Here is a 112,849-nt window from a genome sequence, read left to right on the forward strand (position 1 = left end):
TGCTACGTCTATTTGCTTTTGTTTCTAGGTACCAACCGCGCTATTTTGATAGAGCTATAGTTAGATGTTTTTAAAATTTGTGGTGACTAAATTGTTTTGCATGAAGCCCAAACATGCTTTTCTAATCTGATGTTAGTTAGGGTCCTCATTAATGAAGTTCGCTATATAAAATAACAGTTGATGTCTTTTCTTGCTGAATCTAAATGTATGTAATATAGTTTGCGCAGTTATTCTTGCTGTTAATTTGCACTGTTATTTTAGAATGTTTAGAAGCTCAAGATTTGATTAGATTGTAATTCTTTTGTCGTTTCAGTCAGCCAGTGTTGTTCCTGTATGTTTATCAATTGATTTTGAAATTAACCTACATCACATTAGCATTGTTAATTTAGGGAAATAAATATTCTAACTTTTACATAAACGTATGATTATTCATCACTGCAAGGTCATGGTGTGTGACAATTACTGACCCCTATTGATTACTAATGTTATTGATTGTTAATGATTATTTATGTTGATGATTAATTATTGATTATTGATTTGCATGTACGGGATATATGGTGGGAACATCTTGAGCGTAGTCAAAGGGTTCATCGACCTATTCACGTCCCCTTATAAGTATACTTATTAAGGTCAGGTGCGCCCACCAACTGGTAGCAGTGAAACTTCCACAGGGGCTACCACTTTGTCGATTTGGTCTCTTTCTGCTCTTCTGTCCCTGGAGTGGGTTCCGGGGGAACTAGCCACCTGATCCTTGGGGTCACAGGAGTTGGTGAAGCTTGGAAATCAAGTTTTCCTGAGTTCAGGAACCACAGGCAGGGTACCAGCTCACTAGCCCAAAAGTGCTACAGATGCAATCCTCTTGGAGGTGCAGCCTCTCTTTTTGCAATCAAAATCCAGCAGGACAAGCCTTCTTCTGTTTCTCTCTTCTTCTACAATCATGAACTAAAGGTGCCAGGGGTGCCCATTTTATCCCAGAAACACACAGTCACTAGCCAATGGGCTACTGGGGCCACTCCTCTCTTGTGACGTAGTCCCTGTGATGTGTAGCATCTGGCTATCCAAGTATTCCCCTTTCTTGCCTCTTTCAAACTGACAAAACTATCATGAGGAGCAAGGTAGCCGGCCCTTGGGATGTGACTACTAGTGGGCTACACGGCCCGGGGAAAACCAGTTCTAACACTGAGTTATCAGTATGCAACACTGCCCTTTCAGTCTGCAGGGGCTGGCTGAATTGCCTTTCACATTTGTATAAAATAAAAAAGGCCTTTTTACAGAAAGCGAGCACTCATGGAAGAATACAGTAAACAGGCTTTGCAACACAAAAGTGTCAAAGACATCTTGGACAGCCTAAAACAAATAAAGCCATCAAATGGAAAGCAAGCAAATGTGAGTCACAAACCACAAAGCCATTGATTTGTAAGTAATGGGAGGAATGCATTTCAAGGGGAGTTTCAGAATGCCCACAAGAATTCTCTCAACACCCAGAAAGAAGCTGCTTTCTGGTAGGCTTCGACCAAAAACGAAATACTTAGCAAGTGCTCTAATTTTTTTTCATGAAATAATATATTTATGCAGAATATGCACCTGTAATTGTGTACATTATCACATACAAAAATAGAATTCAGAACACTTTTTCAGGATTATATCCGAACAGCAGGGATTGGTGCAGATTTTCAGTGTTTAGTTTTGTGAAGTCCTGAAGTTAATTTTAACAGAGCATGGCAACGCCCAATATCTTCTTGCAAACATGAAACCGAAACCTGCCTTGAAAAACCTCTGTGAAATAAAAGACGGTGTTCAGCTTCAGGGAACGCCCACTTCCTATACGTGAAGCGACCTCTGTAAGTAAAGAGAATTTTCGCCTCTAACTTCCTTCCAAGAAATGGCGACTGCGCGGCCTGAGGAGAATCTCCAAAATGAGATTATTTGCGCTATCTGTCTGGGATATTTTAAAGAGCCGGTGACCACAGACTGTGGGCACAACTTCTGCCGTAGCTGTATAAGGAATTACTGGGAGGTGCAGTTCGGAAATGGCATCTGTCCTCAATGCCGACACAGATCGGAGCTTAAAATCCTGAGGGTGAACACTCAGCTGGCCAACATTGTGGCTAGCATTCAGCAGCTTCAGATGTCTCCCAGACACGCAGTGGATGCGAACATCTGCCAGGAGCACGAAGAAACGTTAAAGTTATTCTGTCATGATGACCTGACTCCTATATGTGTGGTGTGTGACCGGTCGGTACGGCACAGAACTCACAACGTGCTTCCTATTAATGAGGCAGTCGTAGAGTACAAGGTAGGCGGCCGAGTTTACTGTTATACCTGCCACCATTTGTGGCTCCAGACAGAGGAGGGTACAAAGAATGTGTGTTACAGGTCTCTGTGTCATTGCCATATTACACCGAGTGGGAGTTAAAAGTCATGTGACAGATGTCTTTCTCACTAATCACAATGAAGATGCCCCAAGACAGATACAGGTTTGCGTGGTACGTGTCTGAATTAAGGTGTCTAATGGGTTTCACATCCACACGTAGCGTCTTTGGCCCTTGGATGGAGTATAGAAAGGGCAACTGGGGCTTTGCCAGATCAGCTTTGATATGAAAAAGGGGGCTGTTTATAATAAAGTTTCAACCTGCCTAGGAAAGCAGATCAAGGGGCTTTGGCCCAGAAGATACCAGGGTCTTTGCATACTGACTGTGGCTCCAGGTGAATAACTGAGTTTGCATGATCTATCATCGCCTCCAGGTCCACGTCGCAGATAGAGGGTTTTTATCTTCGGGTGAAAGCACATGGGGAACAAGAAACTGCTAAATGTATGTATATTTAGAATATCAAAAATATAACGCGTTTAGATATGAAAGTGAAAGACCAGCCCAATCTGTTCCAACTAGTAGCCATGATTGATGTGAGACAGAGCTGACACACCTGCATTAAAAGTGAAAGCTGAGCGGCTTCTAGCAAAAGGACCATGAGACCCTGGTGGAAACGTGCCTCCTGATCACAGTATTCGTGTGATATTAATCATGACTTATACAAGGTGGTGTTTTGAGGTTCAAGAGGTAGATCTAGGACAGATCAGTTAATAGTGCACATTAAGAAATCCTCCTGGAATGAAGATCCCCCGTTCCGGAAGGGGACAGGAATGTGCTAGGGGTAAACTAAGACAAGATTAGCACAGGGCCCCTCTAGGAGCACCTCACTTAAAGATTATTCGGGTGTAATAATAATAATAATAATAATAGTGATATGCAATAATAGTTCCTGAGGGCTTAATAAGGGTGTAAAAGGGTACAGCATCTCATAGAATAATACACATAAGGGAATATTGAATGTGAAACTAAAAAGGAAATTCACGATAGGATAAATATAATAGCTATGAGGAAAACAGTAAAAGGAAACTGTAGAAAACAGAAACGTCCAAACTCAACCATAAAAAAATAGTATATTTTGGTTTAGAAATAGTACCTGAGGTGTTTTCTGGACAGATTATGTCGAAAGGATAGATACATTAAACACATAGACAATCTTTTAGCAAAGGTGTTCAGTAGAGGCTGTGTTTGTATTGATATTATTTTCTTGAGGACTTCAGCGCAACATAGAAGTTCACATAAGACAATGAAACTGGGTTAAAGTCCAAAAGCTTGGTAGGTCTATTGCACTTTGAAATCTACAAACTGCAAATTCAGCCAAAAACAGGGAACTTCCGTAGATTTTAAAAAGGAGTTCCACCCACTTAGTTTAATAGTTCTTCTGTATCCTTATAACGTTGGCCCTGAGGGGAAACATTAGATGCCTCTAAGATTTATGTCTTAAAACGGGTGATTAAATGCTTAATCCTGGCCTAAAGGTTTTTATGTATTCAATTCATAGTCTCGCATGGGGACGAAGGAACACAGAACACCAGCTTTTTTTGGAGGCCGTTTCTTGTCTCTGCTTTGTTTGTTTTCAGTGAGTCCCACAGATATAATGAGTCTGATTTAGATCTCAGCAGTTGGAGTTCTCTGTTACAAACATGATGAATACAGGGGTGTGGAATTTAATAAAATATTTACTTCTCAAATCTACTTGCCCTGTAAAAAAATCAACTTGTCCCTTTGGTTCCATGTAGCGCAGCAGCAAATTATGGCAGCAATCTCATTATGTATGAGCTCTGATTATAGCCGCTTTGATTATGTCAGGGCTACTACCATAGTCAGGCCTGAATACATACAATTTCAATCCCTACAATAGAAATTCCTTATTTTACCACATTTCCCCAGATCTACATACTGGGGCTGGAGGAAGCAGTAGCAATAGTTTCAGTGCTGGAATGCCTTTCAGTCTGCAAACCTACTAATGTGCATGTTTTAAGGATTTTCACCATATCTTCTCTAATCTTTTCCCATAATGAGAAAGGTTGGAAATTTACTCCTGACAATGGCAGAAGTTCTTCTAGGGTTGGAGAAAAAAGTGGTTGGAGGGAAAGTGAGCTTGTAAATGCTGAATAGATTTTCACATGAGCAGATCTACTCATGCATATTTGCTCGTGCTAAAATACAGTTCATAAATATTTTCTAGGAGTATGATTTCCTGGTTCTACTTCTGTAAGTTCTTGTGATTTTATGAAAGACACTGATTCAAAGACATTTACCATGGGTGCACTTTTGTGACTTTCTTTAAGAATTGGGTCCCTAATCAGTCCTGGCATTAGCAAATACATTTTGTTTTTATTAAACTTCTATTTTTCTCTCTATCATCTGGCTTTATTGTGGGTGTCGCATTCTGCTCTTCCACAAGGAGCATATTGGCACCCAAAGTAGTTTTGTTTAGTGCCAGGAACTACTGTGTCAGTCAGTGGTGTAACAAAACTGGAGGGAGACCCTGCAAAGAACAGGGAGGCCCCCGTCCATACTCACTCAGAGCAGGTACTGTGCAGTGGGCTCCCCTGGGAGGGGGGCTGCAGGCCTTTGTTATGCCACTATGTGCTTTTTGAGACCCAAAACTTTTTTTTCTTTTTGCCAGTGTTTGTTACAATGGTGAGGGCCTGTCAGCTCCCACACAATAAAGTGTTACAAAAGCAATGCCAAAACAAGGCACACTTTGACAAAACCAAAAGACTCACAACAAATGTTGGATCTGTTGGCTTTGCCAGTACTTGTTTGTTTTCATGCTTTTCATAATCTTGTTGAAATGGTTACAATGATTTTCCATCAGGAGTGTTTTCTGGAAATACTAGCATGCATCAACACATTTTACTAAATGATTCTTCAATAAAATAGCACCTAAAATTTCATAGTAGCTAACCGTTTCTTTTCCTACTTGCATTTTTTACTGAACATTTCATTTTGAAAGCAAAGAATCATCACTCTTACAAGCTTCTGCAAACATTTACATGTAATCAGAGAGCATTCTGGTAGCATATACTTAGCCTCATATTGTTGAACTTTTCAAACATCTGTACACTTTTATTTTACTGGAACCACTGTCAGTCGAGCAGTGTGACCTTAAAATGTTTATTTACAGCGCTCACCCTAGTAATGAAGGCTATTCATTAATGAACCATAAATAAAAGGTCGAACAGCATTAACCTCTGGACGCACATTACTTCAACTGCAGACAGTCCCCTTCTCTTAAACTGGCAGTTAAAGTGTTTGTACTTTAGGGGGTTGGGTCTACTTGTCCCAATTACAAAATAAACATGAAAGTTTGTTGCCCTTGACACCAGATTATATGTGCCAGGTGTTGGGTGATAGGAATTCCACATCCCTGTTGATATCCTATCCACCATATTACAATCTAAATAGGATATAATGGGTTCATGGGATGGAATACCTCTGACCTTCGGGACAGAGTAATCCCCCTGTAAAAATCTAAATTAGTCCCAAAGTCATGCAGTCCTCCCCACATTTGGATTTGGCAGTGCAAGCATTCAGGGCAACTTAATAGGCTGAATGCCACACTGGTCCCAGGAGTATGTTGAGGAGCTGGCTGGTGTATATGGGAGTTGGGAGTTGTTTTAAGTGAAAACACACACCCGAGACCAGGGCAAACCTTCTTATCTTGTTTCAGGAATAATCTTAAAATCCTGAACTGCTAAAAAGTTGAACTGCCTTCCTTTGTGTTTTATGGTCCTAATGTATTATGGGGAGATGAGAATCAGTGAGTAACAAGCTGACTTTTGCGACATGCCACTCATTTTGCAGTGCAATTGATGCAATCATTATTTACATCACAAAATGTATATTAGTAGAGGGCAGTAAAACTCCCTGCTTCATCACATAACATTTTAATAAGGCAAGTTTACTTTTGCAAATGTTTTCGAATGCAGGAATTGCGGCCTTTGTGGGACAACAGACCTTCATTCACATCCCAGCATGTCAACATGTTTTTCGAGTGTTATAACTAAAAGGTAGGACTGCATATTAAGGGGGCAGAGCTTCAGGACAAGAAGACTGAGTCCATCTGCACCATCAGTTACTGACGACCCAATTCCTAACTATCTTGCCTCACCTGAACCCCCAGCCTTTCCAAGGAACAGATGACTACAGCAACCTCAAACATGGCACATTGACTTCCACAGAAGTTATAGAAAGAGATCTTACCCCTTTCGTTGTTTTACTCATGCATGCCACGGTAGACATAGGAAAGATACAAATAAATATTTTCAAACATTTCTTGAAACAATCATATTCTTGCATAGAGAGTATGAGGTGTAATTATTAGGTAGATGAAACAAAGCATTGTAACCAGTGTTACTAATATGGTGAAAAGAATAAACAGTCCAACCATGGTGATCTTAGATCTTTATCTTCCTTCCTAGCACTATCTACAATCTGAGAGCATAACAGGATGTACTCTCTGCTCGATGTAATAGGATAGCCTGAGAACCCAGAACATAGAAAACTGAGCCAGGGTGCCATTCTAGAGTGGAGTTGGCAATCCTTCTCTCCCAGATGGAAGATCAGTGTCAGCACGGATGCATGTCAAATATAGCATTCGTTCCAGGAAAGTAGTGGCCGGAGTGCACCTCTGAGCCCTCTGGGGAAGTGCACAGTTTATATAATCAAAACCACCTTGTGTTAGAGGCACAGCTCTGATGCAATGATATGTCTAGATGTTAGAAACTGTCTCCGAAGAGGGAATGCAAGCACTAGGATATCTTGTACTGTATTCCTAGCCTTGAACAGAGTGTACAGATTACATGTAGAGAAAGGATAACTAAACAAAAAGAAGCAAGTACAATGTATTCTTTGAATAATATATTGCAAACATTAAGGCCTGATTTATACTTTTTTAGCGCCGCATATATGTAATTTGTTTATGCAAAAGCGGCACAAACTTACAAAATATAATTGAATATTGTAAGTTTGCACCGCTTTTGCGTAAAAAAAAAAAATGATGCAAATTCAGCGCTAAAAAGTATAAATCAGGTCTTAAGTGTGTAAAATGTCATTGCTAAAAGCGATGTCAGCGAAAACATATAAAATATAAAATTAAGCAGTAATGGGGAACCAAGGTAGGCCCAAGAAGGCCTCACAAAAGAGTGGCCATGTTGCTTAACTGGACAGGTGATGCTTTTGAAAAAAAACTGAAATTCCAGGAAGACATCAGGGGGAACACTTGTTTGCGTGAAGCAAACTGCTGCTTTCCAAGTTTTTTCAATAAAATAACAAAGATTGATGAGCACGGCCAGAAAAGCATATCACCCGTTTAACATAATACTGCTCTGTAATCAGTGCAGCTGTTAGTGATGAATATAGACCCCTGCTAGGTAGAGGAGGATCTCAAACTTCGACAGGTGGTTCTTCACCAGGGCAGCTGAGGTAATAGCCCCCAGTGAGCTGGAGGGCCACCCACCAATACATTATATGTAGCCCTTGAGCCACAATTAATGTATCAGACCCCAAGCAGATTGAATCTTTCACAGACACAAGAGGTCGCGTAGATCTCAGCAGGCAGATGACCGTTTGGAGATCCTGGCCTGTCTGACTGGATTTCACAGCCTTCTCTGCATGTGCGGGTGTAGGAGTTAGACAGAACGTAGAGAAGAATTCAGAGAGGTAACTACATTGTTTTGGCCCAACTCTGCATACTTGTTTGCTTTTCAGAATCAAACCCCAAAGCCTGGGTGTCATTTGTACTTTTTCCTGTTTTGGACTGCTAGGCTTTCTGTGGCAGTCTCAAACACAAAAAATACTTGTTGTAAGGACCACCTTAAATAAAGAGTTCCTTCCAATATACATTGACCTAAGTCCCCGGGCTAGACAAGCAGCTGGTCAAAGGTTTCCAGTAGTGGAGTGATCTGAGTCTGGGGAAAGAGCCATGCCAATTGACAGCAGGGTCTCCACTATGCCAACCTCTAAATGAGGCCCTAACTTTTTTTTTTAACTCTGACTATTTATAAACTGGAGGTCTTGTGTGACTTGTTCATCAGAGTAGCATGTTTTGTGACCAACTTTGCCATAATTCTTTATGACTTGGGCCTATCAATGGCACACATTTCTTTCTCTTGAACACAAAAATGAAATATTTATTTTCTAGGAATCCTTTAAGAGACTCCTGGAACCACTGAAAAGGCAGCTTCAGAATCTCAAGGGGTGGACCACCAATAAGAAACATGAAACTGCAAACCTTGAGGTGAGTTTCTGTAACTGGATAGGAAGTTAATGTCTGTAACTGAATAGGGAGGTTACGTTGGGAAACCAATCATTTCATCTGGAGTTGATCCCTTTAGTGGGATTGCTGTTTTATTAATTTATTTGTATGTTCAAGTGGAACAACATTGACAGGGCATGTTCATTTCACATAGCAGCAGTTCCATGTGTACCAAGAGAGCCACTAGAAATATAAAATACCCTTTACTTTGAACCAAATCTTGAATAGCAATATGCCAGCAAAATGAGCAAGCCTCACTATATGTAAGAGGTGTTGGCATGTGGTCCAAGGAAACCTAGAAAAAAATACCAAATAATGCATTTTATATTCCTTACATCCTTTCTAGCTCCTTTCCTTCCAATGATCCAAACATTCTATCTTTCCTTCTGTCATCCATCTTTTATTCTATCCTATCTTCCTTCCATCATTCTGCCTTTCCTTCCTTTCCTAAATCCTTCCTTTCATTTTCTTCCATCTTTCTTTCTTTCCATTCTTTCATTGTTCTATCATTATTTCCTTCATTCCATCATTTCATTCATGCTGTCATGTAAGTTGTGTGTCTGAATACTGAGGCCAAAAATATTGTGCTATAAAAATATAATAGCCAGAATATTGACTACCAAAATATTGTGACTGTAAGTATAGATGCACTCTTCTAAACTCACTGTGATGCTAAACTTAACTACGTATACTTACTTTCATGGTATTTTGGTAGTTGATATTCTGGCTACGATATTTCTGTTGCATGCTGTTCTGATCGCATACTATCATGTATCCTACCATCTTTACTTCTATTTTTCTATCTGTATTTTAATTTCCTTCTTTCTTGTTAACCTTCTGCCTTTTTATTCCATTCTTCTTTCTCTGACCTTGTCTGTCCCACCCGAATCAAGATTCATGACATGCTTTCATTTTGCATTTATTTTGCCAGCGCTGGTTTGCGTCAAAAAGTATAAATATGGGCCTAAGTGCATATACTTTTTTGACTGACTCCAAGAGGGGGGGATACCACAGGAAAAGGGCCTAGTAATTTTCATTCCATGGATGTTGCTGCATATGAATGGGGAATAACAGCGCACCCGTTACATGGAAGTTGGGTAGACGGGGAGTGGTCTGACAACTGCTACTCTGTTATTGCTTTTTCAATGTTGTTTACCTTTGAATGTGTAGACTTAGAATTAAAATACTTATTTTATACAAAATAAGAATTTGACTGAACAGGGATTTATTGTGTGCACTGCTTGCACAGTGAGTTATGAGTCGTGTTAACTGACCTGTATCTTCACTTCTCTCAGAGGGAGCCTTGTCTGCTTGTGCTACGCTACTAACTAAGAATCGGTGCAGAAGGAGGTGTTTGACCCAGTTGAGCAGCATCCATAGTAAGGTGGGCCCCAGGACATCAGCAGTAAAAGGCCTCAGCCACCTAGGTTGGGTCCAGTAACCCCTCTTTGCCCAGTGGACCTCTGAACGGGGTTCTGACACACACAGTATGCTAGGCTGCCACAAACTGCACCACAAAATTAGGTTTAAGTTAAAAAGTGCTTCCAAAATATAGATCTGAGTAATATGCCGACTGTACCTTGGGCAGACAATTTTCATACCTGCTCATTAAAAGCACATACTCCACAGCTCATCAGGTCACCCTGCAATGCCTTTCAAAATGATTATTGTTCAAGTGACTGCATCAATTAAAGCCAAATACTGTTTTCCAGGCTGCCTTTACATTTGTAGATTAATCACTTGTGCACATTTACATTTCTTTCAGGCAGCAGGCACCCAAGCAAGAAGGACTGTTTCTTGTTTCTCTGTCTCTCCCTCTGCTTCACAGCACAGGAGACTCTCTTCCCTTCCACTTCAGCCTAGGCATCTCGAACACTTGAATTAATAGTCCTGCATCAGTTTAGTTTTGACATAAAGGAGGGGAAATGTTTTTGTCAAATTAAAAAAAGTATGGGCGTGTCCTGCTTTTAGATCCCGCCCACTTTGACCTCTGAATCATAAGTTTTGGTTTGTACTCTGGGCTATACCACATGGCCCCAAAGTGTGATACTAGGCAAAGCACTTTACCACGTAGGGTTCAGTTCTCAGGTCTGCAAAAGAAACCGGGTCAAACCTAGGCCCATATTTATACTTATTTAGCGCCGCATTGGCGTCATTTTTTGACGCAAAATCAGCGCAAACTCACACAATACAATTGTATGCGGCGCTAAAAAAGTATAAATATGGGCCCTAGTATTAAGCGATTTATACTTCTCAGGTTTATTGCACAGTTTACGTTACCTTTAGAGACAAAGCCGGTGCCCGGGAAATGGAGGCAGATGATCAGCAGCAGCAGGTCACACACAGCCTGGTGCTTGCTGCCAGCTCAGAGGTGAGTCAAGCAAAGGTACCAGCAACTTGTTCCTCAGTCAATTACCTGCTTTTGGGGCTCAGATTTCAGACATCAACCTTAAGAAGTTGTTCAACCTGACTATCTACAAGTGTCATTAAAAAACTATTTTTGAAAGCTGATGAGGGATTTTCTAATTCGCTCTTTAGGGACGAAGTTAACCATTTGTAGTTTCCATCAGTAAGAGCTTAGCAGAGTATGAGGTTCCAGAAACACCATCAACTGAAGCAGAAGTAACCCGGGCTTTTTAAATATGAAGGCTTACAGACCGCAAGTTCCAGGTAGTTTTTTTCTAAAGGCAGTGAGAACTTTAAACGGACATTTCTAATTCTGTTAGGAAAACTCTTAGAGAAGTACTATCTAGTGAGTGATAGACTTGATGAATAAAACAAATAAATTAATTAGTAAATTAATGTATGAATAAGTGAAGACATTTATGTTTGTCAACCTCCTACAGGAAAAATGTTTTGTGAGTGCTCTTTGTGTGCATGGGGCAAAATAATGTGGTGGGCACTGCTTTCTTGTCACATTCACCTCTTATACAGTATAATCTCCTTCACAGCATCCCCCCTGTGCTGCCAGCAAATGGCATACCACCAACCCTTCCACACCGAACCAGTGCCAGTAGGTGTCCTTCAGACCCATTGCCTCATGCTGCACGCTGCACAATGCAGTGAGTTCATTGAAGCACAGTGGACTCTCCACACTACACCACTGCACAAGCAACCCCAAACCACATCACCTCCCTCCACCACGCCCATCTCAACACAGCACTACCACCTCATAAAACCCTACTAGCACCTACCACAATGCAGCATACCTTGCCAATGCATTTCTTTACCACCACTACAATACCAAATCACGAGAACCCACTATCACTCTGACCACTTCGCTACCACTCCTCTGAACTCACTTACTCGCCTGAGCTCTGTACATCCACTCTCCTTTCAGAAGTCAGTCAACTTGGTAACATACTCTAATGTTTAATTGAAGGCAAAATTCAAAATCCAGAGTGAGAACATTTCGAATGAGTTTGAAGAGTTCCAGAGATATTTGGATGACCAGAAGCGTTTGCTCCTCACCAGCCTGGAGGATGAAAAGAAAGAGCTTCTGAACAACCTTCAAGGGAAAATCGCCAAACTCCAAGAGCAGCATTCCTCCCTGCAGAAACTGATCACAGACATAGAGACCAAGCCAGACCTGGAGTTCTTGAAGGTGAGATGTTGTACCAGAAAAATATGCACTTAAAAATCAGCAATTAAGGATGTGTAAAATCCCATAATTTTGGTTCCCAAAATAACTTTAAATGTCAAAAAAAGTATGCAAAATTATGCATAAATTAAACAAAATGTGTTTGAGGGATCTCAAGTGAAAAGTGAATTCAAGGGCATACCGCTCATGCAAAAATCACTCGATAAACTGAGGCAAGAGGACTGGTTGCAGAGAAGCTATCTCCTGCAAGGCTTTCTCCTATAAGGGTCACTGACTTGCACCCTCGTCATGTACAGTTATTTCTTTAATAATTTGACTGCTAATGTTTAATTTATCCTTTCAATGACTTTATAGAAGTTGTCATGAGTGCTGTAATATTTGGGGTAATTAGCAGTGCATGGCGAGGGCACAAGTTATAGTTCCCTTTGGTCGCAAGTTATAGTTACTTGAAATAGCTGAAGTTCTGTGGTTTTGTGCGAGTAAATGCGGAACCTAACTATAACGTCCCTGTAACCTTTGTTTTTTAAGTGAATTTCTATTTTTTTTTTTAATTCTATCTCCTAACTATAACATCCTCGTAACCTTTGTTTTTTTCAGTGAATTTCTATGATTTTTTTTTAACATAAAGTAATTTTCATTACTACACATTAATTTAATCACTGAGCGCATGACCAAAGGCCGTGTGCGGGGGGTTGACCACAGGGCTCTATAATCACCCAACTCCGCGCCGCATACATCTGAAGGGTTTGTCCCTCTGGGTGTGAGAATAGGTGTGAGAGGGTGTCCCGGGGGTGTGAGACTGCCTTTCTGGGTGTGAGAGTGGGTAAGTGAGGGTCTGAGAGGTTCTGTGAGTGGATGTGTGACTTTCTGAGTGGTCTGTGAGTGGGTACGTCAGTGTCTGAGTGGGTAGTGAGCGTCTGAGTTTGTATGTGAGTGGATGTGTGAGTGTTTGAGTGGGTCTGCTTGGATCTATTAATGGGTTCGTCAGTTTCTGTGTGGGTCTACAAGTGGGTGCATGAGGGTTTCAGTGGGTCTGTGAGTGGGTGTGTGAGTATGAGTGGTTCTGTGAGTGGATATGTGACCTGGGTACGTCAGTGTCTGAGTGGGTCTGTGAATGAGTAGTGAGGGTCTGAGTTTGTATGTGAGTGGATGTGTGACCTTCGGAGTGGGTCTGTGAATAGGTGCGTCAGTGTCTGAGTGACTCTGTGAGTGGGTCCGTCAGTGTCTGAGTGGGTAGTGAGGATCTGAGTGTGTATATGAGTCAGACCGTGAGTGTCTGTGTGGGTCTGTGAGTGGGTGCGTAAGGATCTGAGTGGGTGTGTGAGTGGGAGAAAGATTGAAAGAGAGAGAGAAAAAGAGAGAGAGATAGAGAGTTTTTAGGCGTTGATGAATGATATACATAGAATGAGATATTTCTGGACAAATTGAAAAATTAAAAAGAGTGAGATCACCTTTCAGTATGAACCTTAAATATTTGAAGTTGAAAAGAAATTAAAGCAGATAAATGATCAGCGACACACCTAAGCTGGAACCTTTAATGTCCGGTATGGGGGTCTGAGACCTTAACCACTAGGCCACAGGAGAATAACCTTTGTGCAAAATAACGTGCCAGTCTAACTCTTTGAAGTCATTGCATTGAGAGCCCATGCAATGAAAATCTCTCTCTCTCTCTCGCTCTCTTTCTCATCCCATTATGGGATGAAAGAGAGAGAGAGGGACAGGACTGCGGAGGGGGGGGCTTCAAGGCCCTTTTAATAGCAGCTCCCTGATTGTGGGAGCAATAGTTTTTCATCTGTCTTCCCTGCACGCATATTTTTGTGCAGGGAAGACAGGTGACAACTGCGCTTTCTGTTTGACAGCTCTCTCTTGCAGAAAGCAGACTTTGTTTGCTTTTGCTAGGTGGGAGCTGTCAAAGCAAACAGCTGTGTCCCAGAGGTGGGCACCCTGGGACATAGCAGGAGGCGGCCCTCCAGGGTTGCTGTCCCCAGGACCATCTGTGGCTTATTGAGGTGGGCTGCGCAGCCCCCCTCCAACATGTATAGCCCCAGGGAGGTGGTGGTCCCCAAGGCTGTGGGGGAGCCATACTGCCCCTGCACTCTATTTAAATATAGCCCCGGGGAGGTGGTGATCCTAAGGGCTGGAGAGTGGGGGGTTTGCGAGCACCACCCCTGCACAGATTTGTAAATAAGCCCCTGGGAGGTAGCAGTCCCCGGGGCTGTGGTGGAGAGGGGGACGCAGCCCCCCACACAGATTTTGGTGTAATCTACATACCAAAAGCTAGCTTTCTGCCATATTTGGTGTAATTCTGTCCAGTGGTTCAGACTGTAGTCGTGTCTAAAGGTACTATGGGAGTTAACATGGGAAACACAACTTTTCTGACCCCTATTTTTCTTGACCCCTACCTGACGGATCACTTTGAAAATTTATGTGCGGAACACGAATCACCTTAGCACTTTCGAAAAAAAAGTTTGGGAAGATTCATCAAATGGTGCCAAAGATATAGGCGAGTCAAAAAACACTTTTTCTATGGAAACATGATCCTAACTCTAACTACGTATATATTGCATATACAATGAAACCTTAAAAAATATTTGAATAAGGAAAAATTTTTCATTAATATAGAAAATAAATAAAATATTAAAAATTGAAAAATCCAAAAAACAAATTTACTAAAAATACTATAAACTTTAAAATACATTTAAAAACAAGTAATATAAAAAATAAAACAATTCATGCTATAAAATGTATAAAAAAACGATATCATGAAAACTATTGGTGTCTAAGGGTATTAAATATACTATTTCAATTCTAGTTTATGCAGCAGTAGGGAAAGCTTTGGACTTTGGGGTGGTGATGTTTACTATTCCCAGTCCAGTCTAAGCAATCGTAGGGGAAGCACTGGAATTCAGTTGGATGACATTTACTATTTCCACTCTAGTCTACAAAATAGAAGGGAAAGTGTTGGAGTTTGTAGGGGTTAAATTTACTTTTCCCACTCCAAACAGCACAACAGAAGAGAAAGGCCCTTATTATGAGTCTGGCGGTCTCATGATCACCAGCCACGGTCAGACCATGACACCTCCAGGCCGCCGGCAGCCTGGCAGTCCCTGTCGTTGTAATCTGCGATGGCAGTGCTGCAAGCAGGCCTGCCCTGGGGATTACGAGTCCCCATCCCCCAGCCTGTCCATGGCGGTGGGATTACGAGTCCCCATCCCCCAGCCTGTCCATAGCGGTTTACACCGCCATGGAAAGGCTGGCGGAATGGGGGTGTCGGGCAGGCCCTGGGGGCCCCTGCACTGCCCATGCACGTGGCATGGCCAGTGCAAGGGCCCCCATGCACAGCCCTGTCACACATTCCACTGCCCGAATTACGAGCAGTGGAAAGCGCGACGGGTGCTGCTGCACCCACCGCACCCGCCTCACTGCCACATTGGCGCTTGCTCCATTGGGAGCCGGTGTCAATGTTAAGGCCCTGTTCACTGCAGGGCCGGTGGACGGAAATGCTGTTTCCGCCTGCCAGCCCTGCTCTGAACCCTTAATAGGGCCAGCGGGGTTCAGGCTGCATAGGCGGTCTGAAGGCAGAACGAGTTTGGCAAAACTCGTAATGAGGGGCAAAGTGTTGGACTTTGTAGGGGTAAAATTGACTATTCCCATTCCAATCTGTACAACAGTAGAGAAAGCGTTGGACTTCAGATGGGTTAAGTTTGCTATTCCTACCGCAACAACAAAACACTAGGGAAAGTGTTGAGTTTCAGAGTTGTTAAGTGTACTGTTCTTACTACAAACAGGTCAACAGTAGGGAAAGCTTTGAACTTTGGATAGCTAAAATGTATTGTTCCCACTCCAGTCAGCGTAAAATTAGGGAAAGTGTTGGACTTTGGAGGGGTAAAATTCACTATTCCCACTCCAGTCTGTGCAACAGTAGGAAAAGTGTTGTATTTCATGCAAGTGACATTTACTATTCTCAGTCCAAACGGGGCAAAAGTAGTTAAAGCACTAAATTTCGAGATTTACTATTTCCACTCCAGTCTGGGCAACCATACGGAAAACCTTGGATTTCAGAGCGGTGACATTTACTATTCCCACTTCAGTCAGCACAATAATAGGGAATGTATTGTACTTTGGAGGACTAAAATGTACTATTCCTGCACCAGTCTCTGCAACAGAAAATACTTCACTTCAAACAAATTATTACATATATGAGTAACCCCATAAATGTAGAAACATGATAAACTCCTAATGAAAAAAATATTTATCAACATAAAAAATACATATATGTATTAAAATATAATCAATTTACATATTTACTATTCAATAACAAATTAATGATCAATTATCAAATAATTGTTATTCAAATATTAAATCATTAACTTCCTACCCTGTACTCCTACGAACCTAGCAGCCCACACCTAAAATATAACTACAATAATAACTATTCCATAACTTACATATTTAAAATAAATTAAATAATTAACAATTAATAATGCATTCTTAAATAATTACTACTTAATTAACTTCCCACTCTAGACCCCTATAAGCCTAGCCATTGTATGCAATGTGTGTTATGAAGGGTAATGATAGGCAGTGTGTTCAGTCAGTGGCATGAGTGAGGATGCGTTATTTGTGAGGGAGTGAGTGAGACGTGTAGCCTGGTGCTGCATATATGCTGTTTGTGATGTTGTAAGTGAGGATTTGCAGTGTGGATATCAGTGTGTCTAGTGAGCCAGACTGGTCAGGGAGAGTGTGCTTATGGGTTTAATGAGCCAGGATATGAAGTTTCACTGGGTGTGTGCTGGTGATTGAGTATGTTTAACGTGTGTGGTTTTCTGTGTGTGTAATCATGAGTGAGGATGCACAGTGCCTGCGTCCACACGATCGTTCAGCTAGGAGACACTTCTCCTCTATGCCCCCTTTTGGAAATGCCAAAGAAGTTGATGATTATAGTTGCTTTGCTTCAAACAGAAACACCACAACTACAGACATTCTCTTCTTTGTTGAAGATTCCTTTCATCAGCAGGTGATGATACAGCTTCATCACTGTTTCCTGTCAGACTTCCTGCTTCCTGGGTTGTACGCAGTGTTCAAGGAGGTCTTCATGTGCAGCTTTGTGAGTACTTGTCAGGGTGAACTCCAGTGGATTCCCGAGCGAGGTAGTCCTTCCCTGCAACATAATAATATAATATGCATGTGTGAAGACCACTGTTAGAAATGGGGTCTCTTGTTGGCAGTGATTTGCACCCTGTCCAAGTAGGGACCCTTAATCTAGTCAGGGTAAGGGAACAATACAGCTAAGATAACCCCTGCTCACCCCATTGGTAGCTTGGCATGAGCGGTCAGGCTTATCTCAGAGGCAATTTGTAAAGTATTTGTACCCCCACACACAGTTACAAAAACTGTACAAAAGTACTCCACACAAGTTTAGAAAAATAGCCAATAATTATCTGAATAAAACAAAAACCCAAAATACAAAAATCCAACATACACAAGCAAAGATATCACTTTTTAAAAGTAGCAAAGAGTCTTAATCCAGAGAAATCAATGGTTGTCTCTTTTTAACACAGAGGTGCATATTTATTATCCGTTAGCACCACTGGATCGTCACTTTACGTGATGCTCCAGTGGTGCTAACCCTGCTCCATATTTACAAGGAGGTGTAACTCCACCTTTTGTGGCTTTACACCTCCTTGTAATTATGGGCCCCTCCGATGCAGTTATCTGCATCAGAGGGGCATGCAATGGGTGTTTCTTTGGGCGTGCCACAGCAGCACCCAATGCATTTTGACGCTGCCTCAGTTTTAAAAGAGTTCGTACCCCGAGGCAGCGCCAAAATCTAACGCCACCCCCAGGAGTGGCATTAGCAAAAAGTAAAGAGGAGGAATACTTCTATTCCTCCTAGTTCTATGCTTTTTTGTATGCGTGCTGCATTCTCCAGCATGTATAGAAAGAACAAAATGCCAGAAATTATTGTTTATGTGCGGGAAGGTGTCCCTTCCTGCACGTAACTAATCATTTGAAAATGATGCTTTGGCACTTCTGTGTGTGCTGCATTTTGCAGCACACACAGAAGTGGCAAAGCGCCATTAGTGATGTGAGGGACACCTATCCGCACATAAACAATCACACTCCTCAATCCAGACATCCTTGCTCAATGGTGCAAGGATGCCTGCATTGGCAGCTAAATTTAGTGCCAGCACAGGGGACAACACAGGGGTGCGCCGAATTCACTTAAATATGGCGCATCGCTGCGTTGTGAAAATAACGGAGAGCAGCGCTGTGAATTTGGCCGCAGTGTTGCGCTCTGTCATTTTCCCCTAAATATGGGCTAGAATACCTGAGATGGGTCAAAAACAAAGGCGATGCGGGCCGCAGAGGAGGTGAAGCACTGGATAACAAAGCGATGTGTGAGTCCCTTACTGCACAGGGTAGATGATGCGTCGGTTTCTTACTGACAGGAGAGGCGATGCGTTGTTCGGGGGAGGTGATACATCGGTTCTCTCCCCACAGGAGAGATGATGCATCGGTTTCCGGTCATGCAGCCTCAGTTCCTTGCTGCAGTGCGGGGTCAATGCGAAAGTGATGCCCAGGGACGATGCATGGGAAATCCAGATGCACAGTGGTGATAGAAATGCGGTGGAACAGGTGCTGCATCGATCCCTCCACCGCAAGGCATGCGCTGCATCGATTCTTCTGGTGCAAGCCAAGCGATGCGTCGATTTTCAGCTGCTGCAATCCAATGTGTGGATATTCTTCCTCAGGACACCAGTTTCCACTTCCAAGAGTCAATGGACTGGATTTAGCACAATTTAGCAAGTCAGGACTCTCAGAAGAGTCCAGGCACTGGCAGATGAAGTCTTTGATGCCCCTGTGACTTCTTAACCAGAGTCAAGCTTAGTTAAAGCCCTTGGAGAACCTTGGAAAGTAGGATGTAGAAAGCAGAGTCCAGTCTATTCACTCCCAGGTGACAGAAGCAGCAAGCAGTAGGGCAGCCCAACAAAGCAAAAGGCAGAGTGGCAGTTTCCTCCTACTGCATCCAGTTCCTCTTCCTGGCAGAATGTCCTCAATCCAGAAATGTTCTGACATAGTGGTCTCAGAGACCCAATACTTATACTCATTTCTGCCGTTGAAGTAGGCAAACTTCAAAGGAAAGTCTTTGCCGTGCACAAGACCCTGCTTCTCCCTGTCCTGGCCCCAGCCACAGTCCAGGCGGTTGGGGACTGCTTTGTGTAAGGACAGGCACAGCTCTATTCAGGTGCAAGTGTCAGCTCCTCCCTCCACTCTAGCCCAGTAAGACCCATCAGGATATGCAGATCACACCTCAGTTCCCCCTTTGTGACTGCCGAGAGTGAATTTACTAACAGCTCAACTGTCATCCTGACCCAGGCGTGTATTCCACAGCCAGACAGAGGCGAAGAATAGTTAAGCAAGAAAACGCCCACTTTATAAAAGTGGCATTTTCAAATTTACCATTTAAAAAACAACTTCACCAAAATATGTATTTTAAAATTGTGAGTTCAGAGACCCTAAACTCCATATCTCAACCTGCTCCCAGTGGGAAATTACGCTTAAAAGATATTTTAAAGCAATCCCCATGTTAACCTATGGGGAAGATAGGTATTGAAATAGTGAAAACCCAATTTAGCAGTATTTCACTTTTAGGACATGTAAAACACACCAGTACATGTCCTACCTTTTTAAATACACTCCACCCTGTCCCTGGGGCTGCCTTGGGCCTACCTTAGGGGTGACTTTCATATAGTAAAAGGGAAGATTTGGGCCTGGCAAGTAGGTACACTTACCAGGCCGAACTGGCAGTTCAAAACTGCACGCACAAACAATGAAGTGGCAGGTCTGAGATATGTTTATAGCTCTACTCATGTGGGTGGCACAATCGGTGCTGCAGGCCCACTATTAGCATTTAAGTTACTGGCCATGGGCACATCCAGTGCACTTTACTAGGGACTTACTAGTAAATCAAATATGCCAATCTTGGAGAAACCAATCACCAATCCAATTTAAACAGAGAGCACTTGCAATTTAGAACTGGTCATCAGTGGTAAAGTGCTCAGAGTCCTAAAACCAGTAAAACAGATTAGAAAAAATAGGAGGAAGAAGGCAAAATGTTTGAGGATAACCCTGCAAAAAGGGCCATTTCCAACAACCACATTTACCACAAAGGGTACTTAGTGCTCAATAACAGATGTTTATTGTTACTCAACTAAATGGCACTCCTTGTATCACCATTAGAAAGAGGAAAGGATGAGACGACCAAAAGGATTCAAAAGTGTGAACATGTGGTTAAACCCAGCTTCCTGCCCTGGATTAGTATACTGGATTAATCAGACCTGTTCAGCCAGGTGGGTTGATTCCAGCCTAGATGAGTGATGATGGGAAAAGCCTGAAGAAAACATAATAACCTTTTCCATGGCCTTTGGCCCTGTAAAGTGATATTGAGCAAGTCTTGGCTTGGATAATGCCTGGAGTGTTCTGCAGAGAACAAACCTTGCTGTGACTCTGTTGATTCTTTTTTCTGTAGTATTTGTTGTTTCTTTGTATTTGGTCAGCTTGGAAGACTGGTGTGAAGCGAACTCTATGCCTCAGTAGTGGAATTTGGTCACTTTTTTGCGACGTTGTTCCTTCCTGGTTGAATTTTTGTTAGTCTCTATTAATTGTTGGGTGATCTGCGTACCATTATATTAGATTTGTTACAGTTGATAGCTATGGGACTGGTGTTTTAGAGTACCACAGAGGTCCACAATTTTTGCAAAACCCTCTGTGTTGTTGCAGAAAACACTAAGGGGCATATTATACTCTGTTTGCGCCGAGTGTGCGTCAAAACTTTTGACGCCCAATCGGCACAAACCGTGCACCATATTTAAACTTTGACGCCCGAGCCCGCGGACGTCAAAATTCCTCCGTGTGAGTCATTTTTTGGATGCAGGAAACTTCCTTGCGTTAATGACATGCAAGGTAGGCGTTCCGCCCAAAAAATTACTCTAAGGCCTGTGCGCCTTATTTATACTCCTGCGTCATTTTGACGCACAGGAGAGGGCGGCCTTAAAAAATGGCGCACAGCCTGGGTCAGGGCAGGCGTTAAGGGACCTGTGGGCTCACTTCCATGGTCTCTGAGGAGTCCAGAGGTGCCCTTCACTGCCCCAAGGGACACCTTCGTGCCACCCTCGCCCACCCCTGGAGGACACCCATGGCTGTGGGGACCCATCCCAGGTAAGTACAGGTAAGTTGAGGTAAGTATTTTTTTTTTTTAAGTGGCATGGGGGGCCTAATTTGGGCCCCCCAGCATGCCACTGTGAGTCCCCTGGGCATGGCCATTGGGCAAGGGGGCATGACTCCTGTCTTAAAGACAGGAGTTATTGCAATGGGGGTTGTGCGCCAAAAAATGGCGTAAGTCCGGTTTGAGGCATGATTTTTGCCTCAAACCTGACTTGCACCATTTTTTGACACACAACCCCCATTTTCCCCTACGCCGGCGCTGCCTGGTTTGAGTAATTTTTTTTTTACTCAGACCAGTCCGCAGCGCCGGCTGAGGTCATTCATTAAGTATGATGCCCGTAAGGCGCGTAGGAATGGCGTTAGCCGGCAGTAAATGTTTGACGCAAACATGCACTGGTGCTGGTTTGCATCAAAAAGTATAAATTTGGGCCTAAATTACCTTACATAAAAGGCTGGATATCATTTTTTATCTTATTTTAGGGAAATCATCAAATGTCAGATCATCAACTTGTATACTGAAAATATAAGAAGGTGTAATATGTCTAAGGATGATTAAGATGAAGGCCTGTTTGAAGATAGATAGGTCTCAGGGAAGAAAGGTATGGTGGAATCAATGTATTGCTTCTGATTCAGCGTTGGAGGGTGCATAGGGTCATGTTAGTGAAGGTTTTGGCCTCAGCATCAATCAGCCTTATGGGTATCTATGAGCAGGGCAGTCGTCTGTTTTCCTCTTCTTCACACCTTAAATGGACATGATTGCAAAGTTTGGTTAAGAAGTGGAAAACATAGGAAAGCCCAGGAAATAGGTGTAAAGGGCATGCAGAATCTGGATATGAGTCTTTGAGCAGTTTGAAGAGTTGGTTTACTATGAGATTTGGACCAGGTACTTTTTCTTTTGCTGTGTTGTTGTTTGTTTTTGCAATTTCACATGTTGTTAACCAGTTTGTAATGGACTTTTCTGATGTCACCCTACAGAAGAGTTGCATCTTTAGAGAAAGGTCTATCCTGCTTTGAAGGCAACCTCATGTTTTATCTTCTAGTATCTGCAGGACAGCAACATAATCTTTGAGACAGGACTTATTTCAGACACAATATAAATGCTAATTGGATTTTGCTTAGCTCTTATGTACTGGTTTTCTTGGAGTATCTTTGCAAAGTGCTTCAACCTCGTTTTTAGTTGCTGTTCTACAAGATAATACACTGTTTATTACAAACATTTAATGAGTTGACTTTGATGTTAAAACTGATTACTTCCTTTTCTGTCTCCACTTTTAGGAAGTAAAGAACAACTTGAGCAGGTACGAATTTATTCTCAATCAAAATTTGACCACAGAAGAACATTAGGAAACATGGCAATTAACACTGAGTGCTGAGCCGATAGTTTGTTTTGCATACTATTCATTTCTATTGATGACACTTAACTGAGTTATCATGCAAAACAGTGGCCATCTTTAACTAAATTTACCCTACACATTAGACCATTACTGTTTGAGCATGGTCTAGAGCTACAGGTATAATACATGGCAGTATACTGCTGTTGAATCTGTACTCCATACCATGTTTTTGCTATTTTTGGAGCTGAGACAATTTAAATATAACAGATCGCTCCCATGCTGGGAGTCACCAGCTTAGAACTGGTTTTGATACCCAATACCAGAGATAGTAAAATGTGGTGATAGTAGAACCATGGTTATGAATTTTTGAAGTTTAAGTTTGAAAATAGCACCAAAAAGTGTGACTGTATTTGACAGGGACAAATTGAAAAATGAAGGCAAACCGCTCTGAAGCGCAGGTAAGATACAGCAACCAGGTTCACCCCAGTGAAAAGTTTTACCTTCGACGATAGTCTTTGGGATGGAAGTTGAAAATCTGCAGCAGGGCATGGTATCAGGCTGTGGCCAAGGAGAGACGAGGTCTCTGTGAACCAGTTAACTTTTGGTGGGAAAGCTTTGAGCAGGGAAATTTGTGCCCAGAGAAGGTCCCTCACTGGCTTGTTACTTTCGCACCTTCGTTGCTGCAGAGTGTAAAGGGAGCAACCTGAATCTTTGGCCCAGAGGTAGTGCACCTTTGTTGGGGTGATAAGTTGGTCCCAGTCCCCCATCGGTTTTTAAAGCAAAAAGTTGTCAAAAAGTTTCTGAATTCCGGTTTCAGGAATCTTTAGGAAGAGTTTACTTTGGCACCAGGCAAGGTTCCAGGACCTTGGGGAAAGCTGTTGGGGTAAAAAGACTTACTTCAACACAGGCCAGCAGCAGGATCCCAGAGGTGTGGCTATAATCATGGGCAATCCCTCCTTTGTGATCATGCCGAACCAGTTCTGGGGCAGCTTCCCCTTCCCAATTGGGTTTGGAGGCCGGCTGATTGGGATGACAAAGGAAGGCAGGCCTGGGTGTGAGCTACATCTGCCAGTGACAAGATAGACACCCTTTGAAACTTTGAAAGGTGCTGGGCACAACCCCAGGCTATCCTCCTCAAGGAAGTAAAACACCTCTCCACACACAACCCTTTTGTCCACTGCCTGGGAGCAATCAACATCTCACCACAGGGGAGGTGTTTGCCAGTTAGATGACTCTGGATAACGGCAGAAAAGCACATTTGGCTTAGGCAGCAAAATGACAACTTTTCAAAATTGTAATTTTCAAAATAGTAATATAAAATCTAACTTAACCATCAAGTTGGATAATAAATAACTATTAAAATAAGCCTTTTGGGGCATGGCGAAGATGGCAATGTGAGTGGCTGCTTTTCACTGAGGCTCCGCTCTCACATGGGCCCATCGACCGTCATCCTGCATTTTTTCACCCTGGGTGTTGCCCTAAGAGCTGGACACTCACCCTCCATGGGGTGCTGCCCTGTCTTTGAGAACAACGGTTTGTGATTTACCAGGGCTGATGCCTGCAGACTGCCTAAAGCTACGGTGGTGAGGCCTACTCCATGCGGAGAGCCTGTGGCTCACTTTGCCGCAGGTGAAGATATCCTGCCCTGCAGCTGCGGCCTGTTATGTGCACCCTCTCTGTCCCCGGACGAGAACAGTGAGAGACTGGAGGGCCGAAGGCGGTGAGGGACTGAGCAGCGGTGGAGGCTGCCCTGCTGATTTGCCACTGACTGCAAAATTGGAACACAGCCAATGGAATGAGAGGTGCTAGACGTGCACTGGGCAGAGGCTGGGGCCTCACACAGCCAAGATCATAGAAGAGTGCGCTGCACTCCACCATACCTGCAGACATCAAGGAGCTGGTAACTGGCTAGTGAGGGGGCCTGGAGCTACTGGGTGATCGGAGGTGCGAGCGGTCATGCGGAAGGCACTGAGTGCTCCCCTGAGTGCTGCTGCTCTGGACAGTGGAACGCTGCCTGATGGAGAGCAAGGAGGCATGATAGCGCACTGCTTTTGGGAAGGCTTGGCTGCACATTGCTTGCCAGAGTGGAGAGGGGGTTGAGAGGAGAACCCCCATCCTGAGTAAATTGTGACTTGAGGTTGCTGAAGGTTAAGGGAAGTTGTGGGAGCCTGAGTCAGTACATGAGGTGCCCTAAATGACTCCCAGTTGACTGGGTTAATAGAGAGAGGTGGGGGAGGCACTGAGTCTCTGCAGCCTCTGAGCTCCTTCCGCCCTGCAGGCTTGGGTCTTCCCTGAAGACAACTGAAGTAGCGCCTGCTCTCTGTATCCCCAGGCCTGGTTGGGCATCTGCACCAACGGTGAGGTGGGCTCCTCCAGATTGCCATATGAATACCATAGTTCATTCAAGGTACATTACTTCTGCTCTGCACCCTTGCTCCTGATTGCAGGGGTCTGTAACTGGTAGGGTATGGTTAAACCAAAGCCCTCTAAGCCTCCGCCCCCCCAAAAGATGATTATCCATATGCTTGCCGTCTCCATGATGCCAGTGGTCTCTATCCGTCAGCTGGAATGCACACTGGAGAAGCACAAGCACTGGAATAACATTCGCTTCTTGGGCTTTCCTGAGAGGGTGGAAGGTCCCAACATGAAAAACTTTCTCAAAGACTGGCTGTCGCAAGCAGTACTGGCCAGCCGAATACTCAAGTTTTTCTCTATAGAGAGGGTGCATTGTGTTCCTGGGTATCCCCCTGCCCCAGTAGCCCCACTGTGCCTGGTGATTGTACACCTCCTCAACTACAGGGACAGGGATATCCTCCTGCAGTTGTTCCGGTTGAAGGGCACCTGGGCCCATAATGGGAGCACCATTACAGCGTATTTTGACTACACAGCTGAGATCCAGAGGCACTGTAACACGCTTGGAGTGGTGAAAATGCATCCATGACGATTGGGGCTGTCACATGCTATACTTGTCCCTGCACGGCTCAAGGTGGTGGATGCTGAAGTAACTCACTACTTCCTAGGGGAGTCCTGGGCATAGTTGCGCACTAAGTGGGTGCAAGATCAGCCGAGGCCGAAGACCTTTGTGGTTGGTCTGACGGGAAGCCCAGATGCCGCCACTGCCCATGCAGACCTGTGAAATGCTCCTCAGAGGAACAGGCGGCGCAAGAGTGGGTGCAGATAGTGGCTGAAGTTTGATTACATGGCACAAATCAATTCTAGGTGCAGGACCCGGACACCGACCAGGACTCCGGAGCGGACAGGCCGGAGTTGGCAGACTCCGATGGACAAATCCACCACTGTCTCAGTGAAATCTCCTCAACGAGAGATGCCAGTAAAGTGACTTGTGGGGAGTGGTGGGGGTGTGAAATGTGCTCATGGGGCACCCAGTGATCGTTCTTGACTGGGGTTAATTTTGGGGCATGCACATTTCATTATTGGGCCTGCATGGTGTTTGTCTGTAAGCACTACCTGGCCTTGAGGATTGTACCCACTCTAGACTGCTTTTTCATTTTTTTGGCTGTTTAATATAGCGCAAGCTTGACCCAAGGGTATTGAAGTGCTTTACATGAGCACGAGTTGCATTACACAAGGACACACTCATTTTGGTAGGCAATTTCCCCATTAAGTGATTGCCCATGCGAAGCAATTGGGTAGGTCCTCAGAGACTTCCACAAGGACTGTTCAGAACAGAAGATACAGTTTGATTTCTAACTGATGCATAGGAGACGTTGTGGCACAGTGCCTATTGGTGTCCAAGCCTGGGGAGTGGGTGTTCGGGTTCTGTTTATAGTTTTTTTCTACATTATTCACAGGGACTGAGTGTTGAGGTGGGAGGGTGGGGATGGTGTGGAGTCTGTTAGAATGAGAGCAGGGGCTGAGGGTCCCTTGAGCTGGAGTGACACACACTTACCAAGGCCACCACATATAATGCACTCACATGGAACAATAGACGTATGGCGACCCCTGTACGCCGCCATCGCATTTACACATACCTCAAATGCATGTGTATACATGTAGCTTGTAGCTTGTCGGCAGGAGATATATCTTACTACCACTGAATTAGAAAAATTGGCCCACCACTGGAGCGTACAGGTGTTCGGCATGGGGTCCTCGGCGTATGCCAGAGGGGTGATGGTATGAATTGTCACAGGAGTACCGTATGTACAACACAGAACAGTGATAGACCTAATTGGTCGCTATGTCTTAGTTGAGGGGACATTAGATGGGTGCTATTTGTCGGTTATCTCCCTTTATGCCCCTAACATGCTCCAAGTTGACTTTCTGTTCACACTGTCTCCAGCATCACTTATGAACCCATAGGCTCCTAGTTTATGGGCTGAGCCTTCAATTGCATGCACATGACTGATATGGATAGATCTGTGGTCCCCCCCACTTCCTGGGATGAAGGGGTTACAGACAAACAAAATTTTTAACACTGGACATCAACAACACAACTTTATGATATCTGGCAGTTGGGCCACCCTAGGGATGCTGAATACACATACAATGCTCCGGGACACCAGATCCATACTAGACTGTATTATATGTTTTGCAATACCGAGTTTTGGCATCAAGTGCAGGCCTCAGATCATAGACCCCTGAAGGTACTCTTTTCGCTGGAGAGACAGTAGGGCTGCGATTCCAACCTGGCGACAGCAGATAGAAGCCTTTTAGATGCTATGTATATGGACACTATTAGCACCACTATATTTTGAGGAAAATGAGGGTTCAGTGACAATCAAGGGTGTGGAATGGGATGCCATGAAGGTGGTTATAAGGGAACACTGAATCAAGACCTCGTGGGAGGAACGGACATCACTTCTTTAGATTGTACTGATACTGGAGGTGCGCTTGCACACCACTGAACTGGAGGCAGTGACAGTAGTTGAGGCTCAGGTGAGATTGCAAGACCTAAGAGGACAGCAGAGGGAAGCAGCACGCCACCTTAATAATATTGACTATAAGGCCACACTAGCTCGTCAACATTTGGAGGAGGATAAACTTGGCCGCACTCTGGCATAGCTGCTGCACACTGTGGTGCCTAGGAATGTCATTGGGGTGATTTGCACTCCCACGGGTGAAATTGCACGCACTCAGATGGAAATTTGAGAGGTTTTCGAGCATTATTATGAGGTGCTGTACTCCCCCCACCAGGACCCTCTCCCAGATCACCTCTGGGAATATGTTACTAGGGCTGCCCTCCCCACCCCGTTTCCCTGCAGTTCCAGGAACTAGAGCAGCCACTGCAGCTGGAGAAACACAGTCCGCGATACAACAGATGGCTCGCAATAAGCTCCAAGGAACAGAAGGGTTCCCTGTGGAAGAGTTCTTAGGATGCTTGCAATGTATCAAGTGGTGCATCAGCTGTAGCAGCTACCAGAGTCCCTGAGAGAGGCCTTTATAGTAGTGCTGCCTCAACATGGCTTGGGCCCGAGGAGGTTAGCTCATATCGCCTATTGTCAATGTTGAACATTGACTATAAAATTCTTAGAAAAGTGCTGGTCAACCAAATGCTCCCGATACTTCAGACATTGGTCTACCTTGACCAATGTGGATTCATTCCTAACAGAGCTACTTATTACAACAAAAGATGGTTGTGCCACATTATGGGCATGATAGAGGGAACCCATGGCCTCCCAGTGGTGGTATTTTTGGACTTCAAAAAAGCATTTGACATCCTTGGGTGGTCATATTTAGTGATGGCCCTAGAGTCACTGGGGATGGGGCCTGAATTTCAGAAATTGATAAAGTTGCTTTATACGGAGTGCTGAGCTAGGGTACAGATGGGTCAACAGATTTCTAGTTAATTTGCCATTGGTAGGGTAACACAACAGGGCTGCTCATTTTCCCCTGCATTCTTTGCCTTGACTATGGAGCCCCTGGTTGCTCTGCTGTGAGTGAAAGGTCTTGAGTGGGGTGTCACAGTGGGGTCTCATTGGCTTGTGGGCTTCCTGTACGCCTGATTTACCTATGAGATCCAGGGAGACAGTTGCCTGAGCTTTTCTCTCTACTGGATGGTTTTGGGGACATGGTGGGTCTAATCGTGAACTGAGGAAAGTCTTGCGTCTTCGCCGTGCAGGGAGTAGATTGGGAAGATGCTAAGTGGGGCGGTTACTGATCGGCTACCCTGGCGGTTTGAAACGTTCCAATATCTTTGGGTAAATATTTACCATACAGATCATGATCTCTTAGACGGCAATCATGGCAGGGCTTTGACCTCTTTGCTGCAATCCATGGGATTCTGGACACACCTGCCCCTATCTCCTATGGGTTGAGCATTGATTGTGAGAATTATAGTACTCCCACACCCGTTTATTTCTTTGCCACAGTGCCATTGGTCTCCACTGGGGCCTTCTTTGGGGATCTCTGGAGACTGATGTCTTAGTTTGGGGCAGAGCACGTAGCCATTACTACACTCCAGTGCAACCCTGATAGAATGGAGCCTGTGAGTACCTGATCTCAAGCTCTATTTTGCGATGGCACAGTTGCAGTGGCCTGTGCGGTGGCTGGCTGGTGATGCAGTGGGCGAGGGTCCTTTGATCAGGGAGGAACTGGGAGGTAGGGTATTACTGGAGTCGCTACTGTTGCCCAGAGGCTAGGCAAGGAGACTGGGCAGATTGGCACTTACTGCGAGGGGCTGTTGGAGCAAGTATATCCAACCATGGAGAGGTGCTTCGCATTACGCCCTGCAGCTGCAACTGTAGAGCATGACCAGACTGAGAGCTTTGTTGGAGGTACATGACCCAGGGTTCAGGAGGGAGGCAGAGGTGACAGAGTTGGGAGACCTGTTGCATGAGATGTCACTGCGCTCCTTTTCAGATTTTCAGGCTGGTTATGACAAAGGGGCTGGCCAATTCCCAGCATGTAATGCCAGTGTCCTAGAGATCTTGAACACCTGAGGGGTGGGTCGGGAATCTCCACCGTTACATAGTAGACTGCAGTGCATATTGACCTGTGAGCTGGACCGCAGAGCAGTTACAGCATTGTATGGGGCACGTCAAGCTGCGTCAGCAGATCTTAAGACGCGGAGTAAGCCCAGTTGTCACACCTGACTGATAAGCAGTGGTGGATGGCACTTGATCAGGTTAAACCTGTGTCCTGGATTGCCCGACTAAATTTACGCAATTCAGTTACCTTTACCACACATTCCTCATGCCACTCTGTCTACATAGGATGTTCCCTGGGCTGGCCCCAGTGTGCCCTAGATGCAGGCTTCAGAATGCAACTTTTTTAAACATCGTGTGGGATTGCCTTTCATTGACCTGAGTATGGGAGTAAGTCATGGGGCATGTGTCTGCGGTGACAGAGGCACAACTTTACCAACACAAAAGGATTATGGACAGAGTGCTGAAACTTTTCAAAAACTCACCCCAGTCACAAATCTGGGTTTAATCTATTGTTCTTTTGCTCAACATGCCACCCCAGTTTGGACCCAGCCATATGCAAATCATTCTTGACCCTTTTCCCCATGGTAACAGTCCAGCCCGAACTGCCAGGCCAGGTCCTCCCTAGACCAGAAACAAGCATCCTGGGACCGGTTTCAGAGTATCACCCTTCATCAGCCAGGCTAGCTTGAATCCAGCGGCACAGTGAGCAAGGGACCCACGTCTGGGCATACCCTTCCCACTTAGGGTAACTTTAGGAACACAAATGGATGATGAACGAAGTGCTGAAACTTTTCAACCACTCACCCCCAGTCACAGATCTGGGTTTAATCCATTATTCTTTTGCTCACCATGCCAAGCCAGTCTTGACCCTGTTCCCCATGGGAACAGTCCAGACCGAACTGCCAGGCCAGGTCCTCCCTGGACCGGAAAAAGCATCTTGGGACCAGTTTCAGTATATCATCCTTTATCAGCCAGGCTAGCTCGAATCCAGTGGCACAATGAGCAAGGTACCCACGTCTTGGCATACCCTTCCCACTTAGGGCAACTTTGGCAACACAGAAGGATGATGGACGGAGTGCTGAAACTTTTCAACCACTCACCCCCAGTCACAGATCTGGGTTTAATCCATCTTTCTTTTGCTCACCATGTCACCCCAGTTTGGACCCAGCCATAAGCAAATCAGTCATGGGAACAGTCCAGCCTGAACTGCCAGGTCAAGTCCTCCCTGGACCAGAAACAAGCATCCTGGGACCAGTTTCAGGGTATCACCCTTCATCAGCCAGGCTAGCTTGAATCCAGTGGCACAGTGAGCAAGGGACCCACGTCTAGGCATACCCTTCCCACTTAGGGCAACTTTATCAACACAAAAGGATGATGGCGCGAGTGCTGAAACTTTTCAACCACTCACCCCCAGTCACAGATCTGGGTTTAATCCATCGTTCTTTTGCTCACCATGCCACCCCAGTTTGGACCCAGGCATATGCAAATCAGTCTTGACCCTGTTCCCCATGGGAACAGTCCAGCCTGAACTGCCAGGCCAGGTCCTCCCTGGACCAGAAACAAGCATCCTGGGACAGGTTTCAGGGTATCACCCTTCATCAGCCAAGCTAGCTTGAATCCAGTGGGAGAGGGGTCAAGACTGATTTGCATGTAGCTGGGTCCGAACTGGGGTGATGTGGCAAGCAAAATAATGATGGATTAAACCCAGATCTGCGACTGGGGGTGAGTGTTTGAAAAGTTTCAACACTTCGTCCATCATTTTATTTTGCGATACTACAGAGGTATAACTGCCATTCAGTCTTTCCTATTGTCTTCTGGATGTCACATGATGCACAAAATACTGTAAATATTATCTTACATTTGCTGACCTGGCCATGGCCTTTTTTAAATGATTGATTGCTATGTTGTGGAAGGCAGTCCAGCTTCCATCGATTGACTGTTAGCTCTGGGGTGTACTAAGCGTGGTGAAGGCAGAAGCTGATGCAATGGCTCAGGATACACAAACAATAGCTGGGAGGGGGCAGCCACCACATGGGATGCTTACATAATCAAGATCCAGGACAGACTGGATGCTCGCATGTGAGATTGAATATGGACCAGTGCGCAGAGAGAAGGGTGGAGACCCTCCAGGACACTTCTGCTCCGCCCACCCCTCCCTCACTAACCTTCATCACCAGATGGTGTGAACTTTGAGGCATTATACTCCATAACCCGCCCCCCACCCACAATTTCAAATGCTGTTAATTTTTTCTTTATGTTGCAATGGTTAAGATGTCCAGTCAGTTGGGTTACTGTTATCGATTTGAATCGGTCTGGTAAGCTATGGTATTACACTGGCTCACTCACTCCGTGATGCAGGAGCTACTATTCACCGGGGTAATGTGCAGAACATGTGTAATACACGTGGCTCTGTAATCGGTGGGAATACCACACAAATCATGGTTATTTCTAACAGAAACCATAGAAAGTCCTTACTTAGACTTCCCCAAATCTGATGTCTTCTACTTTTTAAACTATTTGATTTTATGATTTCAACATGTTTGCCCAATGACTTACTTTCCATTCATTTGCTTCTTCAATCCTTTCCTTATATACCCAACTACTCATTCATATTTCAAATGAGATTCCTCATTTTTCATGCATTGCTCTACAACTACCATTCTTAATAGTGACAACTTAGTCATCTCCATTGCAAATATTTTCAAGCATGCAGCAGTGATCACTTCCTGTCAAATTCGTAACCACAGTGATCTCTCTTTTCAGTAACCAGATACCAACCCTGCCCACTTGTAAGTCCTGAAGTTCTTTAGTTTCTCTGCAAATAGGGGCTCCTGTGTCACCATTTTCCCCCCAGAGACCTCTTCTATTTCTGATAGGGCACTCCTCACCCTGGTGTGTGCATTTGCATAACAGCAGAGGTCTTTTTCCATTTTTACCCCATAGTATCTCCTTCCTCTCACAGTGAAGGCCACCATCCCATTTGGAAGTTGAAAACGATCCATTTATTTCACAGTCAGTCCTTCTCACAACCAATTTTCTAATGGCTTTGCCAGTTTCCCTCTTATAAATTTATGCTGCAATACACACCTCACAAAGGAACATCTCACTCCAACTTGAATTATATTTTTTGTGGAAATACCATAAATTGACATCTCTTGCTTGTGAAGAGATCTGCGAAAGAAACTTTGATCAGAATACCTGGAAAACTTACAGAATGCAGATTGCAGACACCAATTTCTACAACTATTCCACATACCTCAGGGAACTATTTCAAATACTGCACTAATCTTGCATCTCAGAATTACTGTAACTCACAGTATTAGTAATTCAGGGTTCTGGATTACCGATGCATTGTTCTCACATTACTTGAAATGAGTGCATAAGTTTCACTGATTCTTCTCCAGATGTGAACATTTCAAAAATCATACGCCAGAAGAAAATTCTCCTGAATTGGAAAAGAATCTGAAGAGCTTCAACCAGCACTATCCCAACCTGAAGAAGGCATTGTTAAGGGCCAGAGGTAAAATTATTGATGAGTTTTTGTGTGCAGAGAAAGATAACAATCACTATTGCTGTCTCTCTTGAAAATACCTTTACTGGTGTCAGATTTTCCTTTTTTTAAATCTCAAACAGTTCGTTGAACCTATGATCATCAGCTCCTCCATCTTACAATTGATGTACACTTGTTTGACAGTCAAAGGCTTACCCATGTCTGACTTTGAAAGACTATGAGTGTCAGCATGGGGATGCCAAGATAGAAGGTAACCTTAATTAAGATGACCCAGAAGTCAATCAACTACTGTGACTTGCACAGGCAAAAATACCAAATTCTGTGGGACTGAAGAGGAGTGGTTTCCTATGCAATATATATGATCTCTATCCAGTGCATTGGGTTCTATTTTTGGAGACCCATTAGAAGATAGCTCCCTTGATGCCTTCTAGTTTTCACAGGTGTCAGAACAGCACCTGATTACTGATGGTATAAATGGATGTTGATAGGCTCAAATACAAATGATGAAATACAGCAGATATCGATAAACTTGGGACACATTTACCAAACATATTAAGGCCTGCAGTTCATGACTAAAGGCCTGATTTAGAGTGTGGCAGAGGGGGTTCCTCCAATACAAACGTGACAGATATCCTGACTGCTGTATTACGATTCCATTATAGCCTATGGAAATTGTAATACGGCGGACTGGATATCTGTCATGTTGGTGACGGAGTAACCCGTCCATCAAACTCTGAATCAGGCCCTTAACTCCTAAGATAAACAAGGTAGTTCTAAAGTGACAACCTTCTTACTTTAAGAGATGTCTTCTTCTCCAGTACTTTGACTAAAAATGTGAAGTTGGATATAGGACCAGAGAGGGTGAGTGCATAAACATCAGGACATACTAACTTCTCTTCATGAGTGAGCAAGCCAGTGGATGTTTGTCACCAACTTCTGGTCATAGCCTCCAGCAACCATCAGCAATTGTGCATACGTATCCTAAAGAACATTGAGATGTTGGTTCCAAGTCCATTTCGTCCTCAATTTGAGAGTAAGGTATATGAAGATACAGAATTAACTACATTTCTGTGTGCAGATGGACCATTGATTTATGCTAGGCTACATGACTCACATATGAATGGCACCTTATCAACGAGCAACAAGCTCCCTCACTCTACAGTCTGACAAACCCCCCATATGTACCGCTTGATCACCATCTTAACGAGATCCAATCAGCTGTTTCTTTTCTAAGCAATCATCAGAGAGAGGTCTAGCCCTGAAGACCTCATACTTGCACCCCTTGATAGGTACCATAGTTGGTGCAGTTGCTTGGCCCAGACTCTGCTTAGGCTGGCATCACTTGAACATTTACGAGAAGGTGGGGTCTCTACAGTCACAGCTTATAGCTGTAGGGTAGAGTAAAAAGCACTTCTTGATCTGAACTTTGTATAAACTGAGACAACTGAACACTATTCAGTAATCAGCCCGTATGCTAATAAACCCTAGAACATTGGGGTCCAATGTAGGTCCAGTGGGAGCAGATTTTCAGAATCACCACATAAAAACACTTACAGTCAATTAATCTCAGTGGAATTTATTTACATACCAACTGACATGGACCCAGCCCTTCTGGACCTATGCTGGGCATCTCATCCCAAGAACATTGTGGCCAACACCAATCTCCTATGGCTGGATCAATGTTTGAGCATTATCTTTAATAACCGCCTAGGTTTTAATCTGGAGTCAAAGACATCTCCAATACGAACCCGCCCCATGGCACTACACTGGATTTTAGACATAAACCTCACCCAGGCCTTACTGATTTGGCTGTTCTACCTAGGCCTTTGCTGCCTGTACATCTTCCGTCAGCAGCAAACAAATATTTGGTTATCCAAAATGGCATTGACTGTGGGCCCGCAGAGAAAAGAAAGTGCCAACTTAAGCGAGGCAGCAGTGTCAGACCACAGGCAGGTAATAACTCAAACAAAAATTCTGCAACTGACTGTCAACAGGCTGATCTGTCTCAGATCCCTGCCAATGAAGTTTTAAATATTGACTAGGACTTTGTCTTGGACAAATTTAAGACAATTGTAGTTCACTGCATTACCCCATTGGTGGACAGATTGTGTAACCTAGAAAATGCTGCCTCTGAACTAAGTTTCATGTTAATACTAATGTGCACACCCCTCTAGACTCTGACAACCCCATGGCATTGAGCTCCTGTAGGGGATCAGGTAAGACGTTTGCTGTTAGCACCCCTGGGTTGGTTCCTTGCCCACCACAAATTGATGTCGATGTTGTTGATGCTGTTGTTACAGATTCTCAGATGTCCATTCCACATGCAGGAGACACTATGAATCCTTTATTTGAGGGGCAGTCCAGGGGGGCTCAAAGGGCTCTATCGCCCTCTCTGGCCAGGGGATAAGTGTGTGTTTCCAGTCTGACAAGCGCCTGCCTTGCCTAAGTTTGCCCTCTGAATGCTGTCATATGTTGCCATCATGTTGAGCGTTCCACAGTTGCCCCGAATTCTGATGAGCTTACCTCCCAGTTGGAGAACAAGCTGTGTCACTAGTTAAACCGCAACTCAAAACTTAATATCAATTAATATAATGACATCCTTTTTGTGAGGAGGGTTGGGTGGGTGCTCCCCACTTCATAGCATTTGAGGAGGGATTTTATTGTGATCACTTGTAAACATCCAAATTTGGCCTGCTGTTTAATCCATTTTGTTAATAAGCAGCATTGCTTGGTTGAGGGCATTAACATTCTCCCATAAGGATTTTTCTACAGACAACCAAGTTTGCAGACACGGCAGTCTAGACTCCCTCCATTGGTATGTGAGATTGAGAGACAATTTCTGCCCCTGTCAGATCTGAACTGCTACGACTGGCACCTAGAAGTTTCTTCTGGAGGCCCTGACGGGGTACTCAGTGACCTTTATAAGGCTAACATCCAGTTATAGGCCCCTCTGACCACTAACCTCTTAAATGTGTTTTAAATGTGTTAGTTAAAATCCCTAATTCGTGGAAAACTGGTATCATTGTACCAGTGTTTAGAAGGGGAATAGACATGACCGTCGGTGCCACAGATCCATTTCTTTATTAGATTCTGTAGTTAAAATTGTGCCTGGACTTTAATAAAATTTGCAGGGCATTACCGAGGTTTGCCGCAAATGTTGGCAGTATACCTATTTTACATTTACTGGAAGTGTATAGCATGAAGTGCTTCCCTGTCTTGACCTACAGTGCTGCTATTTGGGGTAACTGGGACTGCTCGAAGATGCAGTGTGAAAGGAATTTCTGCTGTATGAGGTTGTTGGGTCCGCGTCCTACTAGTCCTATTTTTTACATCATGAAAAATTGAAACTAGGCTATGTTGAAGATTTTGTTAAACTTGCTTCGCTCCTTTTATGAACAGCGGTTTTGAGTAACCAGCCCACCCCCATCATTGGGTAGACCAAGCTTGTATTTTTCTCCTCATCCGGTAAATAAAGGTGATAATGAACAAATTATATATCTATTCTTAAATGGCACTCGGAAGCAAGAGAGAACATGGCTTTGGAAAAAACAACTTTGAGAGAATATTTGATCTCTCCCTTGTAAGAAACCCATGGGAAAGATCTGTTCTTGCAAAATTTCGGATCGGCTCAATTAGATCGCATCTTTGCTTTCCACTGGGCCAATTTGACCCTATCTCCATACTGGCTTTCCCTTTCGATGGTAGCTACCCGCAGACATTAGAGAATTTTGTTCTATTTTTCAAGTATTATGACCCCTTTCGGTGCAAGTATTTGTTTCCCAGTTCTTTAAACTCAGGGCTTTTGCCAACAAAGACCGGCCTTTTTATATCTTCAAATGCTATCTGAGATGGCTGTTTGTTTTGCTTTTGAGGCTTTTTTTAAAAGTTCCCTCTCTTGGCAGAAAATAATGCAATTTTAATATATTCTAGGTTTTAACTTAACGGATGGTGCTTTTGTTATGAATTTTATTGATTGTATTTATGCTTGATACTGTTTGATATCCTCCTTGTGGCAGGTATGTATGTTTAATGTCCCACTTTTAATGTCTGTATTTTATCACTAATGAGTATCTATGTGTGATACATCATATTTCTTTTATGTAGTTATGTATTTTCTCTGCGGTATCCTTTTATAAGGGTCACTTAATTATTATATGTATTGTCTCTTTTTCGTTGTATTGGTCTTTCATGCTTATTTTAATAATCGAATATGGATTTCTCTGTATCTATCTCTCGCCTTCTTTCTTAATGTTTGATGTTCATAAGAACCATGTGAGATCAATTTAAAATGATTGATATAAATAGGAATTATTTACATAGTCAGTAGTTATCTCGTCCTCTGTTCTTGTATCACTGTAGGGCGTTCATGATTTAGAACCATAGTGCAGGTGAAACCCTATAAAAGGACAGGGTCTTGCTTCCAGGCAGTTTACACACAAGAGTGAAATCCATTCTAAGACATGGCACAATGATCAGTCACATGCTTATTTGACTTCTCCTTAGAACTACTCGGGGTGATACACAAAATGTTACGGTGAAGCAGCATTGCTTCTGCCTTTTAGAGATGCACTAGCGGCTCTCTGTTCCTCGTGTAGGGAGAACCTGAAATATTGGCCTCACACAACAATGTCTTTGCACTACTGCTCTGGCCTTTTTAACTCAGAGCTAGAAGCGGGCTTTTCGATTTAGCTAGGGCCATAGTTGTGCACCTTATTAATCAACTGAAGACGTACTACAGTCATGTCTAGGCCTCTAGGAAGCCATAAATGCAGCCTGTACAAAATCCTCTTTTCGGTTATCCGACTCTTTATAAAGCTCTCCATTGCCTGGGACAATATTGAAACCTTACACAAATATTTCCCTTTTGTGGGAGTGCATAAATGTTGTAAGTAATATCTAGTTGTTAGTGTATATGTTATGTTGATTTGTATAGCGTACTAATCACCCAAGAGGGTATCCAGACGATTGAGAGAGTATCCAGCAGCTATATAAGGAAACATCTAACTCCTCTATCTCTGCCTCATTTCTGGAAGGCAACTTTAGGTCCTAAAGAAAGGTCCCGCCAGGATAAAAGGACATATTTAATCTTGTTTTATGAACCTAAAATTCCAATGTCTATTTTATGATGACTGCAAAGGCACAAACATCGAAAAAGAGCAGCCAAAGACGATGAATGCGGGGATGTAACTAGAGAACCATTTATGATGACAACGAAAGGAAAATAAAAGATTAGGATTGCATCATATTACATAATATATGTGCTAACATATTTTTTTTATTTTTGAAACCAGAAACATTTGTAGCAGAACTGGGTAAGTTTACCTAACAGTGATTATTTGACCAATTTCTGTGTACTCATATTCTTTTATTTACTGACTTTACTGACAGTATTTTTGTCTCTTGCGTTTAGAATGGAAAAAAGCACAGAGATTTGCTGGTGAGTTAACATATACTTTATGCAAAGTGCAGCTATCAGAGCATCCATTGAGTGCGGTAAAGAGGGCCCTACCTCATCTCATATGATGTGACACACATTCAACAATGTGCGGCCTATCATAGCATATCTGTTCAGGAAAGCATATGGTATCGACCAAACATTATTATACTAAACATTTTAAGCATTGTGCAGCATATGGGAGCACCTGTGCAGTGAGAAGATGGGACATATACTCAGTGGTCGCCACTGTAAATGTCAGATGGGGAGGAAAGCGGGAGGAGACGGCGAGGAAGTGAGATTAACAAAAAAAAGAAAGAAAAAACAAAAAAAGTACCTTTTTCGCTGTTACTCCGACTCCTGCCGCCTCCTGCTGCCACACTCCTCTTCTGGTGTTCAGGCATTCACTGGGACAACAGCTCAGCCTCCCTGCAGTCCTGGTGCTGCTTTCATGCAAAAGCTAACATGAAAGCAGCATCTGGATTGTTCTGAACAGCAGTGACTGCTGCTCACACACAGCCCTGGGGTCTGTGCAAGCTGTGTACATAGCTGGGCTGAGGAAACTTAAGTGCACATGCGTGTTTGGCAGGTCTCTGAAGGCTGGCTAAACACACATGCGTACTTAGGTGCACTCTACCCACCAGCCGTGGCCCTGCCCCTCCCTGTACTGCTGGCTGAGCCAGTAGATGAAAAATAAAATGATAGTGTAATTACAGTTTTTTTTTCATCTCATGGCTCTTGGCCAGTGGGGCGACACTTCTCCCCCATTGCGAAGGAGCCACCTCTGCGTATACTTAATTTGCTGATATTATACACCCTCAGTAATGTTCATCTCAGACCATCTGCAGTGAGAGTACAAAGTGTCTGGTCTCCGATTGAAATACGCCAAAATCAATGTGCAGCATACCAGGGCATCTCGCCAGATACCATCTCGCAAAACTGTACATTGCAAGCTATGTTTGGAACAACAGTGCATTTGCATCTATCTTATGATATTATACAACATGCAGCATAAGGAAGCATAAGTAGCAGCATGGGGCATCTGCTTGATCTTACGGTACTATACAAGGTCGACAATCTCAAATATCAGTGCATCACTGCAAAGAAAGCTTCAGGTATCTACATGATCTCTTGAATTTATACACTGCCAGAAATATGTATCATAACACAAAATTTTAATCTTTGTTATTTTATACGCTGTCAGCAGTATGCAGCACACCTGTGCAGTGAGAAGATGGGACGTACTTCATCTGCTGATATCATATAACCTGAATAATGTGAATATCACATGTAACTGGTTTGGAAGTACGAAATGTCTGATCTCAGACTTTTGTACACTGTCAGCAGTGTTCAGCATACTGTTAGCAGTGTTCATCATAACAAAGCACCACTGCAGTGAAACCATGGGGTATTTACCTGATAACTTCACCTTATAGACTATCAGCAGACTGTCAAATATCCAAGCATCACTGCAGAGAGAGCATAAGGTATCTACTTAATCTACCTATTCTCATGAATTTATACAGGGCCAGCAATGTACAGTGTAAGAGAGTATGGGTGCCTATGTTATGATCTTATACACTGTTAGCAACATGCAGCACACCAGCGGAATTCTGCAGGGAGAGCATGGTGGTCTACTTGATCTCCTATTATTATAAAATGTCTACTCTGTGCAAAATGTCAGTTCATGTGCAGTGAGAATATGGGTGGTCTACCTGATATGAAATGCTCTGTCAGCAATGTGCTGGGTCTCTGAGTGCCTGGAATGACAGCATGGGGCAGCTACCTAACGTTCTGCTAGTATATGCTGCAAGCAGAGTACAGCATAACAGATGTGCTCTGCAATTAATGCTTAGGATACAGACTTCTGCTGCAATATTATGTATTTTCAACAAAGTGCTTCACATAGTATCTGAAATGAGATGATGTGGCACCTAACTGATCTCATGACATACACTGTTGGCAATGTGCAGCATACAAGTGCATCTCTGCATTGTGAGCATGGGTATCTGCCGGGTCTCTTGATATTGTACACTGGTAGAAAAGTGTTGCAATTCTACCCACCAGCAGTGATTTCCTGGGGCATCCACCTGATCATATGATGTTAAACACTCCGAGCAATGAGCTTCATGCCAGTGCATTGGTGTCTGTCTTACCATATGACATTGTAGAATGGCAGCAGTGTACACCATATCAGAGCAACTACAGTGACATCATGGGGTACCAATCAGATCTCTTGATATTATACATTGTCAAAAATATGTAGACTATGTGTGGATAAGTAGTGACAGTCAAAGACAAATAGGACTGGGAAATACGATCGCTCAAGACGTCTCCTCCATCTGAGTCAATCGCACACGAAGGACTTGAGCATACATACATCTGTGGTTAGTATGTGATTTACAACAATGCTTTCCCTCCATTCCATGATTTGGACAATCAGGCTTACCATTTATGGAAATCATCAGCATTGCCATGGGACCCCCACCGTTCCAATGAACTCCGCTCAGCCTTTACTATGTAAATGAACTGAGTAGGCCTTCTTCTCAAGGTCTCCTTGGTTGGCGCTTACTCTGAGATCCCCACTGGGGCAGCATGTACCCCATGACAGGGCTCCCTTACACTGTGGTATCTCTATAAAACCTGTTACCACAGTCCTTTCCTTAGTTCTCAAGCCCACAATAACTACATCACATGAGCTCTGACACCAATGATAGAGTATGTCTGAACTGTGGTGTCTTAGGCAGCCAGTCAGACTGCAAACTCCCACTTTTGCCAATCTGCCAGCCTTGGCATCGTGCCAATTTCCCAGTCTCGTGTTCCTTTAATGTTTCTGCAAATCTGAGCACCTCGGAATAGCCATCAGGGGCCATATATCGCATAAGTACGGACCATCTTTCTTGGTCAGTCCAGCTAGCATCACAATGAATCCATATAACTGGGACAAAAGGGTTTTCAGAACGTTCCACTAAATTCAATAGTCAATTGATCTTTATTTAGCTATATATAACCATAAAAGCAAAACAAAAAATATAATATTCATCTAAAACATCTCTAGAAGAAAAGAATAAATCCACACAAATCTTAATACATTGATCACGATGAGGACTTGGTAATCCGATAAATATACAATAAAAGCATTAGAAAATGTCAAAGGTGCTAAAGTGCAGTGTGCTTAATGTATAAGATAATGTCCCATTATCATCCATAAGTTAAAACAATGAAAATAAAAGCAACAGAATTAATTCATCCAACAGAGTAACCATATCTCTTCCTAATGGCCAGGGAGCATCTTAAAAAAATAATTACATCATAGGCAGTGCACCATGAGCCAGATCTTTACAGAAATAACAGATCTGGCTTATGTTGCCTAATATTGGCTTCCTGCAAATTGGGGAGTAAGAAGCGCTTCCTAGGATAAAGGTACAGAGAACAAAAAAGTGTAAAATGCACTGTTCTTTACTTAGAAACATTACCAGAGGAGCGATTGGGCAACCAGGAAGGATCGTTGCTTTAGGAATGTCACCAAATAATGAAAGGTACTGAATCGAAATCTAGTTATATAAAATCTGAGCTCAGAGTTAAGCATGTTATTTTTTTTTAAAACCAGGGCCAGAAGCTTTTTTTAAAAGAAAATAGCTTTCACTAGCCTCCAAAGCCTGGAATTCCTAAGTCTTACTTGAGCTCACCAGTCAAAATATAATGCCTTAGACTTTTTGCACCTGATTTGATACTATCAGGGTTAGAAAATAACTAAGGGATTGTCACCAAATTGAAAACAGATTTTACAAAGCCGAGCCAGTGAAAGGCTGCTACATTATCCAAAGAGAGACAATCTAGTAAAATCTCCCCAGTGAAACTTGCTCTCAGAGTGTTCCACGCCCTAACTACAGAAACAAAGGGCGTATTCTAATAATATCAGGCAAACATTTTTAGACCGCTAGTAGTGTACATAAAGATTTAGGCCCATTATACAAGGCATTTGCACCGCCACTGCGTCATTTCTTTTGATGCAGCAGCAGCACATTCAGTGCTCCATATTTTCAAAGTGACGCATTTTGCAAAATGTGTCACTTTTCTCCCCTGCGTGTCTTTTTCTTTTAGCTGCACCAGATTAAGTTAATCACATGCAAGGGGAGCGGTCTCTCTCAAAATCCCACACAGAACTTATGCATCAATATTTACAAGTTTTTAGCAAAGTGACGCATTGTTGGCAAATGTCCAAAATGCTTCAAAATTCCACACCTGCTTAACCCAGGCGTAAAAATGATGCAGAGGCTTTTCAAAAGGAATCTGACCAGCTGAAGTCACCTAAAACACTGGAATATGTATGTATTTCACTTTCCTTCTACTAGTAGTGGGTCTACACATGTGCCAATCATGTTGTAGGAGCTATTGACCGAGCTGGGACTGTAGCACATGTGATTCCATCATCTACTGCAGCAAGGCTATGCAATGCTGTGTTATGTTTGCATGGGACAGGCCGGGATTGTTACTTCTCCAGGAAGAAAGGGGTCACCAAGTCCAGTTCCAAGTCTGTGTACTGTAGATGGTGATATTCCACAATTTTACAGTTTTATACATTGGTCCTAAAACTATGGCTCCTTGCATCATTTCTAACTGATGCAGCCCCTCTAAACTTTGATGCATTTTTGAAGTTCCATCAGTTGTGAGGCCAACTTCAGCGATTATGGCAAAGTTCCAACAGATGTGTCAGAATTTCTGACACACCTTGGGTCCTTGAGCCATGGTGCCTCATCCTGTAAATATGACGCATCCTTGGCATCATAACGGATTCCTGCACATTGTAATTAATTCTGACACATCGTTGATGCAATACAGCGATGTGTCATTTCTTGTAAATCTAGCCATTATTTTGCAACCATTGTAACAAATCCACACCTTTACAACCCCAAAAACCTGCCCCATAAGTTCTGATTGCCACACACTTGCTTTAGTATATACGTTTGCTTTCCTTCACTGGTTTTCTAATAAAATTAAAAACAGCCTCTATGGATCACTGAATTTGTAGGGCACTTGATTTTAGTAAGAACTCCCAGTTCATTTGGGCGTCCAAATTACTGCCCAAATATACAGGGGGTCATTCTGACCCCGGCGGGCGGCGGGAGCCGCCCGCCTGGCGGGATCCGCGAATGACCGCACCGCGGTCAAAAGACCGCGTCGGCCATTCTGGCTTTCCTGCTGGGCCGGCGGGCGACCGCCAGAAGGCCGCCCGCCGGCCCAGCGGGAAACCCCCTGCAACAATGAAGCCGGCTCCGAATGGAGCCGGCGGAGTTGTAGGGGTGCGACGGGTGCAGTGGCACCCGTCGCAATTTTCAGTGTCTGCAAAGCAGACACTGAAAATCTTTATGGGGCCCTGTTAGGGGGCCCCTGCACTGCCCATGCCAGTCATGCATTCCCCCACCCTTATGAAAATGTCCTCTGTAAAATCAGAAGCAAGTCAGTTGTCAGGTGCAACCAGTTTGTGGCCTCGATTCTTATTATAAATGGTGCAACATTATAGTCTTCTAAATCATGCATAAGGTTTTTAGACTGCACTCTTCTTAGCTCACGTTTGAAAGTACTCTCATACGTGATAATAAAGAAAAAGAAGGTTCAGAGAAATCAAATTTTTGCCTAGGATAACACAATTTGTTCAGGTGGGTAAGCCTGGATTGATCCCAGATTTTCTGGCTCCTAATTGTGTAGTTCAGCTACTGGATGTGTATCTCTTCTTTCTTGCCTGTTTCACATGAAAGGTCAATGCTTTGTTATTAATTATTGGTGCATGCGGGTAGAATGGGTGGGGGGTTAGGCAGGCCGATTCCACTTGGAAGCTCATCTCATTTTGGGCTTGAGGTTTCAAGAGGACCTCGAGATGAGCCAGAGTCAGGCATCTGGTTTGAGCTTTCACCAGCAAGCCCGTCTCTAAGACTGGGTCTGGGATGGCAGAGTGACCTACTAAGATGTGTGTGGTGCACATGCAGGGCAGATGGTACTGATCTGATTGTGCCCCTGCCCGTCACTCACTCTACATCAGTGTGCCAGCTGCAGAGTTTTAATTGGGTCCGTCCTGTCACGTCCCACATGCAGCATTAATAAAAAATTGACTTTGAAATGGTCCCTATTTGGTCCTAAACTCATGTCCTCTACAGGCAAAACAATGCTTGACTTCCCAATGAGTAGTAAGCCTTGAGGTAATACATAGCGATGACGCAACAGTGCTTATATATCATTTAAACTTCATATTACATTCTTTAATAGTATTTATGTTTCCCATACATTGTATTTCTGTAGTTTGTTCATGTAACATGCCACTTTTACATGAATCAAGTCACCTCTGAGCATCTGTGTGTGTTCTGATTGTAGTTGAATGTTCATTATGGGGCATGAGCGAGAGCTGAAGGTGGTGTGCATTTCTCACAGTGCCATTCAGTGTTGTATGAAGATGTTCAGACTTCGCGCACATGTAATCCTTGGCCTTTCTGCAGAGCTCAAAGAATAGTGGTCACATTCCAATTATAACCGAGATTTTATGGCAAGTGTGTGAAGGAGATACACAACTCAATATATTGACAGCACCAAAATAAAATAAAGAAGGCTGCTTAAAAGTTGATAGATTGTGTGTGTGATGGTGGAGTGTGGAAATGAACAGAAGTATGTGCAGAAGAGTAGCAAGATAGTCTAGAGAGGAAAGTGATAATGCGTGAGATATGTAGGAAGAAAAAGGGAGTAAGTGTGCAACAGATAGAGAGATGGCAGAAGGAAGTGGTGTGAATGGAAGTAGAAGTGATTGAGGCGTTGTGAAGACCACCTGCTCTTCCACAGACCTCAGCAATGTTTTATTTAGTCTCAAAATGTTCAGAACTGAAACATTTTCAATTCTAATTCTTTACTTCAAAATCACTGTTGTTACTCATTTATTTGATAACGCAAAAAGGCACTTGCAACGTCAATGATCTTGGCTTGTTTTTAAGGCATATGTCTGTTGTATTATGTGTCTGGATGCAATAACATACAAACCAGAGAGAGGCAACCAGACACTGTCCTGCTGGCATGCTTTGTCCACAACCTTAAATACATAGACCATGCCTCTTGGAAAGGGTTCCTGTTACACTTCTTAGCCAATGCTTCTTTTAAAAGACTCGTCACTTTCATCAGTCCACTTAAAGCACTGCCCACCAGGGATGATTACCACAATAATCTGATCAACACTATGGGCCTGATTTAGAGTTTGGCAGACGGATTACTCTGTCACAAACCTGACGAATATCCCATCTGCCGTATTACGATTTCCATTGGAAATAATGGAATCATAATAAGGCGAATGGGATATCCATCTCATTTGTGAAAGAGTAACCCCCTCCACCAAACTCTAAATCAGGCCCAAAGTGTTGTAGTTTGTTTCACCCCCCCCCACCCCTAAGGCCTTATGAGTGTGCTTGGACTCTTGGGATACAGTGCTTGAACAACTGAAGTGTATGGGTTCCCGACTGCACCATCAGTTTTCTTTCTATCTGAATCCGCGGGTGTATGTGAGAAGTATCAGACATAGGACCCGCATTCTAGTGATTTTATGTAGCTCTGTCGGGTCCTAAACAAAATCCAGGTTTTTTTACTTTCACAAGAATCAGGTCGGATCTTCAAAGCCCCCAGCACTGCACCCCTAGTTCCCTTAGTGTCTTCCAAGACTGTCACCCATCTGTCTCAGCAGTGTGGCAATGGGTCACAGTGTCACTGTTTGTGAAGGTTTCATATCTACCCAGAAAATAGCAGAGTAAAAAGGTACAGATTTCTGACAGGTCATTTGCATCCCAAAGATCAGTTCTTTTAGCGCTTCATGTTGTGTCATTCTGAAGTGCTGTAAATAATAATGTTCTTATAAATCGAGGCACATGGTAAACACAATAGCTAGAGTCACAGCTGCATGTGTGACGTTAGAACTGGAACCTACATGTCGATAACATGTCCTACATCATTCTGAGATGGCTTACTGCTATTCTTTCTGGAATAGGTTTCACTTACAGACACACAGTCATATCAACTACAGCATGTTTGTTACTGTGCAATCTTAAATTATTGGGGTATGTTCATTATGTGCACAAGGAAACCCGCTCCAAATGCAGCAGCATCAAGTTAATTTATACACATCTATTCACACATACATCTGTCTGGGCACACATTCATAGTCACACACAAGACTCATGCATACATACACACATCCATGCACCAGCCACCAGCACACACATATGCCACATACACAGTGACCTTTAATCCACTTATACACACAAACTAACCATCAAACATCATTGCACTAATATCCATCAAAGCACTTTAATTTTTCTTTCACGTGCAATCTCCACCCACAATCTCCATTCAGCTATGCATCTGCCTGTTCCACAAATTAAGCATTCCTCAAAACATAAATTCAGCTTAAAATTAATCCAACTGTTTACCATCTGAGGCCACATTCATTTCTCAATCTATTTGCTCACATATCGATACAGTGCTTCACACACCACACATAACATGACATAACGTATGTACTTCCAAGTGAACGTTAACCCCTAGGGGCATCTTTGTGATGAAATACTAGATGTGTATAAGCAACCATTCATACTTAAACATTTTACTGTTCAACCATCCATGCACTTAACAATCCACACAACCATGTGGAAACATATGGATCAAATAGGCTAGATTGTTCGTTGTACTGTACCTGTTATTTGAGGGAGGAGGCTTCACTGATACTCCCTGACGTGCAACTGTTGTTTGGCAATTAAAAGGTTAAACGGTTGTACTCCTGCTTTAGTGTTAGGGAGAGAAGCTTCCACTGCTGTTACAATGATGTACCCTTTCCCTGGAGGAAGCTTGTTCTTCAGGCCATGCTGTACATGTTCCATGAGGAACGGAAGCCTGTGCTGATGATGCCAAGCTTTATCTTTTGGTGTGGGGGATTGTGTGGTGTACTTTTTCCATGAAGAAGCGAAGCTTGTCAGCTGATGCTCATGTTGGATCTGTTGTGTGAGAAAGGGAAACATGCACTGCTGATGCCTGGCTGTGTGTGTTTTCTGAGTGGCACCTGTCATGTTTCAGAGGCATTAATCACACACAGGGTTGTGTACCTGTCTGTTGATCCTATAGGGAGGCATTTGGCAGTTCTAACTGTGATTCCCATCTTAATTGAAGACCTGCAGGAATGGTTGTCGCATTTCACGGGGAAAAATGTGTATTCTGAGGTTATGGAAGGGCCAGGAGATGATACTTAAACAGTAGTTCTAAGGAGTGTGGCTATGGCGAGCAAGATGGGGGCCGCAAGTTGAAGCAGCTCCCAGGCCCCACCACAATCTTGCGGCATCCTGGCATGATAACGGGGTTTTTTCCTCCCAGACCTGTGTCGGGGGTCGTGGATGACACTTGAAACATCGCACCCACAGGCGCGACCTGCATTGGTCCGCTGTGGGTGAGAGACACTTTCATCCGCCATGTAGCCATTAGAAGATGGCGGCCCACTTCTAAATCATGGCATCCGTGACAGCAATGGTGTGGGGTGACCTGGTGCTGGTGGTGAGCCCGGGGACCAATGGAGAACTGGACCCGGCACTGAAAAAATGAGTGGTGGCAACCGTAATGTGATGGCAGGTGTCACTGCCAGCTGGTGTATCACGGGCAGTTGTCTCTGGGCCCATGCATGAAGTTCCTGCGGTCTGGAAGGGGCAGACATTGGTGAGCCCGCCTAAGAATGGCAGGGCCCGTGCGGGAGAGGTGCATCTCCTGGAGGGTCATTATTGTGGTGAGGCCCTCCCCGAAACCAAGTTAACCTGTGGCTGGAGGTCATCGTGGGGGGGAACACATTGGTGGGACCGCCTGTAGCTCTGATGGTCCCACAGACTCCTGTGTTGCTGGCATACTCATGTTGAGGCCTGGTGGCGGAGAGAGAACCGGTGGCCCAGTGACTTTGGGGTGGGAGCTTCAAGCTGGCAGACTTGGTGATTTCTGCTGAAGGGGTGCCCCCCCAACTCTCCCTTATTGGACTCCAAGCACTTCTGTTGAGGTGACGTCTTTGGCTTACTGTGAGGGGCCATCTGGGTGTCGGAGTCAGATGTGGAGCCGTGGGCTAGTGCTCTTGTTGGAGGCCCATATGCAGCCGCTGAATTCTCGGACGGTCGTCACCTGGGACTTTGTCTTTGAGGCTGCTGCTGGCCCACAGGGTGCTGCAGCGGTGGGGCAGTGTTTGCATACTTGTGGTTAGAGAGCATCTGGACTGCACAGTAGAGTGTAGCCCTGGCCACCCGCCCCACCTGATATCTTGCTGTCTTCTTCTTGGCTGCCCTCCAACTGACAGTTGCTTCGCTTCCGACTGGAGAGCTCCTCTGGGTGTGTCCCTGATATGCTGCTGGATCCCCTCAAGCCCTGTCTACCCTCTTTGAGGGGCCCTTCCTAGCTGTTTAGGAGAGGTACTTCTCTGATGGTGGTTTCATCATACTGACTCACGCCCACGTAGCTGCCTGTGGATAGAGACCGCCTTGCCTAGACCCAACTCTCCTCTTTACAACTGCTGCAGTTTTTCACCTGGAGGTATCTTTGTGAAGATGGGACATGACAAGCCACCTCCACTGGCACCGGCCCAGTTGAAGAGCAAACAATACACCAAGCTGGCTTTCGGTATCGCTGGGGCTGCGGGTGGTACCTAGGTGTTCCATCTACTTCTAGATAACTCCAATCTTGCTACCATCCTTCATGCGATACAAGACTCGAGGGAAGCTGTCGAAACTAAGTGGGTGAAGTCTGGGTGGATGCCCCCTGTTGTGCCAGGACCTCCGGAACATCACTGGTAGAGTGCTTCAGGCTGAGACTAGGGTGCCCTTGGTGGAGGATGAGGTGGCCATACTTAAGATGCAGGTCTCTAAGCTCCTATCAGTGACAAGAATGCTTCAAGAGCAGACCAAGGATGTGGAGAACCGTCCCGAAAGAACAACCTCCGGTTCAATGGATTCCTGGAGGGCATCAAGACTTCTGGAGCTGTGCCACTTCTGGAGGAAAGGCTACTATCCTGGGTACCCTCCAACAATCTGTCACCCTGGTTTGTAACGGTGAGGGCTCATGGGTCCCTGGCCTGCCGACCACTTCCTGGACCCCGGCCCAGCTGCAGATATCACACATTCTTAACCACCGCAACAGAAATATTATCCTTCAGGAGGCCCGAACGCAACAGGATGTTCAGTTTCAGAATCACAGATTATGGTCTTCTCTGACTATTCCTGGGCGGTCCAGCAGCACTGGCACACCGAGGAGGTTACGCAGAAGCTCTGAACCGTCAATTTGCATTAAATGCTCTACTTCTCATCGCGGCTAAAAGTGATCTTTGACTCTAACACTTAGGCCCATATTTATACTTTTTTTAGCTCCGCATTTGCTCTGCTATTTAATGCAAAAGTGGCGCAAACTTACAAAATACAATTGTATTTTGTAAGTTTGCACCACTTTTGCATAAAAAAATGATGCAAAGGCTGCGCTAAAAAGTATAAGTATGGGCCTTACTTCTTTGACATACCGGAACAGACTTGGCAGTGGGCGGCCGAGAGGAGGGAACTCCAGCGACAGGACGCATCGGCAGTGTTTGAACATCTGGTGGGGGGGGGAGTGATCATCATCTTTCCCCCAGGCCACCCAGGAAGAAGCGAGGACGGTCTGGAGTACATCTCCCCTCCCCGTTGGGCGACAGGGTTTGTCTGGCTTGCACCATAAAGAGGAGGGGGCCGGGCAAGTCATCCAAGACACCATATTTACAGCCACACTGGATTTATTCCGATCACTGGGTGAGAACCTTGGAGCTTCCCCATGAGGCTCTGTATGGCTGTTGTATTCAACTAGACCCCCTGGGCTAGGTAGAGGGCTAAGCATGCCTTTGGTTTCCGTTCACTGGGCTCTGGTTGCTTTTATGTTTGGAGGGCTTTTCTCCCTGTGGGCCACTGTGAGACAGTACCTTTAACTGTTGTCAGGCATTAGGATCCTGCCAATATGGAGGGGCTCATAGGGTTGTTGGGGCGGTTGGCCTTGGGCCCTGTATTACTAGCGTTATGAGTTGGGTTAGAGCGACACATGCTTTGGGGGGTAGAAGTATGGGGTGAGGGAGACTCGGGGTGGGGCATTATGTTTGTTTTAGGTTGTTTGCCTGCGCAGCCCACAAGCACATCTAGTCAATACCAGTCCTGCGTGGGCCACATTGGTAATGCATTCAGCGTGCACATGTGTCAGATCTAGCATATTGGGAACCTTGCGTGCAGGCTTGGAATGGTTGTCTCCTCCTCCAGATGGTGGTGGTTAAGATATTGTCCTTGAACATTAATGGCCTGCTGGACTGCATTAAGAGGTATGCTGTCCTCCCTTATGTTCGGCGTTTCCAGACAGCAGTTCTTATGTTTCAGGAAACACACCTGCTGGGTTCTCATTGGCCCTTCCTGGGTCGTTTTGGTTAAGATTGCAGCTATCATGCAGGCTTTGCCTGTGGCTTCCAAGGGGTAGCTATCTTGCTGCATTATGGGTTCCTGTTTTGGGTGATGGTGTCTCAGGTGGACCTGTATGGGCGGTACGTGAGGATAGAGAGCCTACGGGTTGGGGTGGTATTATTACCTCCTGTCTGTATGCACCCCATAACATCCTCTTAAGAGCACACTGCAATCTGTTGGGGGCCTTCTGTTGAACGTTCCACATGGTGTCACTGTGGTGGGGGGTGAATTTAATGGGGTTCCAGACCTACCTCCCCCAGGGTGTCGGGCCTACTCCTGAAAAACTTAGGGCCTGGGTGGATTCTATGAGGCTGTGTGATCAGCACACCTGGCACCCTTGCGACCCCACTTACACTCAGACTTCAGCACCACACATGTTGACCTGGCCTGGCTCCAGGCAGCGGATGCCCTGCAGCTCTCAGAGATCAAGATCCTACTCAGGTGGGTCTCTGCTCATTTCCCTCTTTGGTTCCAAATTTGCCTTCCAGCCGTGGTGCTGCAACCCATGTGGCATGTTAATGCATGATACCTTATGGAACAGGATTGCGCAGGGTTTATAGAGTGGGAGATTAGCTCCTATTTTAAAGTGAATGGGGGCACAGTGGATTCAGCAGGTACATTATGGGCAGCAAGCAAACCTGCCCTAAGTGGGGTTATTTAAAGGGCATCTAAGGGGCAAAGTATCTCTTAAATTGGCACAGACGATCCTGGAAGCCCAGATTTTCTCCATGGAGGTGCAGATGTTAGGGGAAGAGACCTTATTCGAAAATTGATGCGATATTGGGGAGAAGAGACAAGATTCTGTCATTGGCCTCATACTCTCTACGGGGAGAGCCTAATGTGATGCTGATCGATTGATGCCCTGAAGACGAAGTCTGACTTTGTTGCTGATCCATACCGAGGATAGGTAGATATGACAATGTGACTGAATTACCTTTTGTGCCTTTTGTTTCTAGGTACCAACTGCGCTGTCTAATAGTTTTTCTCTTAGCTAGATGTTTTCCATATTCATGTTCTAAACTATTTTCGCATGAGTCCCACATGCTAATGCTAATCTGGGTTAGATGAGGTTTCACCCTATGACAATGACAAACCATAAAGACAAATGATTGATGGACTGATTTGCTGAACTCTGCTACTTATGTTGGCATATTTGCCTTGGATTCATTTGTTGATCTATGCTAATGCTTTAGAATGCAAGTTCTGATTAAGTTATGTTTTTGGCACTTTCTAATGAATTAATACGGAATTTTTGAATTTGAGTACAGCTTGAACTAATCTCATGATTTAGGGGGTCATTACGACCCTGGCGGCCGGCGGTATGTTGGCGGTAACACTGCCAACAGGCTGGCGGTGTTCCGCCAGCAATTATGACCGTGGCGGAATTGCCACGGCCATACCGCCGGCCCTTCCACTTTCCCGCCAGGATTCCGCCTGGCGGTCATAATCCCCAGGGCAGCGGTGCAAGCACCGCTGCCCTGGGGATTATGAGTCCCCGACCGCCGGCCTGTCCATGGCAGTACACACCGCCATGGAAAGGCTGGCGGTAAGGGGACTTGGGGTACCCCTGGGGGCCCCTGCACTGCCCATGCACTTGGCATGGGCAGTGCAGGGGCCCCCAGGCATAGCCCTGTCGCGCATTTCACCGCCCGAATTTCGGGCAGTGAAATGCGCGACGGGTGCAACTGCACCCGCTGCACATGAGCATTGCCGCCGGCTCTATTACGAGCCGGCAGCAATGTTGATGTGACATTTTCGCTGGGCCAGCGGACGGTAACACTGTTACCGTACGCTGGCCCAGCGGAAATGTCATAATAGGGAGACAGAAATACCGCCGGCAATGGCGTTATTCTGTCTCCCGCGGCCTCGGCGGTCTTTTGAAAAGACCGCCGAGGTCGTAATGACCCCCTTAGTATTGTAACTAATAGGGAACAAAATTACTAAACGTAAACTGAGTTGTGGTTATTCATGACTGAAAGGTCATGGTGTGATGATTAATAATAGTTGATTGGTGATTAGTCTAATGATTATTCAATATTGTGTATTGATTATTGAGAAACATTGGTCACATCATAACTAGGATACTCCATGCGAATCAAAAGGTTCATCGACCTCTGTGCGTCCCCTTGTAAGCTTATTTATTAAGGACCAGGCGCGCCAATAGACCCAATAGGGCTAATATTGATGGTTTGCAAATCAATCAATCAGGATTTCTATAGCTTGCTAGTCACCCATGAGGGTATCCAGGTGCTAGATCCAGGCAGCTTGGGGGCTTCATTCGAAGAGCCAGGTCTTGAGTCTTTAGTCTCCTTCTAAACTCCTGGAGGGAGGGAGAGGTCCAAAGGTGGAACGGGAGGCTGTTCCAGGATTTTTCAGTCAGTTAGGAGAAGGAACAACCTACACTGGTGCTGTGGTAGGTGTGGGGAATGTGAGTGGGGAGAGTGAGGTGGAGCGCAGGAGTCTGGAGGGTAGGTAGAAGCTCAGGCGGTGGTTGATGGACGCTGGTAGGTGGTTGTGAAGGACTTTGTAGATGTGCTTCAGAATCTTGAATTGGCATCTCTTGTGGGCACGGAGTAAGTGGGTTTCTTCAGGTGGGGAATGATGTGGATCCGTCTGGGGAGGTCAAGGATGATTCTGGCAACTGAGTTCTGGATGGTCTGCAATGTTTTCAGGAGGTGTGACATGATTCCAGCACATAGAGTGTTGCCATAGTCCAGGCAGCTGGTGACGAGGGCTTGAGTGACATTTCATCTGGTGGAGACTAGGAGCCATTTCAAGATCTTTCAAAGCATGCGGATGGTGAGAAAGCAGGCACTGGAGATTGCATTTATTTTGCTCTTCATGATGAGCTTGCTAATATGATGCTTATGTTCTGGGCTCGGTCTGATGGGGTGAGAGGTTTCCCAGGTCAACCACCACCAGAAGTTGGCCCAAGGTGAGGTGGTGTTCCTGAAGATCTGAACTTCTGTCTTGTCTGTGTTCAGTCTGAGGCCGTTGTCTTACATCCAGTTGGGATGCTGATCATGCAGAGGTGGAAGTTAGCCTTTGTTGTCGAGGGGCTTCGGACAGAAAGAGGATGAGCTAGGTGTCATCCACATAGGAGATGATGTCCTATTTGTGGTTTCTGATGATGTTGGCCAGGGGGGTCATGCAGGTGTTGGACAGGGTAGGGCTGAGGAATGATCCTTGAAGGACACCACAGATGATGGTCTTGGATTCTGAGGTGAAAGGAGGAAGGTGGACCCTCTGAGTTCTTCCGGAGAGGAAGGATGTGATCCATTTGAGAGATTCATCTCGGATGCCGATCTGATGAAGCCTCTTGATCAGGGAGTGATGGGAGATGGTGTCGAAGGTCGCAGAGAGGTAGAGGAGGATCAGGGCAGCCGAATCTCCTCAGTCGAGGATGGTTCTGATGTCATCCATGGCTGTAATCAGGGCTCTTTTGGTCCTGTGGTTGGAGAGGAATCCAGATTGGGATGCATCCAGAAGATGGTTGCACTCTAGGTATTCCGTGAGTTGCTGGTTGATGGCACTGGATTTTGGCAGGGAAGAGGAGTATGAAGATGAGTTTGTAGTTTTTGAGCTCGGAGGGGTTTGATCTCGGCAAGTTTCCAGTCATCCTGGGTAGATGGCTGAGGTGATGGATGTGATAAAGATGTCTGTGAGCTTGGTGCTGTTGATGGTTTTGTTGCTGAGATTGAACTTGTGGTGTGGGCAGGGGTCTGTGGGAGCTCCAGAGAGGACAGAATGCAGGATGTTGGGGGTGTTCTGCTTTGTGAGCTGGTTCAAGACAGCGATCCTGTTGCCGGTGGGGGTGCCTACGGGGTCTAGGAGGCTGAGGGTGGTAGCGGCTTGTTGGGTTTTGAAGTTTCTGTATATGGTGGCTATCTTGTCATGGAAGGAGTCAGCTCGGGTGTCACAGAGTTCCAGGAAGGAGCCGATGATGTTCTTAGTTGCTGCGTGGTTTGAGAACTCCCTAATAATTCTGATGAGTTCTTTGCAGTGGTTGAAGTTGGCATTGATGCTGTTGACTAAGGTAATCGATCCTTCTAGTGTCTTTTATGAGTCTGTGGTACCGGTTGAGGGATGTCTTGAATGCGGTCTGGTCTGTGGGCTCCATGGTGGTACGCCATCCCCTTTCCAGTTGTTTGCATGCTTGATTCAAGGCTTTCAGTTCCAGGGTGTACCAGCTGGCTTGTTTGGAGGGTCTGAATGCCTGCTGGGAGAGACTCTGTCAGCTCTATTGGAGATCCAACTGGTGAAGTTTTTCACAGCTTGTTCGATGTGCGAGGCAGTGTCGAGGGGGAGGAGTTGAGAGCGTGGGTCCATTGGCTTTCGGATACTCTGTTCCAGCTGCGTTGAGAGGTGCTGGAGGGTCTGGAGGCGTGGCTGGGACCTGACGTGTAGGTGAAGTGGATGATTGTGTGGTCTGCCCAGGTGAGCTCGGTGGCATGGCTGTATTTGACTGTGTTGTTTTCAGTGGAGATCAGGTCTTGTGTGTGTCCTGCTAGGTGTGTGGGGTCGGTGACCACCTAGGTGAGTCTGATGTTGTTCATGCTGTCCAGAAGGTTGACAGTGTTGGCTTCATTGAGGTGAAAATTGAGGTCTCCAAGGAAGATGTAGTGTTTGGTGTTGATGGCTTGGCGGTGCTATGAATTCGGGGATGGCGTCACAGAAGCCAGCGCGGGGTCCTGCAGGTCTGTAGGTGAGGGTGCCTTTGATGGTGGTTTTGCCGTCTATTCTGAGCTGGAAGTTGAAGTGTTCCATGATTGGGGTGATGTTGTCTGTAGCGGTGGTGCAGTAGATGCATTCAGTGTGGATGATGGCGATTCCACCTCAGTGTTTGTTCATGTGTTCCCAGTGAACAATCTTGTAGCTGAAGGACGTGGCCGTGGCAATTTCAGGTAAGGACCTGCAAAGCAATTTTCTAATTGATACAAGTTAACTGGAAAGGCCGTCCTTGACAGTCTGAATCTAATTCTTTCCTGATTTTATTGATGGCTTTAGCCATTGCCTGAAAATGGTATTCGGAAGGGTCCATTGGCTTTGCAAACTGTCCCGTTCCAAGTAAACATGCCTGTCGAGAAGCCCTGAATTCCCTAAATCCTTGTGCAGAGGAATCAGGTAGCTGATATACCCATTAAGGGAAAACGGGGAAAAAGGCCAAGAGAAAACTAAGAGCGGATTTACCTACTAGTTAAATTTGTCTCACTTAGGAGTGCCTTTTAAGGATTTTCACCAAGGAACTTCAGGGACCTTTCGAGGGGTTATGAACCAGATGTAGGGCAAGTAGAATTCAAAAGTTGGGAGTCCGGAATATAATAGTGGAAGCCTTAAAACTAGACAGGGATAGAATGACACTTACCCGTTTTAATGGCAGAAGTTGCTGCTAAGCGCTCCCGTCAGAATACCAGGCAGGAACACTGGAAGACAATGAGATCTCAAGCTGTGGATCAAAATGGTAAGCAAGAAAACACAAGGAACCAAACAAAAGGAGTGACAGATCTTGAAAGAGATTAAGGGGACACCCTAACTGCAGGGAATGAGACGTGGGAAAAACAACAAAAGTAGAAAAGATGGACAAACGGGTGCTAACTCAAGCAAAGCAGAGAACCACAGCATCAGCATGGCAAGATAATAGGCATTTGCTCCATACATTTTTAAGGGGTTAAAATAATGACTCGCCCACTAACATCTGGGAAGTGATTTAGCTAACCAGAAAGTGTGGATGTAAGGTGAAATTACGTTGTGCAGTCTAGTGTTTGCATGAGCCCATTTTCAATTGCCTTGCCATCCACATTTTTCATGTTTTCCAAATCCTGCAAGTGAATTGGTATCTGTGAACTTTCTCAATCCTGACAAAGGGAGGTGAACGCTGAGTGAAACTGTTATCAGTGTTGTAGTGTCCTGCTGGACACGTTCTAGTGTTTTGCCAGCCTCTCTGTGGAGGGCTGGCCTCCCACCTACACCCCACACCCACCCAACACAGGCGTCACCGGTCAAGTGACCCTGTCAATAAAAAGGGTCGGGCGCACGTGCCCAGGGCCAGTTCCACCTACAATACCACTGTGTCTGCATGACTTCTTTAGTAGCATGAGGGCCTGGGGCCCCAACACTACATTGGCAATGAGCGGGATCTGCAACCCCACGTGGTCGCAGACATGAGATGAACAGCAATCAGTGGAAAGAGGAGAAGTGAGGCTGTCGCAGCCCCAGCCCCACCGGTGTCAATGAGGGGCTGAGTGTTGCGGATTGGAGCGTCCGCAGCACTGCCAGAACGGCTGTGGGCACCAAAAACAATTAAAGCGCTGCGAGGCACACACTGCTGTTTTCCCCGTGCCCCTGAGAAAAATGCCCTGAGCCCGCCCGCCTCAGAGTCGGATAGAGAGCGGACTGCAGCGTGAGACAAGGCTGCTGGGTCTGCGCAGCGCATGGGCCGAAGGCGCTGTCGCGCACCGTGAAGAAGTGAAAGTGCCAAAATATGTCTGGGGCTGTCGCCCTTTTCCTCTTAAATAATGGTGCTCCGAGGCACCAGAAGAAAAAGAAGCGCCAAACAGCATGAAGTAAAGCTGCCTCGCCAGAGTGGAAATGGTGCTGTTTGTGCACCGAAAACAAAGAGAAATGCCCAGGGCCGCCCCTCCGCGCAAGCGCACGGTGCTGACCTGCACCGGAACAAAGAAAAGCCCAGGGCTGCTCCCCCATTTTTCTTTTAAAAAAAAGAAAATGCTGAAATGCAGCCCACAGCCTGAGGAAATGCGGCTGCGTACTGAGAAGGTTGCTGGATGGCACCAAACTTGAAGAAGAAATGCCCACGGCCGCCCCCACCTCAAACAAAATGCCACCAACACGGCCTGCAGCATCAGGGAAGGCTGCTGCGGCCAAAATGAAGTACGATGGTGCAAACACGCACGTATGTAGAGAAATGGTGGTGCACAGCCCCCAACAAACTTCAAAGTTCGTTGAAGGAAGAGGAGAGGTGCTGACACGCACCTGGAAAAAATCCAACTGCCCAGAGCTCCCTCCCACGTTACTGATCTTCATGCCATCTGTTTGCTACCTGCCTCCTCAAATGAGGCTAAGCAGGAAGATGGACATTTTACAAGAAAAATAAAGAAGACAGAAAAGTGCAAGAAAGAAAAAGACACTTACCTGCAGCCCCCACCAGCCTGAGAAGTCCGCCGGCAGCATGACCTCCTCACCGACATCTGTTGAAAAAAACGAGGCCAGGTAACAGGAAAGACTGTCTTCAACCTAGAAAAGAAGTGCACTACTGGCATCCAGTGGCCAAAGTTGGTACTGCACCCTATTCCTGTTTTAAAGGAAACAAGCTTGGATGAAGGTAGGTTTACAGCAGCGCCTTCAGAAAGTGACTGCTCCAGACCGAGAGTGCGCCCGTGGACGGAAACGGCACAAAAGACGGAAACGGCGAGGGAGAAGGAAGCGACGCGGACGACGCTGCAAAAGGAAGGAGAAGCCTGCAGCTGTCCCTGCCAAGCTGCAACAATGAGGAATGGACGTAAGTGCCACGTGAGGTACGAAGAGAGCGCGCATGGCCTGCGCAGCCCCTGGCAGCCGTCCGCCACCACCGCCGAAAGAACGCCACATGCCCCAGCAGTGATGGACATCACCGCAGGACAAGAAAGGGACATGCCAGGCGTTACCATAGGACGCCCAGAAAAGAGGCTATGTCACAAGTGCATAGAGCTGCGCCAGAGAACATGACGACTAAGACAACGCCTGCGAAATTGGAGAGAGCACCCGAGAGAGTGACGTAACGCATGGGACAAGAGGCCGTGACAGCCGGACTTTCTGCAACACAAGATGGCCACCGTTGGCCCATCATACAGCAGGTCGAGAGAAGCGACCAACCCTGCAAAACACACCCAGGTTCAAGTAGGACCCAGTGCTGCGAAGGCACTGCCTTGAGGCGCAAGCACTGCGCCCTCCAGTGAAGAAGAAGAGGAAAAGAAAGTGACCCGCTGTCACTGCCCTGCAACGTGCCCGTGGCTAATCAAGGAGTGTCCTCCCCCACACTGCCTCAAGACGGAGTCAGCAGCAACTCACAGCAAGCAAGAGGAGAGTCGCACACCCTGAGTGGCACAACGCCACCACTGCAACACAGGGAAGAGCCCCTAGTCCTTCGACAGGACAGGACCTTCAAAAGGTCCACACCACAAAGGAGAAGAGAGCATGGTGCCACACCACGCTATGAAGAAGGAATAAAGGAGATTGTGTGACATCACCTGTCACACTGCAACACCTGACGACCACAGAAGAATAAGAACGGAAGATCAACAGGGTGGTGAGATGGAGGACTCTTGCCACAAAGGAAGAGTGCACCCACAGACAAGACAGCCACCTGGGTGCGGTGACGTCACTGGAGACAGCTCAGCTGAAGTACCAAATGTAAGACGCCATGCGCAAACTGCGTACTTGCCCCACGCGTCAAAGTGTGACCATCCAAGCCACCTGTCACCGGCTGCTTAAAGCAGATGGCATCACTGCCAGCATCTGCACATGAGGAAAAGAAAGACTGCACTATCTATGGCGAAGTCCCTCCAATCACCCTCACTCCAACAACATCACTTGTCGTCCAGGTCTCCGAATGGCAAGCACCATCATTGCCATGTGCATCACGGTATCCATCAAAGGAGCAGTTAAACAACCAGACTGGAGTCCCACACCTCTGCTTTAATGCTCTGAAGAACCAGTCACCAATGACCACCTGCTCACCCTGCCTGTATCCTGCTCTCGGTGACAAGAGCAAGTCGTGACCTAGATCCATCTACCCCTTTAATTGCACGAGCGACTAGGTAGTGGCTCCTAGGAGGTCTTGCAGCTGCCCTATGTGGCACAAAAGCAACCCCAGCGCAGACCACAAGCAGTCCCGTGGCAACCCATACAAGGGGCCTCCCAAGCTTGAGAGAGGGCTGGACATTGCCCCACCGATGAAGTCAAGGAAACAAGCAAGGCTGTGCCATGGAGACTCCAATAGGTCACAGCACAAAAAGACTGTCTTCTGTGAATTGACATGACACCAACTAGACACCCTCCTGGCAACGTGAGAGACAATTGCCCTGAGACTGTCTGAGAGCCCGCATGCACCTGATCCATGTCGGCAACCGCCCTGACTACAAAACATCCACCCTTGTGGTTGCACAAATGATTTGACTGTGGCTCCTGTCGGAGAGCCTGCAGCGGCCAGCAGATGGCCCACTCGCAGCCCAGCACAGTCCATGCCAATCCTGTGGCAAACCCATCGAAAAGGCCTCGAGGACGTTCCAGAGCGAAGAATCCACAAACGAGAGGTTTTCTGGAAGCAGCTCTGCTATCAGAGTGTCAGGATGTACAAAGGCTTTAGAGGAGGACTTCACGCCATCACAGATGTCATCCGTCTTCGAGGGATTGGCCTTCATGAAGCCAGGATGTCTTAGCAAGCAGATTCACAGTGGACTCCACCAACGCTCTTGATGCACCCAATCCGAATGACGCACCCAGTTCGAACAAATTGAACTGTAAATACCACCAGCCTCGCCACGAGTGCCAACAGGACTGAACCACAGTGCGTCAGTGGACACTTAACCAACTATCTGACTGTCACAGTCCGGACTTTTTCCGCACAGTGTTCGTGCCTGGCTGTACCTGGTTAAATCATGGACTCATGTGGAAGTGTCCGTGTGCTCCCAGCTGCACCTAATCACTGCAATCCTGCGGCCTGCTTTCTCAAGGCCGAGAGACAGATGGTGGTGGTTTTGTTACTGTATTTTTATTTTGCAGGTTGGACTTTGTTTTGTTCCTCAAAGTTTTGGAGGAATGTAGTGTCCTGCTGGACACGTTCTAGTGTTTTGCCAGCCTCTCTGTTGAGGGCTGGCCTCCCACCTACACCCCACACCCACCCAACACAGGCATCACCGGTCAGGCGACCCTGCCAATAAAAAGGGCCAGGCGCACGTGCCCAGGGCCAGTTCCACCTACAATACCACTGTGTCTGCGTGACTTCTTTAGTAGCATGACGGCCTAGGGCCCAAACACTACAAGTGTGAGGATCCTTAATGTGAGCTAAGAACTGTGTGAGGTTGTTATCTCTTTTAGGGGTGTTCTCAAATAGAGAACGAGTAGAGAGTTGTGTCTCAGTGAGAGCCCCCCTTGCACTGAGAGTGAGGCAACTACTGTGAGAAACCATGAACTGTATAGTTCCTCACTATTTCTGTTTATTCAAGCTTTAACCAACCAATCTTATGTTGAAATACCCGATCTAAGTTGCCTTCCGTGTTGAAATTCCCCACAGCTCACCTTTATATCATTCACATTTTTATGCGTCTCTAGCCTCAGGAAAGTGCGCCAGTCAACATGTCAAAAAAAACAAAAATATATACAAATTTAAAGGAGCAATTATATGTATTATAATTTAAATCTACTCTAAACAAATGCCACCAGGTTGCAATGTCACATTTAAAACCAACCCGTTTCTGATGAACATTGCAGTCATTTTAGTACTGGTGTTTCTGTTCTATTCTTATAACAATAGCTTAGAATGTTCAATAGATTTTGCAATGCACAACTGAAGTTACCAAGAAGGCCAACAACTAACGTCGTGTACATTAATCATTATAATATTTCTTCCATTTCCTTTTCCAACCCCATCTTTTCCATCTGACCTCCTCCTCTTCTCTTTGCCTTGAAACCCTTTAAGCTACCGAGGAAATATGTGTTGTTTGTACGACACCAAAAGCAGGATTGAAGAAAATGTAGTTATAGTTTGGGTGATTTGTATGAGAGGTGGGGTCGGGTAGGCGTTGATGCGATTTTTTGCTGTCTTGTCACAAAAGTGTGATTGGGTAAGGTTTTACTGACATTGTGATTGTCTGATTTCTTCCTTCCTGAAGTATTACTTGTTTGTTTTGTAGGTGACATCACTCTTGATCCACACACTGCAAACCCCTGGCTCATTTTGTCCGACCAAGGGAAGTCTGTTGGTTATGGAGACAGAGCACAGGATCTTACCAGGAATCCAGAGAGATATGATTCATATGCCTTTGTCCTGGGGCAGGAGAGTCTGACCTCAGGGAAACATTACTGGGAGGTGGAAGTAGGAAAAAAGACAAGCTGGACTTTGGGGGTTTGTGATGAGTCTCAGAGCAGAAAGGGGAGCTTAATTCTAGAGCCCCAGAGAGGGTACTGGGTGATACGTCTCATAGATAATTGTTACCAGGCTAACACCACCCCGTGCACACCGCTGACACCTTGTGTGCGTCCCAGCAAAGTGGGTATTTACCTGAACTATGAAGCAGGCATGCTTTCATTTTACAACGTCAAGGATCGGTCTCTCCTCTACTCTTTCATTCAGGCCCCCTTCCCACGCACATTGAGAGCATGCTTCAGCCCTAGTATCAGTGATAGTGGTAGGAATGCTAACCCTTTGCGGATCCTGCCAGTGAGGATGGAGGAGTGACTTCAGAGCAGCATTCATTGCAGACTAGGCCTGGGTTCTGTGTTTTGAACTTAAGGATTGCAGTTTCTCTTTTCACTGCTATTTTTATGCAGACATAGGAGGAAAACAACCTATTTGCCAGGCTTTCGGTATGCACCCTATTTTGATACTCAGACGTCCAGGCAATTATCTGTGCAGCCCGAATGCACGTAAAAAGGGCAAAAATTGTAACACCCTTCCATCCTAGCTTTTCAATCCCTTTTCACACTGGGTATATCAGAATAAAGATAACAGAAATGTTGCCTTGCATAAATATTGTGGCCAAAATATAATATACAAAAATACCTTCCATTGGGTGTAGCTTTTCTATTATTAACTCCAACTGGGGAATATTTAAAACTTTGGGGGTCATTCTAAGTCTGGCGGGCGGCGGAGGCCGCCCGCCAGACTTCCCCCTCCAAAATACCGCTCCGCGGTCGAAAGACCGCTGAGGGTATTTTGGGATTTGCCCTGGGCTGGCGGGCGACCGCCAAAAGGCCGCCCGCCAGCCCAGGGCAAATCATCCTTCCCACGAGGATGCCGGCTCAGAATTGAGCCGGCGGAGTGGGAAGGTGCGATGGGTGCAGTGGCACCCGTCGCGTATTTCAGTGTCTGCAAAGCAGACACTGAAATACAAAGTGGGGCCCTCTTACGGGGGCCCCTGCAGTGCCCATGCCATTGGCATGGGCACTGCAGGGGCCCCGCGGCACCCCATACCGCCATCCTGTTCCTGGCGGGAGACCCGCCAGGAACAGGATGGCGGTATGGGGTGTCAGAATCCCCATGGCGGCGGAGCGCGCTCCGCCGCCATGGAGGATTCACATGGGCAGCGGAAAACCGGCGGGAGACCGCCGGTTTTCCGCATCTTCGGCCGCGGTCAGAATGCCCTGCGGGGCACTGTCGGCGGTGCTCCCGCCGACCCTGGCCCGTCAGAATGACCCCCTTTATTCACAGAAATATTGATATTTAGGCTACGGTGTTCTGGTACTACACCAAGCAAGACTGATCTCTGCTGAGTAGTAGACTTGCTTTGTGTTAGTTGTAAATGATGGTAGGTCAATGGTTATTTGTTAATCACAATTAATCTCCCTGGCTGCGTTTGTGAGATATGCATTCAAAGACTAGATTTATCAATATTTTTGGGCAGGGAAAATAAATATCTTCTCAATCCCAGTAGGAGTCATATCTGTTGTTGGACAGGGAGACCTGTCTTGTAAGGTATGAGTTGTCACGCCCCCTCCTTTATAACTGGGGTGAAATGGCGCTATTATGTAACACATCAGAATTTCTGAGTTATCACGACATTCTGTAAGACAGGTTACATGCTGCATTTAGAGTTTAGAGTCACATTCTTAAAGTAATGTTTTCTTGTTTTATCTGCTTGTTTAGCGGGCCTCTCAGTTTTTCATTTAATATTTTAATCGATTAATAAAGAATAAATGTGACATGTAAGTAATGAGTAAAGGTAAATGATATGAAATAAGCCATTGATTGAACTCCATGCATATGAATTTTATAGAAATAAAATCTAATTTTCACTAAAGAAAAGAGAAATGTATACTGTTAATTTCATGCTTGGAATATGTTCACATTTAGGGTTTGTGTCTTGTGTTTGTCCTGACTCACTGCTGAGTGAGATGTTCTTGGGAACTGCTATTCCGGTGTATTTTTCTGGTTCTTTCAACCAAGCTCTGGGTGGATGCCCTTTGCCTATAGTGGGGGCATTCTCGATCACTGTGACTGCCCCTGACCGTCAGCTACACAGATAGTAAAGAGCCTTTGCTATTTAACTGGCCTGTTGCCAAATAGTAGAAATTATGTAGTATTTGGATGGAAGCAAGTCATATAGCAAATAAACTTCAATATTCACTTAGCTAATGACTAAACAGCAAATATTATGCACTATTTGTCCAGCAGCCATGTACATATTCACTGGGATAAAGGCTAAATAGCAGACAGTATGCACAATTTGGTCCATTTTCCGTGCTAGTAGTGAGAAACCTCACGTTTTACCAGACTGCTGTCTAAACCCCTGAAATAATGTATTATCATGCCTAGCGGAGATTTCAACAGCCACTTATCACCAGGTAGACATGCAAACAAAGAGTGAACATAAATGGGAGCTATTTCCTTACTCAAGTTAGCACTAAAACTAACTGGCTTTAATGCTATTTGCACCTGAACAACACTAAGATGTAGGTCTAAAGCATACAGTAGCCATCAAAATGAATTTTCTTGAATGTTTCCACATGAATTTTGATAAAGATGGTTAGATTCTTCCAAGACTAGGTCAAGCTGTTTAGTCTTACACTGTTATGTAATTACTCTTATTCCCATAGACTTGGGAATGTACCAAAGCGATACATATGATTAACAAAAGACTCCCTGTTAACAGAAAACCCCTTATTTTGCATTGAGTTTTCATGCAACCAATAAGTGCATTCTGGAATTGGTATTTCTGATTCAGCAGTAAAAGCAAAGGCCATAACTCGGAAAGCTGTATCCCAGTGACTATGTGCCATCTGCCATCTCGTATTTAGGATGAATTAAAAAAAATAGAAACAATAGCATAGAGCTTCTTATGCAAGTCACCAACACAGTTTAATTGAGCGTCTATATTCCAATCTCATAACAGAAGATATTAAACTTTACATGTTTAAAACAATAGCATCTGCAGGCTTACTAATGGGGAAATGGCAGAGGACAGTGCTTCAAGACTTCTTGCTGTGCTGCCCTACACCAATGTGAAGGGGCAAGAATGCACAGTATTTATGCAATATGGTGCATTCCTGCCCTTTCCCCATGTGCTGGCACACAACTGGCTGCCTAGCGCCAACGCAGGCAATCGTGCAACATTGTGCAAGAGTGTCTGCGTTGCATGTAAGCTTGTTTTCGTACAGGAAGGGGCACTTCCCTTTCACAAAAACAATCCATAGAAATGCAGCACACATGGAAGGAGAAAAAATCGAGGAGAAATTAAAATATTTCCCCTCGTTACACCTGCTCTGGGGAGGCGTAAGGTTTTGGCGCTGCCCCAGGTTTACGTTATCAAGTAAATGTGAGGCAGAGTCAAAATCCAGAGGTTTTGCAAGGAAAAATCCACTGCAATGCCCATGGAATGCCTCCCTGGAGCAGGTAAGGCAATACAGCGACTGACGCTGCTTTGCCTTACTCCATATTAATGGCGCCATTCAAAGCCATGCAAAGTGGTTTCCATGGCCTCATAGATATGGTTGAGAGGCTTGCTCCACCAGAGCGTCAAAAAAAGTGATGCTCCAGCAGCGCAAGCCTCTCATAAATATGCCCCAGTGTACCTAAGCAATTCAATCAGTGCCTGATTAACAAACTGCATTTCGTAGTGTGTTTTGTTGTACTATGAAACTTTCTACAAATTGCATTTCACAAACTATGTAGACAGTTTTACACTTCTGCATTACCTATACTTATGAGTGAGGAGTTCTTTGGTAAACATTTTAGTAGTAAATGTTGGGGTCTTTGGACAAAATATCGATTTAATAATACCTGGAGGCAGAAATATTAGAAAATAAATATTGTGTTACACAAATATTGTGATGCACAAATATCTTTGACAAGAATATCGTTTTTTGAGGTAAGTAATATTGTTTTAACTAATATTTATGTTTTAATATTGTTTTCAATAATATAGTGGTTAGAATATTGTTTTTTTGAATTTTTTAATGCGTTTTAGTTGGAATATTCATTTTATATGTTAGTATCGTTTAAATAAAGATAGTTGTTAAATATAGCTTATAATCATTAGTTAATTAATTATTAAATATTATTTGTAAATTAATTATTTAATTGCATTCTAAATATTTAAATCGAGGAATACTACTTCATTTTAGTTATATTTTAGTTGTGGGCTGCTAAGTTTGTAGAGGTCTAGGCTTGGAAGGTAATTAAGTAATAATTAACAATTAATTGCTATTTAATTATTTAATTGGTTTTAAATATCTAGTTATAGGGTTGGAAGTTAATTATTTGATAATTAAGTATTACATAGTATTTGTACATTATTTATTTAATTGAATTTTAAATATCCAAATTATGGAATACTTATTTATTATACTTATTTTGTAGTTGCGGGCTGCTAGGTTTGCCGGGGTCGAGGATGGGAAGTTAAGTAATAATTAACAGTTAATTATTCAATTAATGTCAAATATGTAAACTATGGAATACTTGTTTTTTTGTTATATTTTAGGTGCAGGCTGATAGGTGTGTAGAGGGTTAGGTGGGAAGTTATTTAAGTCTTTTTTTATTATTTATTATGAATATATATATATATATATATATATATATATATATATATGTTAATTAATCATTTTTATATTATTAAGAGTTTATTTGTTTCTACTTTCATGGTGTTTCTTATATATGTGCTGTGTTTGAAGTGAAGTATTTCCCCTGCTCTTGTTTAGACTGCAGTAGGATTAGTAAAATGAACCTCTTTGCAATCCAACACTTTCCTTACTATTGTGCTGTTTGAAGTGGGAATAGTAAATTTCACCCTCCAAAACCCACCACTTTCCCTATTGCTTCACAAACTGGAGTGGGAATAGTAAACGTTACTCCTCAAAGTCCAACACTTTTCCTACTGTTGCACTGTTTGGAGTAGGAATAGTAAATAGTCAATTTTACCCCTCGTAAATCAAATGCTTTCCCTCCTGTGGCAAAGACTGGGGTGGGAATAGTACATTTTACTCATCCAAAGGCCAACACTTTCCATACTGCTGCACTGACTGGAATGGGAATAGTATATTTTACCCCTCCGAAATCTAACACTTTCTCTATTATCACACTGACTGGAGTGGGAATAGTCAATTTCACCCCACCAAAATCCAATGCTTTCCCTAGTGTTGCACAGACTGGAGTAGGAATAGTAAAATTTACCCTTCCAAAGTCCAACACTTTCTGTACTGTTGCACTGCTTGGAACAGGAGTAGTAAGTTCTACACCTCTGATATCCAACGCTTTCTCTACTTTTGCCCCATTGGAGTGAGAATAGAAAATGTTACCCCTTCAAAATGAAATGCTTTCCCTACTGTTGCCCTGTTTGGAGAGAGAAAAGTAAATGTAACCCCTCTGCAGTTCAACACGTTCCCTACTGTTGTGTTTTTTTGCAGTGGTACTAGTAAATTTTGCAGTGGTACTAGTAAACTCCACAGTCTAACGTTTTCTCTACTGTTACATAGATTGGCGCAGGAATAGTAAAATTCACCACTCCTAAGTCCAACAATTCCAATATATTTAAGGAGTGGGTATAGTACATTTTACCCTTCCAAAATCTATCCCTTTCCCAACTGTTCTACAGAATGGAATGAGAATATTAAATTTTACTCCTCTGAAGTCCAACACTTTCCCTACTGCAGCATAAACTAGAGTGGGACTAGTATATTTAATACTCTTAATTTCCAAGTGTTTTAATAATGTTGGTTAAAATAGAGTTTATTGCATTAAATGTTTATATATATATATTTACTAAAAAACAAAGATTACTGGTACGTTATAGTTAGGTTCAGATTTTACTCACACAAAACCATGCAAATTCAGCAATTATAGCTATACTTATCTCAAGAAACTATAACTTGTGAATTTTAAGTTTAAAAAAAATATAATTTCCTAACTATAACTTCCCTGTAATGTTTGTTTTTTTCAGTGAATTTCTAGGGTGTATTTTAACATAAAGTACTATTTAATTACCAAACGTTAATTAAACCACCGGCCTGCCCTCTGCATGCAGCCAACCCCACTCTGTGGGTCTGTGAGTGGCTGTATGAGTGTGTAAGTGGGTGTGTGTGGGTGTGTAAGTGGGTGTGTGAGTGTATGAGTGGGTGTGTGAGTGCGTGTGTGAATAGCTGTGTGTCTGTGAGTGGGTGTGTGAGTGGCTGTATGGGTGTGCAAGTGGGTGTTTGAGTGGTTGTGTGGGTGTATGAGTGGATGTATGAGTGGTTGTGTGGATGTGTGAGTGTGCATGGATTTATGAGTGGCTGTCTGAGTGTGAGTGGGTGTTCGAATGGTGTGGGTCTGTGAGTGGATGTGTAAGTGGTTGTATGGGTGTGTGAGTGGATGTGTGAGTGGCTGGCTGTGTGGATCTGTGACTGGGTGTGGCAGTGGTTTTTGTGGGTCTGTGAGTGGGTGTTGAGTAGGTGTATCAGTGACTGTCGGTCCATGAGTTGGGGTGCAAGTGGTTTTGTGGGTCTATAATTGGGTGTGTGAATGAGACTGGGTGTGACTGGCTGTATGGGTGTGTGAGTGGTTGTGTGGGCGTGTACGTGAGTGTGTAAGTGACTGTCGGTCTGACTGGGTGGGGTAGTGGTTTTGCGGGTCTGTGAGTGGGTGTGTGACTGTATGAGTGACTGGTTCTGTGAGTGGGTGTGTAAGTGGTTTTGTGGGTATGTGAATGGGTGTGTGAGTGGCTGTATGAGTGTGTGCATGGGTGTTTGAGTGGTTTTGTGGGTGTGTGAGTGGCTGTGTGGGTCTGTGTCTGGGTGTGGTAGTTGTTTTGTGGGTCTCTGCGTGGGTGTATGAGCAAATGTGTGGGTCTGAGTGAGTGTGCCATTGGTTTTATGGGTCTGTGAGTGGCTGTGTGTCTGTATATGTGTGTGAGTGGTTGCGGGTGTGTATTAGGTGTGTGAGTGGCTGTGTGAGTCTGTGACTGGGTGTGGTAGTGGTTTTGTGGGTATGTGAGTGGATGTTTGTGTGAATGAGACTGTGTGTGAGTGGGTGTATTTTTTAATTGGGGTCTGGATCCACTGATCCATCTCAGATTCACATGTGAGGCCACACTAAGTGCCACGGAGAATATGTGGATCCTCACACGCCCGAAAAAAACATCTATGGGCAGTTTCTTAAAGAGGATGAGGGCCACTAAGCCCTCATCCCTGAGTCTTTTTGGGACCTGGGGACCCTATTCCTCAGGGCGACTCCTTTAGCTAAAGGGGAAGGGGCATGTGAGGTCCCCTGGCCAGGCCGATTTCAGCCCTATGACCTCACTCCCCCTAGGGCCAGCATGACTATCAGAGGAGGGGCATGTGGCCATGGGACTCCATCCTCTGGGAACCTGCGTGATCACCAGGGGGAGTGGAGTAAGCAGCTCCTTTCCCAAGGCTGTCTTCAGCCCCTGGGACCCATCCCCTGGGGCCTGGCTATGCTATCGGGGTGGGGGCAAGTGCTCCCCCATCCCCAGCCTGATTTTGGCCCTGGAGACCACATTCCCTAGGGCCCGGCATGCTTCTTTGGGGGAGGCGGATACACATCCCACCTCCATAGGCTGATTTTTGCCTCCAAGACCTCATCCCCCAGGGCCCTCCTCCTTTAAAGGTGGGTGTCCTGGTGCTCACCCAGGGCTCCCACCATACATTCGTTGGGGGCCATGGGGGAAGCACCATGGTTCGCAGACCCAGCTGGCTCCCTCATTCAGCAGGAGTCAGCATTCATCCTGCCCACAGGGTGCAGTTACTAATGCTTCTCACTCTGTGTGGGAGGAATATTTAGCTCTGTTTGCCTACCCTCATCACTGCAGGCAGGGAAACAGATCTAAAGTCCGCTCCCAGTGAGTGAGAGCATCTTTGAAGCTCTTGTCTGCTAGAAGCAGACTGAGGGCCTCATTAAGAGGCTGGCGATCTTCAGTCCGCCATCCTCACGTTCACAGTCAGGACCACTGCTGCAGTGGTGGTCTGACCACCACAAAAAGACCCTGACAGTCATGCCGCCAGGGTTCTGCGAGCACTGCCAGGATCCATGATCCTGACCGCGGGGCGGTGGCGGAGATTGTAATCCGACAGGGCAGCTCTGCATGCAGCACTGTCTTGTGGATTACGACCTCGTTCTCTGCCAGCCTTTTCATACTATGAAAAGGCTGGCGGAGAACAGGTGCAGGGGGCCACAGGGAGGCCCCGGCACTGCCCATGCACTTGACATGGGCTTGGCAGGGGTGCCCCTGCCCAGCACCGTTGCAATGTGCATTGAGTTGATGCTGGTGCACCCTGCAGGCTACAGCAATGCCACCAGCCAGATTATGAGCCGGAGACAATGCTGCAGACTGTTTCCCACTAGGCCGGCGGGCGGAAACTGAGGTTTCTGCCCATCGACCTAGTGGGAAACTCCTAATAGGTCCGGCTGGCTGGTCGCCACAAAGGTGACGGCTACCCTGTCGGGAGTTTGGCAGTCGGGCTTTCCCATCAGTCAAACTCATAATGAGGCCCTTAGAATCTGTTGCCGCTTGGCAGGAGATTTGAAAATGCTCCCGCCAAGCAAGAGCAAACACAGGGTTCACAGCCCACACCTGTACATGCAGGAAAACCTCTATGTCCTGGGGGTTGGCTCCACCGGACATAGCTACAGAGCTGACCCCGGGGGATAAGGTCCCCAGTGTCATCAATGGCCTTGAGGCCTTTTGAGATTTGGGGAGGGAGATCACACAGTCCCCCTCCCGATTTTAGTTAAATTGAGGCCCTTGGAGTTGGCTACCTGGGGCCTTTTGAGGCTCGGTGGGGGGCCCCTTCCCCATATATTTGCCTTTGAAGTGGGCTCCCTGGGGCTTAAGATGGCTTGGAGCTAATGGCCATGCAGCCACCCTGCTTGTGCATATGTTCTTCCCCAGCGGTGGGCTCCCCAGGGCCTCTAATAGCTTGCCGATGGGGACCCCTCCCCATTCATACTATATTCAGCCCGGGGTGGGCTCCTCGGGGCCTCTAACGCATGGGGGAGGTGGGGTGGGAGTCCTCCTCCCCATTCATACTATATACTATGTTCAGCCCCGTGGGTGAGCTTTTCGGGGCTTGTAATGGCTCGAGGAGGAGGCCCGCATGTTCCCTCCTCCCATATAATCATATTTTTACCGCAGGGGTGGACTCTGCAGGGCCTCTGGAGGATCGGGGAGGGGGGCACACAGCCCCCTCCTCTTCATGAAAATGACCCGGTGTGGGTTTCCTGGGGCTTATAGGTATTGAATGCGCCCCAGCTGCTTTTTTGTTTTCTTGTTTTTGTTCAATCCCGAAAGAGTCTTGCTGGATTGTGGCATTTTTTTCTGAATTTGCTTTATTTTTGTCCTGAGGGGTGTTCTTTTGGGTCCCCCCCATGGGACATATGGAGTCAGGGTATCCTTACCCTACCCCCATATACCTTTATTTTTTATAATTTCAGGACAGGAGATTATGGCCCTCATTTGGACCTCAGCGGTCTTTTTCCAAGACCGACGAGGTTCCGCCGGGCCGAAGACCGCCAGTGCAGGCGGTCTCCCGGCCAGCATATTATGACTGCTGGCAGCCCGCCACTCTTTTGCGGACATAGAGTCGCCAGCAGCCATACTGGCGGTCGGCGGTGAAGTGGAGGCTGCTCCACCACCACGTCATCAGAACACCGCCCACTGAATCACAATCCAGAATTCGGTGTGGCGGTGTTCTGGTGACGGGGAGCTGGTGGCGGAGCAGCCCCCATGGATCCTGTTCCCTCCCGGAGGATCACCGGACAAGGTAAGGTGATCTTCCATTAGGGGAGGGGTGTGGGGGGTGTTGTGTGTTGTGTTCGTGCATGGGGGTGTACGTGTGAGTGTGTAGAGGGGGTGTGTGAGTGCGTGTATGCATGCGGGGGTGTTGTGTGTATGGGAAATGTATGCGTATATGTCTGTGTGCATGTGTGCGTGTGTATGTCTGCGTGTATGTGTATTAGTTGTGTGAGCGTATGTGTTCAAAAGTTGGGAGTCCGGAATATAATAGTGGAAGCCTTAAAACTAGACAGGGATAGAATGAGGCTTACCTGTTTTAATGGCAGAATGTGCTACTAAGCGCTCGCTTTGTGCAGTCTAGTGTTTGCGTGAGCCCATTTTCAATTGCCTTGCCATCCAAATTTTTCATGTTTTCCAAATCCTGCAAGTGAATTGGTATCTGTGAACTTTCTCAATCCTGACAAAGGGAGATGAAAGCTGAGTGAAACTGTTATCAGTGTTGTAGTGTCCTGCTGGACACGTTCTAGTGTTTTGCCAGCCTCTCTGTTGAGGGCTGGCTTCCCACCTACACCCCACACCTACCCAACACAGGCGTCACCGGTCAGGTGACCCTGCCAATAAAAGGGGCTGGGCGCACGTGCCCAGGGCCAGTTCCACCTACAATACCACTGTGTCTGCGTGACTTCTTTAGTAGCATGAGGGCCTAGGGCCCCAAAACTACATTGGCGACGAGCTGGATCTACAACCCCACATGGTCGCAGACATGAGATGAACAGCAATCGGTGGAAAGAGGAGAGCCCCACCGGTGTCAATGAGGGGGTGAGTGCTGCCGATTGGAGCTTCTGCAGCACTTCCAGAACGGCTGCGGGCGCCAAAAACAATTAAAGCGCTGTGAGGCGCTCAGTGCTGTTTTCCCCCGTGCCCCGAGAAAAATGCCCTGAGACCACCCCCTCCACCCCCCCCGAGTCGGATAGAGGACGGCCTGCAGCATGAGACAAGGCTGCTGGGTCCGCGCAGCGCATGGGAAGAAGAAGTGAAAGTGGCAAAATATGGCTGGGGTCATCGCCCTTTTCCTCTTAAATAATGGTGCTCCGAGGCACCAGAAGAAAAAGACGCGCCAGACAGCATGAAGTAAAGCTGCTGCGCCGGAGAGGAAATGGTGCTGTTTGCGCACCGAAAACAAAGAGAAATGCCCGGACCCCTCCGCACAAGCGCTTGGTGCTGACCTGCACCGGAACAAAGAAAAGCCCAGGGCCGCTCCCCCATTTTTCTTTTCCAAAATAAAATGCTGAAATGCAGCCCACAGCGTGAGGAAATGCTGCTGCGGCCGCGTACTGAGAAGGGTGCTGGACGGCACCAAACTTGAAGAAGAAATGCCCAGGGCCGCCCCCACCTCAAACAAAATGCCGCCAAAACGGCCTGCAACATCAGGGAAGGCTGCTGCGGCCAAAATGAAGCACGATGGTGCAAACACGCACCTATGTAGAGAAATGGTGGTGCACAGCCCCCAACAAACTTCAAAGTTCGTTGAAGGAAGAGGAGAGGTGCTGACACGCACCTGCAAAAAATCCAACTGCCCAGAACCCCCACCTGCGTCACTGATCTTCATGCCATCTGTTTGCTACCTGCCTCCTCAAATGAGGCTAAGCAGGAAGATGGACATTTTACAAGAAAAATAAAGAAGACAGAAAAGTGCAAGAAAGAAAAAGACACTTACCTGCAGCCCCCACCAGCCTGAGAAGCCCTCCGGCAGCATGCCCTCCTCACCTACATCTGTTGAAACATACGAGGCCCGGTAACAGGAAAGACTGTCTTCAGCCTAGAAAAGAAGTGCACTACTGGCATCCAGTGGCCAAAGTTAGTACTGCACCCTATTCCTGTTTTAAAGAAAACAAGCTTGGATGAAGGCAAGTTTACAGCAGCACCTTCAGAAAGTGACTGCTCCAGACCGAGAGTGCGTCCGTGGATGGAAACGGCGCAGAAGACGGAAACGGCGAGGAAGAAGGAAGCGACGCAGGCGATGCTGCAAAGGGAAGGAGAAGCCTGCAGCTGTCCCAGCCAAGCTGCAACAATGAGGAATGGACGTAAGTGCCACGGTGAGGTACAAAGAGAGCGCGCATGGCCTGCGCAGCTCCTGGCGGCCGTCCGCCGCCACCGCCGAAAGAACGCCACATGCCCCAGCAGTGATGGACATCACCGCAGGACAAGAAAGGGACATGGCAGGCGTTACCACAGGACGCCCAGAAAAGAGACTATGTCACATGCGCAGAGAGCTGCGCCAGAGAACGTTACGACTAAGACAACGCCCGCAAAATTGTAGAGAGCACCCGAGAGCATGACGTAACGCACGGGACAAGAGGCAGTACCAGCCAGCCTTTCTGCAACATCATACAGCAGGTCGAGAGAAGCGACCAACCCTGCAAAACACACCCAGCTTCAAGTAGGACCCAGTGCCGAGAAGGCACTGCCTTGAGGCGCAAGCACTGCGCCCTCCAGTGAAGAAGAGGAAAAGAAAGTGACCCGCTGTCACTGCCCTGCAACGTGCCAGAGGCTAATCAAGGAGTGTCCTCCCCCACACTGCCTCAAGACGGAGTCAGCAGCAACTCGCAGCAGGCAAGAGGAGAGTCGCACACCCTGAGTGGCACGACGCCACCACTGCAACACGGAGAAGAGCCCCTAGTCCTTCGACAGGACAAGACCTTCAAAAAGGTCCACACCACAAAAGAGAAGAGAGCGTGGTGCCACACCACGCTTTGAAGAAGGAAGAAGGGAGATTGTGTGACATCACCTGTCACACTGCAACACTTGACGACCACAGAAGAATACGAACGGAAGATCAACAGGGTGGAGAGATGGAGGACTCCTGCCACAAAGGAAGAGTGCACCCACAGACAAGACAGCGACCGGGGTGCGGTGACGTCACTGGAGACAGCTCAGCGGGAGTACCAAATGTAAGACACCATGCGCAAACCGCGTACTTGCCCCACGCGTCAAAGTGTGACCATCCAAGCCACCTGTCACCGGCTGCTTAAAGCAGATGGCATCACTGCCAGCATCTGCACATGAGGAAAAGAAAGACTGCACTATCTATGGCGAAGTCCCTCCAATCACCCTCACTCCAACAACATCACTTGTTGTCCAGGTCTCTGCATGGCAAGCACCATCATCGCCATGTGCATCACGGTATCCGTCAAAGGAGCAGTTAAACAACCAGACTGGAGTCCTACACCTCTGCTTTAATGCTCTGAAGAACCAGTCAACCAATGACCACCTGCTCACCCTGCCTGTATCCTGCTCTCGGTGACAAGAGCAGGTCGTGACCTAGACCCATCTACCCATGTAATTGCACGAGCAACTAGGCAGTGGCTCCTAGGAGGTCTTGCAGCTGCCCTATGTGACACACAAGTAGCCCCAGCGCAGACCACAAGCAGTCCTGTGGCAACCCGGACAAGGGGCCTCCCAAGCTTGAGAGAGGACTGGACATTGCCCCACCGATGAAGTCAAGGAAACAAGCAAGGCTGTGCCATGGAGACTCCAATAGGTCACAGCGCACCAAGACTGTCTTCAGTGAATTAACATGACACCAACTAGACACCCTCCTGGCAACGTGAGAGACAATTGCCCTGAGACCGCATGCACCTGATCCATGCCGGCAAGCGCCCTGACAATGAAACATCCACCCTTGTGGTTGCACGAATGATTTGACCGTGGCTTCTGTTGCACAGCCTGCAGCGCCCGGCAGATGGCCCACACGCAGCCCAGCACAGTCCATGCCAATCCCGTGGCAAACCCATCGAAAAGGCCTCGAGGAAGTTCCAGAGTGAAGAATCCACAAACAAGATGTGGTCTGGAAGCAGCTCTGCCATCAGAGTGTCAGGATGTACAAAGGCTTCAGAGAAGGACTTCGCGCCATCACAGATGTCATCCGTCTTCAAGGGATTGGCCTTCATGAAGTCAGGATGTCTCGGCAAGCAGATTCACAGTGGACTCCACCAACGCTCTTGATGCACCCAATCCAAATGACGCACCCAGTTCGAACAAATTGAACTGTAAACACCACTAGCCTCGCCACGAGTGCCCACAGGACTGAACCACAGTGCGTCAGTGGACACTTAACCAACCATCTGACTGTCACAGTCCGGACTTCTTCCGCACAGTGTTCGGGCCCGGCTGTACCTGGTTAAATCATGGACTCGTGTGGAAGTGTCCGTGTGCTCCCAACTGCACCTAACCACTGCAATCCTGCAGCCTGCTTTCTCGAGGCCGAGAGACTGATGGTGGTGCTTTTGTTACTGTATTTTTATTTTGCAGGTTGGACTTTGTTTTGTTCCTCAAAGTTTTGGAGCAATATAGTGTCCTTCTGGACACGTTCTAGTGTTTTGCCAGCCTCTCTGTTGAGGGCTGGCCTCCCACGTACACCCCCCACCCACCCAACACAGGCGTCACCAGTCAGGTGACTCTGCCAATAGAAAGGGACGGGCGCACCTGCCCAGGGCCAGTTCCACTTACAATACCACTGTGTCTGCGTGACTTCTTTAGTAGCATGAGGGCCTAGGGCCCCAACACTACAAGTGTGAGGATCCTTAATGTGAGCTAAGAACTGTATGAGGTCGTTATCTCTTTTAGGGGTGTTCTCAAATAGAGAATGAGTAGAGAGTTGTGTCTTAGTGAGAGCCCCCCTTGCACTGAGAGTGAGGCAACTACTGTGCGAAACCATGAACTGTATAATTCCTCACTATTTATGTTTATTCGAGCTCTAACCAACCAATGTTATGTTGAAATAACCTCTCTAATTTGCCTTCCGTGTTGAAATTCCCCACAGCTCACCTTTGTATCATTCCCATTTTTATGTGTCTCTAGCCTCAGGAAAGTGCACCAGTCAACATGTCAAAAAAAACAAAAATATATACAAATTTAAAGGAGCAATTATATGTATTATAATTTAAATTTACTCTAAACAAATGCCGCCAGGTTGCAATGTTACATTTAAAACCAACCCGTTTCTGATGAACATTGCAGTCATTTTAGTACTGGTGTTTCTGTTTTATTCTTATAACAATAGCTTAGAATGTTCAATAGATTTTTCGATGCACAACTGAAGTTACCAAGAAGGCCAACAACTAACGTCGTGTACATTGTTCATTATAATATGTCTTCCATTTCCTTTTCCAACCCCATCTTTCCCATCTGACCTCCTCCTCTTCTCTCTGCCTTGAAACCCTTCAAGCTACCGAGGAAATATGTGTTGTTTGTACGACACCAGAAGCAGGATTGAAGAAAATGTAGTTATAGTTTGGCTGATTTGTATGAGAGGTGGGGTCGGGTTGGCGTTAATGCGATTTTTTGCTGTCTTGTCACAAAAGTGTGATTGGGTAAGGTTTTACTGACATTGTGATTGTCTGATTTCTTCCTTCCTGAAGTATTACTTGTTTGTTTTGCAGGTGACATCACTCTTGATCCACACACTGCAAACCCCTGGCTCATTTTGTCCGACCACGGGAAGTCTGTTGGTTATGGAGACAGAGCACAGGATCTTCCCAGGAATCCAGAGAGATATGATTCATATGCCTTTGTCCTGGGGCAGGAGAGTCTGACCTCAGGGAAACATTACTGGGAGGTGGAAGTAGGAAAAAAGACAAGCTGGACTTTGGGGGTTTGTGATGAGTCTCAGAGCAGAAAGGGGAGCTTAATTCTAGAGCCCCAGAGAGGGTACTGGGTGATACGTCTCATAGATAATTGTTACCAGGCTAACACCACCCCGTGCACACCGCTGACACCTTGTGTGCGTCCCAGCAAAGTGGGTATTTACCTGAACTATGAAGCAGGCATGCTTTCATTTTACAACATCAAGGATCGGTCTCTCCTCTACTCTTTCATTCAGGCCCCCTTCCCACGCACATTGAGAGCATGCTTCAGCCCTAGTATCAGTGATAGCGGTAGGAATGCTGTACCTTTGCGGATCCTGCCAGTGAGGATAGAGGAGTGACTTCAGAGCAGCATTCATTGCAGACTAGGCCTGAGTTCTGTGTTTTGTACTTAGGGATTGCAGTTTCTCTTTTCACTGTTATTTTTATGCAAACATAGAAGGAAAACAACCTATTTGCCAGGCTTTCGGTATGCACCCTATTTTGATACTCAGACTTCCAGGCAATCATCTGTGCAGCCCGAATGCACGTAAAAAGGGCGAAAATGGTAACACCCTTCCATCCTAGCTTTTCAATCCCTTTTCACACTGGGTATATCAGAATAAAGATAACAGAAATGTTGCCTTGCATAAGTATTGTTGCCAAAATATAATATACACAAATACCTTCCATTGGGTGTAGATTTTCTATTATTAACTCCAACTGGGGAATATTGTAAACTTTATTTACAGAAATATTGATATTTAGGCCACGGTGTTCTGGTACTACACCTAGCAAGACTCATCTCTGCTGAGTAGTAGACTTGCTTTGTGTTATTTGTAAATGATGGTAAATCAATGGTTATTTGTTAATCAAAATTAATCTCCCTGGCTGCGTTTGTGTGATATCCATTCAAAGACTAGATTTATCAATATTTTTGGGCAGGAAAAATAAATATCTTCTCAATCCCAGTAGGAGTCAAATCTGTTGTTGGCCAGGGAGACCTGTCTTGTAAGGTATGAGTTGTCACGCCCCCTCCTTTATAACTGGGGTGAAATGGCGCTATTATGTAACACATCAGAATTTCTGAGGTATCACAACATTCTGTAAGGCAGGGGTTACATGCTGCATTTAGAGTTTAGAGTCACATTCTTAAAGTAATGTTTTCTTGTTTTATCTGCTTGTTTAGTGGGCCTCACAATTATTTTTTCATTTAATATTTTAATTGATTAATAAAGAAAAAAGGTGACATGACGGTAATGAGTAAAGGTAAATGATATGAAATAAGCCATTGATTGAACTCCATGCATATGAATTTTATAGAAATAAAATCTCATTTTCACTAAAGAAAAGAGAAATGTATACTGTTAATTTCATGCTTGGAACATGTTCACATTTAGGGTTTGTGTCTTGTGTTGGTCCTGACTCACTGCTGAGTGAGATGTTCTTGGGAACTGCTATTCCGGTGTATTTTTTGGTTCTTTGAACCAAGCTCTGGGTGGATGCCCTTTGCCTATAGTGGGGGCATCCTCGATCACTGTGACTGCCCCTGACCGTCAGCTACACAGATAGTAAAGAGCCTTTGCTATTTAACTGGCCTGTTGCCAAATAGTAGAACTTATGTAGTATTTGGATGGAAGCAAGTCATATAGCAAATACACTTCAATATTCACTTAGCTAATGACTAAGCAGCTAATATTATGCACAATTTGCCCAGCATCCATGTACATGTTCACTGGGATAAAGGCTAAATAGCAGACAGTATGCACAATTTGGTCTGTTTTCCTTGCTAGTAGTAAGAAACCTCACGTTTTACCAGACTGCTATCTAAACCGCTGAAATAATGTATTATCATGCCTAGCGGAGATTTCAACAGCCACTTATCACCAGGTAGAAATGCAAACAAAGAGTGAACATAATTGGGAGCTATTTCCTTACGCAAGTTAGCACTAAAACTAACTGGCTTTAATGCAATTTGCACCTGAACACCACTAACATGTAGGTCTAAAGCACACAGTAGCCATCAAAATGAATTTTCTTGAATGTTTCCACATGAATTTTGATAAACATGGTTAGATTCTTGCAAGACTAGGTCAAGCTGTTTAGTCTTACACTGTTATGTAATTACTCTTATTCCCATAGTCATGGGAATGTACCAAGGCCACACATAGGACTACCAAAAGACTCCCTGTTAACAGAAAGCCCCTTACATTGCACTGAGTTTTCATGCAACCAATAAGTGCATTCTGGAATTGGTATTTCTGATTCAGCAGTAAAAGCAAAGGCCATAACTCGGAAAGCTGTATCCCAGTGACTATGTGCCATCTGCCATCTCGTATTTAGGGTGAACTTTTAAAAATGGAAACAATTGCATAGAGCTTCTTATGTAAGTCACCAACACAGTTTAATTGAGCGTCTATATTCCAATCTCATAACAGAAGATATTAAACTTTACATGTTTAAAACAATAGAATCTACAGGCTTACTAATGGGGAAATGGCAGAGGACAGTGCTTCAAGACTTCTTGCTGTGCTGCCGTATACCAATGTGAAGGGGCAAGAATGCACAGTATTTATGCAATATGGTGCATTCCTGCCCTTTCCCCCTGTGCTGGCACACAACTGGCTGCCTAGCGCCAACGCAGGCAATCGTGCACCATGGTGCAAGGGTGTCTGCGTTGCATGTAAGCTTGTTTTCGTACAGGAAGGGGCACTTCCCTTTCACAAAAGAGATGCAGCACACATGGAAAGAGAAAAAATTGAGGAGAAATTAAAATATTTCTCCTTGTTACACCTGCTCTGGGGAGGCGTAAGGTTTTGGCGCTGCCCCAGGTTTACGTTATCAAGTAAATCTGAGGCAAAGTCAAAATCCATGGGTGTTGCAAGGAAAAATCCACTGAAATGCCCATGGAATGCCTCCCTGGAGCAGGGTAAGGCAATACAGCGACTGACGCTGCTTTGCCTTACTCCATATCTATGGCGCCATTCAAAGCCATGCAAAGTGGTTTCCATGGCCTCATAGATATGGTTGAGAGGCTTGCTCCACCAGAGCGCCAAAAAAAGTAATGCTCCAGCAGCGCAAGCCTCTCATAAATATGCCCCCGTGTACCTAAGCAAATCAGTCAGTGCCTGATAAACAAACTGCATTTCGTAGTGTTTTGTTGTACTATGAAACGTAATACAAATTGCATTTCACAAACTATGTAGACAGATTTACACTTCTGCATTACCTATACTTATGAGTGAGGAGTTCTTCGGTAAACATTTTAGTAGTAAATGTTGGGGTCTTTGGACAAAATATCAATTTAATAATACCTGGAGGCAGAAATATCAGAAAATAAATATTGTGTTACACTAATATTGTGATGCACAAATATCTTTGACAAGAATATCGTTTTTTGAGGTAAGTAATATAGTTTTAAATAATATTTATGTTGTAATATTGTTTTCAATAATATAGTGGTTAGAATATTGTTTTAAAAAAAAAAATTAATGAGTTTTAGTTGGTATATTCATTTTATGTGTTGTTATTGTTCAAATAAAGATAGTTGTTAAATATAGCTTATAATCGTTAGTTAATTAATTATGAAATATTATTTGTAAATTAATTATGTAATTGCATTCTAAGTATTTAAGTCGAGGAATACTACTTCATTTTAGTTATATTTTAGTTGTGGGCTGCTAGGTTTGTAGAGGTCTAGGCTTGGAAGTTAATTAAGTAATAATTAACAATTAATTGCTATTTAATTATTTAATTGGTTTTAAATATCTAGTTATAGGGTTGGAAGTTAATTATTTGATAATTAAGTATTACATAGTATTTTTACATTATTTATTTAATTGAATTTTAAATATCCAAATTATGGAATACTTATTTATTATAACTATTTTGTAGTTGCGGGCTGCTAGGTTTGCCGGGGTCGAGGCTGGGAAGTTAAGTAATAATTAACTGTTAATTATTTAATTAATGTCAAATATGTAAACTATGGAATACTTGTTTTTTTTGTTATATTTTAGGTGCGGGCTGATAGGTGTGTAGTGGTTTAGGTGGGAAGTTATTTAAGTCTTTTTTTATTATTTATTACAAATATATATTTATGTTAATCATTTTTATATTAAGGTTTATTTTTTTCTACTTTCATGGTGTTTCTTATATATGTGATGTGTTTGAAGTGAAGTATTTCCCCTGCTCTTGTTTAGACTGCAGTAGGATTAGCAAAATGAACCTCTTTGCAATTCAACACTTTCCTTACTATTGTGCTGTTTGAAGTGGGAATAGTAAATTTGACCCTCCAAAACCCACCACTTTCCCTATTGCTTCACAAACTGGAGTGGGAATAGTAAACGTTACCCCTCAAAGTCCAACACCTTTCCTACTGTTACACTGTTTGAGGTAGGAATAGTAAATAGTAAATTTTACCCCTCGTAAATCCAATGCTTTCCCTGCTGTGGCAGAGACTGGCGTGGGAATAGTACATTTTACCCATCCAAAGGCCAACACTTTCCATACTGTTGCACTGATTGGAATGGGAAGAGTATATTTTACCCCTCCGAAATCTAACACTTTCTCTACTATCACGCTGTCTGGAGTGGGAATAGTAAATTTCCCCCCTCCAAAATCCAATGCTTTCCCTAGTATTACACAGACTGGAGTAGGAATAGTAAAATTTACCCTCCAAAGCCCAACACTTTCTGTACTGTTGCACTGCTTGGAACAGGAATAGTAAGTTCTACACCTCTGATATCCAATACTTTCTCTACTTTTGCCCCATTGGAGTGAGAATAGAAAATGTTACCCCTTCAAAATGAAATGCTTTCTCTACTGTTGCCCTGTTTGGAGAGAGAAAAGTAAATGTAACCCCCCCTGCAGTTCAACACGTTCCCTACTGTTGTGTTTTTTTGCAGTGGTACTAGTAAATTTTGCAGTGGTACTAGTAAACTCCACAGTCTAACGTTTTCTCTACTGTTACATAGATTGGCGCAGGAATAGTAAAATTCACCACTCCTAAGTCCAACAATTCCCCTATATTTATGCTCTTTTGGAGTGGGAATAGTACATTTTACCCTTCCAAAATCTAACCCTTTCCCAACTGTTCTACAGAATGGAGTGAGGATATTAAATTTTACTCCTCTGAAGTCCAACACTTTCCCTACTGCAGCATAAACTAGAGTGTGACTAGTATATTTAATACTCTTAATTTCCAAGTGTTTTCATAATGTTGGTTAAAATAGAGTTTATAGCATTAAATGTTTATATATATATATATATTCACTAAAAACCAAAGATTACGTTATATAGTTAGGTTCAGATTTTACTCACACAAAACCATGCAAATTTAGCAATTATAGTTATACTTATCTCAAGAAACTATAACTTGTGAATTTTAAGTTTTTTTAAAATTTCTATTCCTAACTATAACTTCCCTGTAATGTTTGTTTTTTTTTCAGTGAATTTCTAGGGTGTATTTTAACATAAAGTACTATTTAATTACCAAACGTTAATTAAACCACCTGCCTACCCTTTACATGCAGCCAACCCCACTCTGTGGGTCTGTGAGAGGCTGTATGAGTGTGTGAGTGGGTGTGTGTGGGTGTGTAAGTGGGTGTGTAAGTGGGTGTGTGAGTGTATGAGTAGGTGTGTGAGTGCATGTGTGAATAGCTGTGTGTCTGTGAGTGGGTGTGTGAGTGGCTGTATGGGTGTGCAAGTGGGTGTTTGAGTGGTTGTGTGGGTGTATAAGTGGATGTATGAGTGGTTGTGTGGATGTGTGAGTGTGCATGGATTTATGAGTGGCTGTCTGAGTGTGAGTGGGTGTTTGAATGGTGTGGGTCTGTGAGTGGATGTGTGAGTGGCTGTATTGGTAAGTGGTTGTGTGAGTGGCTGTGTGAATCTGTGACTGGGTGTGGCAGTGGTTTTTGTGGGTCTGCGAGTGGGTGTTGAGTAGGTGTATCAGTGACTGTGTCGGTCTATGAGTTGGTGTGCAAGTGGTTTTGTGGGTCTATAATTGGATGTGTGAATGAGACTGGGTGTGACTGGCTGTATGGGTGTGTGAGTGGTTGTGTGGGTGTGTACGTGAGTGTGTAAGTGACTGTGTCGGTCTGACTGGGTGGGGTAGTGGTTTTGCGGGTCTGTGAGTGGGTGTGTGAGCGTATGAGTGACTGGTTCTGTGAGTGGGTGTGTAAGTGGTTTTGTGGGTATGTGAGTATGTGAATGGGTGTGTGAGTGGCTCTATGAGTGTGTGCATGGGTGTTTGCGTGGTTGTTTGGGTGTGTGAGTGGCTGTGTGGGTCTGTGTCTGGGTGTGGTAGTGGTTTTGTGGGTCTGTGCGTGGATGTATGAGCAAATATGTGGGTCTGAGTGAGTGTGCCATTGGTTTTGTGGGTCTGTGAGTGGGTGTGTGTCTGTATATGTGTGTGAGTGGTTGCAGGTGTGTATTAGGTGTGTGAGTGGCTGTGTGGGTCTGTGACTGGGTGTGGTAGTGGTTTTGTGGGTATGTGAGTGGATGTTTGTGTGAATGACACTGTGTGCGAGTGGGTGTATTTTTTAATTGGGGTCTGGATCCACTGATCCATCTCAGATTCACATGTGAGGCCACACTAAGTGCCACAGAGAATATGTGGATCCTCACATGCCCGAAAAAAACATTTATGGGCAGTTCCTTAAAGGGGATGAGGGCCACTAAGCCCTCCTCCCTGAGACTTGTTGGGACCTGGGGACCCTATTCCTCAGGGCGACTCCTTTAGCTAAAGGGAAAGGGGCATGTGAGGTCCCCTGCCCAGGCCGATTTCAGCCCGATGACCTCACTCCCCCTAGGGCCAGCATGACTATCAGAGGAGGGGGCATGTGACCACGGGACTCCATCCTCTGGGAACCTGCGTGATTACCAGGGGGAGTGGAGTAAGCAGCTCCCCTCCCAAGGCTGTCTTCAGCCCCTGGGACCCATTCCCTGGGGCCTGGCTATGCTATCGGGGTGGGGGCAAGTGCTCCTCCATCCCCAGCCTGATTTTGGCCCTGTAGACCACATCCCCTAGGGCCCGGCATGCTTCTTTGGGGGAGGCAGATACACATCCCACCTCCATAGGCTTATTTTTGCCTCCAAGACCTCATCCCCATGGCCCTCCTCCTTTAAAGGTGGGTGTCCTGGTGCTCACCCTGGTCTCCCACCATACATTCGTTGGAGGCCATGGGGGAAGCACCATGGCTCGCTGTCCCAGCTGGCTCCCTCATTCAGCAGGAGCCAGCATTCATCCAGCCCACAGGGTGCAGTTCCTAATGCTTCTCACTCTGTGTGGGAGCAATATTTAGCTCTGTTTGCCTACCCTCATCACTGCAGGCAGGGAAACAGATCTAAAGTCCGCTCCCAGTGAGCGAGAGCATCTTTGAAGCTCTTGTCTGCTAGAAGCAGACTGAGGCCTCATTAAGAGGCTGGCGATCTTCAGTCTGCCAGCCTTATGTTCACAGTCAGGACCACTGCTGCAGTGGTGGTCTGACCACCACAAAAAGACCCTGACAGTCAGGCCTTCAGGGTTCTGCGAGCACCGCCAGGATCCCTGATCCTGACCGCGGGGCGGTGGTGGAGATCGTAATCCGACAGGGCAGCTCTGCATGCAGCACTGTCTTGTGGATTACGACCTCGTTCTCTGCCAGCCTTTTCATACTATGAAAAGGCTGGAGGAGAACAGGTGCAGGGGGCCACAGGGAGGCCCCGGCACTGCCCATGCACTTGACATGGGCAGTACAGGGGTGCCCCTGCCCAGCGCGTTGCAATGTACATTGAGTTGGTGCTGGTGCACCCTGCAGGCTACATCAATGCCACCAGCTAGATTATGAGCTGGAGACAATGCTGCAGACTGTTTCCCACTAGGCCGGCGGGCAGAAACCGAGGTTTCTGCCCATCGACCTAGTGGGAAACTCCTAATAGGTCCGGCTGGGGTGTCACCACAAAGGTGGTGGCTACCCTGTCGGGAGTTTGGCAGTCGGGCTTTCCCGTCAGTCAAACTCATAATGAGGCCCTTAGCATCTGTTGCCGCTTGGCAGGAGATTTGAAAATGCTCCCGCCAAGCAAGAGCAAACACAGGGTTCCCAGCCCACACCTGTACAGGCAGGAAAACATCTATGTCCTGGGGGTTGGCTCCACCGGACATAGCTACAGAGCTGACCCCGGGGGATAATGTCCCCAGAGTCATTAATGGCCTTGAGGCCTTTAGAGATTTGGGGAGGTGGATCACACAGTCCCCTTCCCGATTTTAGTTAAATTGAGGCCCTTGGAGTTGCCTACCCGGGGTCTTTTGAGGCTCGGTGGGGGCCCTTTCCCCATATATTTGCCTTTGAGGTGGGCTCCCTGGGGCTTAAGATGGCTTGGAGCTAATGGCCATGCAGCCACCCTTCTCATGCATATGTTCTTCCCCAGCTGTGGGCTCCCCAGGGCCTCTAATAGCTTGGCGATGGGGACCCCTCCCCATTCATACTATATTCAGCCCGGGGGGTGGGCTCCTCTGGGCCTCTAATGGATGGGGGAGGTGGGCTGGGAGTCCTCCTCACGATTCATACTATGTACAGCCCGGTGGGTGAGCTCCCCGGGCCTGTAATGGCTCGGGGAGGAGACCCGCATGTTCCCTCCTGCCCATATAATCATTTTTTTAAAGCAGGGGTGGGCTCTGCAGGGCCTCTGGTGGATCGGGGTGGGCGGCACACAGCCCCCTCCTCTTCATGAAAACAACCCGAGTGTGGGCTTCCTGAGGCTTATAGTTATTGAATGCGGCCCAGCTGCTTTTTTGTTTTCTTGTTTTTGTTCAATCCCGAAAGAGTCTTACTGGATTGTGGCATTTTTTGCTGAATTTGCTTTATTTTTGTCCCGAAGGGTGTTCTTTTGGGTCCCCCCCATAGGACATATGGAGTCAGGGTATCCTTACCGTGCCCCCATATACCTTTATTTTTTATAATTTCGGGACAGGAGATCATGGCCCCCATTTGGACCTCGGCGGTCTTTTTCCAAGACCGCCGAGGTTTCGCCGGGCCGAAGACCGCCAGTGCATGCGGTCTCCCGGCCAGCGTATTATGACTGCTGGCAGCCCTCCACCCTTTTTCGGACAGAGAGTCGCCAGTATCCATACTGGCGGTCGGCGGTGAAGTGGGGGCTGCTCCACCGCCACGTCATCAGAACACTGCCCACCGCATCACAATCCAGAATTCGGTGTGGCGGTGTTCTGGTGACGGGGAGCTGGTGGCAGAGCAGCCCCCATGGATCCCGTTCCCTCCCGGAGGATCACCGGACAAGGTAAGGTGATCATTCGTTAGGGGATGGGGGTCAGGGGTGTTGTGTGTGTGTTCGTGCATGGGGTGTACGTGTGAGTGTGTAGAGGGGGTGTGTGAGTGCGTGTATGCATGCAGGGGTGTTGTGTGTATGGGAAATGTATGCGTATATGTCTGTGTGTATGTGTATGTCTGCGTGTATGTGTATTAGTTGTGTGAGCGTACGTGTTCAAAAGTTGGGAGTCTGGAATATAATAGTGGAAGCCTTAAAACTAGACAGGGATAGAATGAGGCTTACCCGTTTTAATGGCAGAATGTGCTGCTAAGCGCTCCCGTTGTGCAGTCTAGTGTTTGCGTGAGCCCATTTTCAATTGCCTTGCCATCCAAATTTTTCATGTTTTCCAAATCCTGCAAGTGAATTGGTATCTGTGAACTTTCTCAATCCTGAAAAAGGGAGATGAACGCTGAGTGAAACTGTTGTCAGTGTTGTAGTGTCCTCCTGGACACGTTCTAGTGTTTTACCAGCCTCTCTGTTGAGGGCTGGCCTCCCACCTACACCCCACACCCACCCAACACAGACGTCACCGGTCAGGTGACCCTGCCAATAAAAGGGGCTGGGCGCACGTGCCCAGGGCCAGTTCCACCTACAATACCACTGTGTCTGCGTGACTTCTTTAGTAGCATGAGGGCCTAGGGCCCCAACACTACATTGGCGACGAGCGGGATCCGCAACCCCATGTGGTCGCAGACATGAGATGAACAGCAATCGGTGGAAAGAGGAGACGTGAGGCCGTCGCAGCCCCAGCCCCACCGGTGTCAATGAGTGCTGCCGATCGGAGATTCCGCAACACTGCCAGAATGGCTGCGGGCGGCGAAAACAAACAAATGTTTTCCCCCGTGCCCCCGAGAAAAATGCCCTGAGCCCGCCACCCCCAGAGTTGGATAGAGCGTGTCCCGCAGCGTGAGACAAGGATGCTGGGTCTGCGCAGCACATGGGCCGAAGGCGCTGTCACGCGCCGTGAAGAAGTGAAAGTGCCAAAATATGGCTGGGTCATCGCCCTTTTCCTCTTAAATAATGGTGCTCCGAGGCACCAGAAGAAAAAGACGCACCAGAAATGGAAATGGTGCTGTTTGCGCACCGAAAACAAAGAGAAATGCCCATGGCCGCCCCTCCGCACAAGCGCTTGGTGCTGACCTGCACCGGAACAAAGAAAAGCCCAGGGCCGCTCCCCCATTTTTCTTTTTCAAAATAAAATGCTGAAATGCAGCCCGCAGCGTGAGGAAATGCTGCTGCGGCTGCGTACTGAGAAGGGTGCTGGACGGCACCAAACTTGAAGAAGAAATGCCCAGGGCCGCCCCCACCTCAAACAAAATGCCGCCAACACGGCCCGCAGCGTCAGGGAAGGCTGCCGCGGCCAAAATGAAGCTCGATGGTGCAAACACACACCTATGTAGAGAAATGGTGGTGCACAGCCCCCAACAAACTTCAAAGTTCGTTGAAGGAAGAGGAGAGGTGCTGACACGCACCTGGAAAAAATCCAACTGCCCAGAGCCCCCACCCGCGTTACTGATGTTCATGCCATCTGTTTGCTACCTGCCTCCTCAAATGAGGCTAAGCAGGAAGATGGACATTTTACAAGAAAAATAAAGACAGAAAAGTGCAAGAAAGAAAAAGACACTTAGCCTGAGAAGTCCTCCAGCAGCATGCCCTCCTCACCGACATCTGTTGAAACAAACGAGGCCCGGTAACAGGAAAGACTGTCTTCAACCTAGAAAAGAAGTGCACTACTGGCATCCAGTGGCTAAAGTTGGTACTGCACCCGATTCCTGTTTTAAAGGAAAACAAGCTTGGATGAAGGCAAGTTTACAGCAGCACCTTCAGAAAGTGACTGCTCCAGACTGAGAGTGCGTCCGTGGATGGAAACGGCGCAGAAGATGGAAACGGCGAGGAAGAAGGAAGCGACGCAGACGATGCTGCAAAGGGAAGGAGAAGTGCCACGTGAGGTACGAAGAGAGCACGCATGGCCTGCGCAGCCCCTGGCGGCCGTCCGCCGCCACCGCCGAAAGAACGCCATATGCCCCAGCAGTGATGGACATCACCGCAGGACAAAAAAGGGACATGCCAGGCGTTACCATAGGACCCCCAGAAAAGAGACTATGGTGGTCATTACAACCCTGGCGGACGGTGTTAAAGCGGCGGTAAGACCGGCAACAGGCCGGCGGTAAAAATTTTGGAATTACGACCGTGGCGGAAACCGCCAACAAAGACAGCCACTTTAACACTCCGACCGCCACGGCGGTACAAACAAACAGCTCGGCGGTCACCGCCAACAGACAGGCGGGGGACAATGTACCGCCCACACTATTATGACAGGCCAATCCGCCACCTTTTCCGGGGCGGATACACCGCGGATAAAAAACACGGCGGAAACAGGAATTTAGAAGGGAAAACGCTCACCACTACACACTCCACAAGGAAGGAGGACACCATGGAGCCAGAACTCCATATTCTCCCTGCGATAGTCTTCCTGCTCCTGTACCAGGAGCACCAACGCCGGCGGCGAAGACCACTGTGAGTACTGCACCTACGACACAGGGGAGGGGGGAGGCAAAAAACAGGGACACACACACGCAACACCCCCACCCTCACCCACTACCACACACACACCAATGCATATCTATACATTACAGTCACACCCCCCAAACCCCCCGGAAGAATGCAAAGACAAAAGGAAATGAGTGTAACCATTGTAATATATCAAAAATCAGTAATCAAAAATATACATATAAACACTATTAACAAAATATACACCAAGATTAGTAGTCCAGGTATTGCACCATTTATAGTGGACCACTGGGCCCAAAATGCATGGGCGAGGTCCACACACGATACCAGATCAAAACAGAGAGAACACTGCAGGGGCATCAGATAGAAATACAACAGGCACCTCAGGGGGAAGGGAAGGTGGGGCACCTCAGCCAGATGAGTGCACGACGCCAGATCCACGAGGGGCCTCCATACCCATTGATGTATTCTGGGGAGTGCAAAGCCACAGTCTCTCAAGTCTCTACAGTGGGTGGTTTGCCCACTGCTGCATCCTGGGGAGTGCAAAGCCACAGTCTTTCAAGTCTCTACAGTGGGTGGTTTGCCCACTGTTCAATCCTGGGGAGTGCAAAGCCACAGTCTCTCAAGTGGATGCCTGTCTCCACGGGTTCTAGAGGGGGCTTGGTGCCCAGAGTGCTTCATCCTGCCAAGGACAGACGTAGTGGGTGCATGTCTCCACTGTCCTGGAGGGGGACTGGTGCCCAGAGTGCATCACTCACCCCGTGACGGTCCCTGTTGCGTCAGTGCCCCTGCCGCTCATGGGCTAGCGGTGCTTGACTTGGCAGTCCTTGCCCTGTTCAGCGGTGCTTGACTTGGCGGTCCTTGCCCTGGTCAGCGGTGCTTGACTTGGCGGTCCTTGGCCTGTTCAGTGGTGCTTGCCCTGTTCAGCGGTGCTTGACTTGGCAGTCCTTGCCCTGTTCAGCAGTGCTTGCCCTGTTCAGCGGTGCTTGACTTGGCGGTCCTTGCCCTGTTTAGCGGTGCTTGACTTGGCGGTCCTTGCCCTGTTCAGCCATGCTTGCCCTGTTCAGCGGTGCTTGACTTGGCGGTCCTTCATTGCCCAGCTGGGCTGGGGCTGGCGGTCCTTCATTGGTCAGCTGGGCTGTGGCTGGCGGGGCCCTCCTGGGCAGCTGGGCTGTGGCTGGCGGGGCCCTCCTGGGCAGCTGGGCTGTGGCTGGCGGGGCCCTCCTGGGCAGCTGGGCTGTGGCTGGCGGGACCCTCCTGGGCAGCTGGGCTGTGGCTAGTGGGACCCTCCTGGGCAGCTGGGCTGTGGCTGGCGGCGACCTCCTGGGCAGTGACGATGGGGCTTGCGGCGGCATCCTGGGCAGCAACGATGGGGCTGGCTGTGGCCTCCTGGGCAGCGACAATGGGGCTGGCGGTGGCCTCCTGGGCAGCGATGATGGGGCTGGCGGGGCCCTCCAGGCCAGCGGGGATGATGGCGGTCTTTTCCGCCGTGCTGCTCCTCCCAGACTTGCCGAGTTTCTTCTGGCCCTTCCCCACCTTGGGAGGAGTCACAGCTGAGTCCACACTCCCACCTGGACCCCTGAGAGCGGCTTGGGTGGCTGGAGTCTTCCCCCTCTCCGTCGGGCACTGGCCAACTTCTGGTGCTTCACAGGCGGGGGACTGGCTGTGCTGTGGCTCTGTGACACACTGGCTGTCCCGGTGGCCGGTGCACTCCACATACCTGTGACAACAGGCACCACTGGTCCCGGACAGTTTGTGGGTGAGGTGCTAGTTCGGGACCTATGAGTTGGACGGGGGGAGTGGTGGGAAATAGGTTAAGGATGGACAGGAAAAGTTGTTTGGAGACACTGGGACCGGTAGCTGGAGGGGGTTTGGGAGTGGAGGAAGAGGTGGTGGTTGTAGGAGGTGTAAGTTTTGTGGCTTTGGGTGCAGGTACATGCGCTGAAGGCTGTTGTGAGGTGGATGTATGTTGGGTGGGTGTGTGCCTGCGTTTGTGTATCTTGGGAGGGGCGTCACAGACCCACTGGGAGAGGACACAAGGTGCGTGTGAATGGTAGTGGGGGTGGTGACTGCACGTGAGCGGGGTGTGGTGGTGGGTGTGCAGGTGCGGGACGTAGTGGCTGTAGAGGTAGTGCATGCAGGTGTGAGTGTAGATGACACTGGGAGGGAGGAGGGAGACGACGAGGAGGGGGACACAGTGGACGCAGTGGATGTTGGTGTGTCTGTATGTGTGTGATGCTTGCGTGAGTGCCTGTGGGATGTGTGGTGCTTATTTTTTCCTGAGCTTCCCTTGTGTGGTGAGGTGTGTGCAGGCTGGTCTCATGGTGTGCTTGGGATAGGCAGAGGTACAGGGGATTGGGTCTGGGTGGAGGGAGTTGGAGGGGAAGGCTAGACTCAGGGACAATGGCTGCCATCAGTGCTGAGGTCAGAGTTTGAAAGGATCGGTGAAGGGCCGCCTGACCAGAATGAATGCCCTCCTGGAATGCATTGGTTTATTGCAACTCCCTTTCTACACCCTGGATGGCATTCAAAATGGTAGACTGCCCAACAGTGAGTGACCTGAGGAGGTCAATGGCCTCCTTACTGAGGGCAGCAGAGGTGACAGGGGCAGGGGCTGAGGTGCCTCGGGCAAAGGTGATGCCCACCCTCCTGGGTGAGCGGGCACGGGCGAAGGCTGAGGGGCTGCTGGGAGGGCAGTGCTGGTAGGGGGGGTGGTGGCTGTACCTGTAGAAGTGGGGGTCACAGATGGTGCCGCCACCACAAGGGAGCTCCCATTGGAGGACGAGTCTGTGTCGCTGGTTTCAGCTCCTGTCCCCGCCGTGGTGCTCCCCTCGCCCTCTGTCCCAGTGGTGTATTCAGAGTCTGTAGTTTGGCCCTCCATGGCCATGTGGGATGCAGCTCCCTTGTGCTCCGGTGCCACTGCTCCTCCGCCTGATGATGCTAATGCACACAAGAACAGTGAGACAGCAAAAAAGGGGAAGGGAACAGAAGAAAAACATGTTGAGTGCATGGCTTACCGCTACCGTTGGCAGACAAGACAGACACAGAAGCCCCCTGCACTACGTCGTGCTGTTGGGCTCTACAGTGCAATTCCTGGGAAATGACCTACAAGGCTATGGACAACATCCGCACACATAGGTGACACAGGTGCATGAATAGCTGTTCTTGCCACTCTACAGAGGTGGGGTGGGGGGCCACAGGGCCATGCCTTACGAAAGGGCCTAGCCTACGAACTCGCCCTGGCCTAGGGAAACCCACAGCCCTTCTCCCCCACCCAGACCCCTCCACTGCGCGCAGTCAGCTGAATGAGAGTGTACTCACCCCCTTGAGTCTGCTGTGATGCCCTCAAGCGCCCATCCAACTCCGGGTAGGCCACCGGCAGGATCCTGAACATCAGGGGGGTCATGGTTCGACGGGCACCCCTCCCACGTTGGGAGGCCACCCCCAGCTGAGTCTCCGCCGTCTTCTTGCTCCAGCGGCAAATGTCCTCCCATCTTTTCCGGCAGTGGGTGCTCCGTCTGTGGTGGACCCCCAGGGTCTGGACGTCCTTGGCGATGGCACGCCAAATATCCTTCTTCTGGTGGGCGCTGACCTACATGAAATGTAGAGGGGAAGAAGAGAAGTCATTAACAACTGCGCTGTCAAAGTGAGTGGCCCCCATCCCTACCCTTGCCATGTGGCACATGCACCCATCGTCTTTCATTCACGCAGAACTCTGCCCCCTTACAACCAGCCCTCTCCACACAGGCATAGCCCATACAACATGCTCCCTGTGTACTTACCTGTTGGTCTGGAGTACCGTAGAGTAGCGTGTACTAGGGGAGGACCCCATCGACGAGCTCCTCCAAGTCCTCCGATGTGAAGGCAGGGGCCCTTTCCCCAGACGCACAAGCCATTGTCTCTTCCAGACCGAGGTCACAGCAGCACTTGCAGTGTAGGTCTTCTCCTGTCGAAGATCAGGTATCGAGTGATTCAACAGATAGAAAATGGCAGTCACGTCCGCGGCGGTGTGTACCATCACCGCCGGCGTACATCGTCATTGGCTCCTAGGACCCATAGGGTCCAATGTTAACCAATGCAGCATTGCGCCGCGGTCTTCGACCGCATACCGCGACGGTGTACAACGCCAGCGCAGTTACCTCACATCCCATTGTCCCACTTTACAGGTCAGGCAGCCGCCATTTCAGGGGCCCACATGGCCTAATTACCAACTGCGTCACACATACCTAGGCCTAGTCTCAACACACATACAGGCCACATTTTGTGTATGAATGGTGTTCTGTGTAGACTGTGGGTACATACCTCTGAGTTGTTTGACACTGTGCTCGCTGTTGTCATTCATAGGCACCGTCCGCTGGGACATGTGAGGAGATGGCGAAATCCTCCGGTGTACCAACCACTGGTGGACCTGTCGACAATGGAGGAAAGAAATTTGATTATCACCTACAGGTTTGACCGTGCCACAATCCAGGAACTGTGTACACAGTTGGAGCCTGACCTGATGTCAGCAATCCGCCATCCCACAGGAATCCCCCCTCAAGTGCAGGTGCTATCAGTGCTCCATTTCCTTGCAAGTGGGTCTTTTCAAACAACTGTGGCCATGGCATCAGGGATGTCCCAGCCTAGGTTTTCCAACGTATTGTCCAGAGTGTTGTCTGCCCTTCTGAAACACATGCGGAGCTACATCGTTTTCCCTCAGGTGGAGGATTTGCCTACAGTGAAAGGTGACTTCTATGCCCTGGGATATATCCCCAACATCATAGGTGCCATTGATGGAACCCATGTGGCTTTGGTACCGCCCCACAGGAGTGAACAGGTTAACAGGAACCGGAAGAGTTATCATTCCATGAATATACAGATGGTATGTTTGGCAGAGCAGTACATCTCCCATGTGAATGCCATGTTCCCTGGCTCAGTGCATGACGCATACATCCTGCGGAATAGCAGCATCCCTTATGTGATGGGTCAACTCCAGAGGCACCGTGTGTGGCTATTAGGTACCCCAACCTGTCATGGCTACTGACCCAGTGAGGAATCCCAGGACCAGGGCAGAGGAACGCTACAATGAGGCCCATGGGCGAACTAGGAGGGTGATCGAGCGGACCTTCGGCCTCCTGAAGGCCAGGTTCAGGTGCCTCCATATGACAGGTGGATCCCTATTCTACTCACCAAAGAAGGTGTGCCAGATCATCGTGGCCTGCTGTATGCTTCATAACTTGGCTTTGAGTCCAGTCTATTAGTCTCACAGGTGCATTGCCCATATGGGCATAGGAAGTGGAGCTGGGGCAGTTTCAATATGGACAGGGTGACAAAGTGGGATAGTGGGATGACAATCAGGGTGGTCTCATTTCTTGGTGGGGGTCTTGGCATCGTGCTCTGTCTTGTTCCTGGATCTCAGGGACCATTTGCGGGGTGGTTCTCCCTCAGCAGGGGGTGGGTTGCTGGTGTGGTGGTCCTGTAGCGGTGCCTCCTGTCCACTAGCGCCAGCGGAGGTGGTAAGCAGTTCATCGTCCATGCTAGTGTCAGGGGCCCCTTGTAGTGCCACAGTGTCCCTCCTGGTGTTGAGTACTTCCTTCAGCACCCCTACGATGGTGCCCAGGGCAGAGCTGATGGTTCTGAGTTCCTCCCTATAGGAAGTTGGCTCTGTATGTGCTATTTCAAAGTAAGGAATAGCATGCACAGAGTCCAAGGGTTCCCCTTAGAGGTAAGATAGTGGCAAAAAGAGATCATTCTAATGCTCTATTTTGTGGTAGTGTGGTCGAGCAGTAGGCTTATCAAAGGAATAGTGTTAAGCATTTGTTGTACACACACAAGGAATAAATGAGGAACACACACTCAGAGACAATTCCAGGCCAATAGGTTTTGTATATAAAAATATATTTTCTTAGTTTATTTTAAGAACCACAGGTTCAAGATTTACATGGAATACTTCAAATGAAAGGTATTGCAGGTAGGTACTTTAGGAACTTTGAATTAGCAAAATAGCATATACAGTTCTCACATAAATGACATATAGCTATTTTAAAACTAGACACAGTGCAATTGTCAACAGTTCCTGGTGGGAGTAAGAGTTTTTGCAGGTAAGTAAACCACCTACGGGGTTCAAGTTTGGGTCCAAGGTAGCCCACCGTTGGGGGTTCAGAGCAACCCCAAAGTTACCACGCCAGCAGCTCAGGGCCGGTCAGGTGCAGAGGTCAAAGTGGTGGCCAAAACTCATAGGCTTCAATGGAGAAGGGGGTGCCCCGGTTCCAGTCTGCCAGCAGGTAAGTACCCGTGTCTTCGGAGGGCAGACCAGGGGGGGTTTTGTAGGGCACCGGGGGGGACACAAGTCCACACAGAAAATACACCCTCAGCGGCACGGGCGGCCGGGTGCAGTGTGCAAACAAGCGTTGGGTTTGTAATAGAAAGCAATGGGAGACCAAGGGGTCTCTTCAGCGATGCAGGCAGGCCGGGGGGGCTCCTCGGGATAGCCACCACCTGGGCAAGGGAGAGGGCCACCTGGGGGTCGCTCCTGCACTGGAGGTCGGATCCTTCAGGTCCTGGGGGCTGCGGGTGCAGTGTCCCTACCAGTCGTCGGGTTCTTGGAAGCAGGCAGTCGCGGTCAGGGGGAGCCTCGGGATTCCCTCTGCAGGCGTCGCTGTGGGGGCTCAGGGGGGGTCAACTCTGGCTACTCACAGTCTCACAGTCGCCGGGGAGACCTCCCTGAAGTGATTGTTCTCCACAAGTCGAGCCGGGGGGTGTCGGGTGCAGAGTGCGAAGTCTCACGCTTCCGGCGGGAAACGCGTGTTGTTTCAAAGTTGCTTCTTTGTTGCAAAGTTGCAGTCTTTGGTGAACAGAGCCGCTGTCCTCAGGAGTGCTTGGTCCTTCTAGATGCAGGGCAGCCCTCTGAGGCTTCAGAGGTCACTGTTCCCTGTGGAAAGCGTCACTGGAGTAGTGTCTTTAGAAGTGGGGAGACAGGCCGGTAGAGCTGGGGCCAAAGCAGTTGGTGTCTCCGTCTTCTCTGCAGGGTTTTCAGCTTAGCAGTCCTCTTCTTCTTAGGTTGCAGGAATCTAGTTTCCTAGGTTCTGGGGAGCCCCTAAATACTGAATTTAGGGGTGTGTTTAGGTCTGGGAGGGCAGTAGCCAATGGCTACTGTCCTTGAGGGTGGCTACACCCTCTTTGTGCCTCCTCCCTGAGGGGAAGGGGGCACATCCCTATTCCTATTGGGGGAATCCTCCAAAATCAAGATGGAGGATTTCTAAAGGCAGGGGTCACTTCAGCTCAGGACACCTTAGGGGCTGTCCTGACTGGTGGGTGACTCCTCCTTGATTTTCTCATCTCTCCTGGACTTGCCGCCAAAAGTGGGGGCTGTGTCCAGGGGGCGGGCATCTCCACTAGCTGGAGTGCCCTGGGGCATTGTAACACGAAGCCTGAGCCTTTGAGGCTCAATGCTAGGTGTTACAGTTCCTGCAGGGGGGAGGTGTGAAGCACCTCCACCCAGAGCAGGCTTTTGTTTCAGTCCTCAGAGAGCACAAAGGCCCTCACCACATGGGGTCAGAAACTTGTCTCTCAGCAGCAGGCTGGCAGAGACCAGTCAGTCCTGCACTGAACAATTGGGTAAAATACAGGGGGCCTCTCTAAGATGCCCTCTGTGTGCATTTATTAATAAATCCAACACTGGCATCAGTGTGGGTTTATTAATCTGAGACGTTTGATACCAAACTTCCCAGTATTCAGTGTAGCCATTATGGAGCTGTGGAGTTTGTTTTTGACAGACTCCCAGACTATATACTATTATGGCTACCCTGCACTTACAATGTCTAAGGTTTGGCTTAGACACTGTAGGGGCATAGTGCTCATGCACCTATGCCCTCACCTGTGGTATAGTGCACCCTGCCTTAGGGCTGTGAGGCCTGCTAGAGGGATGACTTACCTATGCCACAGGCAGTGTGAGGTTGGCATGGCACCCTGAGGGGAGTGCCATGTCGACTTAGTCATTTTCGCCCCACCAGCACACACAAGCTGGCAAGCAGTGTGTCTGTGCTGAGTGAGGGGTCCCTAGGGTGGCATAAGACATGCTGCAGCCCTTAGAGACCTTCCCTGGCTTCAGGGCCCTTGGTACCAGGGGTACCAGTTACAAGGGACTTACCTGGGTGCCAGGGTTCTGCCAATTGTGGAGACAATGGTACATTTTAGGTGAAAGAACACTGGTGCTGGGGCCTGGTTAGCAGGGTCCCAGCACACTTCTCAGTAAAGTCAGCATCAGTATCAGGCAAAAAGTGGGGGTAACTGCAACAGGGAGCCATTTCTTTACACTCCCTGAACACCAAATACTGTTCCTCCTGCATGCGCTGGGTCTCCTGAAACTTGGCCAGTACTGTTGCCATCGTCTCCTGGGAGTGGTGGTATGCTCCCATGATGGAGGAGAGTGCCTCGTGGAGAGTGGGTTCCCTTGGCCTGTCTGCCCCCTGTCGCACAGCAGCCCTCCCAGTTCCCCTGTGTTCCTGGGCCTCCGTCCCCTGGACCGTGTGCCCACTGCCACTGCCCCCAGGTCCCTGTTGTTGTTGGGGTGGTGGGTTATCCTGGGTTCCCTGTAGTGGTGGACACACAGCTGATTGACGTGTGCTGAGGACGGAGGTAGAGGCCCGCTGGGTGGGTGCTGTGCTGGTGTTTCCAGAGGGGTGAAGGTCTGTGCTGGCCTGTGCCTGTGTGAGGGGAACCGACTGTCCCGAGGCCCACGATGGTCCAGGCTGGTCATCTAGATCCAGGTGGACAGAGGTGCTGTCATCACTGTGGGCCTCTTCTGTCGGTGGAGTGGAGATGTCTGGACCCTCCTGTCTGGTGACGTTGGGTAGTGGTCCTGCAGGGGTGTAAAGGCATGATTATTGCATCTGTGTGTGTCATGGTGTGCAATGGGTGGGTGACCGTGTACCCCAGTGCTGGCATTCCTGTGTGGGGGCTTGTGTGATGATGGTTTAGGGGGGTGTATGGGTATGTGCAGTGGGCATGCTTTAGTGATGGGTGTCCATGCGTTGTTGCATGTAGGGCTTGGTGTTGGGATGTGTGGTTTGTGATATTGGTATATTTGTGAGGAGTTGGAGTGATAGGGGTGGGGGCGAGGGTGGGGGTATGTGATAGCATGCAGGTAGGGTGGGGGATATGGTAGTTAAAGGTTTGACTTCCCAGAGTCCATTCTCCCACCGACTCCTGCAAGGCCCTCAGGATGCAGAATCGCCAAGACCTGCTCCTCCCATGTTGTTAGTTGTGGGTGAGGAGGTGGGGGTCCGCTGCCAGTCCGCTGAACCGCCTGGTGGTGTCTTGAGACCACGGAACGCACCTTCCCCCGTAGGTCGTTCCACCTCTTCCTGATGTCCTCCCGATTTCTTGGGTGTTGTCCCACTGCGTTGACCCTGTCGACTATTCTTCGCCATAGCTCCATCTTCCTTGCAATTGAGGTGTGCTGCACCTGTGATCCAAATAGCTGTGGCTCTACCCGGACGATTTCCTCCACCATGACCCTGAGCTCCTCCTCCGAGAACCTGGGGTGTCTTTGCCGTGCCATGGGGTGGTGTAGGTGATGTGTGGGGTGGTGTGTGTGGTGATATGTAGTGGTGTGTGGTGTTTTGTGCGTGGAAGTTGTGTAGGTGATGGTGTTGTGTGCCTGTGGATGCTAGTTTGTGGATGGTGGTGTCTCTCTCTGGCCTTCTCTCTGTAGTAGTGGTCGTAGGGGTTGTTGGGTGATGTGGGTGTGTGTTTTATATTGTAATGGGTGTGTAGGAGTTGTGTGTGTATGTGTATCAGGTGTGTGTATTTCGAATTGTCCAATGTGGTGGTGTTTTGGAGATGTGTGTGTATTTTGAGCGCGGCGGTGTGTACCGCCAATGAAATACCGCGGTTGAAAGACCGCCGTGTGGATTCGTGTGTCGTGATAGTGTGGGCGTATTTCTGTTGGCGTGACGGTGGAGGTTTTGTTTTCGGCAGCTTATCACTGACATTTGTTGTGGCGGACTTGTGTGGGTGTCTGAATTTTGTTGGATTCCGAGATGTGGGTCATAATGGCTGTGGCGGAATTCCGCGGCCGCGGCGGTGTGTTGGCGGTCTTCTGCACAGCGGTAAGCGGCTTTTACCGCCAATGTTGTAATGACCCCTTATGTCAGATGCGCAGAGAGCTGTGCCAGAGAACGTGACGACTAAGACAGTGCCCGCGAAATTGTAGAGAGCACCCGAGAGCGTGACGTAACGCACGGGACAAGAGGACGTGCCAGCCGGCCTTTCTGCAACACAATATGGCCACCGTTGGCCCATCATACAGCAGGTCGAGAGAAACGACCAACCCTGCAAAACACACCCAGGTTCAAGTAGGAACCAGTGCCGAGAAGGCGGAAAGGGGAGCTTAATTCTAGAGCCCCAGAGAGGGTACTGGGTGATACGTCTCATAGATAATTGTTACCAGGCTAACACCACCCCGTGCACACCGCTGACACCTTGTGTGCGTCCCAGCAAAGGGGGTATTTACCTGAACTATGAAGCAGGCATGCTTTCATTTTACAACATCAAGGATCGGTCTCTCCTCTACTCTTTCATTCAGGCCCCCTTCCCACGCACATTGAGAGCATGCTTCAGCCCTAGTATCAGTGATAGTGGTAGGAATGCTGACCCTTTGCGGATCCTGCCAGTGAGGATAGAGGAGTGACTTCAGAGCAGCATTCATTGCAGACTAGGCCTGGGTTCTGTGTTTTGTACTTAAGGATTGCAGTTTCTCTTTTCACTGCTATTTTTATGCAAACATAGAAGGAAAACAACCTATTTGCCAGGCTTTCGGTATGCACCGTATTTTGATACTCAGACGTCCAGGCAATTATCTGTGCAGCCCGAATGCACGTAAAAAGGGCAAAAATTGTAACACCCTTCCATCCTAGCTTTTCAATCCCTTTTCACATTGGGTATATCAGAATCAAGAGAACAGAAATGTTGCCTTGCATAAATATTGTGGCCAAAATATAATATACAAAAATACCTTCCATTGGGTGTAGCTTTTCTATTATTAACTCCAACTGGGGAATATTTAAAACTTTATTTACAGAAATATTGATATTTAGGCCACGGTGTTCTGGTACTACACCAAGCAAGACTCATCTCTGCTGAGTAGTAGACTTGCTTTGTGTTATTTGTAAATGATGGTAGGTCAATGGTTATTTGTTAATCACAATTAATCTCCCTGGCTGCGTTTGTGTGATATGCATTAAAAGACTAGATTTATCAATATTTTTGGGCAGGGAAAATAAATATCTTCTCAATCCCAGTAGGAGTCATATCTGTTGTTGGACAGGGAGACCTGTCTTGTAAGGTATGAGTTGTCACGCCCCCTCCTTTATAACTGGGGTGAAATGGCGCTATTATGTAACACATCAGAATTTCTGAGTTATCACGACATTCTGTAAGACGGGTTACATGCTGCATTTAGAGTTTAGAGTCACATTCTTAAAGTAATGTTTTCTTGTTTTATCTGCTTGTTTAGCGGGCCTCTCAGTTAGTTTTTCATTTAATATTTTAATCGATTAATAAAGAATAAATGTGACATGTAAGTAATGAGTAAAGGTAAATGATATGAAATAAGCCATTGATTGAACTCCATGCATATGAATTTTATAGAAATGAAATCTAATTTTCACTAAAGAAAAGAGAAATGTATACTGTTAATTTCATGCTTGGAACATGTTCACATTTAGGGTTTGTGTCTTGTGTTTGTGCTGACTCACTGCTGAGGGAGATGTTCTTGGGAACTGCTATTCCGGTGTATTTTTTGGTTCTTTCAACCAAGCTCTGGGTGGATGCCCTTTGCCTATAGTGGGGGCATCCTCGATCGCTGTGACTGCCCCTGGCCGTCAGCTACAGAGATAGTAAAGAGCCTTTGCTATTTAACTGGCCTGTTGCCAAATAGTAGAAATTATGTAGTATTTGGATGGAAGCAAGTCATATAGCAAATAAACTTCAATATTCACTTAGCTAATGACTAAACAGCAAATATTATGCACTATTTGTCCAGCAGCCATGTACATATTCACTGGGATAAAGGCTAAATAGCAGACAGTATGCACAATTTGGTCCGTTTTCCGTGCTAGTAGTGAGAAACCTCACGTTTTACCAGACTGCTGTCTAAACCCCTGAAATAATGTATTATCATGCCTAGCGGAGATTTCAACAGCCACTTATCACCAGGTAGACATGCAAACAAAGAGTGAACATAATTGGGAGCTATTTCCTTACGCAAGTTAGCACTAAAACTAACTGGCTTTAATGCTATTTGCACCTGAACAACACTAACATGTAGGTCTAAAGCACACAGTAGCCATCAAAATGAATTTTCTTGAATGTTTCCACATGAATTTTGATAAAGATGGTTAGATTCTTCCAAGACTAGGTCAAGCTGTTTAGTCTTACACTGTTATGTAATTACTCTTATTCCCATAGACTTGGGAATGTACCAAAGCGATACATATGATTAACAAAAGACTCCCTGTTAACAGAAAACCCCTTATTTTGCATTGAGTTTTCATGCAACCAATAAGTGCATTCTGGAATTGGTATTTCTGATTCTGCAGTAAAAGCAAAGGCCATAACTCGGAAAGCTGTATCCCAGTGACTATGTGCCATCTGCCATCTCGTATTTAGGATGAATTTAAAAAAATAGAAACAATTGCATAGAGCTTCTTATGCAAGTCACCAACACAGTTTAATTGAGAGTCTATATTCCAATCTCATAACAGAAGATATTAAACTTTACATGTTTAAAACAATAGAATCTACAGGCTTACTAATGGGGAAATGGCAGAGGACAGTGCTTCAAGACTTCTTGCTGTGCTTCCCTATACCAATGTGAAGGGGCAAGAATGCACAGTATTTATGCAATATGGTGCATTCCTGCCCTTTCCCCCTGTGCTGGCACACAACTGGCTGCCTAGCGCCAACGCAGGCAATCGTGCACCATGGTGCAAGGGTGTCTGCGTTGCATGCAAGCTTGTTTTCGTACAGGAAGGGGCACTTCCCTTTCACAAAAACAATCCATAGAAATGCAGCACACATGGAAGGAGAAAAAATCGAGGAGAAATGAAAATATTTCTCCTTGTTACACCTGCTTTGGGGAGGCATAAGGTTTTGTCACTGCCCCAGGTTTACGTTATCAAGTAAATGTGAGGCAGAGTCAAAATCCATGGGTGTTGCAAGGAAAAATCCACTGCAAAGCCTATAGAATGCCTCCCTGGAGCAGGGTAAGACAATACAGCGACTGACGCTGCTTTGCCTTATTCCATATCTGTGACGCCATTCAAAGCCATGCAAAGTGGTTTCCATGGCCTCATAGATATGGTTGAGAGGCTTGCTCCACCAGAGCGTCCAAAAAAGTAATGTTCCAGCAGCGCAAACCTCTCATAAATAAGCCCTGTGTACCTAAGCAAATCAATCAGTGCCTGATTAACAAACTGCATTTCGTAGTGTGTTTTGTTGTACTATGAAACGTACTACAATTTGCATTTCACAAACTATGTAGACAGTTTTACACTTCTGCATTACCTATACTTATGAGTGAGGAGTTCTTTGGTAAACATTTTAGTAGTAAATGTTGGGGTCTTTGGACAAAATATCGATTTAATAATACCTGGAGGCAAAAATATCAGCAAATAAATATTGTGTTACACAAATATTGTGATGCACAAATATCTTTGACAAGAATATCGTTTTTTGAGTTAAGTAATATAGTTTTAAATAATATTTATGTTTTAATATTGTTTTCAATAATATAGTGGTTAGAATATTGTTTTTTAATTGTTTTTAATGAGTTTTAGTTGGTATATTCATTTTATGTGTTAGTATTGTTCAAATAAAGATAGTTGTTAAATATAGCTTGTAATCATTAGTTAATTATTAAATATTACTTGTAAATGAATTATTTAATTGCATTCTAAATATTTAAATCGAGGAATACTACTTCATTTTAGTTATAATTTAGTTGTGGGCTGCTAGGTTTGTAGAGGTCTAGGCTTAGTAGTTAATTAAGTAATAATTAAAAATTAATTGCTATTTAATTATTTAATTGGTTTTAAATGTCTAGTTATAGGGTTGGAAGTTAATTATTTAATAATTAAGTATTACATAGTATGTGTACATTATTTATTTAATTCAATTTTAAATATCCAACTTATGGAACACCTATTTATTATAATTATTTTTATAGTTGCGGGCTGCTAGGTTTGCCGGGGTCGAGGCTGGGAAGTTAAGTAATAATATACAGTTAATTATTCAATTAATGTCAAATATGTAAACTATGGAATACTTGTTTTTTTAGTTATATTTTAGGTGCGGGCTGATAGGTGTGTAGAGGTTTAGGTGGGAAGTTATTTAAGTCATTTATTTTATTATTTATTACAAATATATATTTATGTTAATCATTTTTATATTATTAAGAGTTTAGTTTTTTCTACTTTCATGGTGTTTCTTATATATGTGATGTGTTTGAAGTGAAGTATTTCCCCTGCTCTTGTTTTGACTGCAGTGGGATTAGTAAAAAGAACCTCTTTGCAATTCAACACTTTCACTACTATTGTGCTGTTTAAAGTGGGAATAGTAAATTTCCCCCTCCAAAACCCACCACTTTCCCTACTGCTTCACAAACTGGAGTGGGGATAGTAAACGTTACCCCTCAAAGTTCAACACTTTTCCTACTGTTGCACTGTTTGGAGTAGGAATAGTAAATAGTCAATTGTACCCCTCGTAAATGCAATGTTTTCCCTGCTGTGGCAAAGACTGGGGTGGGAATAGTACATTTTACCCATCCAAAGGCCAAGACTTTCCATACTGTTGCACTGACTGGAATGGGAATAGTATATTTTACCCCTCTGAAATCTAACACTTTCTCTACTATCACGCTGACTGGAGTGGGAATAGTAAATTTCACCCCACCAAAATCCAATGCTTTCCCTAGTGTTCCACAGACTGGAGTAGGAATAGTAAAATGTACCCTTCCAAAGTCCAACACTTTCTGTACTGTTGCACTGTTTGGAACAGGAATAGTAACTTCTACACCTCTGATATCCAATGCTTTCTCTACCTTTGCCCCATTGGAGTGAGAATAGAAAATGTTACCCCTTCAAAATGAAATGCTTTCCCTACTGTTGCCCTGTTTGGATGGAAAAAAGTAAATGTAATCCCTCTGCAGTTCAACACGTTCCCTACTGTTGTGTTTTTTTGCAGTGGTACTAGTACATTTTGCAGTGGTACTACTAAACTCCACAGTCTAACGTTTTCTCTACTGATGCATAGATTGGCGCAGGAATAGTAAAATTCACCCCTCCTAAGTCCAACTATTCCCCTATATTTATGCTCTTTTGGAGTGGGAATAGTATATTTTACCCTTCCAAAATCTAACCCTTTCCCAACTGTTCTACAGAAACGAGTGAGAATAGCAAATTTTACTCCTCTGAAGTCCAACACTTTCCCTACTGCAGCATAAACTAGAGTGGGACTAGTATATTTAATACTCTTAATTTCCAAGTGTTTTAATAATGTTGGTTAAAATAGAGTTTATAGCATTAAATGTTTATATATATATATTCACTAAACACCAAAGATTACTGGTACGTTATAGTTAGGTTCAGATTTTACTCACACAAAACCATGCAAATTCAGCAATTATAGTTATACTTATCTCAAGAAACTATAACTTGTGAATTTTACGTTTAAAAAAAAATTCCATGTCCTAACTATAACTTCCCTGTAACGTTTGTTTTTTTCAGTGAATTTCTAGGTTGTATTTTAACATAAAGTACTATTTAATTACCAAACGTTAATTAAACCACCGGCCTACCCTCTGCATGCAGCCAACCCCACTCCGTAGGTCTGTGAGTGGCTGTATGAGTGTGTGACTGGGTGTGTGTGGGTGTGTAAGTGGGTGTGTCAGTGTATGAGTGGGTGTGTGAGTGCATGTGTGAATAGCTGTGTGTCTGTGAGTGGCTGTATGGGTGTGCAAGTGGGTGTTTGAGTGGTTGTGTGGGTGTATAAGTGGATGTAACAGTGGTTGTGTGGATGTGTCAGTGTGCATGGATTTATGAGTGGCTGTCCGAGTGTGAGTGGGTGTTTGAATGGTGTGGGTCTGTGAGTGTTTGTGTAAGTGGTTGTATGGGTGTGTGTGTGGATGTGTGAGTGGCTGTATGGGTAAGTGGTTGTGTTAGTTGCTGTGTGGATCTGTGACTTGGTGTGGCAGTCGTTTTTGTGGGTCTGTGAGTGGGTGTTGAGTAGGTGTATCCGTGACTGTTTCGGTCTATGAGTTGGTGTGCAAGTGGTTTTGTGGGTCTATAATTGGGTGTGTGAATGAGACTGGGTGTGACTAGCTGTATGGGTGGGTGAGTGGTTGTGTGGGTGTGTACATGAGTGTGTAAGTGACTGTGTCGGTCTGTGACTGGGTGGGGTAGTGGTTTTGCAGGTCTATGAGTGGGTGTGTGAGTGTATGAGTGACTGGTTCTGTGAGTGGGTGTGTAAGTTGTTTTGTGGGTATGTTAATTGGTGTGTGAGTAGCTGTATGAGTGTGTGCATGGGTGTTTGAGTGGTTGTGTGGGTGTGTGAGTGGCTGTGTGGGTCTGTTTCTGGGTGTGGTAGTGGTTTTGTGGGTCTGTGCGTGGGTGTATGAGCAAATGTGTGGGTCTGAGTGAGTGTGCCATTGGTTTTGTGGGTCTGTGAGTGGGTGTGTGTCTGTATATGTGTGTGAGTGGTTGCGGGTGTGTATTAGGTGTGTGAGTGGCTGTGTGGGTCTGTGACTGGGTGTGGTAGTGGTTTTGTGGGTATGTGAGTGGATGTTTGTGTGAATGAGACTGTGTGTGAGTGGGTGTATTTTTTGATTGGGGTCTGGATCCACTGATCCATCTCAGATTCACATGTGAGACCACACTAAGTGCCACGGAGAATATGTGGATCCTCACACGCCCCAAAAAACATTTATGGGCAGTTTCTTAAAGGGGATGAGGGCCACTAAGCCCTCCTCCCTGAGTCTTGTTGGGACCTGGGGACCCTATTCCTCAGGGCGACTCCTTTAGCTAAAGGGGAAGGGGCATGTGAGGTCCCCTGCCCAGGCCGATTTCAGCCTGATGACCTCACTCCCCCTAAAAACAGCATGACTATCATAGGAGGGGGCATGTGGCCACGGGACTCCATCCTCTGGGAACCTGCATGATTACCAGGGGGAGTGGAGTAAGCAACTCCCCTCCCAAGGCTGTCTTCAGCCCCTGGGACCCATCCCCTGGGGCCTGGCTATGCAATCAGGGGGTGTGGGCAAGCGCTTCCCCGTCCCTAGGCTGATTTTGGCCCTGCAGACCACATCCCCTAGGGCCCGGCATTGTTCTTTGGGGGAGGGGGATACACATCCCACCTCCATAGGCTGATTTTTGCCCCTCCAAGACCTCATCCCCCAGGGCCCTCCTTCTTTAAAGGTGGGTGTCCTGGTGCTCACCCAGGGCTCCCACCATACATTTGTTGGAGGCCATGGGGGAAGCACCATGGCTCGCAGTCCCAGCTGACTCCCTCATTCAGCAGGAGCCAGTATTCATCCTGCCCACAGGGAGCAGTTCCTAATGCTTCTCACTCTGTGTGGGAGCAATATTTAGCTCTGTTTGCCTACCCTCATCACTGCAGGCAGGGAAACAGATCTAAAGTCCGCTCCCAGTGAGCGAGAGCATCTTTGAAGCTCTTGTCTGCTAGAAGCAGACTGAGGGCCTCATTAAGAGGCTGGCGATCTTCAGTCCGCCAGCCACACGTTCACAGTCAGGACCACTGCTACAGTGGTGGTCTGACCACCACAAAAAGACCCTGACAGTCAGGTCGCCAGGGTTCTGCGAGCACCGCCAGGATCCATGATCTTGACCGCGTGGCGGTGGCGGAGATCGTAATCCGACAGGGCAGCTCTGCATGCAGCACTGTCCTGTGGATTACGACCTCATTCTCTCTGAGAGCCTTTTCATACAATGAATAGGCTGGCAGGGAACAGGTGCAGGGGGCCAGATGGGGGCCCCGGCCCCTGCCCAGCACCGTTGCAATGTACATTGAGTTGGTGCTGGTGCACTCTGCAGGCTACAGCATTGCCACCAGCTTGATTATGAGCTGGAGACAATGCTGCAGACTGTTTCCCACAAGGCCGGCGGGCGGAAACCGAGGTTTCTGGCCATCGACTTAGTGGGAAACTCCTAATAGGTCCGGCTGGGTGGTCGCCACAAAGGTGGCGGCTAACCTGTCGGGAGTTTGGCAGTCAGGCTTTCCCATCAGTCAAACTCATAATGAGGCTCTAAGCATCTGTTGCTGCTTGGCAGGAGATTTGAAAATGCTCCCACCAAGCAGGAGCAAACACAGGTTTCCCAGCCCACACCTGTACAGGCAGGAAAACCTCTATGTCCTGGGGGTTGGCTCCACCGGACATAGCTACAGAGCTGACCCTGGGGGATGAAGTCCCTAGAGTCATTAATGGCCTTGAGGCCTTTTGAGATTTGGGGAGGGGGATCACACAGTCCCACTCCTGATTTTAGTTAAATTGAGGCCCTTGGAGTTGGCTCCCCGGGGCCTTTTGAGGCTCGGTGGGGGGCCCCTTCCCCATATATTTGCCTTTAAGGGGGGCTCCCTGGGGCTTAAGATGGCTCGTAGCTAATGGCGAAGCAGCCACCCTTCTCATGCATATGTTCTTCCCCAGCGGTGGGCTCCCCAGGGCCTCTAATAGCTTGGCGATGGGGACCCTCCCCATTCATACTATATTCAGCCCGGGGGTGGGCTCCTCGGGGCATCTAATAGATGGGGGAGGTGGGCTGAGAGTCCTACCTCGCCATTCATACTCTGTTCAGCCCCGTGGGTGAGCTTCCCGGGGCCTGTAATGGCTCGGGGAGGAGGCCCGCATGTTCCCTCCTCCCCATGTAATCATATTTTTACCGCAGGGGTGGGCTCTGCAGGGCCTCTGGAGAATCGGGGAGGGGAGCACACAGCCCCCTCCTCTTCATGAAAACGACCCGATTGTGGGCTTCCTGGGGCTTATAGTTATTGAATGCGGCCCAGCTGCTTTTTTGTTTTCTTGTTTTTGTTCAATCCCTAAAGAGTCTTGCTAGATTGTGGCATTTTTTGCTGAATTTGCTTTATTTTTGTCCTGAGGGGTGTTCTTTTGGGTCCCCCCCATGGGGCATTTGGAGTCAGGGTATCCTTACCCTGCCCCCATATACCTTTATTTTTTTGTAACTTCAGGACAGGAGATTATGGCCCTCATTTGGACCTCGGCGGTCTTTTTCCAAGACCGCTGAGGTTCCGCCGAGCCGAAGACCGCCAGTGCAGGCGGTCTCCTGGCCAGCGTATTATGACTGTTGGCAGCCCTCCACCCTTTTTCGGACAGAGAGACGCTGCTCCACCTCCACCGCCACGTCATCAGAACACAACTCACCGAATTACAACACAGAATTCGGTGTGGTGTTGTTCTGGTGACGGGGAGCTGGCGGCGGAGAAGCCCCCATGTATCGCGTTCCCTCCCGGAGGATCACCGGATAAGGTAAGATGATCATCCGTTAGGGGAGGGGGATGGGGGGTGTTGTGTGTTGTGTTCGTGCATGGGAGTGTGCGTGTGAGTGTGTAGAGGGGGTGTGTGAGTGCGTGTATGCATGCGGGGGGTGTTGTGTGTATGGGAAATGTATGTGTATATGTCTGTGTGCAGGTGTGCGTGTATGTGTGTGTGTATGTGTATTAGTTGTGTGAGCGTGCGTGTAGAGGTGTGTGTGGATGTTTTAAGGGGGTGGGGGAGGGGACCCTGCCACCTTTGGGGGGGCGGTAGGGCAGGTCATGGGTTTGGGGGGAGGACTCTAGGCAGGGGGTGGGGGGAGACACCTATCAGTGCCAGGGAACAAATTCCCTGGCACTGATAGTGCCTACCGCCATGGATTTCGTGGTGGTACAAAACCCCACAAAATCCATGGCGGTATGTGGGGTCCTGATACCATCGGCAGTCTAGGGACAGCCGCCGCGCTGGAGACCAAAGTCTCCAGCCCAGCGGTCGTTACCACCCTGGCGGTCAAAGTGTAGAAGTGGCGGTTTTGCATGGCGGTAACCGCCATGCTTGTAATTCCATTTTTCTTTCCGCCGGCCTGTTGGCGGTATTACCGCCACTTCTACACTGACCGCCAGGGTTGTAATGAGTGCCTATGTCCCCAAGTGCTGTAATGGCTACCAGCAACATTTTTCTCATTTCACTAGCAGCCAATCAGAGTGCTTGTTCTCGCAGGAATCTGAGCCAGATGGCCCAATGGAAATAAAGATCCCTGGGCCAATCAGAATGCTCTATTTTTAAACTGCCCATCTTAAAGAAGTCTATGGAAAATGGAAGGGATTTTGCATTTTGGAACCCCCCCCCCTTTTTCCCTGCTCCTACTTCACAGATCACCCTACAACTTTCCAGGAAGGAGATGAGGTGGATGAACTTTTTTTTGTTAAGTTTTGAGAAAATTCCTCAAACGAGGCCAAACTTATTAGCAGACCAAAAACACACTTTCTATGGAAAAGCAGGCCTACCTAGTGGTGACCGCTTCTAAGTTGTGTGTGTGTGTGTGTGTGTATATATATATATATGCATTTATATATAGATAGATAGATAGATAGATAGATAGATAGGTAGATAGATAGACTTTATACACACACACACACATATATATAGTGTAACATAATTCCTAAAAATATATATTTTACATAATGATAATTTTAATAATATTTTGAATGTATTAGTATGAATATATATGTAGATATATTTTTGTAATGATAAATTCAAAATATAATACAAATATAGGGCCTCATTATGAGTTTGGCGGTCCCAGGACAGTCAACAGGCTGGCAAAGAAGACCGCCATATTATGGCCATGGCAATATTCCAAACAGAATACAGCCAAAGCACTGCCGACAGCGCCAGTGCGGTCTAGCCACCATGGACGACTGTAGTCACCTGCAGGCCGGCAGAGACCATGTTTCCACTGGACAGATTACAAGGTTGCACATTGCCAATGTTTCCACCACGGTCGCACCACCAAGGAAACCCAGGCAGAAACCAACTGTATAAAAGGAGACATTCACCTTCACAAAGCCATAGTCATCCGGAACAGCCAGGGAACCTGAAATACACGTCTTCCTGCTGCTCTTGCTCGCCCAACGACTAAGGAATCTGTGATGACGACAGCAACCATAAGTACACACTCTTACCTGTTATTGTTGTATAGTGACAATTTTTGTACACACTCACAACGTACATTTGGGAAGGGGGTGCGAGGGCAACACTCACACGTAACTACACAACAAGCACACTCACATACAGCCGCACACACACTCGCATATACACAGCAAACAAGCCACGGCCACCACACACACACACACACACACACACACACAAACGTCACAAACACACACAGGTACGCACAGAAACACCGCGCTGGCCCAAACTCCCACACAATACCACAACATGTCACAAAAACAACACATCCACACCAACTAGAATCACTTGGCGGGGACACCCAGGGGACACTAACCAAGGACACAGCACACAGATTTCACAACTTAACACCATCACACAAAAGACATACAAATACACAATCAAACTACTTACTTATAGACCTACGAAGAACACTGTGTCCAACATTTCCTGCACATAATGCTCACACACTCAATGCACACAAAGCCACACAACACAACAACAAACCCATCAGCACACCAACAACACACCATACCAACACAACAAATCTCTTCAACATACAAATGTCCATGGCACAACACATACCCGACCACTTTCAGACAAAAACACTGGACACAACCATACATATTGCACAAACAACACACAGCCGAAGCAGAACACACACACACACATACATACACACAACTAGTGTCAGACAGGGACAACTCCATACTAGGGAAAAAAATACATGACAAAGATGTAAGCAGGAAACTAACCACTGGTTGATTCAAGTAGTTATTGTTAATAAACAATATAAGTACCACAAAGGCCATAGGCCAATCCACAATGCAAACATGTTGCATGCACACAGTGCAGAGATTAGTGCCCTGAACTTGACTCCTGACTACCATGTAACCTCCTAAGGAAGGGGCATCAATGGGGCAGGCAGGCGTCTCAGGGGTTATCTGGCAGAGGATGGATGGGGGGGTTAAGTTTTGGAGGGGGGCCTTTGGGATCAGACTTGGGAGGGGGGTTTGGGCCTGCTCTTAGGTTTAGGAGAGGGCTGGCTTTTAGGTGGAGGGGTAGACCTCTTGGCAGAGGGAGGGGCATGAGAACTTGCAGGGGAGGTTTTGGAGGTGGAAGGGCCGGACTTGGGGAGGGACACTGAACGTTTAGGGGTATCAAAGGGTAGGAGAGGAGTAGGGAAAAGGGCAAACTCCGAAAGGAAAGCTTTCTTAGACACACAAGGACAGTCATAGCAAAAGGGTTTTGGTGTGGAGAGAGATGGGGTGGTTGTAGGAGGTGTTGGTGTGGATCTCTAGAGTGCATGTTTGTGCAAGGTATGCTTGTGGGTGGAAGGTGTCTGTTGGGTGGGTGAGTGTGGGCATTTATGTGTCTTGGGAGGAGGGGGTGGAGGTGCGGGAGATGCCGTGGTGGGTGGGTGAGTGTCTATTGGGCTGGTGACTGCACGTATGGTGGATGTGCTGCATGTACGCGTGTCTGTGGTTGTGGTGTCTGCAGATGTGGTGAGAGGGGTAGACATCTGAGGGTCTGCTGTTGTGCTGTCTGTGGGTAAAATAGGTGTATTGGCTGGATCTCTGAATGTTGGTGTGGTATCTGCAGGTGTGTCAGGTGTTTTGTCTGTGATGCTGGGGGTGTCAGGGCAGATTGTGATTGTTGATGTGTGTACAGGTGTATGTTGCTTCTGTGCATGGTGGTGGTGTGTCTTGTGGTGCTTTTATTTGTCTGAGTTACCCTTGGATGTTGAGGTGCTGCATGCTTGCCTGTCTGTGTGTTTTAGCTGGATCAGGGAAAAGGGGTTTGGAATTTGGAAGAGGAAGGTGGAGGGGGTACGGATGACAAAGGGTGACTGGCTGCTGTCATTGTAGAGGCTAGAGCCTGAAAGGATATCTCTAGGCCAACCAGTGCACCGTGAATGCCCTCCAGGAAAGCAATGCTCTGTTGTATCTGAGTTGCCAGTCCCTGGATGGCATTCACGATGGTCGACTGACCCACGGAGATGGACCTCAGGAGGTCAGTAGCCACCTCACAGAGGGCAGCAGAGCTGACAGGGGTAGAGGCACAGGCAGAGGAGCCTGAGGCAAAGGAGACGTTCACCCTCTTGGGTAAGTGGGAACGGCCAA

General features: G+C 46.5%; 1 protein-coding gene across 2 annotated transcripts; it reads left to right on the plus strand.

The window, feature by feature from the left end:
* The first annotated feature begins 1,819 nt into the window (after window positions 1-1,819).
* On the plus strand, window positions 1,820-79,042 carry LOC138292041 (E3 ubiquitin-protein ligase TRIM39-like). 2 transcript variants are annotated; one of them, XM_069230372.1, is made up of 8 exons: window positions 1,820-2,296; window positions 8,521-8,616; window positions 12,017-12,238; window positions 22,739-22,761; window positions 33,089-33,204; window positions 38,487-38,507; window positions 38,606-38,632; window positions 62,046-64,129. In XM_069230372.1, the coding sequence occupies exons 1-8, from the start codon at window positions 1,883-1,885 to the stop codon at window positions 62,588-62,590; spliced, it is 1,464 nt and encodes a 487-aa protein (XP_069086473.1). In that variant the 5' UTR covers window positions 1,820-1,882; the 3' UTR covers window positions 62,591-64,129. The 2 variants fall into 2 exon arrangements, with proteins under 2 accessions (XP_069086473.1, XP_069086474.1); XM_069230373.1 differs by lacking the exon at window positions 62,046-64,129 and adding an exon at window positions 77,516-79,042 and having other exon boundaries at window positions 1,821-2,296.
* The last annotated feature ends 33,807 nt before the right edge of the window (window positions 79,043-112,849 follow it).

This window comes from Pleurodeles waltl, chromosome 4_2 (genome assembly GCF_031143425.1).
Source record: "Pleurodeles waltl isolate 20211129_DDA chromosome 4_2, aPleWal1.hap1.20221129, whole genome shotgun sequence".
NCBI lineage: Eukaryota > Metazoa > Chordata > Amphibia > Caudata > Salamandridae > Pleurodeles > Pleurodeles waltl.

Excerpts from the sequence above, each read along its gene's own strand:
- LOC138292041 (XM_069230372.1), top strand. The coding sequence starts at position 1,883 with ATGGCGACTGCGCGGCCTGAGGAGAATCTCCAAAATGAGATTATTTGC. Across the intron at positions 12,239-22,738 it reads CAGACCTGGAGTTCTTGAAG|GAAGTAAAGAACAACTTGAG; the intron begins GTGAGATGTTGT and ends CTCCACTTTTAG. Across the intron at positions 22,762-33,088 it reads GTAAAGAACAACTTGAGCAG|ATGTGAACATTTCAAAAATC; the intron begins GTACGAATTTAT and ends ATTCTTCTCCAG.